This window comes from Adiantum capillus-veneris, chromosome 2, assembly GCF_014529385.1.
Source record: "Adiantum capillus-veneris isolate H3 chromosome 2, ASM1452938v2, whole genome shotgun sequence".
NCBI lineage: Eukaryota > Viridiplantae > Streptophyta > Polypodiopsida > Polypodiales > Pteridaceae > Adiantum > Adiantum capillus-veneris.
The window spans coordinates 30,188,534-30,332,712 of NC_140932.1; the positions used below are offsets into that span (position 1 = coordinate 30,188,534).

At 45.5% G+C, this 144,179-nt stretch overlaps 1 protein-coding gene and 2 pseudogenes across 3 annotated transcripts; 1 reads left to right on the forward strand and 2 right to left on the reverse strand.

The window, feature by feature from the left end:
* Positions 1–43,131: 43,131 nt before the first annotated feature.
* LOC147462578 (uncharacterized) lies at positions 43,132–121,273 on the reverse strand. Of its 3 annotated transcripts, none has more exons than XM_086526713.1 (2): positions 120,885–121,273; positions 43,132–43,338 (listed from the first exon to the last, which is right to left on the reverse strand). In XM_086526713.1, exons 1-2 carry the CDS (start codon positions 121,142–121,144, stop codon positions 43,266–43,268), a joined length of 333 nt encoding a protein of 110 aa, XP_086382839.1. In that variant the 5' UTR covers positions 121,145–121,273; the 3' UTR covers positions 43,132–43,265. The 3 variants fall into 3 exon arrangements, with proteins under 3 accessions (XP_086382839.1, XP_086382824.1, XP_086382832.1); XM_086526698.1 differs by lacking the exon at positions 43,132–43,338 and adding an exon at positions 43,345–43,684 and having other exon boundaries at positions 120,885–121,272; XM_086526706.1 differs by lacking the exon at positions 43,132–43,338 and adding an exon at positions 43,345–43,763 and having other exon boundaries at positions 120,885–121,267.
* On the forward strand, positions 51,041–51,607 carry LOC147462579 (uncharacterized; annotated as a pseudogene).
* On the reverse strand, positions 62,717–63,449 carry LOC147462580 (chlorophyll a-b binding protein 1B-21, chloroplastic pseudogene; annotated as a pseudogene).
* Positions 121,274–144,179: the final 22,906 nt, after the last annotated feature.

The window sequence follows — 144,179 nt, forward strand, 5'->3', positions numbered from 1 at the left end:
GAGGTTCCCAGTGTGGGCGCTTTTCCTTGAAAATCAAAAAACCCAAGGCATACAAAATAAGCACACACATCATAATTGAATCAATGTGAAAAGACTTTGGGGGGTCAAAGAAAAAGTAATCAATCAGGCGATGATTTCATGAGAAATTCCTTTTATGGTAGCTTAACTACAAGGTTTTCTAGATATAGCCTCTAGTCAGCCCTCGAACATGAATACTTGGCTCTCGCGATTAAACAACTTAATTGACCACAGAAAATTAAAAAGCTTACCCATGGCATTAATATTCGATCTCTAGTGCCTTTCGACCGTCAACTTAGCGACCCCAGACTTGTTTAATTTTTTACCTTTACATCTGTTTATGCATTTGATTACATTGCAATTTAATGTTCATTGCTACCAAATTGTTTGAAATTCTTTTACCAATCAATTTGTCTACCTAAAACTGCATATGCTTTTTAAGAGAATGCCATTACTATGCCAATGTTGTTTGATTTTGCAGTGACTGAAGAAGGCTAACGACATTCATCTCAAATGCTCTTCCACCTCGACGAACCAGCTTCAACTCAATAGCTTCCGAGGACGGAATCTACATCAAGAAGGGGGGCATGTTAACCCTCATGGCACACGGACACCCTATGATCTATAAACGTTGTATTATTTAGAGTCAGGTACCGGGCTTGTCGGACCAATAGGAAAAGGGTAAGAGTGATCGCCGATGAGAGGCGTACTCTAACTGGGACATTCAACGGATTAGTTGGCTAAGCATGGGCGCCCAAGTGTGAATGGGGTGAGCTCATATAAAATCCAACTAAACCTAATTTTTACTCATTCTCTCATTTGTGCAATAGAAGAGTGCTCTTGCTCCATCTCCATCTCCATCTTCTTCTTCTTCACCTCCTTGTGTGTGTGTGTGTGTGTGTGTGTGTGTGTGTGTGTGTGTGTGTGTGTGTGTGTGTGTGTGTGTGTGTGTGTGTGTGTGAGAGAGAGAGAGAGAGGGAGGGAGAGTGTGTGTGCGATCGAGCATTACGAAGGCACGACGGCGGCGAGGCGGTTGAGCGCGGCACGACTGTAGCTTCTTCTTCATCGCGGCGAGGAATCCACCACGAAGGCGAGCGTAGAGCGGTGAGTGACACACGCTTTGCTCTCTTGAGCTTGCTAGTTTAGGCTTTTTGTGTGCTTGGAGCCATTTGTGGCTCGCACACGGTGTATCGGCAAGTCCCTTGCTTCGACAGTGCGGCAAGGAGCGCACACTTCACTACTACGCTTGTGTGTGATATTGATTATAACACTAATGTTTGGTTTGAATAATACTTGAAAGAAGAGATAGCATACTGAGCTATGTTTATTAGTATTGTAGGCATCGAATAAGTATGTCTTCCACCGGGAATGTGAGCGGTGATGTTGTTATCTCAAGCCTGGCTTCCTTTAGGAGACCTCCTACCTCGATGCCAGGTCCTGCTTCGCAGGGCACCACTTCGCAGGGCAAGCGAAAGGCAGGTGGAAAAAGTCAAGGACCCGAGTGGAATTTTACCACAAATTTAAATAAGTATCAAGATTGAAAATGTAACTTTTGTGGCGAAGAGAAATCTGGAGGAGCACCAAGAATAAGGGATCATTTGCTAGGTGGTAATACCAGAATCCAAGGAGGAAAGTGCAAGGGCTTAGGTGCAGAAGAAGCAGCTATGCGCTTACAAACTTTAATTGGTAAGCTAATTTCCATGAGCAAAAGATCAAAACTCTCTACTTTCGACCATCACACCCCGGTATCAATAAGATCAAACCAGTATGAGGGATCATTGGGTGTAACGCCCACCAATGGAAGCACTCAAAGCAGGGAACCAACTTCTCATATCGATGGAACTACACCTCCAAACCATGGATCTCCTGACTTTCAGGTAGGATCGTCAAAAAGTAGACAGGTTAGCTTATAGACGAGCTTCAAAACGCTTGCCTTAGAAGAAGCACAACTTGCACTAGCTAAAGCCGTCTATTTCACTGGGGGATCATTGGCCATTGTCACCCGTGATGCATGGAAGTTAGCTTGGAAACGCATTGGGGAGTATGGTGTTGGATTTACCCCTCCAACATATCACCATATGAGAAACCAACTGTTGGATAAATGTTACACAAGCACACAACAGGATATTCAAAGGGTAATATTAAATGCAGCAGAACAATCTGGATACACCATAGTTAGTGATGGTTGGTCCAACGTTCAAAGGCGGCCATTGATCAACATCATGCTTGTATGTCCTCGTGGTGAATGTTTTATCAAAGCTGTGGATAGCTCTGGTCAAATAAAGTCTGGCAGTTTTATAGCTGACATCATTGGCGACGCAGTTGAGGAACTTGGAAAAGAAAATTTTGTCCAAGTAATCATGGACAATGCCAAAAATTGCAGGGCTGTAGGTAGGATACTTGAAAGTCGCTTCTCTCACCTATATAGTGCTGGTTGCAGTACACACAGCTTGAACTTGGTATTGCAAGATTGGTACAAGAGGGAGGACACAGAGTGGTTCAAATGGATAGCAGACAATGCTCGCTTAATAGTCAAGTTTGTTTTCAAGCGTCAGAGGGTTCTTGACATGTACCGTCAGAGGATGTCTACTATGTTAAAACTGTCGTGCGAAACTAGATTTTGCACCAACTACTATACAGTAGAATCACTAATAAAAAATAAGAATGCTGTGATGGAGACATTTGTTTGTGCCACTTTTTCAGAATGGGAGGCTAGTCAAAGGGAGAAGATAAAAAGCAAAATAGGGGTGATCAGAGATCTACTAGCTGATCGCCACTTCTGGGATGATGTGGTGGATGTGCACAATGTCATGATGCCAATTATGCTCGCATTATTCCAATTGGATTCTGCCTTGCCTAACATAGGTAAGGTGTGGATGGCTTGGTGGACTATTCAAGAAAGACTTGCAAATCCAGAGGAGCCCCAGGAGCCAATTGTGAAGCCTTGGAAGACACCATTCACTCAAAAGAGGAGAGAAATTTTGAGAAAGTATGTGCATGGTCGATGGGTTGGAGCACATAGTCCACTACACAGCGTAGCTTTCTTATTGGATCCAAAGTATTGGGCAATGGAAATAGACAAACTTGATGAGGAGGTGCTGGAAGACTTTTATGATGTGATAGGCAGGTTTTATGATGATCCTAATGAGCATGCATCAGCTGTTACTGATCTTACGAAGTTTAAACTCAAAGAGGGTAAGTTTGGTACAGAATCTCTCAGAAACTTGCCACGGAGCAACCGGCGTGGAAGTGGTGGATGATGAATGGTGGTAGTGCACCCACCCTTAAACGCCTAGCTGTTAGAATCCTAGCCCAATGTGCATCCAATTCAAGTTCTAAGAGAAACTGGAGTACATATAAATATGTACATTCCACCATCAGAAACCGCCTTCTAAATTCAAGAGCTGAAAAATTGGTGTATATGTACTGCAACCATCGGCTATTGGCAAGAGTGCAAGCTGAGAACTACAAAGAGAAGATGCCGCGCTGGACTTATGATGTAACCAATGATGAGGTGGACGAAGACAGTGAGCTGGAAGGGGAATCTCATGAAGTAGAAACTACATGTACTTTAGAAGAGATTGAAGAGAATTTGGAAATTGAACCAACTTTGACCCGTCGCAGCAAGCGACGGTGGTTTAATTAATAGATTATCGAATCCATTGAGTGACTTCTGGTTAAGTTCAGAAACTGTTTATTTTATAAGCTTTTTTTAATATTTAGTTTAAAGTTTACACATTTGCTTAATAATAAACGAAGCCCTTAAAGACCTTTACAAGGCCACAAATCACTATTAAAGCTTCATAATATACAAAGCCCTAACAAATCGTTGCATTATCACATATCATAATTGAAGCTGAAGTGAAGACAATTCACAATCCACTAATAAATTCTCGCAAGACAACGAGTAAATGTTTTCAAATGTTACAAAAACTATCCAAGTGATAGTGAAATATTTGTGAGAATATCTTCATTCTCCTGTTCACGCTGACCTTTAAGCTTATTATAGTCTTTAAACATTTTGAACATTGCATATAGCTTTTTGGATATCTCAAACTCACATATAGCACAATGAAAGTTATTCATCATGCTTTGCATCAGGCATGATATATGATACATATGTCCGCATGGCAAGCTGAAGTGACCACACCACTCATGAAAGAATGATCTACATATGGGGCAAGGACCACCGTGCTCACCAGAAGTTGGAGGGGCCTCAATAGATGTCGGGTGCTCAATCAATGTGGCAGCATTTTGTATTTTTATAGTCGCCTCTAACTCTTTTACGTGGCCAGATAGCACCTTCACCTCCCTTTGCAAGTCTCTATTTAGGGTTTCTTCTGCATGAGAGCCTTGTGTAGCTTGTGATGCTTGCCTGAGTTGAGTTTGAAGCTCCTCCTTAACTTGGTGCACTTCCATTGATGCACCTTCTAGTGCCAATGACATCTCTTGCCGTGTGACGGTGATTGTAGTACTGCGAATGTCCTCAACCGTCATGTGAGGTGTCCTTGAGCTAAAGTCCACTGCTTCACCCAGGACATAATGCATGTATAACATCTTGGCAAACCACAATGGACAATCCATATGATGCATAGGATGACCCATAACATCGAGATATATGTTCTCTCCATTGTCTCGTATGTCTGCATTAATGCATTGTGATAGCTTGAGTCATCCTTTCTTGATGTTGTCATCTGCAACGCCTGGCCATATGGATTTGACCATTTCTCGGTCAATCCTAGTGTTCACCTCTTTCCATTGTGTACCCACTGGGTTGGCCCACTGGGAGCAACGAGCTGCAATTCGAGCAGTGTCGTTCACTCCACCGCCTTGACACATGGATCTGAGACGCTCAAAAGCGCGCTTAGCCCTTTGATTATTATTATTATCCATATCCTGATTAAACACTATACTTCAGTTACGGCATACAAACTTAATGATAATCAATTGCTATAAGAGTAACCACCATTTTACGACAATCAATTGCTATAATTTTAACCACCATTTTACGACAATCAATTGATATTAGAATAACCACCATCTTACGACAATCAATTGATATAAGAGTAACCACCATTTTTTAAATCAATGAATGACAATCAGTGACTCCACGTGGCTTATTGCTTGAAACTTAAGAGAAAAAACAAAACTCATAGAGAATTTGTTGTCTATTGAGATATAACAAAGTGTTTTTATTACTCATACATCATCCATGGCGCATAAAATCCAATTTTTAAAAGTGCTTTTATAAGTCAAAAGTCTCAAAAAACCCGGCTTCATAAAATACGTCATATATCCATCAAAAAAAGGCTACACTCATTTCAGAGGGAGTGCGTAAGCATCGTTCTGGCTGGGCTTCAAATCTTTCTAATTCTTCGTCCAAAAGTTCCAAGGTCTTTCTGTCTGTGGATTTCTTCCTCACCCAACCTTCCACAACAATCCTAGATATGGCTTGTACCTCCACTGAAACCTTATGTTTGAACCAATCTGTGTTGTAGTAGTCAGAGAACTCTCCACAAAACTTACAAAATTGCCATATCACACATCCTACGGCATACACATCTGTGGCCTTGGTCCATGGGCATAAATTCTTGCCATCTAGTAACTCAGGAGCTCGCCAAGGATGAAGCTTTTGCCAGTTTCATCGGTATTGTTGGTCTTTTGTGTCTCTAAGCCAACACGCAGAGCCAATCCCCAATCAATTATTCCAATACGGAGAGTGAGATCCTTGGTAAAGTCCAACATGATGTTCCATGGATGGAGATCATTGTGGATCACTCCCTCGTCATGTGCGAATCGCAATGCCTTCACCAAGGCATGGATCAACGAGGGAGAATGATTGCACAGGCTCTTGATACGTGTTTTCTTGTCTTCAAAGGGCTGCTCCCATTTAAAGTCTTCAGGGATCTTTCCTTTCCCCTCTTGATGCGCTACAAGCGTCGTGAAAGAGCCATGTGGAAGGGGCACTGTCTCCATAAGATCACCTAAAGTTCCCCATTTGAAGTAGGGGAATATCAGAAACCATGGCAACGTTACAGAGTGGGCAATACTCCTCACAATCCCTCTATGGTTGAGCTCTACCCCACTTTCTGATGCAAAGCTTTTCCATTGATGTTTGGCCTGTCCTTTGAACTCCTTGGCACAATAAGTATTCATTGCAGGAAGGAAACTGATCCCTTTGATTTGAACTTGCCACCCTGTGCCATAAGCCCTTGACCCAAGTTTCTTGATTTTCTTAATGAACTTATTTGGAATGCCCAAAGTCATACTACATTCAGAATTGTATATACTGCTCTCTAGGTGACCGGCAGAAGCAATAGAACCCGATGTTCCCTCAATGGCAGCCTCCTCAATGAACGGTTCTCCAACTTGGTTGCTCCCCATAACTCTGGTGATAGCCATTCGCATTTTCTTGCTTAGGCCAAACTGTGTGTCTATGTGGGATGCTCGCCTTGACCTCTCCTTTTCAGCTCTCTATCTCGCGTTCCAATGCTCTAGCTTTGTCATAAAATCTAATATCTAACCAACCCAAATGATTCTCTCATATTAAATTGATCACTTAATGTGGGAGAATAAACGGGAACAAGTGTTAAGATATAAATATGCTTATAGATCTATCTCAACACGGGGCCAATGGTAAAGGGGCCCAAATGGGAGATGGTCTATCAAAGAGCAAGGCTAACCAATGGAGCATAAGACCTTAGGGTTAGCTTCATTGAAGACCTCCAATAATGTGTGTAAAAGTCCTTTGACCTTAAGTAAGCTAGGGTTGAGCTTGAGGTGGGAACCCGGCCCAAGCTCGAGGTGCTTGTCTTGCTTGAGGTGCTTGTCGTGCTTGAGGTGCTCGTCCTGCTTGAGGTGCTTGATTAAGGTGCTTGAGGTGCTTGACTTGCTCCATGCTTGCGGTGCTTGACTTTCCGTTTGATTAAGGTGCTTGAGGTGCCTTGACATGCTTGCCTCAGATGCTTGTGGGAATACCCCCTAGTTCACGTGCTTTGTCGTGCTTGGTGAGTAAGGTGCTTGATCACCTAAAGTCAAAAGCATCCCTACAAGAGGGGGGATGAGCCCTTTTCCTAGGGGCTAGAGAGACAGCACCCACTCACACACACAAGGAAGGCCCAAGCTTGAAGAGGCAGCAAGGACACATGTCAGGCCCCTACCTATGTTACCTTCATGAGATGCCTGAAACCTATTGGTTGGCCACCCAAGGGGTCCAATAGTAATTTAGGGGATTTAATTAATTGATTTAGCATTTATCTAGCCCTCTCTCTCAAAAGGGAAAGGGGGACACTTGTCTCAAGGCTACCCCTACTGCTTGTAATGCCTCCTGCTCATGATTGGCTAGGCCTGGAGGGGTCCAATGAGCTTCAAGCATGAGCTACAAGGGGGGGTCAACCCAAGCTAGCTAGGGGGTTGCTTGAGGGGTATACTCACCCACACACACACACACACAAACACTCTCATTGTGTACTATGCAAAGTGGAAGAGCTCCCTCTCCTTCTCCAAGCAAGTAGAGGTTGAGAGCCTACACCAACACTCTTGGCTATGGAGTGCAAATCCAACCAAGAGCCATGCTTCAATGCTTAAGCTTGCCATCTCCTTCTTCTTCATTACTATGCTATTATGTATGCTAGCACAAGAGTTATAATAAGTGAGGAACTAGTTCTTTCTCCTATGAAATGTTTCTTCTTCCTCTTCCCTACCCTCATTCCCTGCTAGCTCTCTCCACCTTCGAAGATGTTTGAGGTCTTGGGACTGAGGCTTGGGATAGTTAAAGCTTTCTTCAAGTTCATGTTATGCTATGATTGTGATGCATGAAGGTTTCCATCTTCATTGCATCACCTAGGTCACAAGGAACACAAAGAATGTATTGTAACAAGTCTCTCTTAATGGGAGAAATCATAATACAAATGCCTATTGGAGGGGGGACCGGCTCCACATAAATCCGGTCCTCAACTGTTGTCATGTTCTATAAATTCTCTCTCTTGCAAAAGTATTGTTCATGCCAAGTTAACTAATTGCTATGATTATGTTGCTATCTTCAATTATGTTCACCCGTTATGCTCACAAAGTTATTTCTCAAAAGTACTCTCATTAGTTTCCGCTACTCTCAAGTTAAATAGGCCAATTCCATTACATTGGTATCAGAGCATTTGGTTTCTCTTTTCTTGCTTAAGAAGAGAGGTCCTTAAGTAGCCTATAAATGGTTGATGTTGTTAATTATAATAGGGTATGTGGAAATGGGATCTATTATCGGTTTTGTTGAGCCCACTATGTGGGGGATGGTGCACACCTCGGGAGCTTTGGACTTAATAATGGATTCTTTTTAGACTTGCATACGGCTTTACCATTATTGAGCCATAAGAAGTCCAAAAGGAGCTAGCCCTTGGCAACTCTGCTATGTTAGACCTACTCCTCTACTCTCTATAATTAACCACTTTGAGCCGTGGGTGTAGATACTTAAGAGCCGATTTTCAAAGGCTAAGAGGAGTGGCAACTAAGGTTTTGAATTGCCAAAGCATACACTAAGTATAAACATAAATTTTGTTAACATGGCTGACAATAATCAAGAGAGTAGAATGAACATTGATAGCTTTGAATTGCACATGAAGGTGCTAATGATGATGCTCCCATGTTTGTGAATTATCTCGTCACTAGGTTGCAGCAAGCTATGGGCAACCCTGCTTTGCAAGCCGAAGTTAGTCAACAACTTTGTGCGTATGGAATTTCCCTTCCTCTCCAAGAGGAGAGAGAGCTTAGGAGGCCTCTTGAAGAGACCCCCAAAAGAAGACTCTCTCCCATTTGAGAGGAGGAATCCAAAGAGAAAGAAAGCAATGAAAGTCTAAGTTCTTCTGAAGATGTGGCTCCACGAAGACGGCGGTCTAGACGATCGCCTACTCCTCCCAAGAGGAAAAGAGCAACCCATAGTCCTTCTCCTCATCACTCTGAAAGGCAAGAGAGGAAACAAAGGAAGAAAAGGGCTAGGAAGAGGTCACCCTCTTCTCCTTCTTCTTCACCTTCCTCCTCTTCCGATGAAAGTTATGGCTATTCTCCTAGAGAATACAAGAGGGGAGGACATCGCAAATCATTTCCTGCATGGCGAAGGTCACAAAAGCTAAAGAAGTTCCAAGAGGGAGGAAAGAGTATCTCTTTTCTCACCTACGATGGCACCTTTGGTGCTACTGACAAAGTGTTGTCCTTCATCCAGAAATTTGATGCGGCCTTTGGGGACGAGGGCTTCACAGAGTCCTCCAAGCTACGCCATGTAGCTATGCACTTCCAAAAATCAGCTCGTCAATGGTGGGCTAGCCTTCGTGGCAATGGAGAAGCCCCAAAGACATGGAAAACTCTACAAGTTTCCATCACGAAGCAATTTCTTCCAAGCGATACTAAAGATAAAGTTCTTGCCGAATGGCACGGCTTGAAGCTTCTCTCTCATGAGTCTATCAACAAGTATGTAGACAAGTTTTGGGATTTACATCTCAAAGCTACTGTCTTTCAAAAGATAGACTTTTCCGAGCAAAGACAGCAATTCTGTGTGGGATTACCTGAAGAGATGGCCGAATACATCAACTCTCAATGGCCCGGTACTATTACCGAAGTAATCCACCACACCATGGTTGCTTCACGCATCAATTTCTATCAAGGGGCTAGATGTAATGTCAAGCCCATGGAAAACAAAGATAAAAATGATGCAAAGGGGAAAACCAATGCTCAAAATAATTCCCAAGTCACTTCCAACAACAACAACAACAACAATCGGTCCAAGGAGAAGGGAGTTTACAAAGGTAAAAACAAACTCTCTCCTGAAGAGCTTGAAGCTTTTCGCAAGGACCATAAGTGTTTCAAATGTGGGGAGCAAGGACATGGCTATCATTCTTGCCCCAAGAAGAATACTCGCAATGAGACTCCTAGGGCTTCCACCATCCAAGCTCCAAAAGAGGATGCTCATTGCAAAGGATCGTTACTCTCCTATGCTTGGGGATAGGTAAGAGAGCATGATGCATTCATCTTGTTTGACCCTAGCTCTACTCTCAACTTCATATCAATAGAGTTGGCCACCAAGTTGGGCATTCAAGCTTTTGAGATGGGAGATATAGTAATGGCTGATGCAGCTTTCAAGGGACAACAAGCCTCCGTTACTCCCTTGATTGGGAAGTTGAGGCTTCATGTCCAAAGCTATGTCGACAAAGAAGACTTCTTCATCTCTCCTCTCCAACATCAGGATGTTATCCTAGGGGCACCATGGTTTGATCGCATGGCTACCAACATGAAGTTCCCTGAGAGGAGAATTTACTTCACCGACAGGGGAAAGAACATGTATATAGATGCTAGTGAGCGTGGTCGCACTATTCCACTTGTAAATCCTCTTTCTTTTGATAATTCAATGAAGAGCTCAGTTTTTGCATACATGATTTTTGTCAAAGAGTATCTAAAAGATACTAATGTTTTATCAAATGTAAATGATAGGAATCAAGAAGAGTTAGACTTATCTAATTTTCTAAAAGGATTCCAAGATGTGTTCATCGATGATATCCCTATGGACTTACCTCCAAAACGAGGGGATGATGACCATCGTATTGAGCTCCTTCCTGGAAGCTCACCACCTAACAAACCTCCTTATCGAGTCTCACAAGCTCAACAAGAGGAGATCATGAGGCAAGTACAAGAGTTGGTAGACAAAGGGATGGTGAGGCCTAGTTCCTCTCCCTTTTGTTCTCTAGTCCTTTTAGTGCAAAAGAAAGATGGTACATACCGTATGTGTGTGGACTATCGAGCACTAAACCATATCACTATCAAAAACAGATTTCCCGTACCTCGGGTAGAAGATCTGTTTGATAAGCTACAAGGCTCTACCTACTTCAGTAGGATTGACCTTAAGAGTGGCTATCATCAAATAAGGATAGTGGATGAAGATATCTTAAAGACCGCGTTTCGCACAACGTTTGGTCTTTATGAATATCTAGTCATGCCTTTTGGCTTGACTAATGCACCAGCTACGTTCAATTGTTTGATGGAGAAAATTTTTAGACCATATCGAAAATTCACTGGAGTGTTCTTTGATGATATCATCATCTACTCCAAATCTTTGGAGGAACATAAGCAACATCTCCAAGTGATTTTTCAAGCATTGAGGGAGAACAAGCTTTATCTCAACCAAAAGAAAAGCGAATTCTTCCTTCAAGAGATTCAATACCTAGGTCATATTATCTCTAAAGATGGTATCCAAATGGATCCATCAAAGTTAGAGGTAATAAAAGCATGGCCTAACCCAAGAAATCTACATGAGCTAAGAAGCTTTATTGGTATGTGTGCATACTATAGATGCTTCATAGCAAAATTCTCTCAAGTAGCAGGACCACTACACGACTTAACTAAGAAGAACGTCAAGTTTGTATGGACTGCTAAGGAGCAAAATGCTTTTGAAAAACTCAAAGAGAAGCTTACTTCCCAACCAGTCCTCGTGCTTCCGGATCTCTCAAAACCATTTGAGGTCCAATGTGATGCTTGTGGTGATTGCCTTGGAGCGGTTTTGCTTCAAGAAGGGCATGCCATAGCATATGAGAGCCGAAGGCTCAATAGTGATGAACGAGTCTTGGGCATTTATGAGAAAGAGCTTTTAGATGTTCTACATGCCCTAGACACATGGAAGCACTACCTATTGGGGACTCCATTTATCCTACGAACCGACCACCAAAGTCTCAAGTATTTCATGACGCAAACCAAGCTTTCCGACAAACAAATGAGGTGGGCAAATTTTCTTTCGCAATTTAATTTCCATATTGCTCACATAGCTGGTAAGCACAATCAAGTTGCCGATGCACTTTCACGACGACCAAAAGTTAATGCGGTGTCTATAGCTACTCACAATGATCTATCCTCTATGATAGATAGTATGCTACTGACCCTGACTTTAGAGACATAATGGCAGCCCTTGCTTTGGGGAAGAAAGAGGAACCATTCACCTTGCAGGATGGTTATCTTCTCCACGGCAATAGGCTATGTGTTACCCATTCCCTTCGTACGAAGGTTATGTATGAATCCCATGCTCCTCCATATGCGGGACATAGAGGTATTCAACCTACTCTCTGAGGAGTAGAGACGTACTTCTATTGGCCTACCATGAAAGTGGACATACAAGAGTATGTATCAAAATGTGTAGTATGCCAAAAGACCAAGTATGATAGAGGGAAGCAACCTGGATTACTCCAGCCATTGCCTATTCCAAATTCACCATGGGAGAGTATATCCATGGATTTCATCTTTGGATTACCCAAGTCTATCCATAGGAATACAGGAATATGGACAATAGTCGACAGGTTTAGCAAGCAAGCACATTTTATTCCTGTCAAAAAGACTATTAAGGCACATCAAATGGCAACTCTCTTCATATCTCAGATTTTCAAGCACCATGGATTACCCACATCCATCGTGTCAGATAGAGATCCTAGAATGATCAGTAATTTCTGGAAAGGTCTCTTTGAAAATCTAGGAACAAGATTGAATTTCTCTTCGGCCTATCACCCACAAACGGATGGCCAAAGTGAGATAGCCAATCTTACGATACTCGATCTACTCAAGACTTATGTTACCGAAGTAGATCAACGCTCACAATGGGAAAAGTACTTACCTCTTGTAGAGTATACCTACAATAATACTGTACATACTTCTACGGGAAAAGCACCTTTCGAGATCATTGAGGGAAGACCAAAAAGTCCCTTGCTACTCAAAGTACATGGGAAGATCTTCGCCGTTGATGAGTATAGCCGTGACCTACAAGAATCTTTTCGAAAGATTAGGGAGGCTATATCCATCTCTCAACAAAGGCAAAAAGCTGTTGCTGAGAAGCACAGAAGAGCCTTAATGTTCAAAAAAAATGATTGGGTCTTACTCAAGTTTCCTAAGGCTCGATTAAGGCAAACGACGGGAAAAAATCCTACGGGCCATCAAAAGTATTACGCTAAACTAGCAAAAAGATACTATGGCCCTTTCCAAATCTTGAAGCCCATCAATGAAACGGCTTATCAACTCAATTTTCCCAACCATTGGCTTATACACAATGTCTTTCATGTAAGCCTACTTAAGCCCTACAGAGGAGAGCCACCTACTGAACCAATTATTGAAGACCCTCCTGAAGTTGAAGACCAAGAAGAGGTGCTACAACCCGAAGCTATCCTTCGGCATGAAGACAAGGTACTACGACATGGTAAGATTATCCGACGGTATCTTATTAAGTTCAAAAATTATCCTTTTGAAGATGCTAGATGGATGCAAGGAGTACAGCTTAAGGATAATATGAACCTTGTCAATGCTTACAATGCTACATTAGAGTAAGCAAATGTACAAATTTCTCTTAAATGACTCATGTTTTTGTCTTATAAGACTAGTCCTCTTTTTTTTTTTTTTACTTGTGCACAAATTTAACTAGTATGCATGCTTACAATCATGTTTGTGATCACTACGTCTCTCAAACACCAAGTAGAATTTGTCACTCTACTTTGGGAGAATGAAATGGACTAAAGAGCAGACATGCTTGCGGCAGCTATGTCTCCCAAGCACCAAATGGATTAGTCATCCATCTTGGAAAGATGTCGTAGGGTAAAAAGGGATCCTCTACCCGCTAAGTACGACTGATTAAGGCTTTATCTCTTCTACCTCATAGTCGAGGACAACTATGATTTCAAGAGAGAGGTAATGTCATAAAATCTAATATCTAACCAACCCAAATGATTTTCTCATATTAAATTGATCACTTAATGTGGGAGAATAAATGGGAACAAGTGTTAAGATATAAATATGCTTATAGATCGATCTCAACACGGGGCCAATGGTAAAGGGGCCCAAATGGGAGATGGTCTATCAAAGAGCAAGGCTAACCAATGGAGCATAAGACCTTAGGGTTAGCTTCATTGAAGACCTCCAATAATGTGTGTAAAAGTCCTTTGACCTTAAGTAAGCTAGGGCTGAGCTTGAGGTGGGAATCCGGCCCAAGCTCGAGGTGCTTGTCCTGCTTGAGGTGCTCGTCGTGCTTGAGATGCTTGATTAAGCTGCTTGAGGTGCTTGACTTGGTCCATGCTTGAGGTGCTTCACTTGCCGCTTGATTAAGGTGCTTGAGGTGCCTTGACATGCTTGCCTCAGATGCTTGTGGGAATACCCCCTAGTTCACGTGCTTTGTCATGCTTGGCGAGTAAGGTGCTTGATCACCTAAAGTCAAAAGCATCCCTACAAGAGGGGGGGCGAGCCCTTTTCCTAGGGGCTAGAGAGAGAACATCCACCCACACACAAAAGGAAGGCCCAAGCTTGAAGAGGCAGCAAGGACACATTTCAGGCCCCTACCTATGTTACCTTCATGAGATGCCCGAAACCTATTGGTTGGCCACCCAAGGGGTCCAATAGTAATTTAGGAGGTTTAATTAATTGATTTAGCATTTATCTAGCCCTCTCTCTCAAAAGGGAAAGGGGGACACTTGTCTCAAGGCTACCTCTACTGCTTGTAATGCCTCCTGCTCATGATTGGCTAGGCCTGGAGGGGTCCAATGAGCTTCAAGCATGAGCTACAAGGGGGGGTCGACCCAAGCTAGCTAGGGGGTTGCTTGAGGGGTATACTCACCCACACACACACACACACACAAACACTCTCATTGTGTACTATGCAAAGTGGAAGAGCTCCCTCTCCTTCTCCAAGCAAGTAGAGGTTGAGAGCCTACACCAACACTCTTGGCTATGGAGTGCAAATCCAACCAAGAGCCATGCTTCGATGCTTAAGCTTGCCATCTCCTTCTTCTTCATTACTATGCTATTATGTATGCTAGCACAAGAGTTATGATAAGTGAGGAACTAGTTCTTTCTCCTATGAAATGTTTCTTCTTCCTCTTCCCTACCCTCATTCCCTGCTAGCTCTCTCCACCTTCGAAGGTGTTTGAGGTCTTGGGACTGAGGCTTGGGATAGTTAAAGCTTTCTTCAAGTTCATGTTATGCTATGATTGTGATGCATGAAGGTTTCCATCTTCATTGCATCACCTAGGTCACAAGGAACACAAAGAATGTATTGTAACAAGTCTCTCTTAATGGGAGAAATCATAATACAAATGACTATTGGAGGGGGGACCGGCTCCACATAAATCCGGTCCTCAACTGTTGTCATGTTCTATAAATTCTCTCTCTTGCAAAAGTATTGTTCATGCCAAGTTAACTAATTGCTATGATTATGTTGCTATCTTCAATTATGTTCACCCGTTATGCTCACAAAGTTATTTCTCAAAAGTACTCTCATTAGTTTCCGCTACTCTCAAGTTAAATAGGCCAATTCCATTACATTGGTATCAGAGCATTTGGTTTCTCTTTTCTTGCTTAAGAAGAGAGGTCCTTAAGTAGCCTATAAATGGTTGATGTTGTTAATTATAATAGGGTATGTGGAAATGGGATCTATTATCGGTTTTGTTGAGCCCACTATGTGGGGGATGGTGCACACCTCGGGAGCTTTGGACTTAATAATGGAGTCTTTTTAGACTTGCATACGGCTTTACCATTATTGAGCCATAAGAAGTCCGAAAGGAGCTAGCCCTTGGCAACTCTGCTATGTTAGACCTACTCCTCTACTCTCTATAATTAACCACTTTGAGCCGTGGGTGTAGATACTTAAGAGCCGATTTTCAAAGGCTAAGAGGAGTGGCAACTAAGGTTTTGAATTGCCAAAGCATACACTAAGTATAAACATAAATTTTGTTAACATGGCTGACAATAATCAAGAGAGTAGAATGAACATTGATAGCTTTGAATTGCACATGAAGGTGCTAATGATGATGCTCCCATGTTTGTGAATTATCTCGTCACTAGGTTGCAGCAAGCTATGGGCAACCCTGCTTTGCAAGCCGAAGTTACTCAACAACTTCGTGCTTATGGAATTTCCCTTCCTCTCCAAGAGGAGAGAGAGCTTAGGAGGCCTCTTGAAAAGACTCCCAAAAGAAGACTCTCTCCCATTCGAGAGGAGGAATCCAAAGAGACAGAAAGCAATGAAAGTCTAAGTTCTTCTGAAGATGTGGCTCCACGAAGACGGCGGTCGAGACGATCGCCTACTCCTCCCAAGAGGAAAAGAGCAACCCATATTCCTTCTCCTCATCACTCTGAAAGGCAAGAGAGGAAACAAAGGAAGAAAAGGGCTAGGAAGAGGTCACCCTCTTCTCCTTCTTCCTCACCTTCCTCCTCTTCCGATGAAAGTTATGGCTATTCTCCTAGAGAATACAAGAGGGGGGGACATCGCAAATCATTTCCTGCATGGCGAAGGTCACAAAAGCTAAAGAATTTCAAAGAGGGAGGAAAGAGTATCTCTTTTCTCACCTACGATGGCACCTTTGGTGCTACCGACAAAGTGTTGGCCTTCATCCAGCAATTTGATGCGGCCTTTGGGGACGAGGGCTTCACAGAGTCCTCCAAGCTACGCCATGTAGCTATGCACTTCCAAAAATCAGCTCGTCAATGGTGGGCTAGCCTTCGTGGCAATGGAGAAGCCCCAAAGACATGGAAAACTCTACGAGTTTCCATCATGAAGCAATTTCTTCCAAGCGATACTAAAGATAAAGTTCTTACCGAATGGCGCGGCTTGAAGCTTCTCTCTCATGAGTCTATCAACAAGTATGTAGACAAGTTTTGGGATTTACATCTCAAAGCTACTGTCTTTCAAAAGATAGACTTTGCCGAGAAAAGACAGCAATTTTGTGCGGGATTACCTGAAGAGATGGCCGAATGCATCAACTCTCAACGGCCCGGTACTATTACCAAAGTAATCCACCACACCATGGTTGCTTCACGCATCAATTTCCATCAAGGGGCTAGACGTAATGTCAAGCCCATGGAAAACAAAGATAAAAATGATGCAAAGGGAAAAACCAATGCTCAAAATAATGCACACATTCATGCAATAGATGCTACCGTCAATCTAGCAACAACACACCTAGTCGCAATTGCAACCATGTGCCGAAGCATGAATGACGGGAAGCAACATAAAACATAGTCATCTTGCGTTTTTGCAATGACACACCTAGCCGCAATTGCAACCATGTTCCGGTGCATCCACGCACGGTGACTTCTTTCAAACAGATGCTCCTGTCATTCTAGCAGCAACACACCTAGTCGCATTTGCAACCATGTACCGAAGCATGAATGATTGGGAGCAACATAAAACATAATCACCCTATGCTTGTGCAATTACACACCTAGCAGTAATTGCAACCATGTGCCAGTGCATTCACGCACGGTTACTTCTTTCAAACAAATGCTCCTGTCATTCTAGCAGCAACACACCTAGTCACAATTGCAACCATGTGCCAAATCATGAATGACTGGGAGCAATATAAAACATAATCATCATACGCTTTTGCAATGACACACCTAGCCGCAATTGCAACCATGTGCCAGTGCATCCACGTACGATGATTTGATAAAAGAAATTTTATATCTTTAAGTTTTAACGCAAAAAACTCAAAAAAACATCAATAAAATAAGGAAGGGATTAAAAAATTACTGCTACACTGCTTTGAGAATGTGGAAAGCTGCCAAAAAGTTTGGTGAAGAAGACTTTTCAATGTATCTCTTTTGTGAAAAAGACAAGCACCGGCGTCGCCTTTATATAGCCACGACGGGCCCGGCGGGGAAATTGATTTACCCGGCGGGCCCAGCGGGCTAACTACCTAGCCCGGCGAGCATCGAGCCGGTCTCCAGGTCTCCTTGGAGGTCAAAAAAGATGAATGTCAATTAACATAATATTGGTTATTTTGCATTTCTATTGTTATTAACCTGAAATTATAGTGTGATCACGTCATTTTGAAATCCCTGGTCAGAATACTCCCGATTGCATATGCAGAAGCATCAATGTGAACATGGAATATCTTTTCCCAATCCGGTGCTTTCAGTACAGGTGTTGATATAAGGTTTTCCTTCAGCTTTTGGAATGAAGATTCACACTCCTTGGTCCAATCGAAATTGACTAGCAAACGATACAGAGGTTGTGCAATGACTGCATACATGTATATGAATCTTCGATAATATCCGCAGTGTCCCATGAAGGATTGCACTTGTTTAGCATTAGTAGGCCTGGGTAGGTCTACTATGACTTTGACTTTGTCTAGGTCAGTGGTTATGTCATTTCTTGAGACAATGTGTCCTAAGATGCGGCCTTGCTTAACCATAAAGATACACTTTTCCGGGTTAAGACAGATTCGATATGTCCTACATTTTTCAAATACCTTTTGCAAATGGTCAATATGCTCCTCTCGTAGTAGAGAGTGTACACAAAGATCATCCATGTATATTTCTAAGAATATTCTCAGGTATTCTTTGAACGCGTGCGTCATTAACCTTTGGAAGGTAGCTGGGGTATTAGTTAAGCCAAACGGCATAACTCGATACGCATAAATTCCCCATTCTGTGGCAAACACTGTTTTGTGTTGATCCTCCCTTGCAATTGCCAGTTGGTTGTATCCTGAAAACCCATCCAGAAAGGAATAAGCCCATTTCCCGGCCACCCGCTCAAGTACATGTTCTGTGATTAGCAAGGGATAATTATCCCTTATGGTGGCTGCATTTACCTTTTTGAGGTTTACACACTCGCAGTTTTCCGTTCTTTTTGGGAACTACCACAATGGGTGACACCCAATCTGTATGTTCAATTTCATAGATGAATTCAGCTTCCATCAGCTTATCAATTTCCTCTTTGATTCGTTTAGCAAATGTATCATTGTATGTATAAGGACGTTGTTTGCTAGGTTTTGCATAGTCCATATCTCACATAAAGACCGTTTCAGTTCTTGGTATTTCTGTTTACGCTCCAGTTTGGTCCACTCTTGGTCTTTTGTTGTTTTTTTTTTTTTTTTTGAGATTTTTGTGATTTTGTTTCTGTTTTAGCTTTTTGTACCTGTTTTATTTTCTCTCGCGTTCTTTCCCTTCGATCTTTTGAGAATCTTCCTGATATTTGATCTTTTACACAATCCTCTCCTTTTACAAGCATCAAATAGTGAGTTTTACCTTTTATCCCGGGCATCGGGTTCTCTCTCACTTTGTTTCCTGCTCGTTTTCTCCTATAGCACTCCTGGCGTCTAGGGTGCTGATTAGCAAAATCATAAAACTTGCTATTCTCGGTTCCCCCCCCACGCTCACTCGAGTTGTCTGAACACTCATTATCTGCATCATTGTTCACTTCCAGATACTCAGAGGAGTTATAAAACTCTTCTTGTTGTGGTGGTTCTATCATCTCATCTTCTCTTGGTATAATGCTTACCATGTAGTAGGGTAGCACATCATAGCCATCCTTATCGCAAAATTTTGTTGTTGGACTATCTGTAATGGTACAGACATCCAATGTTGCTAGTATGTGTTCCCATTCTAGAGGTTCCAAGGTATCTTCAGGGAAAGGTTCCAGAATATACTCCTTGTCCTCAATCGCTCTTTCTAAGACGCATTCCTCCCTTCTTAAGCTTCCACAATGCGAAGCTCCGCACATCCATAGCTCTTTTTGTTTCCCTAACCATGCTGGGAGTTCCAATCCTACTACTGTAGCTAAATCAAACTCTTCCACAGGTATTTGGTTCACATCTTTGTAACTATGGTCTTTCAGGTGTATTTTAGTTGTTGTCTCACCATGTCTGAGGTATATGTGGTCGTAACGCCAATCTTGGACCATCTTCAATTGCCGCATGAATGATCTTCCCAAGATGATCTCATAATTGTTCTTTTTGTCGAAATCAACTATTGCAAATGTATGCTCATACTCGATCCCGCACGAAGTGACAATCACTTTTTCTAAGAGTCCTAGAGGCTTCTCCATGAACCCATCTACCAATTGCAATTTCATTTTGGTAGCTCTTAAAGCTGGTTTTTCCACATTTTTTCTAGATTTCCTTGGTGGCGATAGCAACTCCCGCTCCACTGTCAAGAATAGCTTTGGAAACCACTCCTTGGAATTCTATTGGTAGCGTGGTGTTTCCATCTTCTCCCTCGCAATACTCTCCAACCTTGTTTAATGGTACTGGCCTAGTGTTTAGTTGAGGCCTGTCCAACTCTCTGATCCCTTCCTGTAGCCTCAAGGTGGGGTCTTTCACTCCAAGTTTTTCTAGGCATTTACCTACTGTGGTCCACATGTTTGGTCGTAACCTTAGGAGTTCGGCTAATGTGATTGTGCATGCCACCGGGGTGGACAATAACTCAATCAATCCTTGTGAATCCATCACTTTGTTAGAAGAAAGTTTTTAAGATGGGATTTCTCTCGCTTCAAACTTGGCTTCATACTCTCTTGGTAAGAGGGTAAAGTTTTCAGCGAGTCTGGTTGGCTGTGCCCCGAACTAATTGATCCCTGGTCTCCCCCTTGTGAATGTATCTCAAAGTTCATTTGTGACCTTGCCTCAAATTCTTCAATAGGAGGTAAGATCACATTCTTCTCTTTTCTCGTGCTATTCATGTGGTTACTCATCCTGTTAGCCTCGTTGGCCTCACGGATTTGCTTCCATAGATCATCTAGACCGTTACAGTCCTTACCTATTTCTGTGAATGTTTTAGGCTGGAACCCGTCACTTGCCTCATCTGTTGTATTTGGCACTATGATAGGCTCTCCTCTGGACTCATAGGCATTCATGAGTATTTCCTTCATTTCTACTTGTTCCTCTAAAGGTGGTTGGATAGGGGTTGGAGCTGGTACTTCATGCGAATTTGCAGGTTTATGCAGCGGGTCTTCCATCAATGATTGAGTTGTTTCAATCATCTTTTTACACATTTCCAACCTTTGTTTTTCTATTTTCACATATGGATAAGTCATCCACCTTTGCTCCTGGGTTTGGTTCTTTTTGAGTCTGGCTTCATAAGCTTTTAGAAGCACATCCAACTGCTCATTTATCTTGTCTGCCAGTACAAATCCTCCTGATCCTGCACTTTTGGGCTCTGCTATTTCCTTAGGTGCTATGGTTGCCGTGGTGTGTGAGCTTAAGCTATCTAGATCCTCTAACCTCTCTAATCTATCCTTTGTATGTTTCAACTCCTCGGATAGAGTTGTTTGCTCTCGTTCTTTCCTGGCTTTCACACGCGCCTTTTTAGCTTTCCAAGTGCTTCTCTGATTTTTTGTTTCTGAACTTTGGGCATCGGTTTTTGGCTCTTCCATTATGGGTTCGTTCGTCATTCTTTGAGCTTGGGCTCGTGTCACCGCCTGAATAGGTATGATTGTTTCATTTTTTGACCCTCCACTGGAAGGTACTATTTATAGCATGTTCAAGGTGGTTTTTTCTCCTTTGCTCGGGTTTTTAGAGCAATCGGGAATCAAATGAGTAACTCCACACTCGGTGCAATATGCGTTGACTCTAATGATTTCATCATGAGGACAGTCTCTTAGCCAATGGTCTCCACCACACTTGTAGCAGGGTCCCTTGGGTTGTTGAGGTGCTCCTTGAGCTCCCCTTTGTTGGTATGCATGTCTCTGTCCGCCCATGTCTCCGTTGGCTATGAACAACAATGTTCGTTCATCTAAGCTATATCTCCCTTCTCCTGCTGCATGTGCAGCTGTTGGTGGTCATGTACTTCCTATCATGCTCCATGGTTCTGTTGTCGAGGGTTCTTCCAGTGGATAATAGGCAGAGTTTGCCGCATATCCATTGGGATCTTCATAATATGCATGCATAGGCACCAAAGCCTTTTCCTCTGATTCGGTTACAGTTGGTGTGTATCTTATATCGACTGGTCGTAATCCTGGTAGGGGTGGTTGTTGTCCCAACACCGATTGTGGTCTTTCTACACCTACAGGTCCTGGTAGGTTGCCTGCTTGATACCTAGGCATGGGTGGAACTTGAGGAGACGCTACCTGAGCTTGGGGAGCGTAAGGTCTCTCTCTCACATATCCCTTGTTATAATAACATTCCTATGTCCCATGGTTTGTCCATTTTTATTCAATAGCACACCACTTGGGTTGTTTAGCCTGGGGTTTGGCGTACAAGTTAATCTTTTTTAGCACTTCATCTACAAACAGCTCTTGGTTTACAGCTACTTCCCCTTTCGGTGTTGTTTTAGCAGACTTGCTTCCAGTTTGTTGCGAGGAGGAATCATCGTCGAGATCCTTGAACTCACCCTCTTTGTAGACCGCACAATTGTCCACAAGGTAAAGAGCCTCCTTGGTTAACTCATTCAACGTCATGCCCCTCTTCATATGTAAGTCCTTCTAGAGATCTGCATTCCTTAATCCTTAAATAAATAAAAGCATAAGTCTGGACTGAGTTGGCAGTTCTTCCACAGGATAGAACTTAACATATCTTTTTAGTCGTAGGGCTGCCTTTTGCACTGATTCTCCATCTTTCTGTTTGAATTTATGGATTTGTGAGCCTATATTATGAGCTATTCCCCTTTGTGAGAATTCCTCGATAAACTCGTCAAACACTTCCTCCATAGACTCAAAGTCTCTTTGCTCCACAGAGTCAAACCAAGTAGCAGTGTCATCCTCTAGGGTTAGTCCAAACCCTGAAAATTGGGTAGGAAAGTCTAACCCCTCTTCCGCTCTAATTACTCGCACAAAGGCTGCAACATGATCTCTCAGATCCCTGTTTCCCGTGTATTTCTTGTTTACCCATTTTTGCACTTGAGAAGGTCTAATTCTACGATGGTCTACAAATCTCATCATTGGATCTCCACGTCCTAGTCGATATACCTCATCTGGTCTTCTGTAGTGGCCCGGTTCCTCTCCCAGTGGTGCTCCTAAGCCATAATTTCCAACATTTCTTGTAAGAGATGGTTCATCTCTTCGATCTTGTTCTATGGATGGTCTTCCAGGCTCTGTTGACCCTTGAGTCTTTGGCCTACTCTCTCCTTGATACCGTGAATATAGTGGTGGTTCTTGTAAATCCCTTAGCCCTCGTGCGGCTTCATAACCGTCTCGATTTCGGTCTTGTTCCAATGTTGCACTCTGTCAAAGCCATACCTGCAATGATGACTGAGTTGCTGGTTGGTTTTGATTGTTGAACGTCTGCGGTTGGGTAGAATGTGAGGTGGCGTCATAATCTTTCGAAAAGGGATTTGTCGACTTGCTAGGGGTGTGGGTTGCTCTTGGCACTTCTTCAGGGGCGTATGTTGATGCTCCTGGAACTGTTGCCTTTTCTATCTCCTCTGGGAGAATACGTTGGTATTCTTGCCCGTATCTATCGACAAAAACTATACCCTTTCCCATAGCAGTTTCATAAGAGAATAAGTAAAGAACCTTGTCTTTGCTTAATTCGTTTAAGTATGGTTCTTTGCTGCGAAAGTAAGCGACTATACCCTCACTCTCATGCTTGTAGATTCCCACGTTCTCATTATAAGTTGGAACCCTGGTTGTTTTATTATCATACATAAAAATTGCTCCAGGTCGATCAATGTTTGGTGGCGATTCTTGAGCTTCTGAAACTATTTTCCCTTTCACCACGTTATCTCCATATCTGTTGTAATCTTCAGGGTTACTGACTATCAGATAGTGGTTCTCCTTTTTGTCTCGGAATCTATCTCCATCATCACAGACTCAAATTATCTCCAATCTCTGAGCCGGCCTTTCTTCAATACAAATGCACTTGCGTCCTCGATAGTCAGAATAGACTAGGGCTCCCCTCGAGTTTGTTCCCTCTAAGAAGATCACAGTGAGCTTGGAATCATTCAAAGGGTTTAGGGAGGTGCTTCCTCCTAGTATTGGTCCGTCATAGATGAAACCTCCTGGCTGTTGACTACCCATCATGAAGAAAGATTTGTCTGACGAAGTATCAGTATCACTACCTTCCTCAATAATCGATGCTAGTGGATCTAGCCTTGCCTGAGTTACACTCTCCTTAGTGGACACTAAGCTACCTTGGTCACCTGCCACCTTCTGATCTCTAAAAATATATCTTCCTGATCTTAAATTCATCAAACTTATCAATGCAATTTACCACAAATCCAACCACTCACCTGGCAAAGGATCAGTCTCTGCACAACTCTTGCTTTACTACTGAATATACCTGTACACAAGCGTCTAATTTCGGCAATCGAATCAAATCATTTATCTACTAGAGGTTATCTTGATAATGATTGGTATAACTGGAGAGTTAATCTCAACCACTACTGTATTTTATACACTGCTAATGTTCTAGATTAGGTCCTCTAATCTGGAACTGTACTCCCCTCGGATGTTGGTCAATTTACGTGAAAAAGTCTGAATTCAGTCTTTGCTCCGTCAAATGGACAAACAAGGTCCAAATTCACTTCTGAAAGAAGTTCTGGAACCCTTAAGCCAAATGGAATCTCACTGTTTAAGCCACAGTCGAATTTTCTCTTCACTAGGCTCCAGTAGACATCCTACACGTAGGATGTCTCCTGCTTTGTTTTGCTTGGATTTTTGCACTATGGATTCCCCTTGATGTGTTGAGTCCACAGTTGTTTTTACTTTTTGATTTGGACACCTATAAGCTGGTCAATGGATCAGAAATCTGTTCCGACAGCCTGTTGCTGATCTTGATCAGTCTAATCAACTCCAATTTGGACCAAAATTGACTAGGGGGCTTGCCTCAGGCTATACAACACCTTGCTATGTCCACTGTCAATATCTGGCTTTAATTTCTTGCTTTAGACATACTACGTGTAGGATGTCTTTTTCATCAGAATGGCTTCAAATTCAAAACACAGGCTCCCCTTGAGTTGCTGATCACTTTGGTATGCTCAAAATTAGGTTTGGAGTGTAAAATCACACAGAAGACATCCTATGCATAGGATGTCTTTTTGGCCTGTTTGACCCTAGACTTGACCCACAGCTTCCCCTTGATGTCAGCAACCCAATGGTAGGCTTAGATTTTGGTTTGGATTTCAAAAGTCCCCAATTTTAGCTGTTCTTATCTTTTTTAGTCAAAAGTGCTAAAGTCCGCTTTGAACCCAAATTTTCTCACCCAAATGAGGTGAAACCCCTCTCAGTCACTCAATATATCATGCAAGTCATGCTCATGCAGCCATCATATGGTTTTGGTCTTAAAATATTGCTTTGACACAATTTGGGTAGGATGTCTGGCAATTTCAATCTATCGGGCCTTATCCTATCAAGATATGGTCAAATTTCCCACCTTCTGAACACACTGGTATACTCAAAATTCCAAAATTCCCACCAGATTAGCCTGTAGACATCCTACGCGTAGGATGTCTCGTGGCTTGAAATTAATTTTTTTCCTGATAGAAATGCTCTTGATGCTCTACAGCTCTATCAGAAACACTCACAGTAACTTTTAGACTTCACTTCAGCTTTCAAACACACTTTTGCGTCTTTTTGCGTCTTTTACAAACTTGTGATGAACTTACCAAGCAAGTATACATGCATGAAGTGCTCTAGATCCTGCATCATGATGTCCTACTTACTCTACTCCTACTCATCATGTGAAATGGTGATAATGGTGTTTTGGTTGCTTTCTGGCCTCTCCGGACTCTCAAGCTCTCCTCTCACCGCTTCTACCACTCCAACTCCTACTCAAGAACTCAACTAATACCTAAAACTATCTTAGTCTACCTAAATCTACCTAGTCGAAGGATCTAGGCTAGACACTCGCTTCCTAGACTCCCTCTAAGACCTAGAGAGTCCTCCACCCTCTGGTCCTATCTAAATGTAAACCGAGACTCTTGGCAAGCCAAAAATCCCTATCCTCAAGGACTAGTCTCGGTCACCTACGTAAGGTTTTCGTCCCCGGCAGCGGCGCCAATGTTGGACGGATACGTCGCGACGGACGTCAGCACAACGAGAACTCACCTAACAAGATTTGTCAACTAAGGACGAAGCTCGACCCGCAGGTGCATGGAAGCAAGTATAAGGTGTCAACCTACACTCGATCAACTCCTAACTAATTTCTACAGAGGTCTCTACCGATTGTTTAAGTCACAGTCTTCAAGTATGCATAAGAGGAAACTTCCTACAACGCTTTCTAGAGCCGAACACCCATCAAACAATCTTGAAACACCACAGAACTTGAAGGAGACCCTACCAGCACCAATAGGTCGCTCTCCCTAAGGTCTATGAACCAAAATCCCAACCCAAAACACCCACTCCAAAATCACGTAGGATGTCTGGCCGAAATTTGCAGGTCTTAGTTTCCAAAATCTAAAGTGCCTAATGTGTAGCTCTACTCAATGTGAACGTGTGGGTATACTGCAATGCAAAACCGGACAACGTATGCTCACCAAATCACAAGATGAAGCTCGTAGAAGGAGCTCACAAAACCGGACCATACGTGCACAATGTAGGTATCGGCATGTAGCTCTCGTTGGGGGCAACACGCTGCACTTCTCCGCACTCGATTTCGACCACCGGTGCACACCTTGCGTCAAGATGAATCTCACACTCTCTCTCGTACACAGTACGCTCACTCACAGACTTCAAAACTTCCGTCTTAAAAATGACAAAGGTTTTTCATTAAGGTCAAAAAGTGGTATAAATACCTTACAATTCTCAAACCCTAAAGTTCCAAATCAACCATCTACTCAATCTAACTATCAAAAATGGGATACAATCTGGAAACTTCTGTAAGCCCCAATATTTACAAGGTGAAATGTCGAGTTTTCTCAATAAATGAATAATTACAGAAAATGATAATCTGCCGAGAAGTCGGTTTCTATAGGGTGTGTCTAGCTTCTAACACACGGGCGGGGATTTGTGTGCTTTTCCCACCCTTTCAAAGTTTCATGGCTATCCGCTCTTGTCGCGTCCGTCTTGGGTGGAACAATCGTCAATTTTTTTGCTTTGGCCTCACAAAGGGCCCAATGGTCAAAAATTGCGATTGTGCCACCGTAGACCGCTGAGACGGATTGCGATGCCCGTGAAACTTTGCACGAGTGGCAATTGTACCACCCTAGACGGACAAGACGGAAGCGAGTGGCCATGAAACTCTACAGGGACAGAGAACGCACACAAATTCCCACACGTGCAAAGTTTCATGGGCATTACAATCCTACTCAACGGTCTACGGTCACACAATCGCAAATTTTGATTTGGACCCTTAGTGTGGCCAAAGTAAAAAATTTGGTGATTTTTAAAACAGAGACAAACCAAACGAGACCGAATGGCCATGAAACACTCCAGGAGTGTGGAAAGCATACAAATCACTGGCCCACAAAGTTTCATGGGCATTGCAATCGGTCTTGATGATCGATAGTGGCACAATCGCCAGTTTTTGACCTTTGTCCTCGCTACAGGTCCAATGGTCAAACAATGGCGATTCTGTCATCATCGACCATCGCGACAGATTGCGATGCCCATGAAAATTTGCAAAGGCATGCATTTGTGTGCTTTTCCTACCCTTGAAGATTTTCATGGCCATTCGCTCCCGTCGTGTCGGTCAAGGGTGGCACAATCGCCAATTTTTCCGCTTTGGCCTCGCTAAGGGTCGAATGGTAAAAAACTGGCGATTGTGCCACCGTAGACCGTCGAGTAGGATTGCGATGCCCATGAAACTTTGCAGGGGTAGGGATTTTTGTGCTTTTCCCGTCCTTGAAAAGTTTCATGGCTATCCGCTCCCGTCTCGTCGGTCTAGGGTGGCACAATCGCCAACTTTTTCGCTTTGGCCTCGCCAAAGGCCCAATGGTCAAACATTGGTGATTGTGCCACCGTAGACTGTCGAGACATATTTCGATGCCCATGAAACTTTACATGGGTGGGGTTTTTTGTGCTTTACCCACCCATGTAATGTTTCATAAGCATCGCAATCCTACTTGACGGTCTACAATGGCACAATCGACAGGTTTTGACCATTGAGCCCTTAGCGAGGCCAAAATGAAAAAATTGGCGACTATGTCACCATAGATTGTTGAGACGGATTGCGATGCCCATGAAACATTGTAGAGACAAGGATTTATGTGCTTTCCCCACTACTATAGAGTTTTATGGCCATCCGCTCCCGTCTTGTCAGTCTAAGTGGCACAATTGTCAATTTTTCCGTTTCGGCCTCGCTAAGGGCCCAATGGTAAAAGATTGGGGATTCCGATGCACATGAAACTTTGTAGAGGCAAGTATTTGTGTGCTTTCCCTGCCCTGTAGAGTTTCATGGCCATCGGCTCCCGTCTCGTCGATCAAGGGTGGCACAATCGCCAATTTTTCCGCTTTGGCCTCGCTAAGGGCCCAATGGTAAAATATTGGGGATTATGCGACCGTAGACCTTCAGGTAGGATTGCGATGACCATGAATCTTTGTAAGTGCGGGAATTTGTGTGCTTTTTCCACCCCTGTAGATTTTGATGGCCATCCTCTCCCATCTCGTTGGTCTAGGATGGCACAATCACGAATTTTTCCGCTTTGGCCTCGCTAAGCATCCAATGGTCAAAAACTGGCGATTGTTCCACCGTAGACCGTCGAGACAGATTGCGGTGCCCATGAAACTTTGCAAGGGCATGAATTTGTGTGTTTTCCCTACCCCTAAAGAGTTTCATGGCTATCCGCTCGCGTCTCGTCATTCTAGGGTGGCACAATCGTCAATTTTTCCGCTTTTGCCTCGTTAAGGGCCCAATGGTAAAAAAATGGCGATTGTGCCACTGTAGACCGTCGAGATGGATTGTGATGCCCGTGAAACTTTGTAAGACCAAATATTTGTGTGCTCTTCTTGCCCATGCGGAGTTTCATGGCCATCCGCTCCAGTCTCGTCGGTCTACGGAGGTAAAATCGCGCATTTTTCTGCTTTGGCGTCACCAAGGGCCTTATGGTCAAAAACTTGTGATTGTGCCATCGTAGAATGTCAAGTAGGATTACAATTCCCATGAAACTTTCTAGGTGCTGGGATTTGTGTCCTTTCCCTGTCCTTGTAGATTTTCATGGCCATTCGCTCCCGTCGCGTCGGTCTAGGGTGGCAGAATCACCCATTTTTCTTCTTTGCCCTCGCCATGGGCCCAATGGTGAAAAACTGGTGATTGTGCCACCGTAGAGACGGATTGCAATGCCCATGAAACTTTGCAAGGGTGGTGATTTATGTGCTTTCCTTGCTCTTGCAAAGTTTCATAGCCATCCACTCCCGTCTCGTCGGTCTAAGGTGGCACAATCGCCAATTTTTCCGCTTTGGCCTCGCTAAGGGTTAAATGGTAAAAAATTGGCGATTGTGCCACCATAGACCATCGAGACGGATTACGATGCCCATGAAACTTTGCAAGGCTGGGGATTTATATGCTTTCTCTGCCCTTGCAAAGTTTCATGGCCATCCGCTCCCGTCTCGTTGGTCTAGGGTGGCATAATCACAATCTTTTTCGTTGTGGCCTGCTGTTGACGTGTGGCAGGGAGGAGGGCTGGACTCACTCCCTCCATTATCTACCATGAGACAACACTGCAAATAGGAAGCTCAATGAGTACCTGTTGTGTTCTACGAAGAGCACCGCTCTCTCTCTACATCTATTGAAAACATCATGTAGCTTCCTAACCTTGATCGTATTGAACATATCCAACAATCATTGCACTCCATGAGACAATGTTGTGAATAGGACACCTCGCCAAGGGCCCAATGCTAAAAAACTGGCGATTGTGCCACCGTAGACCATGAAAACAGATGGCGAAGCACACAAAACCCCACCCTTGCAAAGTTTCATGGGCATCGCAATCCGTCTCGACGGTCTACGGTGGCACAATTGCCAATTTTTAACCATTGGACCCTTGGAGAGGCCAAAGCAAAAAAATTGACGATTGTGCCACCCTAGACCGACGAGACGGGACCCTGAAAAGTGTTATGGGAATGGCAATCCATCGCAACGGTCTACAGTGGCACAATTGCCAGTTTTTTACCATTGGGCCTTTGGCGAGGCCAAAGCGGAAAAAATTGGCGATTGTGCCACCGTAGACCGACGAGACAAGAGCGAATAGCCATATAAATCTGGAGGGACAGGAAAAGCACACAAATATCTACCCCTGCAAAGTTTCAGAGGCGTTGCAATCCGTCTCGATGGTTTACGTTGGGACAATCACCAGTTTTTTACCATTGGGTTTTTACCGAGACGCCAAAGCAAAAAATTTGGCGATTGTGCCACCCTAGACCGACGAGACAAGAGCAAATGGAAATGAAACTTTGCACGCACAGGGAAAGCACACAAATCCTCACCCTTGCAAAGTTTCATGGGCATCGTCATCCGTTTTATCGGTCTAGGGTGGCACAATCGCGAGTTTTTGACCATTGGGCCCTTTGTTAGGCCAAAGCGGAAACATTGGCGATTGTGCCACCCTAGACCGACGAGACGGGAGCGGATGGCCATGAAACTCTGCAAGGGCAGGGAAATCCTATAAATCCCAAACCTTGCAAAGTTTCATGGGCATCGCAATCCGTCTCGATGGTCTACAGTGGCATTATCGCCAATTTTTTACCATTGGACCCTTGGCGAGGCCAAAGCAAAAAAATTGACGATTGTGCCACCCTAGACCGATGAGACAGGAATAGATAGTAGGAAAAGCACATAAATCCCCTCCCCTGCAAAGTTTCATGGGCATCACAATCCGTCTCGACGGTCTACGGTGGCAGAATCGCTAGTTTTTGGAGGATTTGTGTGCTTTCCCTGCACGTGCAAAGTTTCATGTCCATTTGCTCTTGTCTCCTCGGTCTATGTTGGCAAAATCGCCAATTTTTTTGCTTTGGTGCCTCGGTAAAAATCCAATTGTAAAAAACTGGCGATTGTCCCACCATATACCATCGACATGGATTGCAATGCCCATGAAACTTTAGAGGGACAGAGATTTGTGTGCTTTTCCTGCCCCTGCAGATTTATATGGCCATCTGCTCCCGTCTCCTCGGTCTAGGGTGACATAATCGCCAATTTTTTTGCTTTGGCCTCACCAAGGGCGCAATGGTAAAAAACTGGCGATTGTGCCACTATAGACCGTCGCAATGGATTGTGATTCCCATAAAACTTTGCAAGGGTGGGGATTTATTTATGTCCTTTCCCTACCCTTGGAGAGTTTCATGGTCATCAGCTCCTATCTCGACGATCTAGAGTGGTGCAATCGCCCATTTTTCTATTTTGCCCTCGCCAAGGGCCTAGTGGTAAAAAACTAGCGATTGTGTCACCATAGACTGTTGAGTAGGATTGCGATGCCCATGAAACTTTGCAAGGGCAGGGATTTATGTGCTTTCCATGCCAAAGCAAAAAACGTTGCAATTATGCCACCCTAGAGGCACGAGGAAAGCACACAAATCTCCACCCATGAAAAGTTTCATGGGCATCACAATCCGTCTCGACAGTCTACCATAGCACAATTGCCAGTTATTTACCATTGGGCCCTTAGCGAGGCCAAAGCAAAAAAAATAGTGATTGTGCCACCCTAGACCGACGAGACGGCCACAAAACTCTGTAGGGGTGGAGAAAGCACACAAATCCCCGCACCTGAAATGTTTCGTAGGCATCGCAATCCTACTCGACGGTCTACAGTCATCCGTCTACGGTCACACGATCATTAGTTTTTGACCATTGGGCCCTTGGCGAGGCCAAAGCGGAAAAATTGGCGATTGTGTCACCCTAGACCAACGAGACGGGAGGGGATGCCCATAAAAATCTGCACGAGTCGGCCCATTGGGCCCTTGGCAAGGCCAAAGCGAAAAAAATGGTGATTGTGCCACCCTAGACCAACGAGACGGGAGTGGATGCCCATAAAATTATGCACGTGTGGGGAAAGCACACAAATCCCCACCCCTGCAAAGTTTCATGGGCATCGCAATCCGTCTTGACAGCCTAAGATGGCACAATCTCTAGGTTTTGACCATGAGGCCCTGAGCAAGGATGAAGATAAAAAACTGGTGATTGTGCCACCGTCAATCATGGAGACGGATTGCGATGCCCATGAAACATTGTAAGGGCAAGGATTTGTGTGCTTTCCCCGCCCCTATAGAGTTTCATGGCCATCTGCTCCCGTCTCGTCGGTATAGGGTGACACAATCGCCAATTTTTCCGCTTTCACCTCACTAAGGGCCCAATGGTCAAAAACTGGCGATTGTGTCACTGTAGACCGTCAAAACGGATTGCGATGCCCATGAAACTTTGCAGGTGGGGGTATTTGTGTTCTTTCTCTAGTTCTGTAGAGTTTTATGACCATCCACTCCCATCTCGTCAGTTTAGGGTGGCACAATCTTTGATTTTTCCGCTTTCGCCTCGGTAAGGAACCAATGGTCAAAAACTGGCAATTATGCCATCGTAAACCGTCGAGACGGATTGCAATGCCCATAAAACTTTGCAGGGGTGGGGATTTGTGTGCTTTTCCCACCCCTGTAGCGTTTTTTGTCCATCCGCTCCCTTCTCATTGGTCTAGGGGGCACAATCGCTAATTTTTCCGCTTTGGCCTTGCCAATGGCCAATAGTAAAAAACTGGCGATCGTGCCACCGTAGACCATGTTGGATTGCGATGCCCATGAAACTTTGCAAGGGCAAGGATTTGTGTTCTTTCTCCACTTGTGCAGTGTTTCATGGTCATCCGCTCTTGTCTTGTCGGTCAGGGGTGGCACAATCGCCAATTTTTCCGCTTTGGCCTTGCTAAGGGCCTAATGGTCAAAAACTAGCGATTGTGACATCGTAGACCGTCGAGACAGATTGCGATGCCCATGAAACTTTGCAGGGGCGGATATTTGTGTGAATTCTTTACCCCTAAATATTTTCATGGAAATTCACTCTCGTCTCGTCTATCTACAAGGGTGGCAAAATCGCCAATTTTTCTACTTTGGCCTCACTAAGGGCCCAATTGTTAGAAATTGGCGCTTGTGCTAGTGTAGACTCTTGAGACGGATTGGGATGTCCATGAAACTTTTCACGACTGGGGATTTGTATGCTTTTTCCAACCTTGCCGAGTTTTATGGCCATCCGCTCCTGTCTCGTTGGTCTACGGTGGCACAATCGCCAAGTTTTTCACTTTGGCCTCGCTAAGGGCCCAATGGTCAAAAACTGGAGATTGTGCCATCGTAGACCGTCGAGTCGGAGGGGGATTTGTATGCTTTTTCCAACCTTGCCGAGTTTTATGGCCATCCGCTACTGTCTCGTTGGTCTACGGTGGCACAATCGCCATGTTTTCCACTTTGGCCTCGCTAAGGGCCCAATGGTCAAAAACTGGAGATTGTGCCACCGTAGACCATCGAGTCGGATTGCGATTCCCATGAAATTTGAGTTCTTTCTCCATCTCTATAGAGTTTCATGGCCATCCGCTCCCGTCTGGCCGGTCTAGGGTGGCACAATCGCAATGTTTTAGTTTTGGCCTCGCTAAGGGTCCAATGATCAAAAATTGGTGATTGTGCCTCCATAGACTGTCTCGGTGGGATTTGTGTGCTTTCCCCACCTCTGCAGAGTTTTATAGCCATCCGCTCGCGTCTCGTTGGTCTAGGGTGGCAGAATCACCAATTTTCTCGCTTTGGCATCGCTAAGGGCCCAATGGTCAAAAGCTGGAGCATGTCGGATTGCGTTGCCCATAAAACTTTGCAAGGGCCGGGATTTGTGTTCTTTCTCCATCCGTGCAGAGTTTCATGGCCATCCGCTCTTGTCTCTTTGGTCTAGGGTGGCACAATCGCCAATTTTTCCGCTTTGGCCCTACTAAGGGCCCAATGGTAAAAAACTAGCGATTTTGACACTGTAGACCGTCGAGACGGATTGCGATGCCCATGAACTTTGCAAGGATGGGGATTTGTGTGCTTTTCCCACCCTACAAAGTTTCATGGGTATCACAATCGTACTCAAAGATCTACAATGACACAATCGCCAGGTTTTTACCATTGGACCCGTAGCGAGGACAAAGGTCAAAAACTGGCGATTGTGTCACAGTCAACCGTCGAGACGAATTGCGATGCCCATGAAACTTTGTAGGGGGAGTGATTTGTGTGCTTTTCCCACCCTTGTAGAGTGTCATGGCCATTCGCTCTTGTTTGGCCGGTCTACGGTGGAAAACTCGCAATTTTTTTCGCTTTGGCCACGCTAAGGGTCCAATGGTCAAAAATTGGCGATTGTACGACCGTAGACAGTCAAGTAGGATTGTAATGCCCATGAAACATTGCACGTGCAGGAATTTGTGTTCTTTCTCTGCCCTTATAGAGTTTCATGGCCATCCGCGTCCGTCTCATCGGTCTAGGGTGGCACAATCGCCAATTTTTCCGCTTTGGCCTCGCTAAGGGACCAATAGTCAAAAACTGGCGATTGTGCCACCGTAGACCGTCGAGACGGATTGCGATGCCCATGAAACTTTTTAGGGCTGGGAAATTGTGTGTTGTTCCCACCCCTACAAAGTTTTATGGCCATCCACTACCGTCTCGATAGTCTAGGGTGGAAAAATCGCCAATTTTTTCTCTTTGGCCTCGACGAGGGCACAATGGTAGAAAACTGGCGATTGTGCCAGCGTAGATCGTTGCGACAGATTGCGATCCCCATGAAACTTTGCAAGGGCATGCATTTGTGTGCTTTTCCTACCCTTGAAGAGTTTCATGGCCATCTGCTCCCGTCGCGTCGGTCAAGGGTGGCACAATCGCCAATTTGCCTCCCTAAGGGCCTAATGGTAAAAAACTGGCAATTATGCCACCATAGACCATCGAGTAGGATTGCGATGCCCATGAAACTTTGTAGGGGTGGAGATTTGTGTGCTTTTACCACCCTTGCAAAGTTTCATGGCTATCCGCTCCCGTCTCGTTGGTATAGGATGGCACAATCACGAATTTTTCCGCTTTGGCCTCGCAAGGTCCCAATGGTAAAAAAATTGGCGATTGTACCACTGTAGACCATCTAAACGGATTACGATGTCCATGAAAATTTGTATGCTTTACCCACCCATGCAAAGTTTCATGGGCATCACAATCCTACTCGACGGTCTACAATGGCACAATCGTCAGGTTTTGACCATTAAGCCCTTAGCGAGGCCAAAGTGAAAAAATTGGCGATTGTGTCACTATAGACTGTCGAGACGGATTGCGATGCCCATGAAAATTTGTAGGGGTAAGGATTTGTGTGCTTTTTCCGCCACTCTAGAGTTTTATGGTGGCGATCCACTCCCATCTCGTCGGTCTAGGGTGGCACGATCGCCAATATTTCCGTTTTGGCCTCTCTAAGGGCCGAGTAGGATTGTGATGCCCATGAAACTTTACAGGTGTAGGGATTTGTGTGTTTTCTCCACCCCTGTAGAGTTTCATGGTCATTTGCTTCCGTCTCGTCGGTCTAGGGTGGCACAATCGCCATTTTTTTCCCTTTGGCCTCGCTAAGGGCCCAAGGGTCAAAAACTAGCGATTGTCCTACCGTACACCGTCGAGACGGATTAGGATACCCATGAAACTTTACACAAGTGTGAATTTGTGTGATTTCCCCACCCTTGCAAAGTTTATGGCCATCCGCTCCCGTCTCGTTGGTCTAGGGTGACGCAATCGCCAATTTTTCCGCTTTGGCCTCGCTAAGGACCCAATGGTCAAAAACTGGCAATTGTGCCACCATAGACCGTCTCGCTGAGGATTTGTGTGCTTTTTTCACCTCTGTAGAGTTTTATGGCCATCCGCTCCCTTCTTGTTGGTCTAGGGTGGAACAATCGTCAATTTTTCCGCTTTGGCCATGAAACTCTACAGGGACAGAGAAAGCACACAAATTCCTGCACCTGCAAATTTTGTTAAGAGAGAGACTGAACGGGCGCTCACCTGGCCAAACACATAGCCGGACACCACATTTGTACTCTATTAGTTTGTCGAGCTAGTGTAATGATACTCTATGTAAATCCTGATTCTAGAGTAGCATGTCAATTCCCTGAGTTGTAATTTTGTCATGACAATTGTAAAGGTCCATGGGAACCGGCCACTGGCCATTTAGAATGCCCTAGGTATAAAGGTCAACAACCTTAATGTGAAAAGAGGCTTATCTTTAGGGAAGAAGGGAGCTCTGAAAACGTGCGCTCAAGCTACAAAGAAGCTCCAACTTGTAATCATCGCAACTAATGATTGGGTAATCTATTTTCACTTCCGAAATGTGCATTGTGTTCCTCTCTCTTTGCTCTTTCATTCAAGTGTAAGCATTGTCAATTTTATTGAGGTTCGCGACTATACATTAGTGAGCCTAATAATCAGATTTGAGTGTTTAAATCATTGTTTTTTGTCATTTTGACCATAGGAGACTGTTCTTAGATCATAGGGCGACCTGTCTGGACTGATTTGTTACAGTTTTCACGACCTTTTTCATGATGGATCGTGATGTTGGTACCTAAACCGAACGGGCGTCCACCTGGCCGGACACCACATTTGTACTCTATTAGTTTCTCGAGCTAGTGTAGTGATACTATATGTAAATACTAATTCTAGAGTAGCAAGTCAATTCCCTGAGTTGTAATTCTGTCATGACAATTGTAAAGATCCATGTGAACCAGCCACTGGCCATTTAGAATGCCCTAGGTATAAAGGTCAATAATCTTAATGTGAAAGAAGGCTTATCTTTAGCAGAAGAAAGAGCTCTATTGTACATACACTCAAGCTACAAAGCTGCTCCAACTTGTAATCATCGCAACTAATGATTGGGTAATCAGTTTTCAATTTCAAAATTTGCATTGTGTTCCTCTCTCTTTGCTCTTTCATTCAAGTGTAAGCATTGTCAGTTTTGTTGAGGTTCATGACTACGCATTAGTAAACCTAATCTTTAGATTTGAGTTCTTAAATCAGTGTTTTTAGTCATTTTGACCATAGGAGAGTCTTCTTAGACCATAGGGCGACATTTCTGGCATGTTCTGTTGTAGTTTTCAAGACCTTTTTCATGATGGATCGTAATTTTGGTACCTTGTTGGATTGCAACCAGACTTGGTAGGACAGTGTCCCTAGGTGTCCTAGACCTCCTCTAAAGTTTCGTTGTATTTCGGATCTGTTCGAGTGCCGAAATGGCGTGATGACCTAGAGCTGTGAGAAAGGATATAGGCAGATTTTCGTGATCATTGAATGTTGGTTTGCTTGTAGAGTTGTTTTGTTTGCTTGTTAAGGTTCACTTCTTGAGATTGACAATCTCAAGGCGTCTCCATACCCCATCCGAGTCACTTCCCTAAATATTGACATTATGTTAGTGCTCGATAGCTATGCTACAGACGTCCGTCGCGACGACCCGCTAACATTGGCGCCATTGTCAAGGATATGATCCTTAGATGGTGAGTGACCTATTCCGTATTTAGAGCGTTCTTTTTTGAAGATTTGTCTCTCCATTCCATTTACACTTTAGCAGTGAAGCAGCTAGACACAGGGTTTAGTGCGTGGTAGAGTTTAGAAGTCGAGGACTTGCTAGATTTATTCTTGATCGATAAAGAGGGTTGTGAGTGATATAGCCAAAAGCATTTCATTTTTCGATTTTCTCATTACTTTCAGAGTGCTGTTTCGTTTTTCGTTTCGACTTTATTTTGTATCATTTTGTTTGTTCTTGTTTCATGTTTCATTTCAGTACTTAGGAGTAGGGTAAGTAGAAACTACCACCATCAAATTTGGGCTAAAAGATTGAAGGAAAAAAGGGTGAAAACCATATTTTAGCCGAAATGACCATAACTCTGAAATTCTGAAAATTTGATGGTAGAAACCTCAAAAGTGATCCAAATTCAAAAATTTGTGGATCAAAGGCATCAACAAACTCTCGCAATCTGGAAAGTTTGGCTAGAATCTATGGAGGAACATGGATCGCGATCCTTGTACCCCAGAGACCATTTTTGGAAAAAAGTGATCAGTGACATTGTGCATTAGTGGGACATTGCTCTCATCAAGTTTTCTTGAAAAAGAAACTCAAAAATCACATCAAAATTAACTGTTAGGGCAAAAACAGCAAAACAAGCATTTAAGACACAAAATTTGGGGGTTTTCAAGTTTTTGGGATCCAAATTCCAAAAGGGATGAGATTTGGCTTCTACAAGGAACAGAGAACCCGTATAACAAAATTCATGAAAAAATGTTGTCAAACATGGATCGCGATCCATGTACCTTTTGACGTTTGGGGCTGATATTTGACAAGTACATCCTTGATAACTAGTGGAACAACTTTATTAAAAGGGACCATGTCAAAAAATTGAAAAAAAATTGTCACAATAGCCAAATACAGAAACTAGTCAAAAATCGCAAAGGAGATAGAAAAACTCACTTTTGACTAGGATAAAGTTATCCAAATTCAAAAAGATTTAGGGAAGAGTATCACCATAACATGAACTATAAGATGACCAAGTTTCATGTCAAAATGAGGTCAAACATGGATTGCAATCCATGTACTTCATGCGATCCATGTACTTCATCAAAAGTTTTGGGCTGAGATTTGAGCAGTAGATAGCTGATATCATTTGGAACAACTTTCCCAAAAGAACCATATACAAAGAAGTTGTTAAAAGTGGTCAAAAGAGCCAAAAAAAAGCATTGTCAAAACTGCTACAACAGACTGTAGAAGTCAGTTTTGGTAGGGCAAAACTGATTCAAATTCAAAAAGATTTGTGGAGCAGCCTACAAACATCATAAGCTATGAGCACACCAAAGATCAAGTCCAAAAGTGGTGGAACATGGATCGCGATCCATGTACCGTTGAGGAATTTTTGGACATAAACTTTTCAAGCATGTAGCAAAGACCATTATGAACAAAAGTGTCAGGACACCGGCAAGGCCAAACTAGACAAGGGCAAAGCCAGGCTAGGCAGTGTGGAAAGGGAGTCCAACTAGAGCAAAGAGCCAGGGGCCATGCTATATAGTGGGTGGTTGGGTGGTGGACTCCTAGGTTCTAGTTCCCCTTGTCTAACATTGGTATCAAGATCTTGGTTCTTTTTTTGAAAGGCACAGCCGTGGAGGAGGGGAGCCACACAAACTTCCATGAGAAAGTTGTATGTCGGGGTCAAGGAACCGTAGAGTACCTCTCCTATGAGGAGGACGACAAGCAGGAAATCCGTGGGCAACCCCCCTTGCAAGGAGGAACCGCAGAGGTGGGACCTGCACCAAACCTAACCCTTGCGGGCTCTACGGCATCGCACCGGGCGGGGGAGTGTTTCTTGACCCAGGGCTGAAGCCCCTTGCACAACACAGTGACCACCATGGCCTCTTCTCCTCCCTCGTGCACTACTATAAGCAGCCATAGCCGTTGAGCGTTTGTCTTTACACATTGCAAGGATGCCCAACCCCTTGGGGGTTAGTGGCCAAACCTTTTTTTCAAGTACAAGGGACAATACCCATAGTGGGGTACCCCCCCCCTCCCCTCCCTCGTGTGCGGATTCGGCAAGGCTCGGCAAAAACTTTGACACACCAATTCTCTGCGTATTACCGGCAGAAACTCGAAAATTTAATCAAAGCATTCCGACGGGAGTTCAAAGCACCATTTTCTTTCAAAATCAATTAACGGTTGCAAGCATAATTGATTCGGCTACCAAGGAATTTCCTATACGGCAGAAAATTCGGATCAATTTCCATTGTGATACTATCGATTTTGACGGAATTAACAAGGCTAATTACACTTTGAAAGTGCTCTCAATCTCATGTATTTTTCTGACTATTCCTTGCACCACACTGTGTCGCCATGGATTCAGATATCAATAAGACTTTTGATTTTGAGCAAAGTACGCCTGATCTTGCCCATGATGGCCCGCGGCCGGATCCTCTCAAGGAGAGTACCCGCGATGCTACAGCAGGTGATGACACTTATGAATTGCTCGACATTCAAGAATTTTGTGCACTTCAAACACGCATGTCAATCATGAATAAAAATTTTATAGCTTTAAATGAAAATGTCACTAAACTATCCACATTAGTGATTCAATTAATGCAGCAGCAGTCCAAGGGTCCTACTGACACGCACATGCATGAGCACATTATACACAAGGGCAAGGCCCTTCTAATCCAGGGCAAGGCCCAACTGTTGATACTTTGCACACTCTCACTGCAACAGAGGTGGATGAGTTGTTGAAAAACACCAAACCACCGATTTTTAAAGGAGAAGACCGAGACCGCAATAAGGATGCAGTGAATATCTTTCTCAGCAAGTGGAATGGAATTCACGCCTTACGACGTACTCTGGACGCAGTCAGAGCTTTGCAAACAAGCTTAACTCTGGAAGGCAAGGCCTACAAATGGTGGATGTCTCTTAAGGAGAAGAATATCATACCACAGAGTTGGGCAGCTTTCAAAGCTATGTTTAGCAAAGAATTTTTGCCTACAAATGAGGCAGATCGAAATAGGACGGCTTGGGACACGTGTTCCATGCACCAATACCCATCATTGCTTGAATATATATCTCACTATCGGGATGTTATCCTCAAGTTGGAAGGCTTAGATAACTTTCAACAAGTACGAGGGTTTATACGAGGTCTGACACCAGAGCTTAAGAAGTACATCAAGACCCAAGACCTTAAAACACTTGAGGAAGCCATAGTGAAAGCACATATTCATGATGATCCGGATGAAAAGAAAACACATAATATTCACGTGCCTGCTAATACACATTGTAATACACGCACTCAGTATGGGCACAATAAAAGGAAATTTTTAAGTTGCCAATTCAGATGCATCTAAAAAACCCAAGGGGTCCAGGGGTCCAGGGGTCCTCTCTCTCTTGAGGACTTTGATAAAGCTAAGAAAGAGAAATTATGTTTTCAATGTTTAGGAAGCGGTCATAGCAAAAAGGATTGTCCCAAGGGAAAATATGTTGCTCATGGCAAGGAGAAAGCAGTGCACACGGTGCAACTACTACCTCTTGAGTCTTCCTCATGATTCTCTACAGTGGAAGTAACACACACAGAGGTGGTACATGAATGCTGTCTCACAGCTTCCATGTGGCAACAAACCTTTGGACCACATGAGTTAGTGCGTATGTACGGATCTCTGCAAGGCCACAAGGTGCGCATCTTGGTAGATGACGGTGCTACTCACAATTTCATCAATTATGGATTGGTGAAAAAACTCAAATTGCCTCAAACTCCGAGTTCCCACCGCTACAAGGTAGCAATGATGAATAGACATGATATCGAAATTTGAGATACTCAATGCCGAGTTGTTCCGTTGGAAGTACAAGGTTACTCCACATGCTTGGATTTTCAGGTTATGAATATGGAAAGGGCAGACGTGGTTCTTGGTAGGGAATGGTTGCATAGCTTAGGACCATCACTGAAGCGTAGCTATGAGCACAACAGCTTGAAGTTTGAATCCCATGGCGTACATGTGTTGTTGTTAAGAGAGAAGGATGTACCTTCATCACCATTGATTTGTACCGCTGAGCTTATGCAGCTCGTTTTTTATAATGAAATAGATCAAGTTTTCTTGTGTTACTCACTGTCTCATTTTCTTTTTAACATTGAATCTGTTGAACATTCCTCAACGCCGCATGCTTCTCTCTCATCTCTTCCACCAATGGCTAATTCTAAACAAGCAAACGTTGCTAGTGAGTTACAGAAATTATTAAAGGAATTTCAAGATGTTTTTCCTAATGATTTGCCACCAGGATTACCGCGGACACGATCAGTGCAACATAGCATCGAGGTGGCTGCAGGCTGTAAAGCTGTTTTTCTAGCCTCCACATGCTTAGACAAATCAAGCACTTTGAGCCCACCTTGATTCATGGACTAATGAATATATTGCGAAGCTAACCAAGTAGAACGGGAAGAACCCCAAAAGAATTTCAAAATATCATAGTGAAACTACTTGATTGTAGCATGAGACCAAGGCAAAAGGGGACTTCAGACATATTTACATGATATAGGGATGCAAACTTAATTGCACTAAATTTATCCATTAGAATTCTAGGAGGAAATCTTGCCAAAGACTTGAGTGAGGATCCAATCAATAAGTTGTTTGTGAGATACATCAACCCCCATTGGAGGCCCATAGGGTAGCCAATATGTCTAAAGACAAATCCCTAAGGGATTCTTTTACCTATGTAAATTAAGTTGTCAAATCTATCAGCTGAGATATTTACAAGATGAGACTTATTGAGATTAAAGAAAACATAACTACGAGAGTAAATACTGAAACATAGGACATACATTTACTAATATTTACATTATCAACTTGGAGAAAGGCAAATGTATCATTAGCAAACGCAAGAACGATCAATGATGATGAGCAATAGTTATAGACCATGCAATTTTTCCTATTTGGCTTGCAATTCCAAAAAGTAAAAGAGGGGATGGATGGCAATGGCAAAGAGAAGGGGAGTAAGTGGACAATTGTGCCGCACTGATCTACATATTTTGACAAGAGCACTCAACTTACCATTGACAACGACGAGACATTTCACCATTCCCCGATAAGACCTACAAGGTGCCATTTGAGGACCAAAGCAAAGCTTCAACAAGACAAACATTATAAAATCCCATTTCATAAAATCAAACCTGGCCTTTTCAAAATCTAACTAAAGCAATTCTAGCTACTTCCATGCCAAACATGATTGTAAGAATGTTATCATATCTAGATATTCTTGCTATACGACGCTAGATTGTGCTCTGTGAATATGCTCACTAAGAACAAGGGTGAGTCAAAAGTCCTTTGCAATTATTTTATAAATAATACCCATCATTGTTATTGATCTCCAATGATTTAACAAAGAACAAGGGTGAGTCTCAAAGAAAAATCCTTTGCAAATATTTTATAAAGCCCATCATTGTTATAGGTTTCCAGTGATTCAACAAAGAGGGGAGCATTTGTTTAGATACAAGTTTTATGATTCCTTGCTTGAGATTGGGCTACATATGCTAGTCCATCCAAGTTGTGCGATATGACTCAACCACCAAAGTTTTTAGCTATTCCCAATAAGCCAACACAAACTCCTTTCAAACCCCACATATGCCATGAGTTTTATCATTAGGTAGATTGGACAGAGACAAATGTAGTTCTTAATCATCAAAAAATCGGTCAATTCTTGCAATAGTGATAGGATCCACACATGTATTTTCCCTTAAAAGTATCTATATGCTAATACAACATATTCTCATGATGTTGAACAAATTCCTACATAATTTATGCTAGATCATTAATAAGCTCCCCAATTTCCTTATGAAGTGAGGATATACATTCTCTAGCATGTTTTTGTCTAAGCCTGGCATAAAAAGATTTTGAAGTATGCTCAGTATCTTGCAATTCCTTTTGTCTACATAAAATCTAGCTCTTTTAGCTATTTTAACATCAAAAAAAGCAGACAAATTTCCTTGTGTCAGTTAAGCTTGCCAAATTTCCTTGAGTCAGTTAAGCTTGCCAAATTTTGATATGTGAAGCGCTGTAGGTTCTGGTGCAAGAGAGCCTCAATAGTATTACATGCTATCTTAACTTCCTGTTTGTCCTAATTAGCTAGAGTTGCACCCACACATTCAATACATTGTTGCAATTAAATACAAAAGTGATTCCAAAGATCAGTTGGAGTGAGAGTATGAATTGCCTTGATTTTGTCAACCAAACACCTGAGAGTGAAAAATCAAGATGATGGAGCAAAGTATTATTGATCAAGCCAAAACCAGGACGATAAGTGCTTCATTGTTATGTCTATGTGATAGGGAAAGTATTTAATACTCAGAATTTGTGCATGAGATGTATGCCTAGCATAAAGACCAGTTTCGAAAACATGAGAATTGACTCTGCCACACATGGTTGGAGCATGCATTTAATGAGAACAAGGGTGAATTAAAAAAATGAGTGTTAAAAATTAGTGTCGGGTGTCCTCTGCCTCATCCATCAATTCTTCTGTTGTCCTCTGCCTCATCCATCAATAAATCCAAGATATGTTGTTGCACAACATATAAATCAAACCTGATATCAAAGTCCATCTCTACACCATAGTTGTAATTTTTCCACAAACCTTGGGTATAGGCCTATGAAAGATATATGGCTATGGCACAAACAAGACCATTGTGTCATAGTCAATGATGTCAGAATAACAAAACTTACATGCATGACAATATAAAGGTAAAATGGAACTGCTAATTCAAGAGACAATGTACAAACTTGAAAGAGGGTGTATAGTATACTTCTTAATAAAGCCTACAAGACCTCTCTCTTTCTCTCTCTCTCTCTCTCTCTCTCTCTCTCTCTCTCTCTCGCGTAAGGTTTGCTCTCTTGCATAAGGTTTGCTACGCGTAAGGTTTGCTCTCTCGCGTAAGGTTTGCTACACGTAGGCCTGCTCGCGTAGAATGAGCCTGCTCGCGTAGAAGGAGCCTGAATACCAGCGTGTAGGCCTGCTCGCGTAGCCCTCAGCCTCAGCACGAGTACGCAACAGGAAGATTTCGGACAGGAACCAACCTTTACTGCATCGAGGTCTCTCTCAAAAAGGCAAGCAGGTCACGAGCTGAGTCGTTGAGGAAGATGACAGCGGGCAACTTCGTTGGCAACCACAAAGATAGGAGCAGCAGGCCCCAGTTGCGTCACGTACGGTTGCAGATGGGGCAGGCTATGGTTGCTGGGGACAGCAGGTGAGAGAGGGTGGTGTTGTTGACAGGAGCGAACAAGCAGGTGCTGCAGCAAGGGGCGCCCTCACTCTCTGCACAAAAAGGATGCCACTGTTTCCCAGTTCTCTCTCTCTGATCGTACGCACACACGCTCTCTCTGCAAGCTCCTCTACGCGTAGAAAGACTTTCTACGCGTAGCATGTCCCGTCCTACGCTTGCCCCAGCACGCCCTTCATCTACCGTAGAATGTCAATTAGATCCTACGTTAAAGTTTAAAGATTGCTCTAAGATAAACTTTTAAGTTTGCCCTATTCTCAGTCCCTCACCCTAGTACCCTACCCCACATTTGTGGCTCGGGTTCGATGGATCCGCCTACCGAAGGGGAAGGGCTGGGTGTAGATAGCTACACCACCCCAAAAAAAACAACAGCTACATTTAAACGGAGAAACGGAGATACTGTACTATCACCAGGATCGTTACGAGTGGGGAAAACCTCCAGGATACATGATGAGCTAATGATGGAGAAGGTCCAGGTGATGCTCAAATCAGAGCTAAACTATATGAGGGATGACATTAGGAAGGAAATGCACGCGAGCGCTAAGAGCTACAGGAACTCCATGTATGGAGACATGATGAGAGAACTAAGGAGAGAGACCCTGGGGATACAGAATGAGGAGATTCAGATCTTGAAAACGGAATTACGAAACCTAATCAAGGCCGAAGTAAATTTAACAGAATGCGTTATGCAAAAGAAACTCGATGAGGCAGTAGCAAGTTTTGAAGCATGGAGAACAAATATGGAAAAGCACATGGGGGAAAAAGATGCAATAATCAGGGAGCTAAAAGGAGAACTTGCGGCTTGCAAATCTGCAACTAAGGAGAAGGGAGACGACCAACCTTCGGTGCTGAAGGAGCTCGAGGACATGAAGGATCAGATGAAAGCTCTACGGGAAGGAGATGAACAGAAATCGAAAACAGCATCTTCATGGGCGGAACGTTTTTTTAAGACACAAGAAAAGGTTGATGAAGCAGAGAAATGGATTGAGGATGCGAAGAAAGGGAAGGCCCAGATGCCCGAGACCACACCTACCTCCACCATTATTAATATGACCATTGAGGAAGAGCAGAAAAGGAAGAATCGGGCTCTGCATGTGCGGGTCACAGGAGTCAAAGACAAAGAGAATGTAGATGAAGACGTGAAGGAGCTGCTACAACGCATGGGCATCACAGAGCCTACTCACACAAGTGCATGGAGAGTGGGCAAGAAAGGAATCGATGAGAAGGGAAACGTAAAGGATAGGGCACTTATTCTCCGCTTCCCGAATATAGAAATAAGGAAAGAATTTCTAAAGAAGAGACCAACTCTTAAGAAAACCGGTATTTTCCTGAGAGATGACCTTACATTGGCACAAGTGGCATACATGCAAGAGTTGATGCCAGAGATCAAGGCAGCAAGAGAAAAGGGGAAAATCGCCTTTTATAGAAGAGGGAAAGTAGTGGTTCTGGAAAAGCGCTCAGCATGACGGTGCGAGACCTATGGGGCGACGCTCCGGATAGCGGCGTGGAATTGTAATGGATCATATAGGCTAGATGTAGGTGCCTTTGAAGACAACTTTAGGGACAGAGACATAGTTTTCTACTCAGAGACACACCAGATACCGGGACAGCGTATGCCACATGTGAAGGGTTATTTATGGGAAACAGCTGGTCGACCAGACAAGAGATCTCTACGAGGTAGCCGGGGTTCAGGAGGAGTAGCAGTCTTATTTAAAGAGGAGCTGAAACCACTACTACAGATTATCAGGAAAGATGAGCAAGCAAGGTATATGTGGGTGAGAATGAGAGCCGAAACAGGTAGATTTCTATATATCGCTATATGCTACTTCCCTCCAAGTACATCAGTCTACTCCTCACCTAAAGGACAGTCCCCTTTCTCCATATTGAATAATGACATATGGGAGTTCTCTAAAGATGGAGACATCGTTCTCTTAGGAGACTTTAATGCCAGAACGGCCAACTCTCAAGCAGTATTCTATGATACTTCTGAGGAAATGCTTAGAGAAGTGGATTTATCACAGAGGGGGCTTACTAGAAACTCACAGGATAAAGAACACACTGAATATGGGAGACATCTCATGGAGATGGCAACTATACATGGTTTGGCCATACTTAATGGTCTAGAGAATTTCCCTTTATCTGGGGGATTCACATGCTTCCCGCACAGGCATGGGGCCAGTACAGTGGATTATGTCATGACTTCACCAAGCTTTATTTCTAGTATCGAGACCTTTAAGGTGGGACCCAGACCGGTTGGGATTGCAGTGGATCATGCTCTCTTGACCTTATCAATCTCCTTCCAATACAAGGCCTCTCCAGTACAAAGGAAGAAGACACACACAAGATATACTTTCACGCCAGAGACTGATTCAGTCTATGTGGCAAAGATCTATAATAGGATGTGGGCAGCCGAGCCAGTATATACTGTAGAGGAGATTACTTCTCAGTTAACAGAGATACTACATGGAGCAGCACAAGAGGCATACCCACATACTCAACCTGATCAGAAGAGAGGATCTGGGAACATGCCTCAAAACAGTTGGTATGACGAGGAATGCAGAGAGACGAGAACCCAGGTCCAGAAAGAGCTTACACTTAGGATCACCACATATAAGCAGTCTCGGGTTGCTCTTCGGCGTATAGTACGTCGCAAGAAAAGGGCATTTTTAGCCAAACTAGAGAAGGATTTATATCAGCTCTTCTTGAGTCAGGACTCACATGAGGACTGGCGCTTATTTCACGAGCACTCACCGCCTCCGACGATTACTTCTCCTGAGATTTGGGGTCAATATGTAACATCATTATATATAGTATCTGGACAGCCTTCATTACCAGATCCACTAGAGCCATGCCCTGCTACTAGTACTTTCTTTACTACGGAAATGGTAAAAAAAGCCATTGATAAGATGCTTCCAAATTCGTACATTGAAATGGCGACCACTAAGAAAACACATTCGATATGAACTCCCGAGTCACTCTAGAGTGACACCGTACGGGTAACTCTTAACGAACAAACGAAAAGTATGTAGGCTTCCTATGTCTCGGGTGCTTTAGAGGGCCCGGCGTATATGCCAGTGTGGCAAGCCACCGTGTCTACCTTGCTCAGGGAGAGTTCCTCTAAGAGGATTAAACGGTCAATTGCCGCCCTTAGAACCCCCTCAAGGTCGCGCCTTAGATTGGCTATGGTAGCAGCCCCCCGCCTGTTCTTCAGCTACAGCCTAAAGCGGGTAACCCACCGATTCTGTATAGGTGGTAGCGAACAGGTGCCGTACTAAGCTCTTTTGGTTAAAGTAGGTGCTTTCCCTTGGCCAGAAGAGCCTATACGATGGAAAGGAAACCTGACTACCTTTGCCCTCCAAGTAGAGCATGTAGCTTGCTTCCATTAACAATATTTACTAATAAGTAAAGTAAAAGACGTAGATAACAACAATAGTGGATCTAGTAATAGTGAAAGCAAAAGTGGCATTAGTGCGAATAAAGTAATGAATTAGTTGAATTAATTTTGCCAGCCTTCCGTTTCTGGAGCTTCATGGGCGTTGCCCCGTTCCCTAACCGGATGCTTAGACGGGAGCTACACTTCGTAGAAGATGCCGCAAGCGTAAATGGTTCGTCCTAGACCTAGAATGAAAGAGCCATCAATAACTTACTTTTCTTGGGCGTCTAGGGACGCTCAATGACAATCCCATGCGTGTAAATCAGCGAGGAAGACAAGAAGAGCATATGATCATGATGGTTTAGTAGCAGAACATCTGATCCATGCCAGGGATCTACTTTCAGAAGTCCTTGCTCGTCTGTTTAATCGGGTCATGTGTGAAGGATTACCTGAATCTTGGAAATTATCTACTATCGTACCTATTTTCAAGTCAGGGGATCCTATGATACCCGGGAACTACCGTACCATTATGGTAGGTCACACATTGACCCGACTGTATGCATCCATTCTTGAACAAAAATTGAGTAGATGGGCAGAGAATGAGGGCATAAGGCCAACAGGACAAGCTGGATTCATGAGGGGTTATTCCACTTTAGATCATATTCTTACGCTCATAGCCATTATTGAGAAGGATGTATTGTTGCTTTGTGGATTTTGGAAAGCTTTTGATACAGTACCAAGGGCCAGATTGATGCGCTGGATGCAAGAGTTAGGGGTCCACAAAGAGATTATTTGGGGGATCATGGCCTTATACGGGTCAGTAACTGGTTATGTATGTACTCCAGAAGGGGATTCCGACATTGTTCATTCCACCGTTGGAGTAAAGCAGGGATGCCCACTGTCCCCTACTTTATTTGGTATGTACATAGATGAGGTATCAGATTACATTGATAGAGAGGGTGACAGAGGTGCTCAACTTGCAGGGTCATGGATCCCTTTGTTGTTGTATGCAGATGATATTGTATTGATAGCAGAATCACCAGATGGAATGCAGAGGCAGCTAGATGCATTACATAAATTCGCGGAGGACAGTGGACTGTCGGTAAACTTGGGTAAAACCAAAGTTATGGTGTTTAACACCACACCGCAGTGGGTTAGGAGATCGGCACCTACATTTGCATATGGCCAAGATACAGTAGAGTACACAGATGCATACACATACCTTGGTGTGGTATTTGCAGGACCGAAGTTTACTCTTAAGAAAGCAGCGGATGCTAGATTGTCCAGAGCCTCTGCGGCCTTGGGAGGGTTGGAGAGGATGTGTTCACAAGTGCAGTTTCAAGAACCACGAACAAAACTTCGGCTCTTTGATACTGTGGTGGCTTCGGCTATGCTTTATGGGGTCCAGATTTGGGGACCATCTGTGGATCAAGATAATTGGAAGTCAATGGAGAGACCTTTGGTATCTATGATTTCCCGAATGATTACAGCCAAGGCCTCCGTACCACACGCGATTACCCGAGCGGAACTAGCTGCCCCTCCGATAGAAATTGAAGCTCTTACCAGATCAGTGTCCTTTATACATGGTTTGTGGGATACAAATAATTGCCGATATACTAGACTGGCCCTCGAATCCTCTCGACAATTAGCAATGAAAGGGGATACATCATGATGGTATGCGCAACTGTCCTCGTGGTTTCAGAGACACGGGTTCAGTATGGAAAGATTACCCCCCTTCCAATACTCTCTTGAGGCTCCATCACAAGCAATTACACGAACGGAGATTAATAAAATCATCCGTCAGGATCTTATACAGTTGGATACTAAGAGGACATGGGTAGACCCTACACAAGAATTGGGCACGAAGATGGCCGACTACAAAGAAAACTTCCTACCGCTATCTGAAGATGGATTTGTGATTCGCCCGAGCTACATGGATACCCACCTGTCTCATGGTTTGAGATGTGCTATTGGTCAAATTCGTACATCCTCACACCAGTTGGAAATTGAATTTGGCAGATTTAGGGGAATCCCACCTGAGGGCAGAATTTGCAAGTTATGCGGAATGGAGCCGGAGACAGAATTACACTACATATGCCACTGCACCGTATACTATGAGATACGTGGGCGCTTCCATTGCCTATTTAAAGAAGGCTTTGGACCTCTTGATAGAGTCATGCAATACAAAGATCAAAGATGCTTAGGCTTGTACCTACTGGAACTACATCGGCACAGGGATAATCTAATGAGAAGACAAAGAGCACTACAGCCTCAGAGGCAGATCACAGATTTCTTCGGATCGAGAGAAGCAGGAGTGGAAGGAGAAGCAAGAGGCCAACAGCCAGCACAAAGGAGTACCCACATTCATACCAAAGGCACCCTCATTGACAGGGCGATTGAGCTTAGGAAATCGAGACGACCACGACCGAGGAGACTACAACAAAGGATTAGAAGCATTCTAGCCAGACACCCAGAATGCTCCTAAGAAGCTTATTTAATACTTTGTATTTAGTTTTTCACATTTATTTTCACACTTAGTACTTTAGTACTAAGGTACCCAGACATTGTAACAGATTCACCACTTTTGTATCGGTTTGGTCTCATAGGTCATTCTGGCCTTTTGAAGACGTTAATATAACATTTCATTTCATTTCATCTCTCTCTCTCTCTCTCTCTCTCTCTCTCTCTCTCTCTCTCTCTCTCTCTCTCTCTCTCTCTCTCTCTCTCTCTCTCTCTCTCTCTCTCTCACAAAAGAAGAGAAACTGAGTGTGGCAAAGACATCTTCATGGGCGGAGATGATAACAAGGACACAGAAAAAGGCGGACGAGGCTGAAAAATGGATTGAGGTCGCCAAGAAAGGTAAAGGTCAAGAAACTCCTTGTACACCGACGCTTATTAACATGACTCTCGAAGAGGATACGAGCACTGCATGTGAGAGTGACCGGTCTCAAGGACATAAACAATGTGGAGAAAGAGGTCACAAGCCTTACATCCATGATGGGGATGGAAAAGCCTTTGCACACAAAGGCATGGAGGGTAGGTAAGAAAAGTGATGGCCCGGGAGAGTCTTCAAAGGGGAGAGCTCTCATACTACGCTTCCCCTCGTCGGAAGAGAAGAAGGAATTCTTGAGGAAGAGGCCTACTCTCAAAAAGACAGGTATTTTCCTCGGTGATGACCTGACTCTCTCATAGCTCGCACATATGAGAGAGGTAATGCCAGAGATTACAACGGCAAGGGAGAAGGGAAAGATAACCTTCTACAGAGATGGACGGGTGGTGATTTTAGAACGGCGTACTGCATGACGGTGCAAGACCTATGGGACCACACTGAAGATGGCTACCTGGAACTGTAATGGGTCTATGAGGTTGGACGTGGGTGCATTTGAGGAGAGTTTCAAAGACAAGGATATTGTGTTCTTCTCAGAGACTCATCAGGCCCCTGGACAGGTAATGCCACATGTGGTGGGATACAGATGGGAAACAGCTCACAGGACAAATGCGAGATCTGAGCACGGGAGTAGAGGTTCAGGAGGAGTAGCAGTGCTATTCAGAGAGGAACTACAACCATTACTGCATATTGTATGAAGAGATGATCATGCTAGATATATGTGGGTGAGATTGAGACCTGACACAGGTCGATTCCTATATATTGCCATATGTTACTTTCCTCCCAGTACATCAATGTATGCCGCATCCAGAGGACAGGCGCCTTTCTCTATCCTAGATGATGACATTTGGGAGTTTTCTAGGGATGGTGATATCATTCTCCTAGGGGACTTCAATGCCCGAACGGGCAACTCGCAGACAATCTTCTACGACACCTCAGATGAGGTGCTTAGAGAGCTGGATGCGGGGTGAGTTGGGGCTTGACAAATGCTCAGATGACAGAGAGCAAACGGAGTATGGGAGATACCTCATGGAAATGACGACCACACATGGATTAGCCATACTTAATGGCTTACAGCGATTTCCTGGAGCAGCCGGTTTCACATGCTTTCCACATAGACATGGAGCCAGTACAGTAGATTATGTTATGACACAACCGAGCTTTATCCCCTGCATTCAAGATTTCACAGTGGGAGCGAGGCCAGTGGGCATAGCAGTAGATCATGCTCTATTGACACTGTCCGTTAAATTTCAGTATAGTACAACCCAGACACCAGGATGCAGGCCACACACCCGCTATACATTTACACCAAAGACTGATTTCGTTTATACAGAGGAGATCTGGGACCGTCTATTGGAAGGCACAGCTTGCACAAATGGTACAGGCCTCTCAGTGGAGGAGTGCACCAATATACTGACTGAGACACTGCATGGGGCTGCATCAGTGGCATACCCACACACTCAGCCGGGTAAGAGACGACATTCTGGGAGCATGCCCCAGAATAGTTGGTATGATGAGGAATGCAGAGAGATGAGAGCCCAGCTTCAGAGGGATCTTCTGTTAGGAGTCATCACTTACAAACAGTCTCGGATTGCTTTCCGACGCCTTGTGCGACGGAAGAAGCGAGCTTACCTAGCTCAGATGGAGCGAGACTTATATCAGATGTTCTTAAGTAGGGACTCAGGAGAGGCATGGCGACTCTTCCATGAGCACTCTCCTCCCCCAGTGATTACTTCACCTGATGTGTGGGGCCAATATGCGACATCATTATATACGGTTCCGGGACAGGAACCCCTTCCAGACCCTACCAAGCCTTGCCCAGCTACGAGCACTTTCTTTACACCTGAGATGGTACGAAGGGCAATCGACAGGATGAGGACCGGGAAGGCATATGATCATGACGGTCTAGTAGCGGAGCACTTTATACATGCCTAGGATATGCTGATGGAGGTTCTCGCAGTGTTGTTCAATCGTGTCATGTGTGAGGGATTACCTGAGACCTGGAGGTTGTCTAATATTGTGCCCATCTTCAAGGCTGGTGACCCTACAGAGCCTGGGAATTACCGCACTATTATGGTTGGACACACATTGGCACGATAATATGCATCTATTCTGGAGCAACACTTGAGTAGCTGGGCAGAGGGCGAGGGTGTACGAGCAAAGGGTCAGGCCCGCTTCAGGAGGGGTTTCTCCACTCTTTGATCATATTCTGACACTCAGGGCCATCATTGAGGAGGGCAGAGCACATGGGAGACGGATCTATTGTAGCTTTGTGGATTTTCGCAAAGCATTTGACATGGTACCAAGGGCTCGATTGATGCGCAGACTGCAAGAGATGGGGGTGCCCATAGAGGTAATTTGGGAGATAATGGCTTTGTACAGATCAGTGGTGGGACATGTACGCACTCCAGAAGGGGTATCTGATTTAGTTCACTCTACTATTGGAGTGAAACAAGGTTGCCCATTGTCTCCTACTCTATTCGGTATGTATGTTGATGAGGTGTCTGATTACATTGACAGAAAGGGTGACAGGGGTGCCCAGCTAGCAGGGACGTGGATCCCATTGTTGCTTTATGCTGATGATATTGTACTGATATCTGACTCACCAAAAGGTATGCAACGACATTTGGACGCACTACGCAGTTTTGCAGAGGATAGTGGATTGGGTGTAAACCTAGGTAAAACAAAGGTTATGGTGTTTAACACCACACCGCAATGGGTTAGGAGATCAGTACCTACTTTCAAATATGGTCAGGAGATTGTGGAGTATACAGATGCATACACTTACCTGGGGGTAGTCTTCACTGGGCCGAGATTTTCTTTGAGAAGAGCAGCAGAGACTAGACTAACTAGAGCCGGTGCGGCTCTGGGAGGAATGGAGAGGATGTGTTCACAGGTTCAGTTCCAGGAACCTAGGACAAAGTTATGGCTCTTTGATACTTTGGTTGCCTCTACTATGTTATATGGGGTGCAGGTTTGGGGACTTCTATAAGCCAGGATGGGTGGAGGCGTATGGAGAAGCCCCTGGTATCTATGATCTCTCGGCTGATTAGAGCCAAGGTTTCTGTACCGCATGATATCATTCGAGCGGAATTAGCTGCCCCCCCTATGGAGATTGAGGCGCTCACAAGATCAGTCTCCTTTGTACACAGTCTGTGGGATACTACCAGAGACAGATATGCCAAGGTAGCTCTAGAGTCCTCCAAACAATTAGCTCTTAACGGGGATACATCATGCTGGTATGCTCAGATGACATCATGGTTTCAGACTCATGGTTTCACCATGGATAGGTTGCCTCCTTTTCAATACTCTCTTCAGGCACCCTTGAGGTCTCTGACACGGGTAGAGATTAATAGACTCATCCGTCAAGATTTGATCCAGCTGGACACGAGAAGGACATGGATAGAGCCGTTACAAGAGTTGGGCACAAAGATGGCTTTCTATAGAGAGCATCTTCTCCACCTCACGGGGGATGGGTTTGTGATTCGACCTAGCTATATGGACACGCATCTTTCGCATGGTTTGCGTTGTGCCATTGGCCAGATACGCACGTCCTCACATCAGCTCGAGATTGAGACTGGCAGATTCAGAGGGACACCGGCAGATAACAGAATATGCCGCTTATGCCATCTAGAGCCAGAGACAGAAGTACATTACATATGTCATTGCACAGTGTACTATGAGATACGAGGTCGTTTTCACTGTCTATTCAGAGAAGGTTTTGGGCCTCTATCTAGGGTCATGAGTTATGAGGATCAAAGATGTCTTGGGCTTTATCTACTTGAGTTACACAAGCATAGAGGAACCTTACTGAGGAGAGGTGAAGAGAGACATCCCCAGAGACAGATCACAGGTTTCTTTACACTAGATACTGTACACCCAAAAGAACAGACAGAGGAGCAACCAGCGACGGTGGAGAGGTCTACCCGCACTACTGGCATTCTCATAGACCGAGCATTGGAGCTAGGGAGATCTAGACGACCCCGAGGGAGGAGAGGAGCTACACAATTTCGAAGGAGGCTATGGCAAAGGATTCAAGCCTTACTCTTTCGTCGTCCAGAGTGCACATGAAGATGGATCTCTACTCCCCTCCCATATTGTCTTCACATTGTACTGCTTAGTTTAGGATCCCGCAGTATTTATATTTTGTTATCCTAGTTTAATTTATTTTGTTAATCTGACTTTGTATCAGATACACCGCATTGTAACTTTCTGGTCTCATAGGTCACTTTGGCCTTTTGAAGACGTTAATATAACATTTCATTTCATTTCATCTCTCTCTCTCTCTCTCTCTCTCTCTCTCTCTCTCTCTCTCTCTCTCTCTCTCTCTCTCTCTCTCTCTCTCTCTTTTTTTGGAAAAGTCAGGGCTGTATATTACTAAGTACAATATAATCCCCGCGGATGCCAAAAAAGCCTATCACGTGGGGTGGACAAGCTGAATGTAAGGGTGATAGTCACTATAGTGACAACTCTACTAGAACAATCTCATGGTGGTCTATATGATGAGTGGAGGAGAAACCACTGAGGAGGTGCATAATGCCATGTAATCTGTCCACCTGTAAGTGTGAAGAAGAGTGGAGATCGAGCCCAACGCCGAAGGAAGCAAATCGACGAGCCTCGGCTGCTCTAGATGTACCCGAGGAAGAATCCCACTGCCAAATGAGGGTGTGAATGATGTCCAGCCAAATGGCAGTGAGGGTATCCGGAAGGAGCTGTGGAGCCGCACTGAGAATGTGAAGACAACGAGCTCTCCAAACATTCCATAGTGCAATGCTAGTGATAACTGAGAAGATTTCATCACGCGTCTGAGGATCCCCCTGCCAAGCAATCTGTGGTAACATAGCCAAAGTCCCTCGCCGATAACCAGTTGAGGTAAGCATAAGAGCTGGATCTGTGTCTGAGCCCTCGTAGAAAAGATGCGGTCCGGGCATCGGCATCAACCAGGAGACAGATCCCCAAGTGAGAAATCCATGCTGAACACCAGCTCTGCTAAGTAAAGAGCAAACTGCTAGCCACACTACATGAGAAGACGAGCATGACCAAAGACAATGTGCAGGTGACTCAGGGAGTCGCAAAGGACAGCGAGTACATAATGGATCATGACCCATAGAAGCTAGCCAAGTCCCAACTGGAAGTCCTGCATGTGCAATCATCCACATGAAAAAAGAAATACGACGAGCCACATGTAAATCCCAGATGGCTGACCAAAACTGCTGTAGATAGGCATGGGAGAGACCTGAATGTAACCAGAAACGCATACGAGTGGGCTGCTCTGTGTGCTGTCTCATCAATGCGAATCTTCCAATTCTGACAGTGTACTCAAAGAATGATACATGTGCATCGGTGGGGTGAGGTGAGGGTGAGGCCAATGCCACTCTCCTGGGTCCCAATAAAGCTGAGATAGGGCACAACCCTCCCACACCCAAAGCCTCCAAAGTGCAGCATCAGCGGAAGCGAAACGGGGGTCAACACAACGACGCTTCCCGCGAGAGCCAACTACTCGTATGGCCTCCCATCGAGTGCCGCTGTAGAGAAGGTGCGGAGAGGTGGTAGCATGTCAATCTAGCATGCATCCCCGGAGAGTAGTCAGTCTCAACTGTGAATAGCATGGTGTCAAAACGAACTAATAAGAGAGTACTCTGAGCAAAGAGGCCTTCCCAGCCACAATGTGGAGGCAGCTGAACCGTGCCTCGCATGACTGCGTCCCAGTGTGAAGGAATGGCGGAGTCAATCTCGAGCAGACTGTATGTTACCACGCGACCAATGTCATAATGTTCTGCCACAAAATCAGCATCCAGCATACGTGTCTCATGAAACAACCGCATAGAGGCAGCAGGGCCAGTGTCCCAATCAGCCCAATCAATGTGAGTCCTCTCTCCAAGCTGACGGGGTGGATTAACTGAAGAATCAAGAACTGCATCATTCCATATGAGAGGTTGGCGTTCAATCTCTTCACGGCATGAGGGAGGTGAGCGTATGATAGCTCGCCGCATGGATACCCAAATCTGAAGGAGTGAGCGGATGAAGGGTGAGAGAGTGCTGGTGCACAAGGGGGCATCCGTAAAGAGAAAACGATACCCTGTTTGCCAAGTATGGCCATCTCTAGTGCCGAGACGTGGAGTCGCTGTGGAAAGAGCGGCCTGAAGAAGCATCTTCCAAGGTTCTTGGCCAGGAAAGAGACCCCGAACAATAAGCTTGGTAAGAAGGGTGCGGCTCTGTAATTCTGGATCAATAATGCCAAGACCGCCTGCTGACCTAGGACGAATAATCGTGGACCAGCGAACTCGAGCACGAGTATCAGTAGTCCCATCTGTGCCACTCCATAAAAAGTTCCGCACGAGTCTGCGTAGTTGAGCTATCACACCAGAATGTAGCATCCAACAGGAGGCCGTATACCATACTGTAGCCAGAATGACCTGGTTGGCGACCAATGCACGGCCAGCCAACGACAGATGACGTGAAGACCAATGACATAGCTTCCTGCGAATAGACTGTAGTACGGGTGCAAACTGCTGCTGTGAGGAAACGTCTAATCCAACCTGAAAGCCAAGATATCTGCATGTCTGACCCGGCTGCAGCCATGTGAAACCATTAGTCACCCCCCAAGTAGGTATGTCATCACTGCCAACCAGTAACCCATAGGATTTATGCCAGTTAATGCGTGCACCACTGGCAATGCAAAAAACCTCCAGGGCCTCCCGCATGCCATCAAGAGTTGCTAGCAAATAGCGCAACATCAGCATAGAGTCATCAGCAAACTCCTGATCGATAAGGTCCGGAGCTGAAGGTACTGGCATGGTCAAGCCACGAAATGCAGGACTCTGCGCTCGAAGAAAGTCGGACAAAGTCTCTCCTACAAACAGATACAGATATGCTGCTAAAGGACATCCCTGACGGACAGATCGAGAGAGCTCAAAACTGCGACTGACACGACCACCAATAGTAATAGCACTGCTGGCAGTCCTGAAGGGAGCGGAAATGCCTAAAATCCATCTCGAAGGGAAACCCATCCTGGCTAATGATCCTTCAAGAAACTCCCACTCAACACGATCGTATGCTTTCTCGAAGTCAAGGATGAAAAAAGCGAGAGGTTCAGAAGATGATCTGGCCCACTGTACTGCCTCATAAAAAGTGAAGATATTATCCAGTATGCATCGATCCATGACAAAGCCTGTCTGAGAAGTATGAATAATATCTGGTAAGAACGATCGCAAGCGATGGCTGATCAGTAACGCTAATATCTTATAGACCGAAGGGAGTAGGGTAATAGGTCTCCACTGGTGGAGCTGTGTGGAGTCACCCCCTTTTGGAATAAGAGATATGAGACCTGAACAAAGATCCGGATGCATATATCCTGATGCAAAGATATCCTGACAACCACAAAGATCCGGATGCATATATCCTGATGCAAAGATATCCTGACAACCACGAAGCAGTGGTATTTGCAATACATCCCAATAGGTCAAAAAGAAAGCTCTAGTGAGGCCATCCTCGCCTGGACAGGAAGATGGATCTAGACTCTCGATAGCAACATAAAGCTCTGCAAGTGTGAATGGAGCCAACAAGATCTCTGCCATAGTGTCTGTACAACGACGTCGGGTGTGATGCTAGATCTGCTCACAGGCATGTAAAACCTCAGTAGTGCATACATCAGCAGTGAACAATGCCTCAAAATAATCTGCAGACATATCAAGAATAACATCAGGATGCATATGAAGTGTTCCCTGAGCATCGCACAAAGTCCGAAGGGTGGTGCCAGGAGGGCGCTCTTTATGCGCAGCGAAGAAGTCCTTATTCATTCGATCAGCTTTAGCTATCTAGTGAGATACTGAAGCATGATGAGTGAACTCAGACCTAGCCTGCTCTACGCGACGAATTTCCTCGGTGAGCTCTGTCTGTCGAGTAGCGAGATAAGCATCCTGAGGCCATTCTTCAAGCAAGCGTTGTGTGGAACCAAGAGGAATGTGGAGGTCAGACTCGCGTACTCGCAACTGACGATGAATAGTAGCAGTTTGATCACGGCAGTAAATACTAGACTGAGTAATGCAATGGGCAAGGAACTCTCCAGGGGGACCACAATAAGAAGCACCCGTGGACCACAAGTCACGAATCTGCTGCTGCAAAACTTCAGTGGTGAGAACACTGTCAGGGATGCGGCAGCCTCGTCTCTGTGCAGAGGATCTAGTGAAAGAGATAAACAATGAGATGGGTAAATGATCTGAGAGGCTGGTCCCTCGCCAAATAGTAGTAAATCCACCCAGACCTGCTGCCCAAGGGCCAATGTAAAAACGATCAAGTCGCTCTAATAATCTTCCCTGCTGTCTCTGAAACCCCCACGAGTAATGAAGTGTAGCAAGGTGGTGACCAAAAGAGGGTATGTGCCAGGCGTCAACACCTTGAATAGCTAGAAGAAATCGATCCCAAGCTGGCTGCTCATCGGGAGAAAAGGATGATAGAACTAGAGGAGTGATCGATCGCAGTCAAAGTCGCTCTCGACGTTGTTGAAGTCGCCTCCAACAACCCAAGAGTCTACAGCAGGTAGAGCAGCAACCAAGGAGGACCAAAAAGTAGCTCTCCCGAGGAGTGGTGGGTGCATAGACTGACATAAAACCAATGATAGAGTCCTGAATCCGGATAGAAACATAGACTGCTCTGCCAGCGACAAGGGTGCCATGCTGCTGAACTGATGCCAAGTAACGTGGCCCCACTGATACGCATACACCGCAACTCTGTCCATGAATGCCCAGAGTTTGATCACGGCAGTAAATACTAGACTGAGTAATGCAATGGGCAAGGAACTCTCCAGGGGGACCACAATAAGAAGCACCCGTGGACCACAAGTCACGAATCTGCTGCTGCAAAACTTCAGTGGTGAGAACACTGTCAGGGATGCGGCAGCCTCGTCTCTGTGCAGAGGATCTAGTGAAAGAGATAAACAATGAGATGGGTAAATGATCTGAGAGGCTGGTCCCTCGCCAAATAGTAGTAAATCCACCCAGACCTGCTGCCCAAGGGCCAATGTAAAAACGATCAAGTCGCTCTAATAATCTTCCCTGCTGTCTCTGAAACCCCCACGAGTAATGAAGTGTAGCAAGGTGGTGACCAAAAGAGGGTATGTGCCAGGCGTCAACACCTTGAATAGCTAGAAGAAATCGATCCCAAGCTGGCTGCTCATCGGGAGAAAAGGATGATAGAACTGGAGGAGTGATCGATCGCAGTCAAAGTCGCTCTCGACGTTGTTGAAGTCGCCTCCAACAACCCAAGAGTCTACAGCAGGTAGAGCAGCAACCAAGGAGGACCAAAAAGTAGCTCTCCCGAGGAGTGGTGGGTGCATAGACTGACATAAAACCAATGATAGAGTCCTGAATCCGGATAGAAACATAGACTGCTCTGCCAGCGACAAGGGTGCCATGCTGCTGAACTGATGCCAAGTAACGTGGCCCCACTGATATGCATACACCGCAACTCTGTCCATGAATGCCCAGAGCAAGCTCCCAAAAAGTGTGAGCTCCTGAGGGCATGAGATTACCAAAGGGAGTGGCAATCTTATGCTCCTGTACTAGTAATATATCCACAGTGCCTACTACATGAGCGTGTAAATCTCTGCGAAGTAAAAGCTTACGTGAACCTCTTACCCGAGAAGTCTGTAAACCATTAGCATTCCAAGAAACTACATGTAAATCCATAGTCTGCATGAAAGAATTGGTAAAGCATCTGTCTAACTGCGCATCTTCTTGGAGGCAGCTGGGCCATCCAAGGGGTGAGCTTCAGGCGGGAGGAAAGCAACCCGCAAGCCCTCTCTAAAATATGGTCTCTCATTGCACCAACTGCGGACCTCAGCTTGTTTACATTGCATGACCGATGCTGCAGCTTTGACACCCCAAATGCGCATAGACATAGGAAGTACCACATCTGAGGATACATGAATGATCATAGGCAATGAATAGCAAGCATATACATCACTCCATTCCATAGCACCAATACATGAAGGGAAGTGTGGAGACAATACATCCGGAGCGTAAGTAGACAACCATAAATGAAGCTGAGCCATAGTTTGTGCATGCACAAAATGCAGAACCTGATCCTCGGACCATTCCTGAGTTGCATGGAATGGAAGGAAAAAGGAATGGGTAGGCTGAGAGCGACTGCCTATTAAAGAGGGAACACAACCTGGCTTGTGATGCATAAGGTAGAGCTGCACCCGCAATGGTCCTTCTGAGTCACCGCACATTTCAGCCCGATGAGTTCCCCAGGAAAGAGGGCAAGAGCTGAGAAAACTACGTGGGACGTAAGTATGAGCGGCTGAGGGAGGGGGTGGACCAGAAGGTGGAGGGGGGGGAGTAAGGGCGAGAGGGAGAGGAGGAAAAGGAAGAGGTAGTAGCGGTGAATGATCCATCTGCATGGGAATAGGGACCTCGGGAAGAGGGGTAGGAACGGGCAGGGGAATGGCAAGTGAAGGAGGAGCTGGTAGCAGAGGTAAGTGATCCTGGGCTGAAGAAGAAGAATGGCGAGGAGAAGCAGGGGGTAAGGGAGTGGCGGAAACTTGAGAGGGAGCAGGAGAGTTAACACTGGGGGCTACATGCGGTGTGGGTTGCTGACGAGGACGGAAGGAATGGTTACGACCAACTGTCTGCCATGCAATCTCAGTAGGAACTGAAGCAGAGGGAGCACTCGTAGGCTGCTGAGGTGCTCTAGTAGTAGTAGTAGGAACCGGCTGTGGACGCTGACCACGTGGCTGAGCCTGGGTGCCATGAGCCGGCTGTTGTTGTCGTCGATGGCGTGGCTGAGTGGGGCAATCGCGTGCCAAGTGTCCCATCGCGTGACAACGTAGGCACTGTCCTGGGCGGCCAGTGACTACCATTCGGCAAGAGTAGTCTCTATCACGCACAGCCACGGTAACTATATCTGGTAACGAAGTATCCCCAAACACCAGGACCTGAATGCGAGGTGGACCAGATGAGAAGATGCAGGATCCTGAAACTAATGTGCCAAAATGAGCAGCAATCATCTGAAGGAGATGCTCATCAATAAAATGAAGAGGCATATCCGGGAAGGAGAGCGTCATAGGGAATCTGGGAATAAGATGCCGACTGTCAAACTCCTCAGTAGTAAACTTGGGATACCACCTCGTCAAGTGTATCATCCTACGATCAGAGAGTATCAGAGAGCGAGCCAGGAGAGCCGAGGCAATGACGGGATCTGAAAGACGTACCATGAAGATGCCTCTACCAAGGAGTGTAAGCTCCGAGATCCGTCCCTAAGTAGTGCCCAAAGCAATCTGACACCAATCACGGATAGAAGATCGAGGTGGAGACTGTCCAATCATCCTGCCAACCAAGGCATGCTGAGCCAAGTGTTGTACTTTGGAGTCAATGCGTGTCAACAGGTCGCCAGTACAGTCCACGCGACAGGCAATTGGTGATGGAGCGCCGTGTGTAGCGCTCAAGACCGGCAAAGCCACCATGAAGAGTGGGCGAAACTGGCAAACGGGAAAAGCACGACCCGAATTGAAGCTTGAACTCTTTCTCTCTCTCTCTCTTTCGCTCTTTCGCTTGCAGGCGGTAGAAACAGGCGCACGGTTAGGGTTTGGGGACTGTTAGGGTTTCGTAAAATTAGGGTTTCGTAAATGTTGACAGTTAGGGTTTCATGGAATTAGGGTGACGCTCAGCAGCAGAGTATGCGCAGGGCAGCAAGCTGATCGCGCGACAGCAGGCAGGTAACATAGCGTGCAGGCTGCAGAGTATGCACAGGGCCGCAGGCTGAGCGCGCGAGGGCAGGCAGGGTGCAACGCGCCCAGGCTGCAGAGTACACGCAGGGCAGCAGAGTTCGCGCGATAACAAGTATCTCTCTCTCTCTCTCTCTCTCTCTCTCTCTCTCTCTCTCTCTCTCTCTCTCTCTCTCTCTCTCTCTCTCTCTCTCTCTCTCTTCTTTGTGTGTGTGTGTGTGTGTGTGTGAAGAAGATGAAAAATACATATCAACACATAACAGTCATAATCTACAGGGGATGAAAAATATATATCAACACATAACAGTCATAATCTACAGGGGCCAGGAAACCAACCAACCAAGAAACACCTAAATTACAAAATACTCCTAGGAATCATGATTTCATTGATGTTCTTGCTCCATGAATCATCCAAATGCATGGCAAGATTCTCAAGTGGCCCGATGCTAGGGTAGCTTACCACTTGGATGGTAAATCCCACATAGGAAATGAGGGCCAGGCGACCATTTTTCAATTCCATCACCTTGTACTTCTCGAAGTCCTTAGGGTTCTTGCAAAAATGAAGAGGATCAAAGACCCACCTAGATACTTCCTCTTCTCAAGATCTTTCTCCTTGTATCTTAAGGAATCCAAAAAGGCGATGTAAAAAGATTTGAAAGTGATAATGAAGGACAAGTTTCCCTAGGGTATAAGGTTGCCTAAATAGGTGGCCTACCTGCTTGGTGTTGCTATACACTTCTGCACATCCACCCAGTTACCCAACCCTAGATCTTTTGGCAGCAACATTATTGCCACTAAAAGTATCACCCATTTGCAGTGAATGAGATTGGACTCCTTGAAGTGGAAAACGTTTTCAAGCACCTCAATGAGCGTGAGGGGATCGAACCCAAAGTCACTGGGGAAGGAGCCATCGTGATAGGCAAGGTGGCGATGTTCGGGCAGCCACTTGAGGCCATGGTGAGAGGAGACCCATTGCTTCATACAAGGGTAGGTGTGAAGAAGGGACCGCACAAAAATCTGGACTTAGACAAGGCAACTGACATTACAGTCACCAATTGGTCTAAGCAAGCCATGCTCATAGCAGCCATTGCCCTCATTTCTTGAGGGGATGTAGCAATCACACACGCTCCTCTCTTGCACATGCTTTGCTAATTTCTAGCTACCTCTCCCTCCCTCCCTCCCTCCCTCCCTCCCTCTCTCTCTCTCTCTCTCTCTCTCTCTCTCTCTCTCTCTCTCTCTCTTTTTTCTTTTTGGGAAAAGTCAGGGCTGTATATTACTGAGTACAATATAATCCCCAGCGGATGCCAAAATAGCCTATCACGTGGGGTGTACAAGCTGAATGTAAGGAGGAGAGCCACTATAGTGACAACTCGACTAGAACAATCTCATGGTGGTCGGTGTGCTGAGTGGAGGAGAAACCACCGAGGAGGGGCATAATGCCACGTAATCTGGCCACCTGTAAATGTGAAGAAGAGTGGGGATCGAGCCCAACGCCGAAGGAAGGCAAATCGGCGTGCCTCGGCTGCTCGAGATGTACCTGAGGATGAATCCCACTGCCAAATCAGGGTATGAATGATGTCCAGCCAAATGGCAGTGAGGGTATCCTGGAGGAGCTATGGAGCCGCACTTAGAATGTGGAGACAACGAGCTCTCCAAACATTCCATAGTGTAATACTAGTGATGACTGAAAAAACTTCATCAGTGTCTGAGAATCCCCCTGCCAAGCAATCTGTGGTAGCATAGCCAAAGTACCTCGCCGATAACCAGTCGATGTGAGCATAAAGGCTGGATCTGTGTCTGAGCCCTCGTAGAAAAGATGGGGGCCGGGCATTGGCATCAACCATGAGACAGATCCCCAAGTAAGAAATCCATGTTGAACACCTGCTCTGCTAAGTAGAAAGCAAACTGCAAGCCCCAGTACATGGGAAGTTGAGCATGACCAAAGACAGTGTGCAGGTGACTCAAGTAGTCGCAAAGGACAACGAGTACATAACGAATCATGACCCATAGTAGCTAGCCAAGTCCCAACTGGAAGTCCCGCATGTGCAATCATCCACATGAAAAAAGAAATACGACGAGCCGCATGTAAATCCCAGATGGTGGACCAAAACTGCTGCAGATAGGCATGGGAGAGGCCTGAATGTAACCAGAAACGCATACGAGTGGGCTGCTCTGGCTGCTGTCTCATCAGTGCTAACCGTCCAATCCTGACAGTGTACTCAAAGAAGGATACTGGTGCACCGGCGGGGTCAGAGGCAGAGGCCAATGCCACTCGCCTAGGTCCCAATAGAGCTGAGATAGGGCACGACCCTCCCACACCCAAAGCCTCCAAAGTGCAGCATCAACGGAAGCGAAACGAGGGTCAACACAACGACGCTTCCCGCGGGAGCCAACTACTCTGATGGCCTCCCATCGAGCTCCGGGAAGGGCAAGGTGCGGAGAGGTGGCATCATATGTCAATCTAGCATGAATCCCCTGAGACTGGTCAGTATCAACTGTGAATAGCATGGTGTCTAAACGAGCTAATAAGAGAGTGCTCTAAGCAAAGAGGCCTTCCCAGCCACAATGGGGAGGCATCTGAACCGTGCCTCTCATGACTGCATCCCACTGTGAAGGAACGGCGGAATCAATCTCAAGCAGTCTGTCTGTCACCCCGCGACCAATGTCATAATGTTCTGCCACAAAATCAGCATCCAACATACGTGACTCATGAAACAACCGCATAGAGGCAGCAGGGCCAATGTCCCAGGCAGCCCAATCAATGTGAGTCCTCTCTCCAAGCTGACGGGGTGGATCAACCGAAGAATCAAGAACTGCAGCATTCCAAATGAGAGGCTGGCGCTCAATCTCCTCACGACATGAGGGAGGTGAGCGTATGATAGCCCGTCGCATGGAAACCCAAATCTGAAGGAGCGATCGGATGAAGGGTGAGAGGGAGGCGGTGGACAAGGGGGCATCAGTAAAGAGAAAACGATACCCTATCTGCCAAGTATGACCATCTCTAGTGCCAAGTCGTGGAGTCACTGCGCAAAGAGCGGCCTGAAGAAGCATCTTCCAAGGTTCTTGTCCGGGGAAAAGACCCCGAACAATAAGCTTGGTAAGGAGGGCGCGGCTCTGTAACTCTGGATCAATAATGCCAAGGCCTCTCTCTGACCTAGGACGAATAATCGTGGACCAGCGAACTCGAGCACGGGTATCAGTAGTCCCATCTATGCCACTCCATAAAAAGTTCTGCACTAAGTGGCGGAGCGGAGCTATCACACCAGAATGTAACATCCAGCAAGAAGCCGTATACCATACTCTAGCCAGAATGACCTGGTTGGCGACCAATGCACGGCCAGCCAACGACAGATGACGTGAAGACCAATGGCATAGCTTCCTGCGAATAGACTGTAGTACGGGTGCAAACTGCTGCTGTGAGGTAACATCGAATCCAACCTGAAAGCCCAGATATCTGCATGTCTGACCCGGTCGCAGCCATGTGAAACCATCAACTACCCCCCAAGTAGGTATGTCATCACTGCCAACCAGTAACCCATAGGATTTATGCCAATTAATGCGTGCACCACTAGCAATGCAAAAAACCTCTAGGGCCTCCCGCATAGCATCAAGAGCAGCTAGCAAATAGTGTAACATGAGCATAGTGTCATCAACAAACTCCTGATCAATAAGGTCTGGAGCTATAGGTACTGGCATGGTCAAGCCACAAAATGCATGACTCTGAGCACGAAGAAAGTCGGACATAGTCTCTCCTACAAACAGATACAGATATGCTGCTAGAGGACATCCCTGACGGACAGATTGAGAAAGCTCAAAACTGCGACTGACACGGCCACCAATAGTAATAGCATTGCTGGCAGTCCTGAAGAGAGCGGAAATGCCTGAGATCCATCTCGAAGGGAAACCCATCCTGGCTAAAGTTCCTTCAAGAAAGTCCCACTCAACACTATCGTATGCTTTCTCGAAGTCAAGGATGAAAAAAGCGAGAGGCTCAGAAGATGATCTAGCCCACTCTACTGCCTCATAAAAAGTGAAGATATTATCCAGGATGCATCGATCCATGACAAAGCCTGTCTGAGAAGTATGAATAATATCTGGTAAGAACGGCCGCAAGCGATGGCTGATCATTAACGCTAATATCTTATAGACCGAAGGGAGTAGGGTAATAGGTCTCCATTGTCGGAGTTGAGTGGTGTCACCCCCCTTCGAAATAAGAGATATGAGACCTGAACAAAGATCCGGATGCATATATCCTGATGCAAAGATGTCCTGACAACCGCGAAGCAGTGGTATATGCAATACATCCCAATATGTCAAAAAGAAAGCTCTAGTGAGGCCATCCTCTCCTGGACAGGAGGATGGATCGAGACTCTCTATAGCAACATGGAGCTCTGCAAGTGTGAAAGGTGCCAACAAGATCTCTGCCATAGTGTCTGTACAACGGTGTCTCGTGTGATGCCAGATCTGCTCACGGGCAAGTAAAACCTCAATAGTACATACATCAGCAGTGAACAATGTCTCAAAATAATCTGCAGACATATCAAGTATAACATCAGGATGCATATGTAGTGTCCCCTGAGCATCGCACAAAGTCCGAAGGGTGGTGCCAGGAGGGCACTCTTTATGCGCAGCGAAGAAGTCTTTATTCATTCGATCAGCTTTAGCTATCCAATGAGATACTGAAGCATGATGAGTGAACTCAGACCTAGTATCCTGTACGCGACGAATCTCCTCTGTGAGCTCTGTCTGTCTAGCAGCACGGTATGCATCCTGAGGCCACTCCTCACGCAAGCGCTGAGTGGAACCAAGAGGGATGTGAAGATCAAACTCCCGTACTCTCAACTGACGATGAATAATAGCGGTCTGATCACGGCAGTAAATACTAGACTGAGTAATGCAATGAGCAAGAAACTCTCCAGGGGGTCCACAATAAGAAGCATCCATGGACCATAAGTCACGAATCTGCTGCTGCAATACTGGGGTGGTGAGAACACTGTCAGGGATGCGGCAGCCTCGTCTCTGTGCAGAGGATCTAGTGAAGGAGATAAGCAATGAGATGGGTAAATGATCTGAGAGGCTGTTCCCTCTCCATATAGTAGTGAATCCGCCTAGAGCTACTGCCCAAGGACCAATGTAACAACGATCAAGTCGCTCTAATAATCTCCCCTGCTGTCTCTGAAACCCCCAAGAGTAATGAAGTGTAGCAAGGTGATGACCAAAAGAGGGTAAGTGCCAGCGTCAACACCTTGAATAGCTAGAAGAAATCGATCCCAAGCTGGCTGCTCATCGGGAGAGATGGATGATAGAACTGGAGGTGTGATGGCTCGCCAATCAGAGTCGCTCTCAACGTTGTTGAAGTCACCTCCAACAACCCAAGAGTCTACAGCAGGTAGAACAGCAGCCAAAGAGGACCAAAATGTAGCCCTCTCCCGAGGAGTAGTGGGTGCATAGACTGACATAAAACCAATGATAGATTCCCGAATCCGAATAGAAACATAAACTGCTCTGCCAGCGACAAGGGTGCCATGCTACTGAACTGAGGCCAAGTAACGTGGTCCCACTGAGATGCATACACCGCAACTCTCTCTCTCTCTCTCTCTCTCTCTCTCTCTCTCTCTCTCTCTCTCTCTCTCTCTCTCTCCCCACAAGATAAAAAACTCACTTGATTGCTTGGCCATAATTGACACTAAATAACAAAATTTCCAATATGCATATCACAACCGGTAAAATGTAGAACACAAATACTTACTCTGTGTACTAGATAATAATTGACCTCAAACAAGCATATCATGGAAACAATCGTATACCAAGTCTAAATCCTATTAAGAAGTTTCCAGTAGTGCTATTGATCAAAATGTCAAGGCGGCCAAAACATAAAAGAGCAACTTTAGCCACTTGATTTGCATAACCTTGACCAAGATTTCAAGAGGAACCAAACTTGAAAGTACTATATATTTAATTCCTATATATCGCATGCATTCAAGAACTATTTATAAAACCCCTTTGATGTGAAATTTTCACCAATAAAAGAAAACCCTTTCCTATTCAATTTGTAAATTATTTTTCAAGATTCTTTTCTCAACAACCTCTAATTGTGACAATGTGAGAAAATATAGAATAAAACAATCCTTACTACTGAAACCCCCACCCCCCCCTCTCGCTTTTGCTGCTCCTCCTCTTTCATTGTTTGCGGACAACAATCGAGATGAGAAAATCCATGTTCTCTCTCTCTCTCTCTCTCTCTCTCTCTCTCTCTCTCTCTCTCTCTCTCTCTCTCTCTCTCTCTCTCTCTCTCTCTCTCTCTCTCTCTCATCTCGGGGGGGTCACTACATATAAAATGTGTATCGATTCAAAAGAAGTGTACGGGCCACCACAGCCGTGATGCAGCGTCAACAATAGGTTGATGCTTGTGCTCGGTAGATGCTCCAGTATTGGAAGGATCCCCAATATGCAAAATTTTTGACCAAGCATTCGATCGACGAAATGCATACCCGGTGGCGTATAGCCATCGACTCACCTCTAGAGTCAACACTGACGAAAACACCTGCTCCGCGAGTGTACACTGATGATGAACTTGATGATGTGGTAGAACGACGAGTCAACCGAATCTTGAGGACCACGAAAAATTCAAAGAGACGCAGCCGAGGAGCAGACTACCCTGGCTACTTGGGTCGTCAGTCTTCTTTTGCAAATGCACGAAAGACAAAGAAGCGCGTACGTTTTGAGGGTGTTTCCAATTCATTCCCATCCTCTTCTGACAGTTCGGATAGCTCTTTCTCCTCTAACTCCAGTGTTGAGGACAGAAAGAGCAAAAAACGAAGAAAGATTTAGAGACAAGGTAAGAACAAGAAGAAGGCAAAGAAGAGCAGATCCCACCGAAGATCTCCAAAATCTTCCAACAACTATGAGGAGCACTTGTCCTCTTTTGAGAATTCGGATTGTGATGATCAGATGTTCTACTCTAAGCTTCCTTTTATAGAGTCAATCAATACGACTTTCTCGAGGATAAGAGCAAAAAGACCAAAGAATTTAAGGAGGGTGGACAAGCACTAAAGTTTGATAACCTTTTCAGGTTTCGAGATACCCACAAGGCCCTCGCATTTATTCAACAATTTGACATAGCTTTTTTGGGAGGGCATTACTCATAGCACTCTAAGATCAGGAGGGCAACATCTTATTTGAAAGGAAATGCACAAATATGGTGGTCCACTCTTCTGTTTCGAAAAGAAGCGTCACCAAAGTGGTTGAAGTTTAAGCGGCTTTTCACTTCCTCTTGGCTCACTCAAGAGTACGAACGAGATGTGGTCATTGCTTGGAATCATCTTCGGATGACCGAGGAAGACACTTTGGATATTTATTGAGAAAAAATTTGGGATGCTTGGGGGGCGGTAGGCATTGGCTTTCACCTGAAATTCTTTACTTTAGACTTTACGACACAAAGGAACTTCACGAATAAGCCTGTGACTGGAATTCAACACTTCAAGACAAACCACGGCCTGGCAGCTAGAGCGCGACCAAGCAGACAACGACACCCTGTTGGCCCCAAAGATTGGCGCCCCTTTCGGTATTTCTTTATTCTTATTATACTTGAGAAAAACCTGTAAACTTCCACAAGATGTTCCACTTTTATCGGGCTGAAATTCCTCTACTCCAACCCGATTTCGGCAACATAACCGCAGTAGAAGTCTCCACGGACAAAATCCCAAGCAAACATTGACTTTCCACGCACTTTAGAGCGCTTTGCAAAACCTGGCGAGAAAATGCAGCTCGCTGAATTCTCTGTTTTTGCGCTCCGATCTGCGTGCCGATCACTTTTATGGGTAGCCCTCGAGCTCTCGCACCTGTAGGGTCACTTGCCCCTTGAATTAGATGAGATTCCTCGTGGGAAATCTCTCCAAAATGGCCTGTACAAGCACCCAATGCTTTCCCGAGACTCCCCTGACAAATAAACGATCCGAACTCTTGCACGTAGCTCTCACCAAGCTGTCCAAACCTGTCCATGGCTGTAATTGCAGGTTTTTGACCCAATTTCGCCAGCACAACGACGCAAATATCCCTGTAGGTCAAAAGTACACGTCAAGGACAATTTCCCTTGCAGTATGGAAGCTTTCCAGTGAGCTGTAGATCAATTTCAGCGTGCTGTAATTTACTGTTTTGCCACTGTTTGGTGCCTACTGCCCTGTACACGCATCACAAGGCCTTTCCGAGGCTACCCTGACAATTCCCTGCAATTTAGGTGCGAAACCCTAAACCTGCAGAAAAACACAGCAGGTTGTAATTCTCTGTTTTGGACCGTTTCGAGCGGAGCGAGCATGCCTACGCGTGTCTCAAGTGCTCCCGCACGCAATGGGACAGTTCCCCTGTAAATCGGACGAGTTTTCACGCGAGAAAACTCTCCGTTTTCGCATTCCTTCGCTATGGAACTGTGCGTACTTGAAGGGGATTAGCAATTAGCTAATCCGGTTCCTGTACAGAAGGCTCTTGCCTTGGCAAACGCGCATAAAACCCCCAGAACTGTACATGGTCATCTGAGAAGCCCAACTAGTGGGGCATTACCATATGTGCAAAAGGGGGGAGAGAGATGCGCGAGAGCAAATCATCGCGCTACATAGAGCAAGGGAGAAGGCAAGCTTTCCATTAAAGTTGTGATCACCTGCACCCACTACTCACACACACTGTAGCAACCTCTAATGGGCTGAAATCAGCCCCCTTTGTTGATATGCAGCTCGTTTTTGCCTCCCAGAGTGGCAGAATCGCTCACAGGCTGACACGTCGCCCAGTTTCCGAGTTTGGGCTTTCCCTGCTAAAAATATCTCAACTGGTGCGTCAGTTGACTTGGCAGCAGAGTAATAAAATGTTCCCCTTGTCATTCCAGAGCTAATGAGGCGAACACATTTTCCGGTCAAAAATAGCAGTTCCCTAAATTTTAGGAGATGCTTCCATGGCGTCCCTATCGGTCTCCTGACCATCATTGAAGACTACCATTTGACCAACATCTACAATGTGGGTTAATTTACTGGCCCCTTTCACTAACAACTTGACGAGTGGCCCAAATTCCAGTTTGGCGCACACAGGCTTCCATACTCATCAAAATTCAGTCCCGATGTGAGAAACCCATTTGGCTGCAGCCGTTTCACACTGGCCATGCAATGTCCACTTGCACCTTTTCAAGGGTTCCGGGAAAAACAAGTAAAAAATAAATAAAAATATCTCGTACTTATTTACGGAAGGCAACAGGAAAAATACACCTCCTGGTGACACTTTTCTACCTGCCTTTTCTTTTAAATAGATCCCTTTCAAGCAGCAGATCGAGCGATTTTGCAATAGACTCCCCAAAGAGATACAAGGTTACTGCTTACTACAGAAGTTCGAGTCCATACAACAGCTGACGGGACATGCTTCGCAAGGGTTTGCTATGCATTCGGGTAATCTGACTTATCCAACTCATCAACTTTTGACACCGCCGACCGGACAAAATTCGACAAATGGTAACAGAAGAAGAGGAAAGTTTTAGAAAAAGAAAGTTACACGTCCCCAATTGACTGATGAACAACGAGCTGAGTATCTCAAATCAAGGAAATGCTTTGACTGTGGAGAACAAGGACATGTGTCAGCACAATGCCCCAAAAAGGCACCCGGAGGACAATCAGAAGATAGTTTAGAGAGTTCCAGAGCAGCCGAAGAGCGCGGAAGAAAAGAAAAGACGAAAGCAGGATTGGTATCAGACTATGTGGGGACCGACCAAGATCAAATGGATGAAATCACTCAACTTTGCCGCGCATGGAGCAAAGTACGAGTTCAAGAATCTTCTTTGACAGAGGAGCCAAGGCCAACTTTATTTCACCGAATTGGCGGCTCGACTCGGAATTACGCCAGAGGAAATGGGGCCACAGGCAGAGGCTATTCTAGCTGCACCCGGACAGGATGTTGCCATTACACCCGTCATTGGCAAACTTCGTTTGCATTGCCAAGGGTATTTAGAGCACAAGAACTTTTACATCATGCCCTTGGAAGGGTGTGACGTCCTCCTAGGAATCCCTTTGTTCCACAAGAACAACGCCGCGATCGATTATAGGGCCACGAAAGCTACTTTCAAGAATGAAAAGGGTCGAGAGATTGTACTTGATGTAAAGTTGAAGGGTGAATCCGTCCCACTTGTATCGGCTTCGGGCCTTCAACCGTTTAATAATTAATGAAATCCAATCATTTTGTTTACTCGATCTTCCTGAAAGAACTGATTGATCAGCAAAGGTCAAATATGTATGGTTTAAAAAAGAAAGAACAAGAATCTCTACATGCACGGGCTAACTGTTTCTCTGAAGGCCTACCAAGCGAGTTACATCCTTCTCATCCTGAAGATCACACAACTGATTTGATTCCAGAAAGTACACCTTACCGAGGAGGCCACCTTATCGAGCTAGTCGAGCCCAAAATGAAGAAATAATGAACCCGGTAAAAGAACTTCTGGAAAAGGGTCTTATCCAACCTAGCACTTCACCGTTCTGTTCACCATTGCTACTTGTTTTAAAGAAAGATGGATCTTGGAGAATGTGCATTGACTATAGAGCTCTCAATAAAATCACCATCAAGAACTGATTCCCTATTCCTAGGATCGATGATATACTCGACAGACTTCAGGGGTCCGCTTGTGTCAACAGAATTGATTTGAAGAGTGGATATCATCATATCCGAATTTCTCTTAGAGACGTCTACAAGACAGCTTTCAAGACGACTTTTGGCATATACGAATATTTGGTCATGCCATTTGGCCTTATGAATGCTCCAGCGACCTTCAATCGTATGATGGATAGGATTTTCAGAGAGTATGGATCATTTGTGGGCACGTTCTTTGACAACATCATCGTCTTCTCCAAGAGTGAAGCAGAGCACCGACACCATCAGTTACAGGTTATAAATGCGAAAAAGAGCGAGTTCTTCTTGCCAGAGATACACTTCTTGGGACACATCGTCTCAGCGGAGGTGTAAAGATGGACCCTTCCAAAGTAGAGACCATTCGTGATTGGCCTGATTTGAAAAATGTTCATGAAGTTCGAAGTTTTCTGGGCCTGTGCTCATATTATAGGCGGTTCATTCAGAAATTTGCAGAGATAGCTTCTCCCTTGCATATACTGACTCAGAAAGGAGTTCCTTTTACTTGGGGACTCATACAAATTGCAGACTCTCAAAGAAAAGTTGACAACGGGACGAGTGTTGGCCTTTCCAGACTCGCAAAAGCCATTTGAAGTATATTCTGATGCTTGTGGTCGCAGTTTGGGAGCAGTCTTGATGCAAGAAGGCCATGTCATTGCTTACAAGAGCAGGATGTTTTCACGTCCTAAATTGGTTGCACAGATGTACGAGAAAGAGTTGTTGGCAGTGATCAACACTCTTACTCAGTGGCGACACTTTTTATTCGGAGCTAATTTTACCGGCTTTACAGACCATCAGAGTTTACGCTACTTCTTGTCACCGAAGCAGCTTTCGGAAAAGCGGATGAGATGGGCTAACATCCTGTCACAATTTCATTTCAAATCGTCCATGTTCAAGGACACAAGAATTTAGTGGCACATACATTGTCTCGAAAGCCTTGGATTTTGGCTATTTCCGTGATACATCATCGAAGCTTCGAGGATATGGTAGATCAGTACACCACAGACCCTGACTTTGCAGATATCTTTCACCGGATCCAGAGTGGGGAGACAGTTGCAAGCTATTCCATATGGGCGGCTATTTGATGTGGGAAACGATGTTGTGTGTTACACAGGTTTTGAGGGAAAAGGTTCTGACAGAGTGCCACTGTCCAGCCTTTTCGGGCCACCACAGCATAGATACCACCTTTAAGGGCGTTGAGTGTTACTTTTATTGGATGAGGCTCAAAAAGGATGTGGACGAGTTTGTTCGCAATTGCTTAGTATGCTAAAAGGTCAAGTTTGACAAGCATACGGCAATAGGACTTCTACACTCTTTACCCATACCTCCCGCCCCTGGGAAAGCATTGCTATGGATTTCATTTTTGACCTTCCCAAGACTCAAAGTGGGCATGATGGCATTTGGACAGTGATCGACAGATTTAGCAAGCAAGCCCACTTCATTTCGGTAAAGAAGACAGTTAAACCTGACCATTTGGCAAGACTCTTTGTTTCACAGATTTTTCGGTTACATGGCATGCCTAAGTCTATAGTCTCAGACAGAGATGATTTCTTGCTTGGAGTGTACAAGCCTGTAATATATATATTATGATGAGTTGGTTACAAGGACGTCTTCACACTAGTCCTGTGGATAGACAAACTACAATCTTCCCCTCAAGGAGAAAAAGATGCACAACTTGTTACAAGTTTTTGACTAGGCTTGACACAACATGATTGTTCCAACGCCTCATACACCAAGGTGGTACCAAACGTACTGTACGTGATGTATATGTACGTATTGTACGTTGTTCCGTACAAGAAAAAATTTTATGTACGTAAAAATACGTACTCTTGTAAAAAAACAACCAAGTACTAAATTTTCTAGGACATTTCCAATAAAAAACAAGAGAGAAGCCAACAACTTATACAGACATTCAAAGACACGTTTTACAAGACAACCACATAGTGTGTAACTATTGCAAGAGACTTAGATTTTTATTTTAAATCAGCATCGTACAGGCTTCCACAAAAAATTTATTATAAATAATAATAATAATAATAACGGCGTACGGATCGTTCCGTACAGTACACATCCGTACGGTAAGAAACGGATCCGTACGTACGTTTTGATCCAACCTTGTCATACACAGGGGAAGGTTTGACAATGGCATGGACATGACTTTGGGACTAAACTTGTGGGCTAGACTCGATAAGAGAAGGGAAAAACATCTTGACATAGGCAATGCACAAGATCACTATCCCAATGCAAATAGCTAGGTGAGGAACGTCTGCAGGGGTTGTGCCATAAGGGAGAAATCAATAGCAACTCACGAACAGAAACTGCAAACCATTGAATTAAACTTGAAGAGAGAGAGAGAGGAAAGAAGAGAGTTGGAATGGAGGAGTTCCGTCCCCAAATGCATTGGCCCCAAAGACTAGCGCCCATTCCTATATTTCTTTATTATTGCTTCGTCAAGGTACAAGTCTCCGAGTGTCCAACTCTCTCCGAGACTCTACGTCCAGATGCTCTATGGAAGAGGAGTGGCCCTTAAGGCACTTATAAACAGTACAAGGGTTACCAAAAGTTGTCATCAAAAAGCACTCAACCCCAAAAGCATGCGACGATTGCCAGCTATTTAGCCAACGCAAAGCACGGAAATCACACATTGCCATGTGGTAGGTCAACAGTTTTTTCGTAAAACTAAACCACGTCAACCCACGCAATCTTTGAGGTTATCTGTGCCTCGTAAGGTTCTAGGCCCCTCGGCCAGTGCTCCATAAGTTCTTTAAGTTGGTGGGTTAGGTTTTTAAAATCCTAGCCCCTTTTTAGGCCCCTCGGCCACAACTTTTGCAATTCTTCTCAGTTAGAGTTTTTAATCTAACCCCTTGTCCTCTCAACCTCATCCTCTCGGATTGGGCACGGCACGCCACGTCACGAACTTGTGACATACCCCATTGGCGTACCATTGGATAGGTCAATGAGCCGGCATGCGTACCATTGGCATGACCCATAAGTCTCTCAATAGAGTCGGACTTCTTTTCCGGGTAAAATCGCCATATCTCTTTTGGCAATCCACAGCAAAACCGCTCAATCTAGTTCTTTAAAGTGATCCTTCACAACGACAACACTCTTCTTTATCAATTGAAATAGCTCAAGCACCACAGAGGAGGAGAAGCAAATCCATCTCGGATAGATCGCTTTTACGCCAGTGTGACATGGGAGGATCTGTTTGCATTCTGGACAGAGAGTTTGGGCACTAAAGGCACCCTTTCTAGTAGAGTGGCCTTTGAACTTGCTGAGCTTAGTCGCTTCTTCCTCCAAGAGTCTGCAACTTGCTTAGCTACAACCAGAGAGGAGAATAACCGTCTCTGACGGCGCATTGCTTTCTTACAGTAGATGCAAGATCACCACCCAAACTGTCCTTGGTTGGAGGAGCAGATGCAACAGGCTCGACAAGAGCTGACTAGCATTGAGGAGCGACGTCATGAGTTTGCTTTTCATCAACAGGCATCTCAGTGGACCCACGTGGGCGACAGAGTTACTGGGGAGTTCTTTGAGACTGTGGGGCCCCACCATGTGAACAATTGTGTCAACTAGTTGGGATTGCTTCGAAGCCTAACAATATGCATGCAGTTACTACTGACTTTTACCATGATTTGCCGTCAGCTGAGCCACAGTCAAAGCGATAAGATGCATGCAGAGAGCAGGTTTGGGCACAAGTGCCTTATCTAGTTATTGAGGAGATGCGAGCTGCCTCTCCAGAGCTCTATGAGGCCCTCAAGGCACTCCCCCGCGGTGGCTGTCCAGAGAAGGATGGTTTGACTCCCAATTTCTTCTTGGAGTACTGGGACATGCTTGGTTCGGATCTCTGTTGCGCCTACCAATACATATTGCACATTGGAGAGATGTCTAATAGCATGAATGAGGGCTTGATGCACATTATTCCCAAGGAGGGAGGCTCCTTGGATGAGATTTACAGTGGCAACCCATCACCATTCTCAACTCATCCTACAAAATCTTAGCCAAGGCTGTGAGTTTGAGGATTCAACCGCTACTTGCGAGCATTATACATGGGACATAGACAGGTTTTGTCAAGGAGGGCAGTAACCTTGACAATATTTTCACCTTTTGGGAAGCGTCTGCCCTCGCGCGTCTTCGAGGAAAGGATCTTGTGATACTCCTCGATTTTGAGATGGCATACAATAGAGTTGACTAGGATTTCTTGGAGGGCACTCTACGCAGGATGGGGTTCTCAGATGCTTGGATCAGAGGCGTGTCATCCCTCTACAAATGTGCGCACAGTCAGGTGCTCTTGGCAAGGGAAAGAGGGGAACATTTCATGCTCACGCCTTCGGTTAGACAAGGTTGTCGTCTTGCCCCCTTCCTCTTTGTCTTCTATGTTGAGGCGATGAGCACATTTTTGACCTCACAGGTGCTTGGCTTGCGTGGTTTAGCGCTCCCTATTAAGGGAGAAGAGCTACTTGACGTTGAGTTTACTGACGACTCAGCTTTGTACTTGGAGGGCCATCAGGCCAATTTGCACATGTGTGAGCAAGCTCTTGAGGTGTTTTGTTGTGCATCAGGAGCACTGATCAACTGGAGGAAGACAGTGGCTTTCTGGGTTGGCGGTGCTCCTACGCCTGATTGGTCGCTGGGAGAGGGCTTCAGGTCGATCCCCTAAGGACTTCTGTACGCTATCTAGGTTGTCAGGTTGGCTTGGACTCATCCTTAGAGCAACAGACTGCTCCCCTCCTCCTGTCCATTGGGAGGAAACTGCTTCATTGGAGTTCGGCACGACTCTCTTTCGCAGGTAGAGTTGTAGTGGCCAATCAGGTGCTATTGGCTATTATGTGGTACATCACGTCCTGTTGGATCTTCTCGAGCTCTTGCATTAACCAGCTGGAGAGGCGGATTAGGAATTTTCTATGGTCAGGGCGCGACACCTAGTTAGCCCGGGCCAAAGTGGCTTGGCAGGTCATCACCCTACCATGTTCTCAAGGGGGATGGGGATCATCGACCCAGCACACCACAGTAGAGCCCTCCTTGAAAAGCTTGTGGTCAGAGAACTACTTCCAGGGGAGGAGCCCTTGAAGGAGCTGTTGCTTCACCGGATTCGAGCTCGAGTCCCTCATGCGCGCGGCCCTTGAAGCCCATCCGCCATATGGATTTTTACAGAGATGTGCAAAGTTGGTCTGAGCAGGAGATTGGAGGACCAATTTGCTGCGAGCCTGCTTAGGTCGGCAGCTGAGGAGTGGCCTAGAGCAGCATCAGCCCACCTGCACGAAGGAGCACTTGAGGCAGCCTCTTGTTTGGAACCCCATGGTTAGCACACAAAGAGGCCACCTGGTTAGTAGTATGCCTCACGTCTGTAAGGGGTCCCATGGCAGAGGGTTCATTCCGCACTCTAGGCGACTAGCTTCAGTTTCAAGCTTGCCCGAGGAGGTTCAGAGCATATAGTTACGAGGCATGAGGGGGGTGCAAAGCATGTGTCAAGATACTACAGAGGTTGTACCAGCTAAGTGGCTTACCCCTCTAGAGGCGGCAACTCCCAGATGGATGGGGACCTTCACACGGCTAGAGCTTGCTCCGAGTCAATACCCTACATGTTCTTTGAGGTTCACGGAGAGGGTCACCTTCACAGTCTCAGTAGAGGCTCCACAAGTTGCGCAATGCTGTTTTCAAAGGATCCAAATTGTGGGCATCTATGGGAGGGCTTGTGTCATAGATCTTGACCCAGCAGATCTTGAGACAAGACACTAGCAGCTTTGGGATCGAGAGAGTCGCCCTCTGGCACGAGTGCCGTTGGACCCGGAAGAGTGGTTCTCGTGATCCTTTCTCTACAGCCGATCACCCAGAGACTCCCTTTTTCCAATACGCAGCTTGCTTGGGGCGTCACATACTGGCAGCACGGGGAGGCTCATCCTATTGCAACACTTCACTGGTAGGAGGAGGGTCTCACAACCGAGTTCTTGTCAGGTTCCTGGGAATGCAGTGATAGAGAGTGGTATTGGGAGCTCGTTTGTTGTCACGTCCACACCTAACCCTCTGTGTACGTGGACAAGATGTTCCTACTTCTAGGGTTTAAGAAGCCTACCTTTGTGAGCCTGTGCGCAGGCCATGCACGTCCAAGCACCAAGGTGGAAAGGTACGAAGTGTACGGTACGTAATCAGTACGTAAGGTACGTACTTCTGTACGGATCGGCCTTTAAGGTACGTGACCAATACGTAACATTTGTAACAACAAAAAGAATAGTGACTTTAGCCTTTTTCAACCTATACATACTAGGAACTACATAGAGTCTAGACATAGATACTACTTCAAACATCCATTAGATACTGCTTCAAATGTTATCCGTACTTAACTCTTAGAAAAAGACAGAAAAATGTTATCCGTCTTTTTGCTTCAAATGTTATCCGCAAAAAGATTTATCTGCTTCAAATGTTATCCGTACTTAACTCTACCATCAAAAAGACAGAAAAATGGGAATACACTATATGATACAATAAACTTCAGTCCATTGCCCAATGGCAAGATGCCCTTAAAAAAACCAAAAAAAAATTAAATTTGTGAAAGTGAGGGAAGGAAAAAAAAAAAACCGCGTACACTACCTATCCGTACGTACGGAACCGTACCGTACGGCTGTACCGTACTGTACGGATCAGTACGTACATACGGATGCAACCTTGCCAAGCACTTAGAGTAGTTGCATACCCTCTGATTGCACAACCCAAGATCATTAGTATCATGATACAGTACCAAGCATGAGCATTTTTCAGAGCATTGAACCCTTTCTGCCAAAGTACACATTTTTCACTTATTTATTATTAAGTTGTTGGAAAAGTAGGTAGAGCAAATTGCTAAGAAATTATAAAAGAAACCCAGTGGGCACTCAATAGAAGCAGAAGACAGAAGACAGGCTCACTGCACAAGTGCAGAGTGCAACCAGATAGCTTGCCCCAGCGTTTTCTCACAAGATCAGCCTAGCGTTTGCCAATTCAACCAGTTCTGCTAGCGTTTTCAGTTTTCAGCCCTTAGCCTTGCGAGAACTTGCTCCCACCCGGTTGCAGATCCTCGCCAGTTTCCCCATCAAGACCTAGATCAGCCTAGCGTTTTCAGATTTCAGCCAGATCAGCCAGCGTTTTTCCATTTCAGTCCTAGCCCGGCGAAGCGGTTGCAGATCCAAGCCGCAGTACCGCCACAATAGAAGATCCCCAACAAAGCACCTAGCGTTTTCAGTTTTCAATCTTGACGCTGTCGTCGTCGACATCGTCATCGTCATCGCAGATTCCTATATTGACGACGACACCTTCGTTGCCATCGTCGCAGATCCCGAACTTGACGATGACACCTTCGTCGTCATCGTCATAGTCTCCGTCGTCGTCGTCGACATAGTCATCATCAAGTACCACAGCATCTAGAAGCATTGTACCAGACTTTGTGCAATCTAAAGCAAATACCTCTCTAGCAATAGAGAGGGAGGGGCTTGGAGGGGGGTTTGGGACCCCATCTGGTATCGTCTCTTCTCTCTCTCTCTAGCACTCTCTTGCACACTCACTTACAGTTGCATTCCACTCTCGTCTTTGTTCATTCCACATTTACTCTCATTAAGTCGAGGAAGGCTCTCCCTTTCTCTAAGTAAAAGGACCCTTGAGCACTTACTGTTCACTCATCCTGAGCCATACACATCATTCACTTTCGCTGCACATTACATTTGTGGTCTGACACTCTGGTTCATCTGGCGGGCCCACTGCTTTTGCATCTTTGAGGCTCGTCCTGTCTCACCCACAGAGACATTTCGTGGCTTTTGGCTGCAGTTGATTCATACACTCAAGGGTTTGTTTGAGAGACTTCAAGGCAGCTTCGACCACATGTGAGAGCGCCAAGCTGCTTTCTTGCGACTTTAGCGCACAAGGCCTTTCTCCAACATGGTCCAGGGTGTGCCTAGATTGCACTACCCGCCACCAGTGCGTGGCTATTTCCTCCTCCCATCTCGTGATTTAGCCCCCACCCCCATTGTACATACTTTATTAAATATTTCCTCATTGGGACTCTCCCCATGTTTCTGATGTAGCCCTCTTTAGTAGAGGTGGTTTGTAGCCCTATGGCAGATTTATTAACTAATGGAATGATCTTTTTCTCAAAAAACAAAAGCCAACTTCAGAGCATAAAGAACCTTGGGGGTTTGCATAAAACCCTCTGCCATTTGGAATCAACTCCATGGATCCCTCACTATGAATGGGAATTTTAGATTCGTCGCCAATGGAAAGAGTATCATAATGCCGCTGTACATTGGACAAAAGATCCTTTGAACGTGTCATGTGACGTGGATCACCACTATCAAGAATCCAATCATGACCATCTCGAACAGCAAGAACCGTTTGAACCTCCAATGTCCTTGGAGAGTCCTCTGAGGGTAGAATCTCCAAATGAACAAAGGTTGGTGACTACTGCCGTTGCCACTGCACAATTGAACGCCAATCTACAAAATATGGTTAGAAAAAGTCATAACATGAGTGCCATTTTGCTTAAGGCCGCGCCAATCTTCTTTTAACTGATCAAGGTACTGCGGTGGCATAAAGCGAGCCTTGAGCTTGTCTTGGAAGTTGCCCCAGCTAAGAGAGAGGGGTACACCATCGGCAGCATGCTCAAGATGCTCAGCCAACTGTGACTCCTGCCAAGCGTGATACCAATTAATGGCATCACCCACTAGATACATGGCAGCAATCAAAACTTTATTGTTGTTCGCTTTCTTGTTAGTCGCAAAGGAGCATTAAATTGATACAACCAAGAATGAATCAAAGAAGCATTCATCTTACCATCATACTTACTGAACTTCAACTTCTCAATGACAAGATTTTGGAGTCGTCGTCTCTACCTGTGCTACGTGATGACTCAGCGGCCTCCTTGCGTGGCTCGGTCTTCGGGGAGAGTATCTGTAGGAGCAACTCCTGCAGACGTTGGTCCCGCTTTTATTCGGCCGCTATGCGTTGAGCTTCGCGTCCTTGCCCACGCTCGAACTCCATAGCTACCCTTCTTTCTTCATCCACTATGCGTTCAGCTTCACGTGCTTGCTCACGCTTGAGCTCCATAGTCGCCCTTCGTTCTTCATCCGCTATGCGTTCAGCTTCACGTGCTTGCTCACGCTCGAGCTCCATAGCTTCCCTTCGTTCTTCACAATCTCTATCCATGTCGGTGCGTTGCACCTCTTGTTGTAGCATCATCTCCATCATAGACTTGACCAAAGTCTCCATAGGGCTTGGTGCAATCGGTGGCGTAGATGGGGATGGGGGAGGATCAGGGAAGAATCCTCTTGGTGTAGAGACTTCTTCTCCTCCAACTCCACTCTCATCACCTTCATGCAAAGTATCCATTCCGCTTCTGGTGATGACCATGCACTGAGTACTTGGGTACTTGGGGTACTTGGGTTCTTGGGGTACTTGGGTACTTGGGTGCTTAGGGTACTTGGGTGCTTGGGGTACTTGGGTGCTTTGGGTTTTGGGTACTTGGATACTTGGGATTCTTGGTACGTGGTACTACTTGCAACCTACGTTTAAGAAGGCTTTTCTCTTATCCAAGCTCAACTCCTTCCTGCGGGTGCACCCCTTGGCGACCTTGCGCTTACACCAAGGTTGCTTTCTCCCGCCTCACGTCGATTGGCCTGCCGCTAAATGCAAGGTCCGCTCTCAATGCATGGAAAAGAGGAATGAGGGGAGGCTGAACAAGCCCTTCTTTTTTGGGTTACCTACCACTCTTCAAAACACAGATTAGGGATCGACACGCCCAAGTGGTCTTGGGTTACGTGCGATCACAAGAAGCAACAAAAATTTCAATGGTTCTTTGTGATTCTTTCTTTGGGTGATGATACCGAACACTACCAAAGAGCTTTGATACCAATGTTATGTGCAACGGAGGTGAATGATGGTGAATGCTCAGCAGTGCGTACTCAAGGGTCCTTTTACTGAAGGGGAGACAGAGACCCCTTTACTTAATGAGAAATTGTGCAATGGACCAAAACAAGAGAGAGACTGGAAAACTGTGAGAGAAAGTGTTGTGAGTGATAGAGAGGGGGAGAGAGAGAAGACCGATACCACATGGAGTCCAAACTGTCAAAGTCGACGATGCGGAAGCGTAGAGACCGGGGACAATGAGCACGAGAGAGAGAGAGAGAGAGAGAGAGAGAGAGAGAGAGAGAGAGAGAGAGAGAGAGAGAGAGAGAGAGAGAGAGTCTGATGAACCAATCAACCTTGGCAATAGATAATTGAATGTGTATACAATGGAGGCAAGGGGTTGCTTATATAGCAAGCCTAGTAAATTGCCCTACCCAAGACTTTGACAAATAAGTAAAATAAATACCTGAAAGCCAAACTAAATAATGGGATCACATTGGGCAATTCACTTAAGATGCCTAAACTTTAACACAAACCCCTCTCCAAGGGGCCCCCCTCCTCTCTATTGTTAGAGAGGTATTTGCTTTAGATTGCACAAAGTCTCGTACAATGGTTCTAAATGTTGAGATGCTTGACGACGACGACGTAGAGGCTAATGGGCTGAATCTGAAAACGCTAGTGATGCTTGAGGGCTGAAAACTCAATTGCTGGTCTTAGGCTAAAATCTGTACTTGCTGTGGCGACGAGGGCGACGGCGACGGCGACGACAATGCTTGGTAAAGGTGCTTGTGCGGCGAGGCTATGGCTGAATGCAAAAACGTTGGGGATGCCGATGACGATGGGCTGAATTCGGCGAAGATCTGCTACGGGTCGGGATGCGGTGAGGGAAAACGCTGATGCAAGGCTGCAAAAACGCAGGTACTGCTGGTCCTTGGGAGGCTCTGGCATCTGCTTCTCTGATCCTCTGGCTAACTCTGGTGCACAAAGGCCTGTATTTATAGGTATTTCATGCTGGGTGGGGCAGCCTCCAAGAAGACCCCACGATTTGGAAAGTTGAAGGGTCAGTTAATTAATTAAAATGCTTATAAGAGGTGGTTCACGCGCCGTTTCGGAAATGGTCACATTCGGTTAAAAATGTTTATGCTTGGTGCTAGGTATTGATGCTCATGCCACTGGGTTGTGCAACTCAGAAGGTATGCAACTACTCTAAGTGCCTGGACATGCACATGCGTACAGGCTCACAAAGGTGCCAGAACACTTCCTAGGCTAACATAAACCCTAGAAATAGGAGTTACAGCATGTCCACATGCACATAGGGTTAGATGTGCATGTGACAACTCTTGCATCTTGTCGATATGGTCCCTCATGGATGAGTGTTTCGCATCCAAGGTCCTCAACTGCACCTCCAAAGCTATCCGCTTCATTGGAGAGACTCGATCATATAAAGATGAAAGTGGATTCCAGATTTTCTTCCCATCCTTCATCAATCGGGTATGACCGATGACTGATGGTGTACTAATGAGGATGATGAATGATCGGATTTGAGCATTGACACCCTCCCATAACTTCACTCCCATGGGATCCCGTGGCTTTTGAAAGTTGCTCGTAGCAAAGCCTCCAAGCTTGTAAGTGGTAGCAAAGCCTCCAAGCTTGTAAGAATTGAAGACTACCATCATGGTCGCTTTTGAAACGGCATAGTTGTCGCCATTCAATTGTTGATCCGAGGGAAAGGTAGGCAGGGTAGGTATCTTGATTGGTTGATCACCTACGGTAGAGTAGTATTGGGACCAATCTCCCCATTCCTCATTGACAAAAGCTCCATTATGTACTTCCTCGTCATGGACCAAGCTGTAATCAGATCCATCACCCCTCTCCATAATGTTCTGGACTTGTGACAAGGCTAGGTCGAGGTAGATAAAGAGAAACCTTCAAATCTGCCCACTACGGCCAAAATCAGCTCCAAATGAGTGAAATACAATACAGAAACAACAAACCGTCTCTTTTCGTCACGAAAATCCAACACCAAGACCTCACACAAATCACCAAGCTGACTCGAGAGCTCGATGTGGCTCTGATACCATGTCAAAGGTGCAACGGGAAAGGGTGAATCGGGTGGTGATCTCGTCTACAACCGCGAGAAAACCTCTTTCCGGGATCGGGAAGCCAATGGTCAGATCTATTCCAACAAATCTCCTTGGAATCGACCTCCTACCGCGTATCGCCCACCGAACGAACACGGGTGCGATCTGTAAGTGATATGTCTACATGTAGGGTATCAAAACAAAGAGAGAAGGGAGCGCTAGGAGAGAGCAAAGATCGTTGGCAAACACGGATAGAGAGAGAAAACGTTGGGGCTGGAAACGCTAGAGAGAGGAGAGAGAAAACGCTACACTGCACACTAGAGAGAAAATAAGCTAAAGAGAGAGTATAGCCCAAACGCTGACTGCACACTAGAGAGGAGAGAGAAAACGCTACACTACACACTGGAGAGAAAAAAAAGCTATAGAGAGAGTATAGCCCAAACGCTGATTGCTCTGCATATACTAAAATGAGCAAAATACTACACAAGGGGTCTCACTATATAGGGTGGACAAAAAATAGCCTACCCAGCTAGAAAACACCACGACCAACAATAAATGGACAAACTACTGCAAAATGTGTAAAGTCACTAAATGTGACATATTGTCCACATTTTGGCAAGGGAAAAATGCAAAGAGACTCGCACCCCGAAAACCCTAGGAAGAGGGTCCCACCTCATGCCAGCCTACCAGGTGGGCAACATCGTGGGATGCACCGCCAAGAAAGTACATCTACCTCAAGTACGGTTGGGCACAGCCCATAGTTGCCAAGGAGTTTCGAAACGTTTCGTTTGAAACGAGTTTCAAGAGTTTCGAAACGGTTTCGTCCGAGAAAGAAACGCCAAAACAAAAGTTTCGTGCAAACTAAAGAAATGTACGTAAGTTTAAGTGGTATAAGTTGAGATACAACAAACTGGGCCATGCAAAACAGAATACATAACTTTTTTAAACGATAAAAAAATAAACTCTATAGCCTGACATGCGAAAACTTACGAACCTTCACTTTACCTTTGAAACGTCCAAACTCATACAAAATCGTTTCTGAAACGTTTCGTACGTTTCATGAGTGAAGAAACGTGTTTCTTGGCAACAATGGCACAGCCACAAAATAGCCCACACTCCCTGATCTGCTCTTGGGAGATACTCGAGCAACCATCAAACACGAATCTACTGACGCTCTAACAAGTCAACCCTCTATGTACAAAAGTCTGCAAGAGACTCGAGGTGTCGTAAGCCCTCTTGTGCCTCAAAGATCAAAGCAATGTAGTCAGCATAAAGCATGATACATATTGGGGTATCTCCTAGGTCTACACCCTCGCCACCAACTCACAATATATAAACGGTCTCATCAATGTAGATCCCGAAGAGAGTTGGGAGAGTGGGCATCCTTGCTTCATATCAGCGAGTGAGAGAGAAAGAGAAAGGGGAGAGAGAGAGAGAGAGAGAGAGAGAGAGAGAGAGAGAGAGAGAGAGAGAGTGTCAATGTTGAAGACCATCTCTGCACTAGCCAAAGCAATGGGATATAAGACTAGAGTGCCACCCCCCAATCACATTTATATGTGCACTAGGGGGCGATCGGGCAAGACTCTTGTCACGTGCACATCTAACCCTATGTGCATGTGGACAAGCTAACTCCTACTTCTAGGGTTTACGATAGCCTAGGAAGTGTTCTGGCGCCCTTGTGAGCCTGTACGCAGGACGTGCATGTCTAGGCACTTTAGATTAGTTGTATACCCTCTGATTGCACATGAGCACACTCAGTGTCTCATGATGTAGGCACTAAGGAGTATTCCCATACAGTTGCATTAGTATCGAGCCTAGGTATTTAACTACATGAGAAGCACCTCTTATAGGTGAGTTCATTAACTTACTAATAAGTGACATTTTAGAAATTGTGAGAATTTATTTGGCATTGCCCAACCCAGATTCAATCCCATATATAAGTGACCCTAGGGGTCACTTCTCAAGCATAAGTCGGTACCCTCAGTACCAACACCAAGTACTGCAGTACCTCAACATCTCTAGCATTTTTGCTAGCAATACCACCATCAGCATCCATGGCGTTTTTCCATCACCATACTCAGCCCACCATCATTTTTAGTCTATAGTAGCACATCGCATTGCCGTTAGTTTGCAGCCCTAGCGTTTTTCAGAAGTTACACGTTTCAGCCATAGTCACAACGTTTCCAGATTCAGCCTCAGAACAGCCAGCGTTTCCAGATTTCGGTCCTAGCCTCATCGCCAATTCGCAACTCCATGCTGGATCAATCCTAGCATTTTTTGTTTCCAGCCCTTAGCCTCAAAGATCCAAGCATCTACCACAAGCATCATAGCATCTAGGTGTCAAAAACCATATAACTTCGGGCAAAATATTCTTGAAAGTTTGCTAAGTCCTTGGAGCGTGCCGCTTGGTAGCTATAGACATCCACCATGGCGGGGCACTGCTTGAAAAAAAGTTTTGATCCTTCTTTGCAAGTGATCTTTATGGCTTATGCCGTAAGACAGAGCGATGAAGACGGGAGCACGCCCGATGCCCGATGAAGTAAGGGTGGGAGTGGCTAATAAGTACGAGGTCGGGCCCCAAGGATACTTCAAATAATATTCTGGGAGACTTTGGAACGCCGGTTTGCTCTGTCTGCTCTTTGGTAGGACCGGTATGCTTTCAGAAAAGCACACGCCTCAAGCTCTAATACCACTGTTACGGGACGAGCACCACGTGCCAACGGAAAAGAACATACTGAACAACTTTAAGCACTTCAAATAACAACTGAACTAAAAGAGATAGAAGACATGAGACAGGGAGTGGCGGTATTCCACCCCAAGAGAGCACTGGCCCCAAACCTTGGCACCCCTTTCAGTATTTCTTTATATTGCTTGAACTTAGTACAACGCCGGTACTCCAGACTCTGCACCTTCTCAAGGAAGCCTGCCAAAGAATGAGCCTTGGTTCATATTTAAAAGCCCTTGGCCATGAAAAGCAATTACATGAAAATTTTTCAAACTCAAAAGCAACTTGCCCAAAAGCAGATACTCAGAAGCTATCAACGCAAAAGCAGGAATCTGTACAACTCTACCACGTCAGCAGTCAACGTAAAACACGGAATTCCGTGCAGACTGCCACGTGGCACTATCAGCGCAAATTGTGGGCGTCTATACAACTACCACGTCATCATCTGAATTTGCAACGGGAGACTTTGTGTGGAAATTCTTCGGCTTCTTCTCCTTGGCCGGAATCTGCAGGTTGGCTCCGTTCTTCATTGGCTTGACACATCAATAGTTTGTGACACTAGGACCATTGTATCAGCATTTGTGCAATCCAACGCAAATACCTCTCTAGAGATAGAGAGGCGGGCCCTTGGAGGGGCGTTTGGGACCCCATCCGGCGTTAGTCTTCTCTCTCTCTCTCTCTCTCTCTCTCTCTCTCTCTCTCTCTCTCTCTCTCTCTCTCTCAATATCAGTCTTTGTACATCTCTCATGAAGTGAGAAAAACTCTCTCATGAAGTAAAAGAAACCTTGAGTATGCATTGAGCACTCATCTTGAGCATTCACCATGAATCACTTCCGCTGCACATTACATTGGTATCAAAGCTCTTTGGAAGTGTTCAGTATCATCACTCAAGAAAAGAACCTAAAGAATTTCTCTCAAACTTATTTTCTCAAAGAATCCCCCTGTCTGAGCCCCAGGCTTATGCCACTTCCAAGTTCCACCCTTAGTACTCCCATCTTCAACGCTTAGTCTTAAGGGCAATTAAGTCATAAAGAACCACAAAAAAAAACAAAAAAAATCTTATTTGAGATTGCACATAACCAAAAACCGCTTGGGCATGTCGATCTCTCTAATTTGTGTTTTTGAAGAGTTACAGGTAACGCAGAAAAGAAGGGCTTTCCAACCTCTCCTCGTTCCTCTTTCCACTCATTGAGAGAAGACATTGCACATTGCGGCAGGCCAATCGACGTGAGGTGGGAAAAAGGAACCTTGGTGTGAGCACAAGGCCGCCAAGGGGTGCACCCATAGGAAGGAGTTGAGCTTGGGTAAGAGAGAAGCCTTCTTAAATGCAGATTGCAAGCATTATCAAGTACCAAGAACCCCAAGTACCCCAAGAATCCCAAGCACCCAGGTACTCAGTGCATGGTCGTCACCATAAGCGGGATGAATACTTTGCATGAAGGTGATGAGAGTGGAATTGGAGAAGAATAAGTCCCTCCACCAAGAGAACCGTTTTTAGATCCTCCTCCATCCCCATCTACGCCACGGATTGCACCAACTTCTCTAGAAGCTTTGGTAAAGGCTATGATGGAGATGATGCTACGATAGGAGGCTTAGTAGGCCACCGTGGAAAGGGGACGTGAAGCTCAATGTGTAGTTGAAGAAAGGAGGGTAGCTACGGAGCTAGATCGTTGTTAGCGTGCAAACGACAAGGAAAATGAGTGCCTCTATAGCCTTGCACGAGTCACACCGTCGGAAGGAAGAACTATTGCACTGCCAAAAACACCTGTGATAAACACCTGTAGAGATTTATGAAAAACCCTTCAAGCATGAAACACACTCGAAGTTAGGAGAAACAGAGGACATCATGACGAAGCTCGTCTCGTGGAGATGTCCGTAGAGTATCCATAGGCAAAAAACAAATGAAAGATAAAAGAGTTATGGCCACTTAAAACCGGGGGTGTACCCCTTCTTGCTCAAAAATGAGCTCTCTCGAAAGTGTGCAGGTGTTGCAGCTATTAAAATAGGGGTCTTTCTTATCTTTTATTCTCAAAAATTTCCTCTCTTCTCAGCCGACAAGGCTCTCTTTGTAGGCCTCCTTTAATTGGTTCATTTTTTCCCTTTTGACCAAGGAAATGGGGTGGGGGCAAGTGTCCAGTGGACCAAAATGGGTGGCCAGGCTCCTGTCCAGCAGAATGGGAACACAAAAGGGCACCCCTTCTCCCTCAAGAGTCCACGAGCCCTCCATGGCCAAGCTTCTCCCCAAGCTTCTCTCAATTGTACATCCCTAACGGGCACCCCCTTTGCCCTATATACCCCTCATTTTCCCCTTTTCCCTTACCATGTAGAATAATTCCCATGCCACATGACAGTTCCTTCCCAATCCTCCCAACTCCCTCATGCCCTATTAATTTCTAGCTTCTCCCCCAAGCACGAGTATGTCTGCTCAATTTCAAAAAATCATTGAGTAGCTGGAATCTCAGAAAATTCCCTTTCATCTCTCTCTCTCTCTCTCTCTCTCTCTCTCTCTCTCTCTCTCTCTCTCTCTCTCTCTCTCTCTCTCTCTCTCTCTCTCTCTCTCTCTCTCTCTCAGTTAATTGCATGCTGACTCAGTTAATTGCATGGCATCGAGCCCCCTCCCACCCCTCCTTTGCGTCCTCGTATTGACAGTCGGTGACGTTAGACGAGGTACATCCTCCAAGAGAGAGAGAGAGAGAGAGAGAGAGAGAGAGAGAGAGAGAGAGAGAGAGAGAGAGAGCGCTCTTCATACATCCTCGACACACTTGCAGGGGCGGGCTGGAAGATCGGGAGGCAGAGCAGAGTTATGTGCAAAGGAGTGAGAGCAAGGGATGATGGCAAATATAGAGCAAGGACATAGCAAGGCTGATGGCAGAGAGGGAGGCTTGTGGGCGAACGCAGACATGGGTGCTGTCACCAGGAGGTGTATTTTTCCTGTTGCCTTCCGTAAATAAGTACTAGATATTTTTATTTATTTTTTACTTGTTTTTCCCGGAACCCTTGAAAAGGTGCAAGTGGACATTGCATGGCCAGTGTGAAACGGCTGCAGCCAAATGGGTTTCTCACATAGGGAGTTTGGGTCCGTCAGTCTGGGACTGGTCGGGCCAGTTAGCACTGAATTCTGATGAGTATGGAAGCCTGTGTGCGCCAAACTCGAATTTGGGCCACTCGTCAAGTTGTCAGTTGAAAGGGGCCAGTAAATTAACCCACATTGTAGATGTTGGTCAAATGGTAGTCTTCAATGATGGTCAGGAGACCGATAGGGACGCCATGGAAGCATCTCCTAAAATTTAGGGAACTGCTATTTTTGATCGGAAAATGTGTTCGCCTCATTAGCTCTGGAATGACAAGGGGAACATTTTATTGCTCTGCTGCTAAGTCAACTGACGCACCAGTTGAGATATTTTTAGCAGGGAAACCCCAAACTCGGAAACTAGGCGACGTGTCAGCCTGTGAGCGATTCTGCCACTCTGGGAGGCAAAAACGAGCTGCATATCAACAAAGGGGGCTGATTTCAGCCCATTAGAGGTTGCTACAAGTAGTGGGTGCAGGTGATCACAGCTTTAATGGAAAGCTTGCCTTCTCCCTTGCTCTATGTAGTGCGATGATTTGCTCTCGCGCATCTCTCTCTCCCCTTTGCACATATGGTAATGCCCCACTAGTTGGGCTTCTCAGATGACCATGTACAATTCTGGGGGATTTATGCGCGTTTGCCAAGGCAAGAGCCTTCTGTACAGGAACCGGATTAGCTAATTGCTAATCCCCTTCAAGTACGCACAGTTCCATAGCGAAGGAATGCGAAAACGGAGAGTTTTCTCGCGTGAAAACTCGTCCGATTTACAGGAAAACTGTCCCATTGCGTGCGGGAGCACTTGAGACACGCGTAGGCGTGCTCGCTCCGCTCGAAACGGTCCAAAACAGAGAATTACAGCCTGCTGTGTTTTTCTGCAGGTTTAGGGTTTCGCACCTAAACTACAGGGAATTGTCAGGGTAGCCTCGGAAAGGCCTTGTGATGCGTGTACAGGGCAGTAGGCACCAAACAGTGGCAAAACAGTAAATTACAGCACGCTGAAATTGACCTAGAGCTCACTGGAAAGCTTCCATACCGCAAGGGAAAGTGTCCTTGACGTGTACTTTTGACCTACAGGGATATTTGCGTCGTTATGCTGGCGAAATTGGGTCAAAAACCTGCAATTACAGCCATGGACAGGTTTGGACAGCTTGGTGAGAGCTAGGTGCAAGAGTTGGGATCGTTTATTTGTCAAGGGAGTCTCGGGAAAGCATTGGGTGCTTGTACAGGCCATTTTGGAGAGATTTCCCACGAGGAATCTCATCTAATTCAAGGGGCAAGTGACCCTACAGGTGCAAGAGCTCGAGGGCTACCCATAAAAGTGATCGGCACGCAGATCGGAGCGCAAAAACAGAGAATTCAGCCAGCTGCATTTTTCTCGCCAGGTTTTGCAAAGCGCTCTAAAGTGCGTGGAAAGTCAATGTTTGCTTGGGATTTTGTCCGTGGAGACTTCTACTGCGGTTATGTTGCCGAAATCGGGTTGGAGTAGAGGAATTTCAGCCCGATAAAAGTGGAACATCTTGTGGAAGTTTACAGGTTTTTCTCAAGTATAATAAGAATAAAGAAATACCGAAAGGGGCGCCAATCTTTGGGGCCAACAGGGTGTCGTTGTCTGCTTGGTCGCGCTCTAGCTGCCAGGCCGTGGTTTGTCTTGAAGTGTTGAATTCCAGTCACAGGCTTATTCGTGAAGTTCCTTTGTGTCGTAAAGTCTAAAGTAAAGAATTTCGGGTGAAAGCCAAAGCCTACCGCCCCACCACGGGCCGGTTTCATGGTTCCATTGCCGGGATATCAATCACTTTTTCCTCAAGAAGTGAGCCTCGGTTGTTTTGGGTAAAGACACAGAGTACAGGAACTTGGAATTACACTATGGCTGACAGGACAGATGACACCAGGAAAGAGGGTTCCTCTTCACAGGACACATAGGAAATTCTGCATGTACGCCCTGCCAAAAAGTGGTCAAATTAGGGCTGGTTTTCTACTGCGTTTTTAGGGTTTGCAAGTATGTACCAAGATGAGATAGGGAGAGGTCTCACGGTGGTAGATTGGCCAGTAGATCTCCTGCGGGAGGGATGTGGGTCTGCCAGGTGACACGCTGCTTGCCGATTCTCTGAGGCGATTGCTTGGATTCTATGACGCATTGGTAAATCATCTTGAAATTTGAGCTTACTATGTCCTGGGTGGTACGTCAAAAGTGTTGTGGAATTATGCTCGTTTGCAGAGACAAGAGCCTCTTGCACAGGTAAAAAGTTAAGGGACAGGTTGCAAGATGCTATGTGGTGAAGTTCAAGAACTATCCATCGTTAGATGCCAAATGGATGGAAGAGTCTGAATTGGTTCATTCACCTCAACTATTGCAATTGTATCTTGAAGCCTTTCATATGGAACCCACAGTGACTTGATGCAGCCTTTTTGGAGCAAGGCAAGAGCATGGTTCATGATGCTCAAGAGAGTAGTTAAGCAATTGTATCTACTCTTTCTATACAGAATTTAGCTAGAGAAGTTTGTGCTCAAGAATACAATAGAAGACTTCTATGCTTGATATATGTGTCGTAGCCAGGTTGGTGGGATTGTTTAATCGTCCAACGCTACATTTCCGGAAGCATGTATATCTTCGATTCCCATCATAGAATATATGTGATATCAGGAGATATCCGCATATATTATTGGCATGCAAGCGAGGTCGCTTGCAGTATTTCAAGGGTGGGGTGTGTCACCAGGAGGTGTATTTTTCCTGTTGCCTTCCGTAAATAAGTACTAGATATTTTTATTTATTTTTTACTTGTTTTTCCCGGAACCCTTGAAAAGGTGCAAGTGGACATTGCATGGCCAGTGTGAAACGGCTGCAGCCAAATGGGTTTCTCACATAGGGAGTTTGGGTCCGTCAGTCTGGGACTGGTCGGGCCAGTTAGCACTGAATTCTGATGAGTATGGAAGCCTGTGTGCGCCAAACTCGAATTTGGGCCACTCGTCAAGTTGTCAGTTGAAAGGGGCCAGTAAATTAACCCACATTGTAGATGTTGGTCAAATGGTAGTCTTCAATGATGGTCAGGAGACCGATAGGGACGCCATGGAAGCATCTCCTAAAATTTAGGGAACTGCTATTTTTGATCGGAAAATGTGTTCGCCTCATTAGCTCTGGAATGACAAGGGGAACATTTTATTGCTCTGCTGCTAAGTCAACTGACGCACCAGTTGAGATATTTTTAGCAGGGAAACCCCAAACTCGGAAACTAGGCGACGTGTCAGCCTGTGAGCGATTCTGCCACTCTGGGAGGCAAAAACGAGCTGCATATCAACAAAGGGGGCTGATTTCAGCCCATTAGAGGTTGCTACAAGTAGTGGGTGCAGGTGATCACAGCTTTAATGGAAAGCTTGCCTTCTCCCTTGCTCTATGTAGCGCGATGATTTGCTCTCGCGCATCTCTCTCTCCCCTTTGCACATATGGTAATGCCCCACTAGTTGGGCTTCTCAGATGACCATGTACAGTTCTGGGGGATTTATGCGCGTTTGCCAAGGCAAGAGCCTTCTGTACAGGAACCGGATTAGCTAATTGCTAATCCCCTTCAAGTACGCACAGTTCCATAGCGAAGGAATGCGAAAACGGAGAGTTTTCTCGCGTGAAAACTCGTCCGATTTACAGGAAAACTGTCCCATTGCGTGCGGGAGCACTTGAGACACGCGTAGGCGTGCTCGCTCCGCTCGAAACGGTCCAAAACAGAGAATTACAACCTGCTGTGTTTTTCTGCAGGTTTAGGGTTTCGCACCTAAACTACAGGGAATTGTCAGGGTAGCCTCGGAAAGGCCTTGTGATGCGTGTACAGGGCAGTAGGCACCAAACAGTGGCAAAACAGTAAATTACAGCACGCTGAAATTGACCTAGAGCTCACTGGAAAGCTTCCATACCGCAAAGGAAAGTGTCCTTGACGTGTACTTTTGACCTACAGGGATATTTGCGTCGTTATGCTGGCGAAATTGGGTCAAAAACCTGCAATTACAGCCATGGACAGGTTTGGAGAGCTTGGTGAGAGCTAGGTGCAAGAGTTGGGATCGTTTATTTGTCAAGGGAGTCTCGGGAAAGCATTGGGTGCTTGTACAGGCCATTTTGGAGAGATTTCCCACGAGGAATCTCATCTAATTCAAGGGGCAAGTGACCCTACAGGTGCGAGAGCTCGAGGGCTACCCATAAAAGTGATCGGCACGCAGATCGGAGCGCAAAAACAGAGAATTCAGCGAGCTGCATTTTCTCGCCAGGTTTTGCAAAGCGCTCTAAAGTGCGTGGAAAGTCAATGTTTGCTTGGGATTTTGTCCGTGGAGACTTCTACTGCGGTTATGTTGCCGAAATCGGGTTGGAGTAGAGGAATTTCAGCCCGATAAAAGTGGAACATCTTGTGGAAGTTTACAGGTTTTTCTCAAGTATAATAAGAATAAAGAAATACCGAAAGGGGCGCCAATCTTTGGGGCCAACAGGGTGTCGTTGTCTGCTTGGTCGCGCTCTAGCTGCCAGGCCGTGGTTTGTCTTGAAGTGTTGAATTCCAGTCACAGGCTTATTCGTGAAGTTCCTTTGTGTCGTAAAGTCTAAAGTAAAGAATTTCGGGTGAAAGCCAAAGCCTACCGCCCCACCACGGGCCGGTTTCATGGTTCCATTGCCGGGATATCAATCACTTTTTCCTCAAGAAGTGAGCCTCGGTTGTTTTGGGTTGTTTTGCCGGGATATCAATCACTTTTTCCTCCTTGGCTGTCCACTTGAAAGTAACTGCTTTTCCTTGCAGTGCATGGAGTGGAGAAGCAATCTCAGCAAAATTTCGGATGAATCTCCTGTAGTAGGAACATAAGCCTAGAAAGCTTCGAATGTCATGTACGGACTTCAAGTCTTGCCATGACCTAATGGCTTCCACTTTGGCGGGATCCATGCGTACCCCATCCTTTGAAACAATGTGCCCAAGGAAGTGAATCTCGTACAAAAAGAATTCACTCTTCTTCGCATTAATGAGTAGCTTGTTCTTACGTAACTCGTTGAAAACTGCGGTCAAGTGATCCCTATGCTCCTCTTCGGACTTTGAATAGACAATCATGTCATCAAAGAAGGTACCCACGAAGTTTCTATGTGGTCTAAAAATTATGTCAATCATTCTATTAAACGTGGCAGGATCATTTGTGAGACCAAATGGCATGACAAGAAACTCATAGAGACCAAATGTTGTCCTGAACGCAGTCTTATGGACATCTTCTGGCCTAATGCGTATCTGATGGTAGCCACACTTTACGTCTATCCTTGTAAATAATGACGCTCCCTCAAGCCGATCAAGAATGTCATCTATCCTCGGTATGGGGAACCTGTTCTTGATGGTATTCTTATTCAAGGCGCGATAGTCAATGCACATGCGCCATGAATCATCCTTCTTTTGCACTAAGAGTACAGGCAAACAAAAAGGGGATAAACTGGGCTGAATCAGCCCCTTCTCTAAAATCTCGTTGACCTGACTCATAATCTCTTTCTGCTGGGCTGCACTAACCCGGTATGGTGGCCTATTCGGTGGACTAGAACCTAGCACAAGATCTATGGTATGATCCTCAAGTCTCTTAGGAGGTAACTCCCCTGGCAAAGAGTCCGAAAAAGAATCACTGAAACCACTCAAAAAAGTTGACATGTCTTTATCTAAGGTAGACAAATTAGATACAACTTCAAGTACTTCTTTTGCAAAGATCAAGTACGCAGAAAGATGATTCTTTATTACAGATGAAATAGCATAAGCAAAAACAACTGGAACAGACTCGTCTTTAAGCTTTACATCAAGGACATGAGTCTTTCCTCTATGTACAAGGGTAATCTTTTTGTTGTAAGTATCCACCATAGCATGCAACCTGTAACACCATGGGATACCCACTAAGACATCACAGCCCTCAAGTAGCATAATATGAAATTCTTCCGCATCCACATAGCTCTGAATGTGCAGACGAAGCTTCCCCAAAATGGGAGTAATAGGCTGTGAATGACCTGGGCATGCCAAACCTACTTCCCCTGTCATACCCATCTCTTCTACACGAATGCCCAACTTTGATGCCAATTCTCGTGATATGAAATTTGCACGGGCTCCTGGATCAAAGAAAACCAGCATTGTCTGGTCTCTAACTTTGCGCCAAGCTCTGCACAGCTCCGTGGCATCTGTGTTTGGCTGGTCTCCAACCAAATCTGGAACGAGTCCTGCACTTGGCTTTGGCTTCTTCCCTTTATGGTCTGACTTGTCATCCTTATCCTGTGACTTCTTCTGTGGGCATTCATTTGCAAAATGTCCTTCCTCTTCACAAATGTAGCATTTCTTGGCCTCTCTAAGAGCTTTCCTTTCTTCAAAGGTTTTGCCAGAAAAATGCCTTTTTTGTCCTTGTCCTCGTCTCGAAGAAGGTTTAGACTGCTTCTTGGACGTGTCAGCTTCTTCATTGGAGGGCTTCTTTGTGGGACGCTCAGAAGGCTTTGCTGCAACATTGCCCTTGGCTGAAAATTGTTTGCCATGGGATCCTTTCTTCTGGCTATTAAATCCATCAGAATCTCCCTTCGACAGATTGCTAGCCACTCTTGCATTCTCAATCAACTGGAACATATTCATGACAGTAGTCTTTGTGCAGTAGTCTTTGTGCAGTAGTCCCTGATTTTCTTGGGCAATCCGCAACAGTACTTCTCAATCTGTTCTGACAATGGCACAAACCTGTAAGAGGTGACTGGCAACAGTGCGGCCCAGAACTATTTATTGTACTCTTCCAGATTCGCACTTTGTTTAGCATTCAACTCGTGCCATTCTGTCATAATCACATCGACTTCAAAAGTGTTTGTCAACCATGCAGGCGCAAAAAGCTGTTTGAATTGGACCCACGTTGTTGGGACTTGACCCTGGTTCAACAATGCGGTCCACCATTGAAGCGCATTCTCTTTCAAGAAAGTGGCAGCCTTGCGTATCTTTGAAGATTCTGTGAAGTTGGCTCCAACATAAGCTGCATCGAACTGCTGTATGAAGGTCACAGCCTTCAATTGATCCTCAGTTTCCTCTGAAAGTTTCAAACTTGACTCCCTGTCCACCTTCCTTGTAATCCTTAGGCTGACTCAAAGGAGCCGCATTATCATAAACAGGTGCCTGTAACAGTGGTGCTCCATGATTGTTCATTCCAGCACTCAACTGTTGTACCTATCATATCTGCATTTTGTACGTATGGCTGCGAAAAACCAGCCATACCAAATTGTGTCCCAGGCACTCGAAACTCGCCATAGGCACCCTGAAAACCTAGTTGGACACCCATGTTCGCGTACATAGGGTTACCCATGCCTGTTTGCATTGTCCCGAACACATTCCCTGGCATATAACCTGTGGAAGGTCCAGCCATAGCTTGAAACACTAAACCACCTCCAAAATAACCAGGATAAGTATTAGGTAATGGAAGGGTCTGACGCATAGCCTGTTCATTACTCCCTTGACCATTCACAAACGGTTCCTGTCCAGCTAAAGCAAGTTGCTTTGGATCATTGGACATCGCTAATTGCTCAACCACATGGGCTTTCCCTCAAGCATCATGAGTCCTCTGCGCATTGGAAATCTCCTTTTCCTGCAACGTCTCAGTCATGACCTGTGTAGGAGGCTAAAAACCCTGTGTCAGAGCCTGTAAGAACTCCTGCATCCTTGGGTTGCTAGCCAACTGCTGAAACATGTCCATGCAGCAACGCAGTTGAGCTCTAAACAACTTGTCCTCTTCTTCGAGAGTTGAAGGAACTTTCTCTATGCCATGTGAGGAAGATCCCTCTTCAGGTACTTGGTCTCTCTTCTTTGCCATAACGACAAGCTCTGTGTTTTGCGTTCACCCACAACAATCCACGCTGCACTTTTTGAAGAAAAAGTGACTATCCCGTCGATGGAACCATGTAACCGGCCTGTACAACGTAGAGGGCGGTACTATTTCAATTACCTGTTAACTTTACACAAAGCACTGAGAAGAAATGAGAACACAGTTGCGTCCAGCGACTAGAATGTCACTACGCACACAAGACCGACACCCTGTAGGCCCAAAGATTGGCGCCCCTTTCGGTATTTCTTTATTCAATGTCAGATGCAGCGGAATGAATGTTGAAATTCTCAAGATTAGTGATCCATATTTGCTCAAAGTTCCTTTTAGTTCTTATGGAAGGGAGAGCCTTCCGTTCTTAATGAAGAGTGCTATGATCACAAACAAAGTGAGTGGACACTGCGTGCAAGTGTATGAGACTAAGAGAAAGAGAGAAGAGAGATACGACACCCGAGAGGTTGTAAAACCCTCCTCCGAAGGCCCCACTCTCGTCGGCGAGAGTGGTCTACTTATTGATTGCACAAAGGGGTACAAGGACGATGCAATGGACTGATGCAACTTGGGACTATGTCGATGACGACGACAACGACGACTTAGAGGCTGAAATCTGTGAGAACTGGTGGCTGAAATCTGCAAACTTTGGGGCTGTTTTCATATGGCTGAAAGCGCAGGTTTGGCTGCGTTTAGGGCTGAATAAAACCAGTCGGAACTGCAAACAAACGCTGAGGCTGCGTTTTTAGAATGCTGAAAAACGCTGAGTATTGGCTGCTATGAGGCTGCGTTTTTGCTGTTGTACCTGAGGGCTGCAAACGCCGGTTAGCTACGGCGACAGGATACTGAAAACGCTGATTGTTCCTACGACTGAAAGCTGAAAAACGCTGCTCCTCTTGAGGACTGAATCGCTGACTGTAGAGGGCTGAAAAACGCTGTTTGTAGAGGGCGATAGCAAGAGGCTAGGGTTGGAGACTGCGGCGATGTGCTGCTCTTGAAAACGCCAGGCTGCCAAAGAAGATGGCGCTAACACAAATGCTAGGCTGAATGGGGAGGGGCTCGCCAAGGAATGCTTGGAGAGGGTCTTGCTGAGAGAGAAAGGGGTACCTGCTGCCTGAGGGCTTGTTGTGCTCCTTGCTCATCTGCCAAAGAGTGCTAGCTTTGGGTTGCTTATATATTAACTTACCCAATTTGCCCTACTCAGTTCCCAACAAAAGTCACTTAATGAATAAGTGAAAATTGTCAAAAATAGGGAAATTAGGCTAAAGTCACTGGAAAAATGCCCAAACTGACTCTGATGGAAACTGATGTAAATGCTTATGCTTATGTTGTGTGCAACCAGAGGATATGCATCTACACTAAGTGACTGGGCATGCACGGTCCACGAATAGACTCACAAAAGTGCCAGATCACTTCTAATCTAGACTGACTGGACTTGACGGGAACCCTGTTATGGTGTAGCTTGTCCACGGACACATAGGGTTGGATGTGTCACGTGACATCCCCTCCTTTTTAAAGTGAGGTACTGGTACCGAGCTGCATGGCTTCCTTGTAGTCTGCCAACAACTCTGGGTAATCCTTGAAGAACTCTTCGTCTACCCACACTGCTTCATAGGTTCCTCGATCCTTGAACTTCAAAAAGTATTGTCGCACTCGCTTCTTCGAACCATGGCGAAACCGATGCAACAAGACTTGCTCCGGCTCCAGGACTTCAACTTCATCGATGATCTCCAGTTCTTCTTCATCCAAAATGTCCTTTGAAGGTGTTCCCTGAAACACTTTCAATCAAGAAACATGGAAAACGTTGTGCATTGACCATGGGTTAGGCAACTGCAATTTCATTGAAACCTCATTTATCTTTTAATGACTGGAAATGGACCATACATACGAAAAGACAACTTTAGACACTTCTTTCCAACTTGCTTAAGACGTTGCTTCATGATTCTTAAATACACCCAATCTCCTTCCTTGATCGAAACATCCTGATGATGCTTATTAGCCTGTCGTGAATAAGATTCCTGAGCCTTGCTTAGCCGAAGCTTCACACTCTCAGTAATCTCATCCAATGACTGACTTTCAGCATTGGCATCAGGCATTTGACTGACCGAGCGAGTCAAAAGTGACTGGAACGGACGGCCAAAAGCTGCCTCATATGGAGTTCGACCAATAGCAGAAGAAAATGAGTCATTCAAAATAGCCTGTGCCAATGGAAGATAGAGCTCCCACTAGGACTATTGATCATGCACATATGACTTTAAAACATCAAAAGCCAACTGATTGTAAATTTCTGTTTGACCATCTGACTGTCGATGAAAAGCCGATGAAAAATTTAACTTAGTGCCAAAATTTTCAAAGAGTGCGCGCCAAAAATTGGACGTGAACTTAACATCCCTATCTGAAACAATCGACTTTGGCAAACCACAGAGGGGGTACCAATGCTTAATGAACAACCGTGCTACATCTTGTGCAGTAACTGTGGCTTTACAAGGAATCAACATGCAAAATTTGCTGAAACGATCAACAATTGTCAGACACCGAGTGTTCCTTGAATGCAAACTTGATGGTAGGTTAGTCACAAAATCCATAGAAATATCTTGAAAAGGTCCATCGGGAATAGGCAGCGGAAGCAAGAGGCCTTGTTGCTTACCCCGAGGAGCTTTTACTTTTTGACATATAGTGCACTATGTGACAGAACGAAACACATCTTTTCGCATTTTAGGCATTTAAAAGAATCGTTCAATTTTTTCCAATGTGGTGTTCATTCCCCTGTGCCCACCCGTGAGAGAGTCATGTGCATCATGCAATATGGTTGGCCTGAGAGAGGGCAACACACATAAACGTTGATGAAAATACAACAAACCATCACAAATGAGATACTTGCTCGGCCCTTGGGAAGCAAGAGACTGCAACCAATGCTTATCAAACTCGGAATCCGCATATTGATTCTTCATGCTATCGAAAGACTCAACCTGAATGGAAAATGTGGATCTTGACTCAAGAGCCAAAATCTGTCCTTTGCGACTCAACGCATCTGTAACAGGGTTAGCTTTGCCAGGTGCATACTCAATCAAACCTCCAAATTGCTCAAAAAATTGTGACCACCGCGCTTGGCGATCATTCCGATGTGCACTAGGCATAGACTGGGAAGTCTTGTTCTCCTTAGGCTTTCCCTTGTTGTGCTTTATCTCTTGTGAGAGAGCGATCGCTACTGCCTTATTGAGATCCGCGAGGTCAAAGACTTCGACATCAAACTTGATATATTCGTCTAACCCAAAGAGAAAAGCCTCTTTGCGCTAATCATCCGATTTGCGTAATTGAGTTCCGAGCTGCAAAACATGGTTAGAAAAAGACATGACTCGCATACCATGTTGCTTGAGATTGCACCAATCCTCTTTCAATCGTGCGAGGTACTGAGGTGGCATAAACCGCGCCTTGAGCTTGTCTTGGAAATCAGCCCAAATAAAGGAGCGTGAATTCGTCGGCTTCCTCTAGGTGTGCGGCTATCTATGCCTCTTGCCATGCATGGTACCAATTGATGGCATCACCGACAAGGTACATAGCTGCTTCAAAACCTTGCTATTTCCTGTCTTCTTAGTTGTCGCAAAGTAAGCATTAAATTGATGCAACCAAGAATGAATAACCGTAGCATCCATCTTACCATCATACTTACTAAAAGTCAACTTCTCGGTGACTGGGTTGTTAGACTCCGCACCGTGGCTTGCGCCACTTCAGGAACTCCCACGATCTTTGGCTGGTTTGGACTTCGAGGCTAGCACTTGTCGAATCAATTCTTGAGTGCGTAGTTCGCTTTGAGCCTCACGCTCGGCCTCCCTTTTGGCTTGTCGTTCGTTTCGTTCATCTCGCTCGCGCTTGTAAGCAATGCGATTTGCTTCTTGTTGTGCGAACGCAATTCGATTCGCTTCTTGTTGTTGTCTTGTATTTCTTTCATTTCGTTCTTCGCGCTCGCGTTCCAAAGCAATGCGAGTTGCTTCTTGTGCCAGCGCAGGGCGAGTCGCTTCGGGATTCGCTTCTTGTTGTTGGGCCATCATGTCCAACATCGTGTTATGTGCTGCGGAATGATTGTTTGCGCTTTGCTCAAGATGAGTGATCCATATTTACTCAAGGGTTCCTTTTTAGTTCTTATGGAAGGGAGAGCCTTCCGTTCTTAATGGAGAGTGCTATGATCACAACACAAAGTGAATGGACATTGTGCGTGAAAGTGTATGAGACTGAGAGAAAGAGAGAAAAGAGATACGACACCCGAGAGTTTGTAAAACCCTCCTCCGAAGGCCCCACTCTCGTCGGCGAGAGCGGTCTAACTTTGATTGCACAAAGGTGTACAACGACGATGCATAGACTGATGCAATGGGGTCTATGTCGATGACGACGATGATGACTTTAGGGCTAAAATTGGTCTTCTGCTATCTGCTGTCCACAAGGGGAAGATGCCGAGGTTCTAGGTGATCTTGGATCTGATTCGTATGGCTGAAAATCTCTGTTTTTGTCGAGGGTTCTTGGCTGAATAAAAACGTTGATCAAGCCAAGCTTTTGCTGCATTTTGCTACTGTGTTCGTATGCTGAAAACGCTGATGAACTGCAAGTTAGGGCAGCGTTTTAATGGGCTGAAATCCCTGCTGTAATCACTGTCATGGGCTGCGTTTTTCAAGGGCTGAAAGCTGATGTAAAACGCTGGTTTTGCAATCCCAAAAACGTCGGGCTTTGGGGCTGCCTGAAGAGGGTAAAAACGCCAAGCAAGGGAGCACTTGGATGGCGATGGCTAAAACTGGGGAAACGCCAAGGGATGGCTCTGCTGTGAAGGAAACGCCAAAGGATGGGAGGCTTGACCTAATGCTGAAAACGCTAGGGGTGCTGAGGGGGAGGGTACTGCTGAGAAGTTGCCTGTTGAGCGGGAAGCTCCTGCTGCCTCTTCTGCTGTGGAGTGCTAGCTTTGGGTTGCTTATATATTAACTTACCCAATTTTCCCTACTGACTACCCAACAAAAGTCACTTAATAAATAAGTGAAAAATGTCAAAAATAGGGAAAATGGGATAAAGTCACTTGAAAAATCCCCAAACTGACTCTGATGGAATCTGATGGAAATGTTTATGCTTATGCAATGTGCAACCAGAGGATATGCATCTATACTGAGTGACTGGGAAATGCACCGTCTACGAATAGACTCACAAAAGTGCCATTCACTTCTCATCTAAACTGACTTGACTGACGAGAACCCTGTTATGGTGTAGCTTGTCCACGGACACATAGGGTTGGATGTGTCACGTGACATCCCCTCCTTTTCAAAGTGAGGTACTGGTACCGAACTCTATGGCGTCGAGGGAGATCGCCAAGAGCATCCGGAATCCTGGAAGGGACTCTTCGCCGGCCCACTCTGATGTGTGGGTCGTGCGGTACTTGAACTTCATAAATGTCTGCAATGCCTTCTTCTTTGGGCCGCGCCAAAAACGACACAAAGTCTTCTGAGTTTCCTTCCTTGCTTCAACTTCGTCTAGAGTCGTGCTTCTTTCGTCTTCAAGAATCTCCAAGGCTGAAAATTCCTGAAACCATCGCCAACACAAAACCATGAACATACCCATTCCATGTAAAGTGAAGGAAAAAAATCTTGTCTTCCTTAAAGACTGTGCATGTATTGTGGATGAACAAAGAGACGGAGTGCGAAACGGTTCATCACATACACGCAACCACTTATGTCGAATCATTCTTTCCTAATCTAAATCAATCACATGTGGCAATTCACAATGGAAAAGCCTATGCTTGGTGCTCATACTTTTATGTGCTCTGTCTACAAATGTGTCGTGCCAAGGAAGAAACATGGAATGTGACTTCCTGACATGCATACTTTTCAGATTTTCATGAAAAATTCGCATACAATCATGCTCATTCATGATGGAAACGTGCTCAACGTACAATATGTCATGCCTAGGAAAAGGGATCACATAACGACGTCGACTAAAATAAGGAAACGATCACGAACGAAACACTCGATCACTGCGTACGAATCAATCATGCGAACACATAATACTTCCTGTGATGGTTCTTGAGACCTAGGCACGAGAGCCAAGATCTGTTCTTCGTGAAGGGGTTTTTCTTGAGTGGGTTCTTTCTAAGGGGGTTCTTTTGACCTAGGCTCGAGAGCCAAGATCGATCCTTCGTGATTGATCAAATCTGCAACTAAGTTAGCTTCGCTAGAACAAGCATCCACTAACACATCATCCTTGTGAACAATCACATCATCTTCATGCAACTCATCATGCTTGTGAGAAATCACATCTTGATCATGCAAATCATCATGCTTGTCATTGTCATTCAAATCATCATGCTTTTCACAATCATGCAAATCCTGTGTGTCATGCGTTGGAGACAAAGAGACTGAGAGAGTCTCCTTCTCTTGAATCTCGTCAATCTTGTCCTGCATATTAGCAATGAGAGATGGAGAATGAGCAATGTCCTCTCCATGAATGACAATAGGAGAACCACTTGTGGCATTGAGAGTTATAGTGTTAGTCTTAAAATCTATGGGAGCGTCATTATCACGAAACCATCGAATGCCCAAAATCATCTCACATCCTGAGAGAGGAGAAACAACAAATCTTCTAGTGAAGGCAGTTTGGTGAATTGCAAACGACACATCAAGGCACTCCTCCGTGATGAGAGCGTCCATACCGGGACGAAAGCCAGAGACCTCGATAGGAGATCTCGGACTAACTTCGAAGCGGGCTTTCTCAACAAGGGAGGAACTGATCACATCATGCATACTACCTGGGTCAAACAATATGACAAAACGGTGCCCCGACGTACGACCATAACATTTAATGAGAGAATCGTTAATGGGAGGGTCATGAGAAACTTGGGGCACACTCGTGTTATCATTAACTGCATTGACAGAGGAAGTGGGTTCTGTGGATTCTTTAGATTCATTCGATTCAAGCTTAAAACATGTTCTTTTTATGTGACCCTTAATGTGACAATGAAAACAACGACCTTCCTTAGAATAAGTGCTTTGCTCTTCCGACGTGATATATCCTCCTACAATTCCTTGTGCTACCTTTTCATATGGAGTGAGCTTAGGTTTAGCAATTGTGTTAGCCTTACCCTTAGATTCATTGGAAGAATTCTTTGATGAGAGACTATTGGAAGAGTTATCATTCTTACCATTCTTACCGTTCTGAGGGTTCTGAGAAGTCTGCGAGGTACTTGTGGAAGTCTTGTTCTCCTTAGGCTTTCCCTTGTTGTGCTTCATCTCTTGGGCGAGAGCAATCGCTACCGCCTTGTTGAGATCCATTGGATCGAATACCTCGACATCGTACTTGATATACTCGTCCAATCCAAAGAGAAAAGCCTCTTTGCGCTCATCATTTGATTTTCGTAATTGAGTGCCTAGCTGCAAAACACGATTAGAAAAAGACATGACTGGCATACCATTTTACTTGAGAGAGCGCCAATCGTCCTTCAATCGTGCGAGGTACTGAGGTGGCGTAAACCGCGCCTTGAGCTTGTCTTGGAAATCAGCCCAATCGAAGGAAAGGTGCATGAAATCATCGGCTGCCTCTAGGTGCGCGGCTAGCTGTGCCTTTTGCCATGCGTGGTACCAATTGATGGCATCACCAGCAAGGTACATAGCTGCCGTCAAAACTTTGCTATTTCCTGTCTTCTTAGTTGTCGCAAAATAAGCATTAAATTGATGCAACCAAGAATGAATAACTGTAGCATCCATCTTACCGTCATACTTACTGAAAGTCAACTTTCCTGTGACTGGATGGTTGGAATCCGCATCGTGGCTTGCGCCACTTGATGAACTCCCACGATCTTTGGGTGGTTCGGTCTTCGAGGCTAGGACTTGGGCAAGCAATTCTTGAGTGCGTAGCTCCCTTCGAGCTTCACGCTCGGCCTCCAAGGCCGCGGCTCGTGCTGCCGCTTCCTCCTTCCTTAGTTCTTTTCTTTCTTTTCTTGCGTCGCGCTCGCGTTCGAAAGCAAGGAGCTTGTCTTCTTGTTGTGAGGCAAGTCTGGCGTTTCTTTCGTCGCGCTCGCGGTCCTTGGCTACTTGCTCACGGTCCTTAGCTTCTTGTTCACGGTCCTTAGCTGCACGGTCCGCTCTCAATGAGTGAAAAGAGACACAAGGGGGGGCTGGACAAGCCCTTCTTTCTTGGGATTCCTGTCACTCTTCAACAAAACACGATTAGGAATTGACACGCCCAAGAGAACTTGGGTTCGTGCGACCTCAACAAGCAAAAAAAAATTATGTGGTTCTTGGGTTCTTTCCTTGAGTGATACAGAACACTGCCAAAGCTCTGATACCAATGTTATGTGCTGCGGAATGATTGTTTGCGCTTTGCTCAAGATGAGTGATCCATATTTACTCAAGGGTTCCTTTTTAGTTCTTATGGAAGGGAGAGCCTTCCGTTCTTAACGAAGAGTGCTATGATCACAACACAAAGTGAATGGACACTGTGCGTGAAAGTGTATGAGACTGAGAGAAAGAGAGAAAAGAGATACGACACCCGAGAGTTTGTAAAACCCTCCTCCGAAGGCCCCACTCTCGTCAGCGAGAGCGGTCTAACTTTGATTGCACAAAGGTGTACAACGACGATGCATGGACTGATGCAACGGGGTCTATGTCAGTGACGATGATGATGACTTTAGGGCTGAAATTGGTCTTCTTCTATCTGCTGTCCACAAGGGGAAGATGCTGAGGTTCTAGGTGATCTTGAGTCTGATTCGAATGGCTGAAAATCTCTGTTTTTGTCGAGGGTTCTTGGTTGAATAAAAACGCTAATCAAGCCAAGCTTTTGCTGCGTTTTGCTGCTATGTTCGTATGCTGAAAACGCTGATGAACTGCAAGTTAGGGCAGCGTTTTAATGGGCTGAAATCCCTGCTGTAATCACTGTCATGGGCTGCGTTTTTCAAGGGCTGAAAGCTGATGTAAAACGTTGGTTCTGCAATCCCAAAAACGTTGGGCTTTGGGGCTGCCTGAAGAGGGTAAAAACGCCAGGCAAGGGAGCACTTGGATGGCGATGGCTGAAACTGGGGAAACGCCAAGGGATGGCTCTGCTGTGAAGGAAACGCCAAGGGATGGGAGGCTTGACCTAATGCTGAAAACACTAGGGGTGCTGAGGAGGGGGGTACTGCTGAGAAGTTGCCTGTTGAGCGGGAAGCTCCTGCTGCCTCTTCTACTGTGGAGTGCTAGCTTTGGGTTGCTTATATATTAACTTACCCAATTTGCCCTACTGACTACCCAACAAAAGTCACTTAATAAATAAGTGAAAAATGTCAAAAATAGGGAAAATGGGATAAAGTCACTTGAAAAATCCCCAAACTGACTCTGATGGAATCTGATGGAAATGCTTATGCTTATGCAGTGTGCAACCAGAGGATATGCATCTATACTGAGTGACTGGGCATGCACGGTCTACGAATAGACTCACAAAAGTGCCAGATCACTTCTCATCTAAACTGACTTGATTGACGGGAACCCTGTTATGGTGTAGCTTGTCCACGGACACATAGGGTTGGATGTGTCACGTGACACATCAACTTGACCATCATCTCCATAGGGTTTGGTACACTTTGTGGCGTAGATGGCGAAGGGGGAGGGTTGGAAAAAGCTCTTGGTGGAGAAAACTCTTCGTCGCCTCTCTCATGCTCATCACCTGAGTGCGAAGTATCCATTCCACTTCGGGTGACGACCATGCACTATGATCTTTGGTTCTTCAGTTCACAAGGAACTTGGGGTCTTGAGGGTCTTGGGTTCTTGGATTCTTGAGGTTCTTGAGGGTCTTGAGGTTTTCTTTCGCTTGCAAACCGTGTTTGAGAAGGATCTTCTCTTCACCCGAGTTCTACTCCTTTCCGCGGGCGTACCCCTTAGTGGCCTTGCGCTCACACCAAGGTTGCTTTTTCCCACCTCACGTCGATTGGCCGGCCGCTAAGTGCACGGTCCGCTCTTAATGAGTGAAAAGAGACACAAGGGGAGGCTAAACAAGCCCTTCTTTCCTGGGATTCCTGTCACTCTTCAGAAACACGATTAGGAATCGACACGCACAAGCGAACTTGGGTTCATGCGACCTCAACAAGCAAAAAAAATTCTTGTGATTCTTGTGGTTCTTTCCTTGAGTGATACTGAACACTGCCAAAGCTCTGATACCAATGTAAGGTGCAGCGGAATGAATGTTCTTCTTTCTCAAGATGAGTGATCCATATTTGCTCAAGGTTCCTTTTAGTTCTTCTGGAAGGGAGAGCCTTCCGTTCTTAATGGATAGTGCTATGATCACGAACAAAGTGAGTGGACACTGTGCGTGCAAGTGTATGAGACTGAGAGATAGAGAGATGAGAGATACGACACCAGAGACGTTGTAAAACCCTCCTCCGAAGGCCCCACTCTCGTGGGCGAGAGTGGTCTACTATTGATTGCACAAATGGGTACAATGATGATGCATGGAAACTGATGCAACTCGGGGCTATGTCGGTGACGACGACGGGGATGACGACGATGACCTAAGGGCTGAAATCTGCAAGCTTTGCACTGCTGTCCAAAAACGCTAACTGCTGCATTTTCGGGGCTGTTTTGGACTGCTGAAAAACGCAGGTTTGGTTGTGTTTACGAGGCTGATTTGGCTTGACAAAAACACTAATGCCGGCAGGGTCTTAGGGCTGAAAAAATGCTGTTTTACCTGCTGCAAAAACGCTGATCTACCTGCTGTGATCTATGGCTGAAAACGCTGCTGAAATTGCAGCCTTCTGAAGGTGATGAAAACGCTATGTATCTGCTACCTTTAGGGCTGCTGATGCAGATCAAAAACGCTAGGCTGCTGGGTCTTTGTGGCGATGCAAATCTTAGGCAAAAACGCCAGGCTGGGGAAGCTGGGTAAAAACGCTAGGTGAAGGAAGCTGGGAAAAAACGCTAGGTAAGGGAATCTATTGCTTGGAGGGGAAAGTCCACCAAGGTTCTTGTGAGAAGTTGCCTGCTGAGCTTGGCTCCCGTTGCCTCTTCTGCCAAATAGTGCTAGCTTGGGTTTGCTTATATATTAACTTACCCAATTTGCCCTCCCTACTTCCCAACAAAAGTCACTTAAAAATAATAAGTGAAAAATGTCAAAAATAGGTAAAATAGGCTAAAGTCACTAGAAAATTCCCCTGACTGATTCTAATGGATTCTAATGGCAATGCTTATGATCATGTTGTGTGCAACCAGAGGATATGCATCTATACTAAGTGACTGGGCATACACGATCTACGAATAGACTCACAAAAGTGCCAGATCACTTCTAACCTAGACTGACTGAATCCTATTATGTTGTAGCTTGTCCACGGACACATAGGGTTGGATGTGTCAAGTGACAAGTCTCTACCATGCAAGAGCTTATGGACCATGCCGCAGTCGGCTACAAGCTCATGAAAGGAAAGTTGGAGTTCACCACAGAAGTAACTCAGGCCACTAACCAGAACTCCCGGCAACAACGAACAAATTCTCGAGAATCCCGTGAAAACCAACCTCAATGGCCTCGTTTGACACAACGTCAACGAGACGCCTTGTTACAAGAAGGCCGATGCTTCGAATGTTTCCAAACAGGGCATACGTTCAATACATGTCTTGAGCGAGCCTCGACGTCCTCAGTGCAACCTTCTGCTCCCACGACAAACAGATCCCCGCGGCCACCTCCGGCCAAGAAGGCTAGACCTGCTATTGGACTAGTACCCGATATTTATGGTATACAACTCGAGAGTTTTAATGAATTATGCAGAGCTTATGGAAAAGTCGACGGCTTGAAATCCCTTATTTTCTTTGGCCCCGGAGCTATGGAGAACTTCATCCATCCAAAATTCTTGAAGCAGATGCACTTTAATTATGATGCAGAGGGTGGAGAAATTAAAGCTGAGCTAGCCACGGGGCAAACTCAAAAAGTGGTACCACTCATTGGTGCACTTCCAGTGACTATACAAGATTATCATGGAAAAGCTGATTTCCACATTATGAAGTTGGGCAATTGCGACATTCTCTTGGGCATGCCCTAGCACGACAAGAATGATGCAACTCTCCAGGTGCGCAACCGAACCATCACCGTGATGCAGAAGGGCAAGCCCGTTGCCCTCAAAGTGCGATTGTCCGAACAAAACCCTGAATGACCTCTCTAGTTGTTTTCTAGTTAGATACTTTTGAACATTGTTTAAGAAAGTATTGTTTGAACTTTGTTTGAAATGGATGCTATCTGTTTTAAACCTGTCTTGGTGCCGATTTGAAATGTTTGACTCTGGTTTCAATACTGGTTTCGTTGATTGGTGATTTTTACTCCCGGGTGGAGAAGTGAGAAATATTGTTTTGGCATTGTTTGAACCTTGGAACGATGCAGGCCGATGCCTGGGGAGCGTTTGGTTGTATGCTTGAACCTCCGAGCGACGCAGACTGCGGTCTGGGGAGCCGTTTGGTTGTACAGTCCTCTGAGCTCATGGCCCGGACCTTTTTAGGTTATTTGCGGGGAGAGTGACGAGGTAGTCGTTGAGTAGCTTCATACCGCAAACCGTTTGTCTCGGGGGAGTGCTCAACGGCGTTGTTTGTTGTCACGTGGCACATTCAACCCTATGTGTCCGTGGACAAGCTACAGCATGACCAGGGTTCAGTTCCGTCAAGTCAGTCTAGAATAGGAAGTGATCTGACACTTTTGTGAGTCTGTTCGCAGACCGTGCATGACCAGTCACTTAGATTAGATATACCTAGATGAATCCAGGATAAGCCCAGATTCACCCTTGAAGGAAAGTGCAAGGTATAGACCCATGGTAGTCACCCACAAGACAATATAACCATCAGCTCTATCATGCATAGTATTGACTAAATACCACGACATCCCCACTAACGTCGTCAGTGCTCAATAGTGGGTGTAGAACTAGGTACTAACATATGCTCCCCAACACAACACACACCACACGCACACACACCTGAGCATACACCAACACAAAATTCAGCGTGCTTCGTTTCTGTCATGACTCCGGAGATCAAGGGCAGACTCGGCCATAATGAAGCCTACCACTAACAGAAGCATTAAATCAGAAAAATTAGTCACTTCGATTAGATGCATATCCTCCGATTGCACACAGCATGATCATCAGCATTCCCATCAGAATCCATCCGGGGAATTTTCCAGTGCATTAAACCTATTTTCCCTATTTTTGACATTTTTCACTTATTAATTTAAGTGACTTTTGTTGGAAACTGAGTAGGGCAAATTGGGTAAGTTAAAATATAAGCAAACCAAAGTTAGCACTTTCTGGCAGAAGAGGCAGCAGGAGCACCATTGCTCAACAGGCAACTTCTCAGCAAGAACCCTTGGTGGCGTTTTCTCCTCCAAGCAAAGACTCCCCTAGCCCTAGCGTTTTTCCATCAAGCATCTGTCGCCTGAAGACATCAGCCATAGCGTTTTCCGCAAGCAGCAGCATCACCATAGTCCCCCAATCACTAGCGTTTTCATCAAGGCTCCACCGCAAGACAACCTCAGCCCCTAGCGTTTCCTAGAACCCCAATCGCCCCCTTTTGGCATGGCGATTTCAGCAGGTAAAGCACCAGAAGGTTTTCAGCCTTGACCGCCATAAAGACCAGCAGTTTTCAGCCATCAAAGAGCAGCACCCATCAGCATTTTTGGTCCCGATGATATTCAGCCAGTAGCGTTTTTGGGACAGCAGCAATTCAGCCTCAGATTTCAGCCAATAGCGTTTTTGGACAGCAATACCGAAGCGTCAGTTTTCAGCCCTTAGATCGGTCTCGCCATCCCCGTCGTCATCGTCGATCTAGCCTAAACTTGCATCAGTTACATGCATCCACTTTGTAGCAGTTTGTGCAATCGATAGTAGACCACTCTCGCCACCAAGTGTCACGTGACACATCCCAACCCTGTGTGTCCGTGGACAAGCTACACCACAGCAGGGTTCAGTCAGTCCAGTCAGTTGAGATTAGCAATGATCTGGCACTTTTGTGAGTCTATTCGTAGACTGTGCATGCCCAGTCACTTAGCATAGATGCATATCCTCCGGTTGCACACAGCATGATCATCGGAATTCCCATCAAAATCCATTAGCATCAGTTAGGGGGATTTTCCAATGTATTTAGCCTATTTTCCTATTTATTGGTTATTTTCACTTATTATTTTTAAGTGACTTTCCAACAAAAGTAGGTAGGGCAATTTTGCTAAGTTAATATATAAGCAAACCCAAGTTAGCACTATCTGGCAGAAGAGGCAGCAGGAGCTTCCCGCTCAACAGGCAACTTCTCAGCAGTACCCCCCTCACCATCAAGATCCATCGCCATCCTTGCCTAGCCTTGGCGTTTTTCACAGCATCAGCCTCGTCTTGAAGTTTCCCCCTTCTGACGACAGTTCCTACAGTACCATTCAGCCCAACGTTGTTCTTGCAAAAACGCTATACTTCAGCCAGCGTTTTTCTTGCCAAAAACGCAAGCCAGCCCAACAGCAGATCTCAGCATTTTGGTCCCTGCCCCTTCAGCGTTTTGTCAAGCAACCACTAACACTAGGATACCTACAGCCTCAGCGTTTTTACAGCAGAGATTCGGCCTTGAAGAAAACGCAGGTTTTCAGCCATGACACAGTAGCAGATTCCCCCCAAGTTGGTTGCAGCAGATGCTCCCCCATTTTCAGCCATAAAAATGCAGCCAAAACAGTCATTTTCAGCCACCAAAACAGTCCCCGAATTCAGCGATTAGAAGATCACAGATTTCAGCCATCAAATCGTCGTCGTCATCACCGTCGTCGTCATCGGCATAGTCCCATTGCATCTGTCCATTGCATACGCATTGTACACCTTTGTGCAATCAAAGTATCAGTCTCATTCACTTGCACGCACAATATCCACTCATCTTGAGAAAATACAACATTCATTCCGCTGCACCTAACATTGGTATCAGAGCTTTGGAAGTGTTCTGCATTACTCAAGGAAAGAACCACAAGAACCACAAGAATTTTTTTTGCTTGTTGCGGTCGCACGAACCCAAGTTTACTTGGGCGTGGCAATTCCTAATCGTGTTTTGTTGAAGAGTGACAGGAATCCCAAGAAAGAAGGGCTTGTCCAGCCTCCCCTTGTGTCTCTTTTTTCCATAGTAACAGGGGACGCCCTTTTTCGGGCTTCCTGTCCCCACTTGCCGTCCCACCATCTTTTTTACACTAAAAATCCATTTGAGCGCCGTCCCCCGTTCCCTGTCCCGGAATGCGTCCCTTGTGACTATGCTTTTTTCACTCATTGAGAGCGGACCGTGCACTTAGCGGCCGGCCAATCGACGTGAGGTGGGAAAAAGCAACCTTGGTGTAAGCGCAAGGCCGCCAAGGGGTGCGCCCGCAGAAAAGGGTAGAACTCGGGTGAAGAGAACATCCTTCTCCAACGCGATTTGCAAGCAAAAGAAAACCTCAAGAACCCAAGACCCTCAAGACTCAAGAACCTCAAGAACCCAAGATTCTCACGAATCAAGGACCTCAAGAACCTCAAGACCCTCAAGACCCAAGTTCCTCGCGAGCTTAAGAACCCAAGATCATAGTGCATCGTCGTCACCCGAAGTGGAATGGATACTTCGCATACAGGTGATGAGCATGAGAGAGGCGACGAAGACTCGTCCCCACTCGGAGATGATTTCTTCAACCCTCCCCCTTCGCCATCTACGCCACCAAGTGCACCAGACCCTATGGAAGCAATGGTCAAGCAGATGATGGCCATGATGGATAGACAGGAAGACAAGCGCCTTGCTTTAGAACGCGAGCGCCTTGCTCAGGACCGTGAGCGCAACGACAGAATTGCAAGAATGGCCGCAAACCAAGCAACCAAGGACCGTGAGCGCGACGACAGAATTGCAAGAATGGCCGCAGACCAAGCAGCCAAGGACCGCGAACGCGACGAAAGAAATGCAAGACTTGCCGCACAACAAGAAGAAAATCGACTTGCTCTCGAACGCGAGCGCGATGCACGAAATGAACGAAAAGCAGAAAAGGACGCCGAGCGTGAAGCTCAAAGGGAGCTTCGCAATCAAGAATTTATTGCCAAAATCCTAGCCTCGAAGATCGAACCACCCAAAGATCGTGGGAGTTCGTCAAGTGGCGCAAGCCACGACGCGGATTCCAACCATCCAGTTACAGAAAAGTTGACTTTCAGTAAGTATGACAGTAAGATGGATGCTACAGTTATTCATTCTTGGTTGCATCAATTTAATGCTTATTTTGCGACAACTAAGAAGACAGGAAATAGCAAAGTTTTGACGGCAGCTATGTACCTTGCCGGTGATGCCATCAATTGGTACCACGCATGGCAAGAGGCACAGCTATCCGCGCACCTAGAGGCAGCCGACGATTTCACGCCCCTCTCTTTTAATTGGGCTGATTTCCAAGACAAGCTCAAGGCGCGGTTTATGCCACCTCAGTACCTTGCACGATTGAAGGACGATTGGCGCGCTCTCAAGCAAAATGGTATGCCGGTTATGTCTTTTTCTAATCGTGTTTTGCAGCTAGGTACCCAATTACGCATGTCGGATGATGAGCGCAAAGAGGCTTTTCTCTTTGGATTGGACGAGTATATCAAGTACGATGTCGAGGTATTCGATCCAATCCATCTCAACAAGGCGGTAGCGATTGCTCTCGCACAGGAGATGAAGCACAAAAAGGGAAAGCCTAAGGAGAACAAGACTTCCACAAGTACCTCGTAGACTTCTCAGAACCTGCAGAACGGTAAGAATGGTAAGAATGATAACTCTTCTAACCAATCTTCCAACAGTCTCTCATCAAAGAATTCTTCCAATGAATCTAAGGGTAAGGCTAACACACCTGCTAAACCTAAGCTTACTCCAGATGAAAAAGTAGCACAAGGAATTGTAGGAGGATACATCACTTCGGAAGAACAACGCACTTATTCTAAGGAAGGTCGTTGTTTTCATTATCACATTAAGGGTCACATAAAAAGAACATGTCCTAAGCTTGAATCGAATGAATCTAAAGAACCCACAGCACCCACAACATTTGTCAATGCAATGAATGATAACACGTTTGTGCCCAAAGTTTCTCAGGACCCTCCCATTGATGATTCTCTCATTAAATGTTATGGTCGCACGTCGGGGCACCATTTTGTCATATTGTTTGACCCAGGTAGTATGCATGATGTGATCAGTCCCTCTCTTGTTGAGAGAGCCCGCCTCGAAGTTAGTCTGAGATCTCCTATCGAGGTCTCTGGCTTTCTTCCTGGTATGGACGCTCTCATCACGAAGGAGTGCCTTGATGTGTTGTTTGCAATTCAACAAACTGCCTTCACTAGAAGATTTGTTGTTTCTCCTCTCTCGGGATGTGATATGATTTTTGGCATGAAATGGTTTCGTGAAATAAACCCTCTCGTTGATTGGGAGGCTAGCACTTTAACTCTCAATGCCAAAAGTGATTCTTCTACTGTCTTTCATGGAATGGACACTGCTCCTTCTCCATCTCTCATTGCTAATATGCAGGACAAGGTTGAAAGGATTCGGGATAAGGAGATTCTCTCAATCTCTTTTTCTCCACAGCATGACACACAGGATTTGCATGATTATGAGAAGCATGATGATTTGAAGGATAATGATTTGGATGAAAAAGACAAGCATGATGAATTGCATGAAGAAGATGTGATTGTTCACCAAGATGAGGTGTTAGTGGATGCTTTTTCTAGCGAAGCTAACCTCGTTGCAGATTCGATCAATCACGAAGAATCGATCTTGGCTCTTGAGCCTAGGTCCCAAGAACCCCTTCAAGAAGAACCGATCTTGGCTCTCGAGCCTTGGTCCAAAGAACCATCACAGGAAGTATTGTGTGTTCGCATGATTGATACGCACGCATTGTTCGAGTGTTTCATTCGTGAAGGTTTCCTGTATTTTAGTCAACATCGTTATGTGATCCCTTTTCCTAGGCATGACATATTGTATGTTGAGCATGTTTCTCTCATGGATGAGCATGAATGTATACGGATTGTCCATGAAAAGCTGAAAAGTTTGTATGTAAGGAAGTCGCATTCCATGTCTCTTCCTTGGCATGACACAGGTTCCGAACGAGCACATGATAGTATGAGCACCAAGCATGGGCATTTCCATTGTGATTTGCCACAATTGATTGATTTCGATCAAACAGAAAAGATACGAGCGCATTGTTTGCATGTGTTGGATGTACGGGTTGTCACTCCGTCTCTATGTTCATCTACATTGTATACACAATCTGTAGAGAAGACTAGATTTTTTTCCTTCACTTTACATGGAATGGATATGTTCATGGTTTTGTGTTGGAGATGGTTTCAGGACTTTTCAGAAATAGAGATTCTTGAAGACGAAACAAGCAGGACTCTAAACAAAGTTGAAGCATCAAAGGAGCCACAGAAGACTTTGAGTCGCTTTCGGCGCGGCCCAAAGAAGCAAGCGTTGCAGACCTTTATGAAATTCAAGTACCGCACGACCCACACAGCAGAGTGGGCCGGCGAAGAGTCCCTTCCAGGATTCCGGATGCTATTGGCGATCTCCCTCGACGCCATACAGTTCGGTACCAGTACCTCACTTTGAAAAGGAGGGGATGTCATGTGACACATCCCAACCCTATGTGTCCGTGGACAAGCTACACCATAGTAGGGTTCAGTCAGTCCACTCAGTTGAGATTAGCAATGATCTGGCACTTTTGTGAGTCTATTCATAGACCGTGCATGCCCAGTCACTTAGCATAGATGCATATCCTCCGGTTGTCCACAGCATGATCATCGAAATTCCCATCAGAATCCATTAGCATCAATTAGGGGAATTTTCCAGTGCATTTAGCCTATTTTCCGATTTATTGATTATTTTCACTTATTATTTTTAAGTGACTTTCCAACAAAAGTAGGTAGGGCAATTTTGCTAAGTTAATATATAAGCACACCCAAGTTAGCACTATCTGGCAGAAGAGGCAGCAGGAGCTTCTCACTCAACAGGCAACTTCTCAGCAGTACCCCCTCACCATCAAGATCCATCGCCATCCTTGCCTAGCCTTGGCGTTTTTCACAGCATCAGCCTCGTCTTGAAGTTTCCCCTTTCTGGCGACAGTTCCTACAGTACCATTCAGCCCAGCGTTGTTCTTGCAAAAACGCTATACTTCAGCCAGCGTTTTTCTTGCCAAAAACGCAAGCCAGCCCAACAGCAAATCTCAGCGTTTTGGTCCCTGCCCCTTCAGCGTTTTGTCAAGCAACCACTAACGCTAGGATACCTGCAGCCTCAGCGTTTTTACAGTAGAGATTCAACCTTGAAGAAAATGCAGGTTTTCAGCCATGACACAGTAGCAAATTCCCCCCAAGTTGGTTGCAGCAGATGCTCCCCCATTTTCAGCCATAAAAACGCAGCCAAAACAGTCATTTTCAGCCACCAAAACAGTCCCCGAATTCAGCGATTAGAAGATCACAGATTTCAGCCATCAAGTCGTCGTCGTCGTCATCGGCATAGTCCCATTGCATCTGTCCATTGCATACGCATTGTACACCTTTGTGCAATCAAAGTAGACCACTCTCGCCAACGAGAGTGGGGCCTTCGAAGGAGGGTTTTGCAACCTTTCGGGTGTCGTATCTCTTCTCTCTCCTTCTCTCAGTCTCATTCACTTGCACGCACAATATCCACTCACTTTGTTCGTGATCATAGCACTCTCCATAAGACGGAAGGCTCTCTCCTTCCCTAAGAACTAAAAGAAACCTTGAGCAATAAAGATCACTAATCTTGAGAAAATACAACATTCATTCCGCTGCACCTTACACCGAGAGTGGGGCCTTCGGAGGAGGGTTTTTACAACGTCTCTAATGTCGTATTCTTTTCTCTCTATCTCTCAGTCTCAGCACCTTCATGCACAGTGTCTATTCACTTTGTTTGTGTTCATTGCACTCTCTCACTAAAGCAACGGAAGGCTCACCCTGCCATAAGTAAAAGGAACCTTGAGCACAGTTCAGAGCACTCATCTTGAGCAAAGGTTCAAACATTCATTCCGTTGCACCTTACATTTGTTATGTCTTGTAATATACATATGTGAGCATTTGTGTTGCATTGTGATGTGTCAATTACGGGATATTCCTAATTGGATGAGATTTCCTGGGTATGTAATTTTAGTGCATCAAGACACCCGTGGAAGATCAGTACGGTCTCGGTGTGATGGCTAATTTTACTACGCCGGAATATCAAGAGTTCCGATCTGGACGAAAGGAGAAGCTAACTCCTTGATCAAAACAGCCGAAAGGAGAAGCTAACTCCTTGATCAAAAGTTTCCGAGGGATATTCCGAGGGACAATCAGTTTGCTCTTTTTATTAAGGAGTTAGTTTCTCCCGAGAGCAGAACTCTAACCCTAATTTCTGCCAAAAACCCTAACTACTGCAACCCTAATTCTGGAAACCCTAACCCTAAAACCTGCAAACCCTAATTCTGGAAACCCTAACTCTAAAACTGCAAAAACCCTAACCCTAACCCTAAGGGCAACAGGGAAATTTCCGAAAATTGCGATGGCTGATGACGTGGCAGGCTGTACGGAATTCCGTGATTTACGCTGGCAGCTTTTTGGCTTTGCTTTTGGACCAGATGCTTTTAAGTTTGAAGGCTTTTCACTGTAATAGCTTTTTAGGCCAAGGGCCTTTAAATAAGAGGTTAGGGCTGATTCTCTGGCATGCTTCCTGGCGAAGGTGCAAAGTCTCGAGTACCGGCTTGTATTGTGTTGATGCAATATAAAGAAATACCGAAAGGGTCGCCAAGGTTTGGGGCCAATACTCTCTAGGGTGGAATTCCGCCACTCCGTGTCGCGTGTCGTCTCTCTCTTTCGTTCAATTGTTAATTAAGTGCTAAAAGTCTGTTAAGTCTGCTCCTCTCTATTGGCACGTGGTGCCCGTCTTGTGACAATAATCCCTCCAAAGGAGAATTCTAACAAGATCAAATTGTGTGGATTTTCGAGCTCTTAATAAAACAAGATGGAATTCAACTCCATTCATTGCGGGGGTACTCAAAGATGTGGCAAGATTGCACCCTACAGCTTTATGGATAAGTTTAGCAATTAAGTAGCAACTCACCCTGTTGATTACCCTTTTGTCACACCTTTGGGTACTTTCATCCACTAAAACACTGTGTTCGGACTCAAGAATATTCCCTCCTCTTTGAATTAGGTGGTCTACGCTATTATCAGGCCATTTCTCCTCCAGTCTCTTAAATTTTTAAGGGGCAACTTCTCTGGTCTCAATGCTCTTCACTTCTGGCCCCTGTGGTTGAGCATCTCTCTCAGCTGAACACAATCGTCAAAAAATGTCATACTGAAGGTTTAGAAATTAGCCCCACTGAGTATCATCTTTGGCAACAAAAGGTACACTTATTGGTCATATAGTGTCAAATAAAAGGTCTGGCTGAAAAGGTCGTTGCTATTCTACCATTACTTCGCTACCGTTACCTCACCCATCCCACCCTGACAGTGCAGAACTTTGTCTTGCACACCTGCGATCATAAGCAGTTTGTTCGCATGCATGTCGACATTGGTAGGGCTTCAACTAGACTTGCCTCTGCCTCTGTGCTGTTTCCATGGTCTGACCATCTAGGAGGCAGAAGTGTTCAAGTTTCTCAAGCACAAGCTTACTTGAGCCACTATATTGGCAGCTACTGATTCATCTATTATCTTCCATGTCCACATACATTTTAAGCTGTTGGTGCAGTACTTACGCAGCCCAGTGAAGAGCTGCTGAAGAAGGAAGGGGCATTCAGACTGTTTCATTGTTCCATTCAAGGCTACTTACACTCGATGTGGCTCACAGGACGCAAACCTGACTGGGCAAGACCAACCAAAGGGATCTTCCACAATAACCTTGGAAAAAAACAAGAGGGAACTAGAAACAAGAACTCTAGTAACCAGCAGATGAAAGAGGGATAAGCTTCCTCCCAAAGTATATTCTGCAGAAACCTCTGACAGGAACTTAATACAGCGGCTTTGGAGTTACTCATTCGGCTGGACTCTCTAAGGGACACGGGTGAGTTTCAATTGATGGATGGATTTTCATATACTGAGGTCTGGGTTAGATCAAAAAGTGGAAATACATAGTGCATGCATAGTGCCGAAGATTGGTCTTCAAGTGGAGAAAGTGTTTCCAAGAAATTCATTAAGTTATTCCATATTAATGGTGCTTGTGAAGCAGAGTTGAGAAGCGTTCTTGCTCACAATGGTATCCGGGACATTGGGAAGGGGTGGCATGGAATGGAGAGGATGAGCGTGGAGGTGACTGCACATTAAATTTCAATTCTGACAAGAAACATTGAAAAAGAAATGCTGGTTGGCTTGACTTACAACTCTCTGCCCTGGTGATGAGAATGCTTGTCCTCGATCCCTTTCTGCTCTTCTTTGGACTCACCCTTTACAGCAAGTGCAGGTTCGCTCTCCGACTCAGCATTCTGAAGCTCCAAGGCAAGTTTCATTTCGTCGTATTTCTTCGCCAACTTATGTGCAAAACTCTCCTGCTTTATGGGGATGAGCATCGTAGGAGAAAGCTCCGGAGCATCTCCAAACTTTTCTTGCCGGTTCGCGTTTCTCAGCCTCCGTTTCAGCATTTTGAAGATGGTGATGGCGATGAAGATGCTTGTCAGGTGGTCTGAACTCTCTCGCCCGCGAGCAGGTACAAAATTGAAACCCGCCCAGGGAAAATTTTGTGACTAGGTAAAGAAGAAAATTTCACGGCATAAATAAAGATTTGAGATACAAATAAAGGAAGAGCATAAACAAGGTTGTCTAAAGTAGACCAGGACACTGCCATTGGGCCTACTCATACTCAATGGCATACTCATACTGGCACAATAAAAAAACAATCTCTTGGTCAAACCTTGCAACTCTCTCCTCATTCCATAGGCCATAGGGAAGGTGGGCATTGGGCACTTGGGAAGTCCCCCCCCCCCCCACACACACACACACACACACACGAAGAACCCCCTGTTTAACATGGGGGCGTTATAATGATTGTTGAAATCCCTTCTCCAGCTTTTACTTCTGGAATCTTCCTTCCTCTTTCTCTTTCTTCCTTCTGATCTTTGCACTTGGGCATTCAATTTCCACACACCCATATACACACAGACACGCACTCACACTCACTCATCCCTTCCGGGGCAGGCGCAGAAGAGAAGGAACTTCTCAAGCTTACAAATCTCTTCCTCTTGGCTCCTTTTTTGGGTACTCTGTGTTCCTCCTAAAGCTCTGTGTGAGGCCTTCTTAGTGTCCTCTTGGCATCTTTCAACACAGATAGAGAGAAAGAACTCTCATCTCCAACAGAGGCACCCACCTAGGCCTAGACAGAGTGGGCGACTCCGACCTCCGACCTTACACTTTGCTTGGGATCCCGATTACAGTAGTGCCAACTGAGAACACAGACTATACAACTAGAAGGTGCCGAACATCTCTCTTTAAGCCATAATTACTCTTCTTCTGCCATTGCACTGCCCTTTTGACTGCCTTTCGGAGACCGGCTATGGATATTTGCTCCATGGCTATGGATATTTGCTATGTGTTGGCGCTTCGATTGGGGTGAAATTGTGCTATTTCTTCTGTACCCAAAGGTTGGAAAGAAAAGCAGGTTTGAAGCAGCACAGAGCTTGTATGTGGAGCACTCATAGACGTGCAAGGAAAATTCTGCTCTTGTAAGTGCAAGCAAAGGGAATCAGTAGGAAAGCAGACTTCCTCGGGCTTCTTCTTTGTGGGAAATTGTTGATAGAAGCCCACGCCACACACACACACACACACACACACACACACAGAGCACGCGCTACAGAAGTGAAGCAGGAGCCTAGTACTACGCCCCTACTAGACAAACAAAAAATAGCAATGCTATGCATGCCGTCCACCTCAAAAAACATGCCCCTCGTGCCAAATTTTGATTGGCCAAAGCGCTATGGTCGTGGGGACAAATTTCCTCCCCTTAGACCCTGCCTTAACGGCAGTGCCAATAAAGATTTGAGCTACAAATAATGGGAGACCCAGGGAAGATACGATGTGGTTATGTGTTGAGATTTAAGCTAAAAATCATACGACGTGGGTACTTTGTTGACGACTAAGATTTAAGTTACGTGGAGCAATCTTTGGCCTCATTGTACAAAACTGGTTGGCCATTTACAAAACGCGTGAGGAATTAACGCCAAGTTGACTGTAGCTTATGGAATGTAATGCCCATTAATATCACCACCACCTTACATAAACTCCCCCACTATCTCTTTTGTCATGGCTCAGTAGTTGTTAGGCTATCCTCTTTGCATAGCATCTCTTTGCATCGTCACCAAATCGGCCATATATAGGCTCTTGTTACCATGCAATGTGTTCTTACTATTTTCCATTGGGAGCGAAAAGACCGATTGGTTGCAATGGTTTATTTGTAACAATATCACTTTTACTTGCTAAATTCATTCATGTGGTTAATTTATGGCCAGTTTAAGCCTTGGCAAGGGTTTTTGGCAATGATATTAAAATGAAAGAAAGTACAGCAAAAGCAAGAACATATTGTAGAACTAGTGAATAACAAGCAATAGCAAACTACAAAGATTGATATGTACTATTGACCTAGATAACAAGCAATGGTATCGTTTGACTTTGGAATGCAAAGGACTCCGCTATTGTTGAGCTACAACATAACAACATGAGTAGTTAAACTTATGCATCATGCAATAAGCAAAAGAGAAACACTATAGATCAAATCGTGTGTGTCACACACAGAAGTGCCATACAGAAGTATGGTGGAGAGTTGGCACTATGTCTCCCCAAAAATAATAAGGAACGAAAGTCGCGCTCTGCCCTATACAATGGTTGCGTCAACCAAGCAAATGCATAGGCATGGAGGTTTAGAGGCAGATCACAAACCTTCAAGCTTGCTTTTATCTTCAGAATGTACATTATTGTCATATCCTTGAATGACTATTCCCACCTCAACGCCAGCATGGAGCAACCTCATTCCCCCTCATCCATGTATTGTCACCATGCAACGTCTCCTAGCTGCTATCCATTGCAACAAAAGAGACTGATTGGTTGCACTGGTTTATTTGCAACAATATCACTTGTACTTGCTAGACTCATTCTCGTGGTTGATTTATGGTTTAGGCCTTGGCAAGGGTTTTTGGCAATGATATCAAGATGTGACTAAAAGAAAGTACAACAATAAGCAATAACACATTGTAAAAGTAGTGAACAACAAGCAATGGCAAACTGTAAAGATTGAAATGTACTACTGACTGGATAACAAACAGTGGTATCATCTGACTTTGGAATGCAGAGGACTCCACTATTGTTGAGCCACAATAGAACAACATAAGTAGTTAAACTTATGCATCATGCAATAAGCAAAAGAGAAACATTATAGATCAACTAGTGCATGTCACACAGAAGTGCCATACAAAAGTATGGGGGAGAGTAGGCATTGTGTTCCCCAAAAATACTAAGGAATGGAAGTTGTGTGTTTCCACATAGGCTAGCTGTGTTGAGCAATCAAACGCATAGGCATGGAGGTTTAGAAGCATAGTACAAACCTTGAATCTTGCTTGTATCTTTAGAACGTACATTGCTGATGTCATATCCTTGAATGACTATCCCCACCTCGACTCTGGCATGGAGCAACCTCATCATCTCTCAGCCATGTACTATCACTATATATAGGTTGTTGTCACCATCCAATGTCTCCTAACTACTCTCCATTGGCATCGAAAAGACCAATTGGTTGCACTGGTTTATTTGCAACAATATCACTTTTACTTGCTAGACTCATTCTTGTGATTGATTTATGGCCAGTAGATCTCCATCTAGATTTCTTACAGTTTTCATAGGTGACATATTAATGCACTACCTTGTTTGCCCTCTAAAGAAAGCTGGTTCATCCTCATTGAGCTCAATTTCAAGTTCTCTTTAGCGTCTTCATCTCGATGCAAGTGTCGACATCCATCAGCATCATAGAGGCCACTACCTTGTTTGTTGTCTAAAGAAAGCTGGTTCATCCTCAATATTGAGCTCAATTTCAAGTCCTCTTTAGCATCTTCATCTTTATACAAGCATAGAGATCCATCGGCATCATAAGTGGGATAATCCCTCACTTCCAAGAACCTTGACACTATTAGGTGCTTAGCTTCCCATCTCTCAGGTGAACTCATTCTCTAAATAGTGGTCACCTAAAGAGCCATTTTTATTCTCCTCTATGATGTCAATCCTGGAAAGCCCTTTGCAACCTATTAAAGACTTACTCATATGAAAGGGATTAGATCCCTCATCCGAAGACCTTTTTTTCATCGGTTGAAGATCTTGCCCTGTCCTTTGATCCACCCGTTTCATGGAAAGGCTGATGTTATTCCAAGTCGTAGAAACAACCTTAACCCATACCTCTTGATCATAGCATCTTTAGCGACACATACACAATCTCTTCCTTTCAATCATGAAAGCTTGCAAGTTGCACAAAAGCAACCATGATCCATGACATGTGAAACCCTACCTCGGTAAAGATTGAAGAACTCAAGTTCCTACAGTGATGCCCTTATAAAGAGCTAGCATTTCTATCATCTCAATTGACCCTCCGGTCCTGCTCTGTGAGTCCTTCGATCACCTTACTTGTGGCTATAATCCCTTCTATATTCATCCTCTCTGTCATAATGTCTTTGTCTCTCATACTTCGATCATGTCGATTGTTCATGTATTAGCAATCATATAGCGTGTGGTAGTTTGCAACACATGCACAATCCCTCCCTTTTGATCATGAAAGCCATGCTCCATGTCACTACCTCGGTGAACATGAGGTGAACATTAAATAGCTCAAGTTCTAGTGGTTGATGCCCTTTTCAAGAGTGTTAACCCTCGCGGCTCACGGACACCCTATCGCCTACGACGGACGCCGATTTATTTACTTGTTGGTAGAGTCAGGTACCGGGCTTGTCGGTCCAATAGGAAAAGGGTAGAGTGATCGCCGATGAGAGGCGCACTCTAACTGGAACATTCAAGGGTTAGTTGGCTAAGCATGGGCGCCCAAGTGTGAATGGGGCGAGCTTATATAAAAGTCAACTAAACCTAAAATTCATTCATTATTTCATTTGTGCAAGAGAAGAGTGTTCTTGCTCCATCTCCATCTTCTTCTTCTTCACCTCCTTGTGTATGTGTGTGTGTATGCGAGAGAGAGAGAGGGAGAGAGAGTGTGTGATCGAGCATTATGACGATGGCACGACGGCAGCGAAGCGGTTGAGCGCGGCACGGCGGTGGATCCTTCTTCTTCGCGATGAGGAATCCTCCACAAAGGCGAGCGTAGAGCGGTGAGTGACACACCCTTGCTCTCTTGAGCTTACTAGATTAGTCTAGTTGCGTCCTTGGAGCCATTTATGGCTCGCACACGGTGTATCGGCAAGTTCCTTGCATTGACACGTGCGACAGACACACACATTTTTGGCACCGTTGTCGGGGAAATGCCGTGCATTAAGCTCGAGTAGCACTCTGTGCTTCTGTTGTGGTGCAATTTCAATTGTAGGAAAGGCAAGGAAGGAGGGTGTGTGTGTTGAGAAGAAGGATTTTGTGTTGCTACTGTGTATTTCTTTGTTAATGGAGTTTTCAAAGGTACTGTGTTTTTTTATCTGTGTAAGGTGTTAGTATTAAAGTTGTTAGTTCTGTGTAATATAAAGTACAGTTAGTAGAAAGTAGATCTGTGAGAGCTAATGAAGTGTGTTAGTGTGTAACAGTAGGTGTATTAGTTGTAAGAAGGTAGGTAGAGTGTGTGTGTGCTCGCGCAGGCTGCGGCGATCTTATCCCCAAAAAAAAAAACCTTAAAAAAAACTAAAAATTTAAAAATTAAAATTTTAAAGATAGGACCGTGATCGGGAATATCTCCCAGACCCAAGGCCAGACCCAAGCACAAGCTCACGCTCAGGCGCAGGCCTCAGTCGCCCTTTCATATTACGTATTTTAGCTTCACACGTAGCTAAAAATCGATTTTTTGAGGACCAACGGAGTTTCAGGTGACCGAACGTTGTGCTGTACAGCACACCGCGACCCTCTGAGTGATAGGCTCGTTTTGAGCTATCACACACTTTAATCAAAAAACCGATCATAAAAAAACATAAAAAAACGAGTAAAAACGGACGCCTAAAAAAGTAAGCGGTTAACCTTCGAGGTTATTCACCGACGCTTGTAGGGTGCCAAAGGCACATGCATCTGCGCTCTGGTCGTGTGCGAGAGACGGAGCAACTAGAGAGAATTTTGACTTACGCAAGTTCTCAATATCCACCTACCTTAGGTTTCGGGCCCTCGACGGGGAACCAAGGTAGTACAAACCAAGACCCGAACATAGCGGCTAGTGACTCTTCCTCTGACTATGACGTCATGGAGGGTTACCCAATGCCTAATCCTGATAGGTCAAGCCAAGACATGTATGCCATGGGCCCACGGTCCGGGCCGAGTGTGCTTAGCCTCTTGAAGGAAACCTTTAGTAGAGCCACTCGCTTCGAACATGGAGTTAATGATGTAAATGAGGGGGGTGGGGAAGTAAATTCTCCATTCATGACCAACGTAGACCCTATGCCTTTAGAGAGTGTGCACGTGAATACTTCATTCAGTGCACCTCCTGACTCTTCAGAGCTATTCCCCTCCGAGGTTATACTACCTGATGGTAGAAGCCTTGCCGAAGTACAAGAGGTTGAGCGATATATCATCACGGTTAGGGAAAAGGAAATTGAGAGCTTACGCAAGGCGGAGCAACAAAGAGAGCTAAAAGCGAAAGCTCCTATGCCAATATCGTTGCTAGGAGAGCAATCAAGTGCTCCTGAATTAGCGACCACTAAGGGTCAACCCATAGAGAGCCACATTGCATCTAGTTCAAAGGACACCCCTAGCACCTCTATCCTAGATGGAGCGTTCTTAAATGAGAACTGGGAGTACGAACTACAAACGGAAACTCTAATCGACCTATACACAGGTCACACCTATCACGTGGGTTGATTAGATGTCCTACAATCCACAATGGGTGCTACCAGTGTAGAGGATGAACAACAAAGAGTTTGTGAGGTCATCCATAGGGTTATTGAGTTAGAGAGACATAATCAGGGGATCCGCATACCTTCAACGGGTCTCATGAGATTCTTGGATACAGGGAAGGCTAAACAACCAACCTTATCACAAATGGAGACTCCCTCGGTAAGTCCGATGGATCCCCCATATGTTGTTTCGCCAGGGGTCTTGGTCCAATATGAGCCCACAAATGATAGCTTTACCTTTCCAAGTCTAGCTCATCTTTCCCTTGATGACACCACGACTACCATGCCTACCCCAATGATGGGCATGCCAAGAAACACGCCATGGACCTCATTTGTTAGTAAAGCACCGCTACATGGTAGCACAATGTCTGCAACAGTACCTACAAGTGTGTATCAATCGTATGCACCTATGGGTCCACGTACTCATGTAGTCCCTACCCCTCCCATGGTTTCAACAACCTATGCTCCACAACCACAACACCCAAGTTCTTATTTCCAAGGGACCATACCGGCTAGCATTAGCATGCCACGTCCGACTTCTGCTATGCCTAGAGCCACACATATGAACTTTGGGCCGCCACATGGCACAACACCGTACCAACCGTGGAACCCAAGGGCTTCCTATACGCCAAGCCCAATGCCAATACCTACTCCACATGTAGTCTCTTGAGCGCCTTCACCCACGGTGCCTGCTCACTTAGGTGACTTGGTAACATTTGCTCAAGCTATCGATCGATCTATTGCTGAGAATATGTGTAACACGCCTGATAGAGAGCATAGAAGTAAGGTAGTACAAATAGCCAAGCTCACACAAAAATTTAGTGGAGACGGGGATGTGCGAAAGCATATCGAAGTGTTTGAACAAATATGTGATTCTCTAGGAGAACACAATGACCTGCATAAGAGTAATGATTTAAGCCTAACCTTAAGTGGGAAGGTAGGGGATTGGTATAGAACCCTAAGGGTGGAAGAAAAAACGATTTACCCTACTCTTAGGAGACTGTTTTTGAAAGAATACATACGAGAGGGAGTGCTTTGGGGTGTAGCCTCTTAGCTCCAGAAAGCCCAACGAGAGGAAGGAGAGTCGGTGAGAGACTTTATTAGTCAGTTAAAGCATTTGAATTCTCGTTGTAATCCAAATGAGTGCTTCAATAATAATCAATTGCTTGACAGATTCATTAGGGGATTACGACATGAGGATATCTATAATGGCCTAGTCATTAGAGGTATCACCACTTGAGAAGCAGTCACCACCAATGAGATCCAATTGGAGGATAATTTAATGATTCAAGGAGAAAGAGTGTCTGTTGAGCCTAAATCTTTTAGCTCGCAAGCATCAGGGCATCAACCAATGACTCTAAAGCCTATTGCTAAGGAGCCAAAGATATCTGAGATGAATTTAGCAGATCTCACCAAGGCTATTCAAGAGAGTCTTAGAGACAATCGTGCTCCGCAAAACAATCATATGTATCCAAGAAGGGAGAAACAATGGTGCTCAGTATGCTATGGTCCGCATAGTACCAATGAATACCCTACTTTTAGAGTGAAATTCAATGGGAATTACAATGCCTGTGGGAGGTATGGTCATCAAGCTAAGGATTGCATAGTATTTAAGCGCGCGATGGCCAATAGACCAACCTTAGCATGGATAGACACACCTCGAGTGCCTGCATTGATGCCGGCCCCACCTCTTGAACAAACGTCACAACACATGGTCCCTAGGGCCCAAAATGTTGTTCAAACAACACCCTTACCACCTCCGGTGCTAGGACCGCAACCACCACATCCAAGAATCACTTCTGTGAATCAAGTGGGTTGTGAGTCATCTATTGCTTGTTTGGAAGGCTATGAGGAAGATATAGACCCTAATATTGCCTATGGGATGGATGCGCTTGAAGAAAGTTCACAATACTACATGGAGGACTATTGGGGACAAGTCAAACCTGTCTATCAAGTAGCTGCTCTTGCTGCAAGAGGCCAAAATATCAATTACACTGCCAAGAGACCACCTCTTCAATGCTACGAGTGTGGAGGTCCACATCGTGTGGCCGAATGTCCTATTAGGCTACAAAAGAATGCCACACTAATGCAAACCAATCAAGCGATCACGTCTACCTTGCCAATACTCATGTGTAATCGATGTGGCATAGATCATTTGATTGCCCAATGTCCAAATAATCCAAATGTGCCGGAGATCACGCCATTAAACTTGATGGAGGTTACCGAGGAGCCATCACAAAGTACACCTGTGGTACCAGTGAACGTACTCATACGATCGATGCTCCAAAAACAAAATTATATTCTTGAAGAAAGAGACACAGTATCAATTGCCCAATCTCAGAAGAAGAAGAAAACATGAAGGAAGAGATCGCAAAAAGCAGCGAAGTCAGACCCCATTTCAAAAACCAACATAGGAAATGGTGACGACCCCGTATATATGAACGACGTTGAAGAGGATTCTGATTCAGGTGAAACCATAGAGACCAAAACGACCACTAGGAAAGAAACTAACAAGGAAGATCGTCATGAGCCACAATGGCCAGGATCCAAGAAAAAGATAGGAACTTATCCAAACCCTACAGAGGAGATCGAGCGAGTCAAGCAATTAAGGAGTTTGGTAAAGGATACCCAAAGGGATCTAGAGCCAGCACCTAGGCAGATCCAGATTACAGACACAATGTTCCTTACGGAACAACAACCTCAGAAAGTCCATAGACCCTTAGCCATACCTAGTGTCATCCAAGAAGAAAGCGACTTAAAGTCATGGGAAAGTGGGAGTACTCACTTCTTGTTGGAAAGAATGTTTACAGAGGGACTACGTGACCCTATCAAAGAAATGGAGATCCCATCTTCCCCACGTCAAGGGACTGAAGCCCAAAAGATGCCATTAAATATTGCCAAATTGATGGATTTCATGGCTTCCGAAGTTAGAACCACCATCATGTCCAAACTATATGGAGACCCTGAACTATTCTTAGCTCTTTGAGCTTTCCTCAATGGAGAACTGAAGGTCGAGCTACCACAATTTTCACAGATGGATGGAGCTAGGGAGATGCCAATAGAGGAGGAACACTTAGATCCACAACCCAACCTAGATGAGAACCCTGTTGTAGAAATACCTCTTAACAAGTTGGGACAATACTTTGAGGGAGATGAATCCAATGCAACCATACCAATCACTACTAAGGGATTAACTGTGAAGGGAATCCTTGATGGTGGCAATGGGGTTAGCATTGTGACTAAAATTTGCTAGGAAACTATGGGAAGGCCTCACCTTGCGACCACAACCGTAGTAGTAAAGATGGCCAATGGGTCTATTGTTAAACCTATTGGGATGCTAGAAGATCTCAAGATCAAGGTCTTCGGACATAAAATACGAATTACCTTCATTGTTATGGATTTCTCCAAGCACACTATGGCATCTGAGATGATCTTAGGACGTCCTTTTACGAGGGAAGAAAAAATGGTGCATGACTGGTCTAAAAACCATGCCTACTTGCAGTTCCAAGATTTTGTTATTCGAGTAGATCTTGTAACTGGTCGAGCACATCCTCTAGGAAACATGTTTATAATTGATCATAGATCTGACACCACCGTTCACTCGGCCCCATTGAAATATTGCTACACATGTAAAGCGGACACTGATATTGGAGAAGATTCTCCTTATATGGATAACCTCCCTGGGATGACTGAGTCGGACAATGTGGATTGGGTCCACCTGGCAGCAACCATAGACACTTGGGGAAACAAGGGGACGATCTGGGTAACACCTGAGGGGGTTGAAATGCCACCAATCGTACGCTTAAATATGCTACAAGCAATGCATATAGCTTCTACCAAGACTCATCCTAATATAACGAAGAAAACATACAAGTGGGTCCCCAAAGCTTCTTTAGTGACCATAGCTAGTGCTAAAAAATAGAAGCCTCGTAAGAAATGTCCCACTCGCTCCAAGAAAAGTAAGAAAATGTTGCGACGGATTCCTAAAAAACTATTGGAAGCCCAAGGCTACTATAAAGGAAATGATTAAATCTGGGTGCCAAAACGTAGATTGTGTTCTTACCTGTCACCTGTCCCATGTGAGCCCAATCCTGTAGCTCCAAAACTAATTGACGATCATGCAAAGAAAAAAATCACAGAATGCTACACACCCGCTCCAGAACTAGTTTGGGTACCAAAGAAAGAATGATTTGTTCCACCTAGCTCAGGAAGGGGGGAGTCCCATGAAGCTTCTAGCTCCTCATGTAATGCATCCATAGAGGTAAAAGCTTCTCCAGTATAGCCTCCACCTACAATAGTGGACCTCCATAAAGCTACAAAGGAATCCACACCTCCCAGTGTTCATGAACCACTTCAAGTTCGATCCTGAGAGAGTACCTTACCACCCTTGCAACTCGATGAGGCACCTAAGGTAATAGAAAACAAATGGCAAAAATCCTCACCTAATACCAACTAGAACGATTGGTTCCAAAGGGTGACGAGTGCAATGATTAATAAAAATATCAATTCATATACATATATTGTACATTTTATTATTCAAGTACTTTTTATGAGCTTTGGTAATTTATGACCGGCCGGCCAGTTTGTAATTACTTTGACCATTTAAGAAATCTATAAATCAAATACGTGCAAGAGGGAAATGGTCACTCTTGCACGGGGGGAGATTGCACCCAGTGCCTGTGTCTATTCTTCTCCCTCTCTTCTCTCTCTCTTGCCATGCCGGTGTGGTACTCCGCTCTCGGAGGCGCATCTGCACGTGCTCTTCTTCTCTCTCTCGCTCGATGTATCTCTATGTTGTGTATGGCGTGGGATATGTGCAAGGATGGTTGTCAGGTATTCAGCTTTGTCAATTTATGGGCTTGCAATATGTTGTTTTCTCTGTTTTGCAGGGCCACCGAGTTCTCCGTTTGTAGCAATGGTATCAGAGCCGTGGATACGCTCTTGAACTCACAATAATCATAGCTGTGGAGATGATCGATTTTAGAGATGAGTCATGCTTACCTTAAACTCAATTATTTATTGTTTGAAGTTATATGTAGGTGATTATCTTCAATTTTTTAAAGATTGTAAATGCACTTGGACTGTCTAGTAAGTATAATTTCTCATCATTCAATACAAATCTTCTTCATGATTGTAAATTACCACATGATTAGTATAATTAAGGATCTAATTATGATAAATTGGAGAATAATAATCAATAATAGCGACTCTTGCGATTGCTCTTGTATATTAAGAAGAAAAAGATTTGCATGGTCGTAATTGCAATGATTAGCGAGATGTACAACACCTAAAAACATAAGCAGAAGAAGGAGAGGAGAATCTGAACCTCCTACAAAGCTATCCCAAACAACCTCAAACACTCCCTACGTGTGTCGCTATCCGATCGACCCCACTCTGTGGGAGCCACCTCTAAGATTTGTTTTTCTTTTATATCTTTATTGCTCGTCGTCTACATGGGGACGACATTCCCTTTCCCCCCCTGCACGGACTTCCAGTCTAGGCTTCACGACGCACCACCACGGGGGACCTATCCGCGACTGCATCTCCCTCCCTCGACTTTTGTGGGTTGCCGCCCTCCTCGCCATGCATGGTCCGCCTACTCACCGACTTTGGAGTGGAGTGTTGTTGATGGCAATTGACTGTGGCTGGTGGCAAGAGCCGATGTTCATCACGCACACACTACAACCCCCTAACTTGGCCGGCATGAACTGGCAAATTGAACGTAGCTTGGCCACATACTGTGAGCCAACAACACACACACACACACACACACACACACGTGGGCTGACCTGATCGGCTGCTAACCTTGCTCGCAGGCCAACTCCCAACTAGACATCCTCAAATCTCCTACAGCCATGCAACTCACCAGCACGCACCAACTGTGACATTCAGTTTCCTTACTTCGCATGCCTTTGCTCCTCCGGATCAGACCCTTTATAATCGGACACCTTAGATCAACTCAGCCATTCACTAGCACATGCTTGCCTCTGGCTGTGTTGAATGGCTGCATGCATAGTACCAAGGCCGTCACCCCAAGGCTGCATGCGCCATCTTCCACTCCTCGTGAGGCTCGCACTGAACCCCAGCTCCAGCCCACACACACCTTGAGTAAACTTTGCGGCGTAGTCTTTTTTTTAACTACTCACGACCACACCAGTTTTTCTTTTTATTATTTTTCCACTCAATGGCCATGAAACTCTACCTCTCTCTCTCGTCAACCGACAGCTACACAACACATAACACCACTACACCCTCTCTTTCTCTTTTCCCCACGCTCTCAGACCCGTCGCTTTTTCTATCTCTTTTCAACACCCATGCAACAGTTGATTGGAGACCTTCTCTCCTTCTCGTCCCCAGAATGGAGCGCAAAAAATGCATCTGTAGCAGGCATGTATAAGCACTCGCCTGCCTGCATTCACATGATGCCGCGGTACCAGTGATCATTGCTTCTTATGTAATAAGCTGCAACATTGGTGCAACTCCATGGGATCCATTGCACGTCCATGCTCCCTCGCTCACTTGACCTAGTTATTGTGAACGAACGGATTCTCGGCAACCAGTCTCTGTGGAGAAGGCTCTATGGAGAGCACAAGCCATGTCTGATGCTGATGCTGATGTGATCTTTGTAGATGCATTGTGTTCCAAAGATGAGCTGTGCGATTTTTGTAAGATTGTACATGGTACAACCAAAATGGAAGCCATGTTGTAGGGAGGTGGAAGAACCCCGTTCTGCCTCCCATAGAACTGGAGGAGTTGGGATTCACAATTGTGGCTTACCCATAATCGCTTATGGGTGTATCGATTATACCAATGCAGGATGCTTTAAGTGTTCTAAAGAGTGGTCGCATGCCACCTCCAACGGACCTCCCTTCTTTTGCGGATATCCAAAATGTTGTGGGTTTTGAGAGGTGTTCTGAGGAGCAAAGCAGCTACTCAACTTCTTCACGTCCAGAATTTGATAAACAGCAAGAAATGAAATTCCCCCATAGGTGTTTCTCCTCTGTCTCAAACAAATGCACGGTCCACTTCCAAGGGTTGTGGCATCAACTTGGTTGTTCCAAATGTGCTGGTAGAATCAAAGGATGAACACATTTCATTGGCCAAGATCTGATCTCATACACTATGTGTTAAAGTCACTGCTAATAATGGAGCCGTGACGCTTGATGTCAGAATTTCGGTAAGGCATTGTGAGCACACAAGTTTCCATGGTTTTCTAATGCAAGATGGCATAAATATTAACACTAAGAGGAACTAAAACTTAGGCGGGTCTCATAGGGACTCAAGCAGGTCATGTGAATTGCATTATCTCATTGTTTTTTGAAAATCTGGTAGTCTTTAAAGTTTGCAGGCTGCTTAGATTCATGTTCTATATGCTCTTTCATAGTGATGGCCGATTTTGTATTTGTATTTTTTTTTAAAAAACTTATTTTTCCTCTCCCGGAGCCTTGGCGACACTATTGGAAGGCTCAGCACCGCCTGGTCAACCTCACGACACCTCTACGGGCATGGCACACCCCCCCTTCGATTGGCCGGCCTTATCACCCTCAGGCCCCCCGCTTGTCCAAGCCCTAGCGTAGCCGGCCGCCCTCGGTTTCACTCTCCCTTCTCTCTTTCCCTGCAGTTTATTTCCCCGGCAGGCATCGAATGAAATATTCCCTCCCCCCCTCTCTCTCTCTCTCATTTTCCCTACATACCTCTCTCTAATATCCACTCTCTCTCTCTCTCTCTCTCTCTCTCTCTCTCTCTCTCTCTCTCTCTCTCTCTCTCTCTCTCTCTCTCTCTCTCTCTCTCACCCACACACCCCCCCTTACTGGCCACCCTCGGCTAGGAGCGGCCTCGAGCACTCACCCCGACCCCTCTCGCGCTTTCCCTCTCGCGCTCCCTCTGTGTCGAGCCGCATGTGAACTCCCGCTCTCCCTTATTCTTATCCACACATCCGCCCCCTCTCACACTCTTTCCTTCACTCTCTATGCAAGCCCTTGGCTCGCTAATATTCTCCCCCCCTCCCCCCCCGGTCTTCCCCACCTGCTCGTCTCACCCTCCTCTCGGCCTCATCCCCCCCCTTTCCTTGCTCTCTTGTCCGGCGGCCCACAATGGCGCGGACCCCCGCCATCTCACCACCTCCCTTTTTCCTTCTCTCTCTCTCTCTCTCTCTCTCTCTCTCTCTCTCTCTCTCTCTCTCTCTCTCTCTCTCTCTCTCTCTCTCTCTCTTCCGTTTCAGCCCGAAGGCGCAGCGCAAAGAACGGGGGATCTCCCTTATCCGCACACACACCCTCATCCTCCCCCTCCCCCACGCTCATTCTCTCCCCACTCCTCTCCCTCTCTCTCTTGCGCTCTGCATAGAGCCGCCCACAGTAAAACACTCTCTCTCTCCCTCGCGGGCTTGAGAAGGCGCATAATATCTCACACACACACACACACACACACACACACGCACACACCACACACTCCCCCCCCCCCCCCCCCCCCTCACCATCCTCTCCACACCTTCACCCTCGCATAGCTGCCGCTGGCCGCCAACAGAAAAAATAGAAAAAAAACATATATAATATATACATTATGTAGATAAGCCTCGTTCCCACGCACGCTTGCACACACACACATTCACCCCTATCTACACTCACACACCCATACATACATATACACACACATCCGTCCACATGCACCCATACATACACACACGCATATACGCACACAAATACCAAAAAAACCAAAGGATTCCACGACTACGATGACCGCGAAAAAGAAGGAGGACCCAAATCACACGCCGCCAACAACAAAAAGGAGAAATGCGCCAAAGGCATGCCCCGACCGACCCCGAAAAGAAGTACGAGCTACACCGACGCACCAGCAACACAACATTTGCCGGCAACACGCAACCACGACACCAATTTCAGTAATTTATAGGTTATTTTCATCGTTTCTTCAGTTTTCACCCAAGCCATTGTAAAATTCCCATTTTTGTAAATTTCCTCTCTCTAGGTGATGGTCACAAAGGCCCACCTAGAGATTCTCATCTTTTAATAACCTCCCAAAACAAAGCAAGGGTCAACCACACCGAGCCCACCACTTGCTTTGTCTCCCCGATTAAGTTTACCCTAATCACACTGGGATTACCATAATCCAAGTAGCCAACACCTATAAATTGGCACTGAGGGGGGGGGGGGGGGGGGGGGGGCAGTTCATGAGAAGTCAACACTTGGTAGAGTGTAGTGGGAAGAGTTGACACTATCACCATCATGGGGAGGGGGGCTTGTGTGTTGGGTTTGCCTTGGGAATTGCACCATGCAAAGGGAGCCACGTCCATCTCTCGACTCCAATGGTCGATGCATAAGCGTATACACGCTCTTGATAGCAAGCTTCACAATCATTGAGTCGTCTTAGAGAACGCACGAAGTAGTTTGCACCACCTCCTCTCCCTACCTCTCTACCACCACGGCGTGTCATTTGTAAATATTGCAGAAATAATTCTCCCTCACAACCCCGAGGGTTTTCATCATTTGCAAATCTCTCTCTCTCTCTCTCTCTCTCTCTCTCCCTCCCCGCATGTAAGTTTGTGGTGTTCATATCATCGTGGTTTGCGTCCTAGGCGCTCAAAGCTAGGTGGTGCCCCCTGTTCGCTTTACCGTGAGACAGGCTCGAGGCGCGCCATTCGGCCCCCGACGTTTTAGAGGCCGTCGGGGTTCGGGGTTGGCTTTGCTCCCGTCATTTGGTGCCCCCACGGAGGAGGGCTTTCTAAGACCCTTCGGTTTACAATGCTAAAAGTGACGCCCACTATCAATCATGGACAAATGGCTGAAGGAATTTTCTAACTGGAGGACGGAAGAAGAGGAGACAAAGGAGGCACTAGCCGCCTTCATTGAAGTACTACTGCCAGGCTGCAGTGTCGTCAGTATTCAAGAGGTAAATTCTCCATCTCATGTTGCTCGTTATAACCACAAATTGAGAGTATCAGGTGGGAGGTCGGTGAAGTGCCATCACTGTTGTCAACCAAGACACACTGTCAATGAGTGCCAGCAACGAAAGCACCGAAAGGGCTGAAATCGTCTACATCGACATTCATCGCGAAGAAGTCATTGACATCAAAGAAGGAAAGAAAACGGTGAGGCCTCTTTTCCCTAAGAAACTGTAGTTAAAGTTATAACTCCAAAGTGGCCTAAAGGGGCTGCTCGAGCCAAAGGTAAGGAGAAGTTAAGCCAATCTGGAAATACATGACCCCGAAGGGAGAAGCATCTAGCCAAGCAAGTGCTTCAAGCTCAGAAAGCCGGGTTGTGCCCAGCTTGCCAAAGAGGAAGTCATCTGAAGCTAAGTGGCGGAAGGTCGCCTACCGATTTGTACGACGCATGCGAGTGCTACCAATCCACTTCGACAATCCTGAAGAAAAAGTGGTAAGGAGATTCCCATGTCCTATGAAAGAGTGGTTCGGTTACTGCTCTCTGTGTTTTGGAAAACGAGTGGAGGATCTTCCTCCTCTCCCTGTACAACTTATCCTGAAGAAGCTCTCTACCACCGGTGAAACCCATTGGACTGGGGACGAGTTGCAACTGAATGGAGTAGAATTCATGCAACACGCCGACTACAAAAATTACCTGCAATTGCTACTAGCTAAGAGGCTGGGAGTGGTCAGACGCGTCGTCATCACTCCGTACGTGCTGAGCGACGAAGGAAAGGTAGAGCCCATGAAAGGCGACGACCTCTTGTGGATGTGCCGACTCATCAACACTGGCACGGTAAGAGTATAAGTAAGTATTCCACCCTCTGTGCATGATGGAAAACGGGCCGACGGCATTCCCGTTCAAATTCCTGCAGCATATGCATGTGAATATCTGTGTAGATAGGAAAGTCTTCTACCAACAGAAGATCGTATACCTATTTGGTGCGGTGGTACTAGGAGAAATCCTCAATTCCCTGAACCCTATCATTCTCCCCATATAAGATTACCATCATTCCTTTAATGTTTCTATCTTTATCCTGTTTTAACCTATCCACCCAACCCTATAAAAGCCGCTATGAGCCGCTACTGTTGTTAATATATTATTATATAACAATAAAAAAAAGTTTGTAATTTCCTGAGTCACTACCATGGCAAGTGTTTCTTTTCCCACGTTCAGTGGAAAGAAGGGAGAAGATCTCACCACCGACTTTTTGGATGATTTTGACATTGCTTGTGTCGTCTCCAACAAAGATGACGACACTTCACGACTTAGAATTTTTCCTCTATTGATGAAAGTAGAGGCCAAGTCCTCGTATAATGCATTGCCCCAGGCTACCAAGAATGCGTAGGATGTGTTAAGAGCTGCTTTTGTAAAGAGGTTTGGTGGAGGCACAACCTCGGAGAAGCTGTGGCAGCTACTGACAGAATTAAAGCAGGGAGGTCTGCTGGAGTATGGCACCTACGAGTCCAAATTTGTGGACTTATGGGAGAGATGGGTTGCCTCACTGGAGGAAGGCGAAGAGCACCTAATTTCCTAAAGAAGGACCGTTTCATTGTTGGTCTATGGTCGCCGCTTAGAGAGAAGGTGAAGGGAAGGTTTCCTCCAACATATGAGTTGGCAGTCAAAGTAGCCCGCCTTAAAGACAAGAAGCTGCGCATGCAAGCAAGAGTAAACGAGTCAGAGAAAACAAGCTCGGCCCGACCAACCCCAGTGACTGCAACAGCCAATCATAGAGTCCAACCGCAAGAGGCATCAGAAGATCAGCAAGACCTGCTGAGTCGCATCACCACCCAACTAGAGAGTTTATCTGTGCATCTGGTGCAGCAAGGGCATGCACTTGGCAGGAATTCAGAACAAGGAAGAGGACAACAAAGGCAGAACCAAGAGTACCACTGTTACAACTGCGGGAAAGATGGCCATGGAATGTATTACTGCCCACACCCAAGGAGGCAGAATTTCAATAGAGGGGGGAGACAGAATCAGATCTTTCCACCAAGGCAAGACCACCACCACCTAGGCAACCAGGACCGATCCCACCGGTCCAAATCCTTCGAACACCTATACAACAACAACCACCACCCCAAACTCTCATTCCACCACTACCCCCACCGCCTGCTGTGAACCAAGCGGTGAGTGTTATTAGCTTAGAGGCTAAAGGGAAGGCAAAGGTAGAAGAATCAGTTCGAGAGAAGCACAAAGGTAAAGCGAAGGTAGAAGAAGTGGATGCTATGGGAGTGAAGCGTGCCAGGCACGAAGAAGCATCTCAAAGAGAAGACAAGATGAAAGGGAAGGCCGAGTCTAGCAAGCAAGCAGCTAAACCGCGACGGAAGATAGACATCGTGGACTTCTCACTAGGTGAGTATGCAAAACCCTATGACTTAGTTCAAGATGTGTTAATGCAGGGCCCGAAGATAACTTGGCCCCAATTACTCCACCTTGCACCAAGGATGAGGAGGCAATGGACAAAAATGGTAAGTACAAGGAAATCAAGGCCCAGGATAGCTGGGGCTATCTTTGGAAGAGATCTCGACGACATCCTATCAACCATGGACTCTCACATCAAGGGGCAACGAATCTCAAACGTCTACATAGATGGTGGCGCGCAAATATGCGTTATGAGTGAAAAGATGATGCACCATCTAGGTCTAGAGGTAAGTAGGCCGGCACCCTGCCGAGCCAAGATGGCAAAAAATGTAAGAGTGAAATGCGTGGGCATTGTAAATGCGGTCAAAGTAAAAGCATTCAATACAGAAGTGGAGGTAGACATCTTCGTCATGCCACACAAAGGGGAGGGCTACCCCATCATTCTTGGGAGGCCTTGGCTTATGGCTATGGAAGCTAAACAAGACTGGAGCACCGGGATGATTCAGATGAAGGACGCTAAAGGGAAGTCCATATTCTACGACATGAGGACTGGAAAGCAGTGCAACATGATCTTGGAGGCTTCAGAAGATGAGTCCACCAGCGACTATTCGTCTACCTCAGGAGAAGAGACGACCACCACCGACGGAAGTGACAATAGCATCGAAGTGATGGGGGTCATTCTTAAAGACACAAACAGATTGACACAATCTGAAACACCCCCGACAAACCAAGAGGAATCATCAGGTATGCAGTCCTTGGAGGATGCAGGTAAGTTAAAAAAAATGCTCTCAAATGAGTTAATTGATGAAGAAAGGAAGGAGTATGTCTCCATGCTAGGTAACTTCACTACTTTGTTCATTGATGGCTATGATAAGATCACAGGAATTACAGTAGTGCAACACCACATAAAACTCAAGGAAGGTAGTAGACCCGTAGTACAAAAGCTCAGAAGACTTGGAGTAATCCAACAAGAGGCACTGCTTAAAGAAGTGAGAAGTTTGCTACAAGCAGGTTTCATCTACCTTGTCGAAGACTCAGAATGGGTCTCCCCAGTAGTAGTCACACCAAAAAAAAAGGTAAGTGGAGAGTCTATCTGGATTATAAACCTCTCAATGCAGCCACGAAGACGGATCACTTTCCCCTCCCATTCCAGGATGAAATACTCAATGAAGTGGCAAGTCACGAACGATACACAGTGTGCGATGGCTACTCAGGATACTTCCAGATTAGCATTGTGGAGGAAGATCAGAAGAAGATAACCTTCATCAAAACCACATCTTAGATCTGAAGAGACTCCAACTAGATAGGGAAGAAGCAATCAATCACTATGCAACACAGGCAGAACGACACTGGCTCACTTTCAATCAAGGGCTTAAAGAAAAGGGACTGGAAAAAGGTATGTTAGTGCTGAGATACGACAACAGATTCGACACCAGGAAGGACAAGAAATTTCAACCCAGATGGGAAGGGCCATTCATCATCAAGAAACACTATGACAATGGCAGCTATAAGCTGATGGAAGCAGATGGGAGAATTCACAAGACTAGGGTCAATGGATGGAGACTGAAAAGGTATTTTCTTAGGTTTGATCCAGAATTCGTGCTAGACATTCCAGAAGAGGGAGAACCCTCTAACTCCACAGCTAAAGATACAGAAGAAGGGCTAGAAGCATGAATGCCTCTAGCCAAAGGGAGAGGGCTAATGATGGCCGATTTTTAAAAATCAAAAAGAAAAAAGAAAAAAAAACTTATTTTTCCTCTGTCGAAGCCTTGGCGACACTGTTGGAAGGCTCGGCAACGCCTGGTCAACCTCACGACACCTCTACGGGCATGGCACACCCCACCCCTTCGATTGGCCGGCCTTATCACCCTCATGCCCCCCGCTTGTCCAAGCCCCAGCCTAGCTGGCCGCCCTCGATTTCACTCTCCCTTCTCTCTTTCCCTGCAGTTTATTTCCCCGGCGGGCATCGAATGAAATATTCCCCCCCCCGCCCCCTCTCTCTCTCATTTTCCCTACATCCCTCTCTCTATTATCCTCTCTCTCTCTCTCTCTCTCTCTCTCTCTCTCTCTCTCTCTCTCTCTCTCTCTCTCTCTCACCCACACACCCCCCCTTACTGGCCACCCTCGGATAGGAGCAGCCTCGAGCACTCACCCCGACCCCTCTCTCGCTTTCCCTCTTGCGCTCCCTCTGTGTCGAGCCGCATGTGAACTCCCGCTCTCCCGTATTCTTATCCACACACCCGCCCCCTCTCACACTCTTTCCCTTGCTCTCTATGCAAGCCCTTGGCCCGCTAATATTCTCCACACACCCCCCCCCCCCTCTTCCCCACCCGCTCGCCTCACCCTCCCCTCGGCCTCATTCCCCCCCCCTTGGCCCGCTATCCCCACCCTCTTTCCCCCCCACACCATTGACTCTCCCCCCCTCCTCTCGTCCTTGAGCCACCAAACAGGAAGGGGTGATATTCCCCCCCCTCCTCTCTCTCACACTCACACCTCCCCCCCCTTACCCGACTTCATGCCAAATTCCCCCCCCCTTCCCTTGCTCTCTTGTCCGGTGGCCCACAATGGCACGGACCCCCGCCATCTCACCACCTCTCTTTTTCTTTCTCTCTCTCTCTCTCTCTCTCTCTCTCTCTCTCTCTCTCTCTCTCTCTCTCTCTCTCTCTCTCCCGTTTCAGCCCGAAGGTGCAACGCAAGGAACGGGGGCTCTCCCTTATCCACACACACACACACACCCTCATCCTCCCCCTCCCTCACGCTCATTCTCTCCCCACTCCTCTCCCTCTCTCTCTTGCGCTCTGCATAGAGCCGCCCACAGTAAAACACTCTCTCTCTCCCTCGCGGGCTTGAGAAGGCGCATAATATCTCTCTCTCTCTCTCTCTCTCTCCACACACACACACACACACACAACACACACTCACACCCCCCCACCCTGCCCTCACCATCCTCTCCACACCTTCACCGTCGCGTAGCTACCGCTGGCCGCCAACACAGAAAATAGAAAAAAAAAACATATATAATATATACATTATGTAGATAAGCCCCGTTCCCACGCACGCTTGCACACACACACATTCACCCCTATCTACACTCACACACCCGTACATACATATACACACACATCCGTCCACATGCACCCATACGTACACACGCACGCATATACGCACACAAATACAAAAAAAAACCGAAGGATTCCACGATTATGACGACCGCGAAAAAGAAGGAGGACCAAAATCATGCGCCGCCAACAACAAAAAGGAAAAATGCGTCGAAGGCATGCCCCGACCGACCCTGAAAAGAAGTACGCGCTACATCGACGCACCAGCAACACACCATTTGCTGGCAACACGCAACCACGACGTCAATTTCAATAATTTATAGGTTATTTTCATCATTTCTTCAGTTTTCACCTAAGCCATTGTAAAATTCCCATTTTTGTAAATTTCCTCTCTCTAGGTGATGGTCACAAAGGCCCACCCAGAGATTCTCATCTTTTAATAACCTCCCAAAACAAAGCAAGGGTCAACCACACCGGGTCCACCACTTGCTTTGTCTCCCCGATTAAGCTTACCCTAATCACACCGGGATTACCATAATCCAAGCAGCCAACACCTATAAATTGGCACTGAGAGGTCACTATCGGGGGGGGGGGGGGGGCAATTCATGAGAAGTCAGCACTTGGTAGAGTGTAGTGGGAAGAGTTGACACTATCACCATCACGGGGAGGGGGGCTTGTGTGTTGGGTTTGCCTTGGGAATTGCACCATACAAAGGGAGCCACATCCATCTCTCGACTCCAATGGTCGATGCATATGTGTATACACGCTCTTGATAGCAAGCTTCACAATCATTGAGTCTTCTTAGAGAACGCACCAAGTAATTTGCACCACCTCCTCTCCCTACCTCTCTACCACCACGGCGTGTCATTTGTAAATATTATAGAAATAATTCTCCCATACACCCCCGAGGGTTTTCATCATTTGCAAATCTCTCTCTCTCTCTCTCTCTCTCTCTCTCTCTCTCTCTCTCTCTCTCTCTCTCCGTGTGTAAGTTTGCGGTGTTCATATCATCGTGGTTTGCGTCCTAGCCGCTCAAAGCTAGGTGGTGCCCCCTGTTCGCTTTACCGTTGACAGGCTCGAGGCGCGCCATTCGGCCCCCGACGTTTTAGAGGCCGTCGCGGTTCGGGGTTCGCTTTGCTCCCGTCAATAGCTTGGACTTGATGTTCGCATCATTGTCACAATCATGCAACAATACAACGAATTTTTGCTAAGGCTTAAGTTATCCAATTCTATCCGAGGAGATTCACGATTATTTTCTTC

Coding starts and splice junctions, on each gene's coding strand:
- LOC147462578 (XM_086526698.1), bottom strand. CDS start 121,144: ATGCTGAAACGGAGGCTGAGAAACGCGAACCGGCAAGAAAAGTTTGGA. Junction 43,685..120,884: donor CATCACCAGGGCAGAGAGTT/GTAAGTCAAGCC, acceptor CTTTGATATCAG/GTTTGATTTATATGTTGTGC.